Source organism: Leiobunum rupestre, chromosome 5, assembly GCF_980474605.1.
Source record: "Leiobunum rupestre chromosome 5, qqLeiRupe1.1.hap1, whole genome shotgun sequence".
NCBI lineage: Eukaryota > Metazoa > Arthropoda > Arachnida > Opiliones > Sclerosomatidae > Leiobunum > Leiobunum rupestre.
In genome coordinates, this window is record NC_143388.1 from 8,322,451 (window position 1) to 8,449,916 (window position 127,466).

The following is a 127,466-nucleotide window of genomic DNA, read 5'->3' on the forward strand; positions in this document are numbered from 1 at the left end:
GTATTCATTTGCGGCCTGATATAAGACAAATAAGTCATAGCCCAGAAATAAATCAAGAAAACACAACCACAATACGTCTGGAGCAAAGAAATCAAGAGGAAGAATTATACGGTATGGCAATGCAACTTGGTACACAAGATGAAGATCAACCACAACCAGGTTTAACATATATACCAAATGTCATTCAACAGAAAATTACTGCACCATCAATTCAAATTTTTCCTCTGCAACAAATATAATATTTTGGATTTCAAACTTCTCATAATGCAAATCAAGTAAACGTGTTACAAATGGCTCCATCGATAACTAACCAACTATCGCCTGGCACAAACAAAATCAATGCAACAGCTCAGAATACTGAGTCGTTTCAGGTACACGAGCGAATACAAAACGCGAGCTCTTCAATACTTCCCGGTATCTCACCACCCCTGTAGCACAAAGAGTCGATTTAGGGTCGGGCTTTTGGTCGAAAAGTCGCTTTTGGGTCCTGGTCCAAATACCGACTCTAAAAGTCCTAAACGTTTTTGAGATAATTAATCGTAAGTACGTTTTTTGTCGCTTTAAGAGTCGGTATGGCGACCTAACATTTTGGACCACTTGCCGACTCTAAAAGTCTTAAACATTTTTTAGATAATTCCGCGTAAGTACGTTTTTGGTCGCTTTAAGAGTCGGTATGGCTACCTAACATTTTGGACCACTATCATTTTAATTATTTAGCATCCGAACGCCGACCTTACATTGTAATAGTTGTCGTGACTTGTAAAAGACATGACACATTTATAGCCCAACCAACGGCCGACTTATATCCGACATTTTATTTGCCAATTAATCGCGCAAAACTGTGAAACTCTGCCATTTAATAAAACAAATTGAAGTATTTTTTAAATAACTTCTTTTCTGTACTGTATTTTTTCGAAAAAGATCATATATTCAATCTGAAAATGTTTGCTTTTTTAAAAACCTCTTAACTCGACTAAGTTAAAACCGTTAAATTCGTATAATTAAATATGTTAGGGTGAGATATTATTAATGAAGATTTATTTATTACTTTTTCTTTAGCCCCAAGAAAATATAGAACTCCGTACCCTAGACTCGAGCTCCTGTAGCAAATCTGAGTCGGACCGACGTCGATGAAAAATGGAATCGATATGGTTGGGCAACCGTCGGCCCACCTCACTTATTATGGTCGAAATGTCCTACCAGATTTAAGATCGGTCAACCCAATTTGTCTGATTCCAACCAACCCTCGTTGGTACTTGCGCCTACTCCAAAACATGGTCGGCGCGACTTGACATAAAGTCGTATTTTCGACCTTCCACTGTGCCTTTTGGTATAGGAATTTTGACCCCAAAGTCCTACTCGCCCTCTCCTGGTTGGCGTCGAAAACTAGATAGTTAGCGTATTAGCAGTCGCTATTAGCGTTTGGCAATTACGCGTATTAGAGGGTAATGATGGATGAAATAGAAGCTATAAATGATTAATATTTGCAATTCATTCTAATTTTATACTGTTTGTGTTTCCTCCATTGTGACACGGAGCAATTAGGACGCCTAGATGTAGACATATTTTCCCCTATTTGGCAATAGCGTGGTACCGTAGCGCGAATAGAAACATCTATTTTAAATCTTACATTCTTAAATAGGGCTTTAAAAATCCCACCAAATTAAACCCTTTAAAGGCAATTTTCAAACCCTTTAAGTTTAGAAAGCCACGTTGTAATGGTTAAAATAGGAACCAATTAAACACCCTAGGAAACCTTAAGAGCCCGAGCAATAATTTCTTTAGAGTCAAGATTTTAACACACATAGGAGTACGCTAACTCCATTTGTTGTGAGTTTACTAATTAACCGCTTTTAATTTATGTACCAAAGTCAAAATTTTATGCAGAGATTTCAACAGTAGACCAGTTTCACCTTTTTGTGGCTCATCAGTCGAAAATCTACTGATTCCAGTAAAACTAACTGAGTGTCTGTATATTTGAGCAGAATTATGCAATTTATAGTGAAATTCTTCACAACAGCTGCATGGCGGTTTGATATTCATCAACTTTATTTCGAACATAAGCTTTGGGGAGGTAATTGTGATCACTGCCAATAAATTTAAAACGTTTTGTATATTTAAAATATTGTTGAAAGGATATTAATTTATATTAATTTAGAAAAGTATATTAAAATATATTTTATTTTACATAATTTTTCAGTTTTAGATATTAAGTGAACTTATATTTAGCTCTTTAACATTTTTCTCAAAGTCCTAATGTTTCCAGTTTAGATTTTTTTCTTTATTTATTTTTATATTTTTGACTTAAAACATGTGGTAAAAAAGGGTTTAAAAGTTGTTACAAATTATTGCATTTTTCTACAGGTTTAATAATTGGAATCCTAAAGGTTTCAGGGTAACATTTAACGGTATCTGTTAGACATCAAAAGTCAAAATTTTAGCCAGAGATTCCAACAGTAGACCGGTTTCGCCCTTTTGGGGCTCATCAGTAGTGTGTAGGAACTCTGGCTTTACTCGGAGATCTGCCGATATCAGTTAAACTAATAAACATTCAGAGTGCCCTATATGTGAGCAGTCCATTGCAATTTATAATGAAATTCTTCACCGATTATTGCATGAACAATTTCAGTCTTTTAAAACCTTTCAATTCATTTATATCCGACTTCAAGGGTTTAGGTTTTGTCTTGACAGTTTTTAAGCCTAAATCAAACCGTAAAATAGTGAGGGGTGAAGACCGCATATATTTCAAATATTATTTAATCTTTAAATTATGGTTTATCAATATGAAAATATCCCGTCGAAGTGTACACTCTGTTTAAAAAGTCTTCGACAGGTGAAATTTTTGCCCTCTTTTTAATTCTGCTAGAAAACTATAATAGATAGATCGATGAAACCAATTGCAACTATTATTTATTTTCCAATATCTTTCGTTATTTATCGGTTTCGTCCGCCAAAAATTAATAGTTTTGGCGGGTACCGTCAAAACTCATTTTTGACAACTTTTTAAATATTGGTTCTACGGCACTGACTCGCGCGATTTTGAATTCACAATGGTCGATTCATATTTAGAATGTGGAAAAATTATCCCTCTACAACCAACGGTTGAGAAGTTATCGCGTTTACAAACTTTCGTCGAAACTAGGAAACTCCTAAATTGCATCAAGCGATTTTTAATAACGCAACTTCGACAGCGATCCAACAACATATTTAATTAAAGGCTGGTTTAAAATTGTGGTAACCATTATTATAAACAATTTCTAACGCAAATACCTTTTTAAAAGCTTTAGCGTATAAAAAAGGATATTCCTAAAACCACTTGCCAAGTTGTTCTTGGGATTTGTTTTTTTTTAAACCGGCCTTTAATTAAATATATTTTCAATGTTGTTGGATCGCTGTCGAAGTTGCGTTATTAATTATCGCTTGATGCATTTTAGGTGTTTCCTAGTTTCGATGAAAGTTTGTAAACGCGATAACTTCTCAACCGTTGGTTGTAGAGGGATAATATTTCCACTTTCTAAATATGAATCGACCATTGTGAATTCAAAAACGCGTGAGTCAGTGCCGTAGAACCAATATTTAAAAAGTTGTCAAAAATGAGTTTTGACGGTACCCGCCAAAACTATTAATTTTTGGCGGACGAAACCGATAAATAACGAAAGATATTGGAAAATAAATAATAGTTGCAATAGGTTTCATCGATCTATATATTATAGTTTTCTAGCAGAAATAAAAAGAGGGCAAAAATTTCACCTGTCGAAGACTTTTTAAACAGAGTGTACTATTTACTTTTAGAGAAGTAAAAGACTATAGATAAATTTTGAGTCACGTTGAGGTGTACCTACACCTCCACGGTTTGGCGGGAAATTCACACCTAATTGAATTTGCTTCGATCCTGCGAAGAAATATATTTTAAACTTAATTCGTAAAAATCAAGGTTCGTAGCAGCGCTTTTTGCTTCGGTAAACTAGTACGTTCTCAGTAACATAAATATGTTCTTAATATAACGCGTTTAAACTTCGATTAATAATTTTGATGTTAGTACAGCATTCAACAATTTAAATACCAAAGTATAAGAAAATAATTTAAAAAATATGGTAATAATTAGACCAATTAGCGATTTCCATTACGCTGAACACGAACGAGATGTTCAAATTGAAACAAGTCGACTTAAATCGCCCTTGAATGAAAAGTCGACTGAGAGCAGCCGAGGAAATAAGGAGGTTCATTGGCCGGAAATATATCGAAAAGGAAAGTGGGGCACTTTCACCTTTCCGCGTGACCCCCTCGGGCTAAGCCGGTTCCTCCGAACGGCGGCCAGAGGGTGGAACGAGACACACCTCTACCCCACCTCAAAAACCAGACCAACGCGTAGACAGAAATTCATAAACAAAATGAGACAACAGAGTCGTGTTACGTTTGGGCTATAATATAGATCGTATCGTACGAGAAGCCTACAAGAAGCTCGAATTCTTGTCCGCTGGAAAGTCGTGGTACGTTGAACAGGATTTTAGCTAGATCGCCCTAAATGGCGAATATTTAAAAGATAATTACGGGGGCTTCGGGGAGTTATATTTTATATTCAGAAATTTAATTCGGTTTAAAGATTATCAGCTGGCTTTGATAACCCTTAGAAATCAGAGTCGGAGTTCGTTTCGGTTAATTGGAAAGAAATGGGAATTTTTTCTATAAGTTTTTCGTAACAGGAGCTTCGTGTCATTAACGTTGAATGTGACCCAGGGTTGTTTTTTCCACGCTTATTATTATTTTTCTTTTAAAGAAAACGCCTTAGACCATCACCCTAGCTTGTCTACGGCGTTGGTGAATATCAACGCAGTGTTTACCCTTCGACAAGCTTTTATATTAACCGTCAGTCGTTCCTCGATTTAGAATAATAGCGAAGTTGAAATGTAACTATTTAGGTCTTACAATGGATTAACCTTAAAAGTGAATGTGCCAGAAGATGTTGAAATTTTATTTAATGGTCTTCGAAAAATTCGGTTTGCGATGCTAAGGCACGATAAATATTTGTTAACGTGTATCTGTCAAACAGTTGCGTACAGAAACGTTTGACAAATTTCTGATTGGAGCCTTTGGAGGGCCCCATATATAACGGTTCGTTTTAGTAGTTGACAAACTAAAAATTTAGGACATCGCCTATTCACTTTCTTCCAAATCCAACGACTGGAATAACACAAATAAGATAGTAAAACTAATCTGATGATATGGATAGTAAAACTAATCTGATGATATGGATAGTAAAACTAATCTGATGATATGGATAGCAAAATTAATCTTAGAATACGGATAGTAAATTTAATCTTAGAATACGGATAGTAAATTTAATCTTAGAATGCGGATAGTAAAATTAATCTTAGAATACGGATAACAAAATAAATCTTAGAATACGGATAGTAAATTTAATCTTAGAATACGGATAGTAAAATTAATCTTAGAATACGGATAGTAAAATTACTCTTAGAATACGGATAGTAAAATTAATCTTAGAGTACGGATACATGTAGCAAAATTAATCTTAGAATACGGATACATGTAGCAAAATTAATCTAATTCAATTCAATTCAAATGGTTTTTATTTCTTGATGAACAACGTGCTTCCACACTTCTTACAGTACAACAGGGTTATAAACTTATATTATTTATATGCGGCTATACCAAACCTTTTTTTAATCATATAAGTTAAGTAACTTTGTGACACGAAATTTAAAATATACATTTTCGTATTTAGTTACGTTCGTTTTTCTTAAAAAGCATTTAGAAACAAAATTATTATTATTTAGAACCAATTAAAATTGATAAAAATAAATTTATGATGTGGATTATAAAATTAATCTTATAATATAAATAGTAAAATTAAACTTATAATATAAATAGTAAAATTAATCTTATAATATAGATAGTAAAATTAACCTTATCTTCCATTCATTTGCCGCAGTTTTCGTAATACTCTTACATTTAATTAATTACGTACGCTTTCTTCAAACTAAAGAAGCTTGATATAATATATGCAGTGCGAAGTGACGTGTGCAGACATCTTGACACGTTTTGAATAAGCAATAAGCGAGAAAGTCAGACAAATTGGGAGTTTTTCTTTCAAATTTGAATAAGCGGGTTAATTACAGAAACCCCGATTCTCGGAAAGCAGAAGAATAGCGATTAGAAACCCGCCCGAACGGAAAAATTGAAAAGTACATTATCTCGCAAATGACACCATTCATACTTTTTTTCACTCAACCCGCAGCGTGGCATGGTTAACAAGCCATTATGGAACATAAAGGAATCACATATATATGATATTCCCTTGTTAGTTGGGCCAAAGTGCTATACGTTTTTAATAGTAGTCGAGAATCATTAAACCTTTCATTAATCAATTATTTTTTAATAATTTATTTTCGGTGAAAATTTACCCCAATATTGCTGAGAAAATTTACTGTAATTTACTGTAATTAGCCTTTTCAGTTGATAAACTTCTAGTTTTTCGTCTGCTAAGCAAATCAATTGCTATTATAAAACCTAAATCGTCTGCTAAGCAGATAAAAATCCAGCAGTTTATGGGCTTCTCGTGTTGTCCGCTAAGTGACTCTATGCAAACTAAAAAGGCTTATTAGTTACGTTCAGTAAATTTGCTCTACATAATATGTTCGATTTTGACCCGAAAATAACGTATCCAAAAATGAATAATTAATGAAATGTTGACTGATTCCAAATCCATTAAGTATACCGATATGAATGGAATATGCAAATCATTATCAAAAGCTCCTTTGTAATTATGTCGAAATTTGTACTCGAATTTTTCTACCTATTTTTTTGAATAGATTTCAACACTAAAGGAGTTTCGAATTACAAATTGAGAATATTAAAAAATGACTTTTTAATAGAAGTGGGTACGGCTTCCAAGTTCCAAAAACTTAAAAGTAACAGTAGCTTAATCCTACACTAAGGACGTAATCTGTAACTATCGTAGGAAATGAATCGGTTCCAGCTTCCATCATGACGCCCTGAAATCAAGATAAGGCTATAGCGAAAGCGATAGAGGAATATTAACGCTTGGGAAGTGTTTAGAACTTTCACGATAGAGTTTAATAAAAAGAAAATGTAACGTTGTACAATTCAAAATAAATTAACTGGCGTTTAAGGGGTGTTTTCTAGATAGAACAATTTGAACTGGGAGGAGCGCTGTCTTTGACCTTTGACATTATTTTGGGTAGTTTCGGCAAAAATGACTATGTTGTAATGCCTATTTATATAATTACAGCTTTGAGCTCGAGCACATTTTACCCGATCCGCGGCTTTCCGAGTAAATGTCAAGTAACATAAGATGAAACCCCCACGTAATAATAGTGACCTACAGACCTCCGAAATTGGAACTTCGCGTGTTAATAATAGCAATTTAAATTGCGACCCAATGTTGTCAAGAGACTATTTAGAAAATTAGATATATTTTACGCCACCGTGTACCTTAAAAAGCATTAAGTAGAAAACGCGCGTGCAACAAAAATTGCAAAATATTGAAAAGGGTAATTAAAATTAACTTATGTTTCACCGATTTATACCGAAGGAGGAAAATTTATATCAAAAAGGAAAGTGAACGATTTTATCCGAGTTGATAACCGAAGCTACAACCTTGATCTTAAACAAATTAAAAAGAAGCTTATTATTAAATTTCAAATAACAATGGAAGTATTCCTAAAATGTCCACCGTTTTGGAAAAATCCAACATGAAAATAAAACACAAACTATTATAATATAACTATTAAAACTATTATTAATATTATAACCAAAGGCTCGGAAAAGTCCCCATTATGACAAAGGAAATCTAACTAACACCAAAACAATAAAATTATTTTTTTATCTCATTCAAGTTGGAAATATCAAATAACTACTTTTTCCGAGTAAAGTTTGATTTATCCCATTTTTCAGATATTTTAATACTGCATAAAATGGTAGTGAATACTCTATATTTAAAGTCAACACGCACTCAAACAAGAAGTCTGCATTTAGCTTTAAGGCTTTAGAGAAATATTGGATTCCAATAACCCGGGTTAATTGGCTTAGAAAGGTTCTTAAAAGTGAAAGCCCGATGCAGCCTAGCCCATCGGTTGAACTTTATAAAGACAAAAGCGAAATAATTTTAACGTGTTTCAGTTCCGGGGGTGTTGTCTTAGAAAAAGTGCGAGTTGCTCGCGTGCACCAAATTCTTCGAGATAGAACCCGTAACTTTCACTTAGGCTCTTTTTCTTTTGGGATGAACCTTCTTTATTAGAAATATGGGTAAGTTTATTTCGCGGTGGCATATTTCGAGAGAAAAGTTGGTTGATTGAGGTTACGGCCCAGTCTGTACCAAAATTATTGACACCCCTGTATTTGGGGAAAAAAGGCATAAAAGAGGACCGGAGAATCCGGGCCCGAAAGCTCATTTGCAAATATACGACGCGTCGAGAAACTCATCAACACCAACAATAAAAGATTCTTCCAGTTACTTCCAACGAAGAGAAAATGAACACGCAACTGGTAAGCCCATATTACGTATTCGCAACTTTTTTCCGTTTCATTGTTGTTTAGTTTCGCGATTGAAATGAGATTACGGTTTGTCATGAGCATGCGAATTTCATTTTGAAATTTCTACAGCTAGATTTGTGCTCTGATCAACACGTACCTAAGGCTAGTAAATGGTAGCGCCTAAAATTTTAAATGATTCGCGATAATCTTTCATTTGCCGTTTGCGTTTAGCCATGACTTCAGAGTGGAAAGTGTTTTTAAATTGAACAACACGTCATTGGAATTGCCCAAAATTGTTGTTCCAAATTCCTCGATCATTATAAACATTTTACGCGAAGAAACTAAACCACCAAAAGCATGAATGACGCAGCCCGAGGCCAGAGCCCAAGTAACTATTATCATCCATTTCAGATATCAATTTCATTCAGCGAATCGCCAACCATTACAATTGCGGGTGGGCTTAATGAAAATATTTCGTCATGGCGGGAAATGGCGACTAGTGATGGCGAACGACAAATCTTTTGGAGCTTTTCCTGCGGGGCAAATTAGGGGCCTCTTTGAAGCTCTGGTATGCCTTTGAAAGGTCACGAATAATCGCTCTGTTTGGAGATAATTGAAAATTTGCTTGTTGCCCTGCAGTTGCGTAAACACTCCAAAAGCGGAGCGCGAAAATATAATTAACAACTGAATTACCGTTTACAAATAGAAACTATTTTCAAAATTAATTGTTGAAAATATAATTGGCTAAATTATATATAGAATGCTATAAGAGTTTGAACAGTGAGTTTACATTTGAGCATTTTTGACATTAAATTATTCATCCATAGAGTTTTTTATTCTTTATTTACGAAAATAAATACTTTAAAATATAATTAGATTAAATACGTATATACTACTAGTAGAGTTCTGCAAGTTTGTAGTTGTGTAGTTTCGTAAATCGTATATTGAATATTAACTAGTCCATTTAAATTATAACCTTTTTCATTTCTTTGAAACCATTAATAATCTCTTTGGATTCATTATTTTTGAAACAAGTAACTTGCTATATCGGTGGTCCCTTGGCAAAACCTAGTGTACGCCATTTTATGAAATTTGAGATATTTCACTTTCATTATTTTGATTAACATTATTACTTATGATGAAGTAGGTGGAATTTACGAGTATAACGCCCAGTTCACACTATACAATTAATTGGGCCACTTAAATGTATCCAACTAATTGTAATCAAGAAAATTGCATAGTGTGAACAGAAATAGTTGGAAATTGTTACAATATTTCTGTTCACACTATACAATTTTCTTGCTTACTATTAATTGGATACAATTAAGTGGCCAAATTAATTGTATAGTGTGAACTGAACTTTACTCTTCCAGGAATTTTTTGGCGGGTTGAAATTTTTACAGTAGGTGTACCATTCGCCTATGTACTAGAATTTACTACTAACTTGAAATATTCAAAATTGGCGTGAACTAGGTTTTGCCATGAGGCAGAATTTTAGATTCACTCATTACTTTTCAAATTAAAGGGAGTATACATTTACAGACTTTCAACTCTAAGAGTCAATCAACGGCGCTCCTAGCGGCAAAAACGTCAATTTTGAACGTTCTATTTCATACTCCCTTTAACGATAAAATTGATAACGATTGTTTCCTGCAAAGCCGTAAGAACGAAGTAGAAACTGAATTTTCAAGTTTGATCAAATTGGTCAGAAAACTAGCCCAATGATTTGTTAAGAATTGAGCTAGTTTTTTTTTACTAATTTGATCTTTATCTGAATAATACTTCGTTCCCTCCCCCCCCCCTAAACGGTAATTTGGGCATTCTCCATCATACCAAAAAGAGATCATAGAGAACAAATTGGTTCACCGCAATTCACAATCCGATTTCTTCATGATCCCAATTGGCTGGCTCGTAAGGAGGTTGCGTGTGTTGTTAGGTTTTTATATCTTTCTCTGCGATGACGGGTTGAGGGGTATTTATAAGAATAGTGGTTACGACGGAAGGAGATTATCGAGGGGCCCTACTGCATCAGAAGAGCCGTTCAATTTGACCCGTTGGCCCGGCTTGTCGTTTCATTTTCGAAACGCCATAAAGTTTATCCGCAACATGAACCAGTTTTCGTATTTCTAACGTAATGAGATAAATTTTATCGTAAACGGAAAAATAGGAAGGTTCCATATTACTGTTATCTGTAAGTTTTCGATCCTGTGAAAAGAGATAATCCAATTAATGCATATACGAGGCTTGAAAGAGGAAATTTCTATTTCATGAAGTTTTAAATACCATTTTTTGCGATGTAATTAAGAAACTTTAAAAGAAGAAACACATGGCATTTGAATTTATAAAATATTTTTATTTGGTTGTAAAGAAACCGATAAAAACTGAGAGCTTTCGGTCCGCGAACCTTTGAGCGTGCTGAAAATATTATATAGGTGAAACAAAAAAAAACGGTAAAAAACGACTTTCCAACCATAAATATTGTGTAAAAACTGCTAATAACAAGTTGGCAAGCCAAAATATACCTCTCCTCGGAAGAATTGTCCCTAGTGGTATTAATTTCTCGAGATAACCCTTAAAGATATATCTCCGCAATTTAGAGTTATTTGTTAAAAATATTAACCCATTTCTATCCCGCCCGGTATAAAATTTTTATTATAATTAAAATAATTGAGACGAAACGACCAATTTTAATTTATTCAGAATATCATAAGTTAAGTAGTTACAACAGTAAGTTAGACGTACTATAACAATGCACAATTGAATTAAACCCTTTTACAGAACAAGTTTATCAGTTAAATATAATACGAAGCAAATTTTAATGAAAGAAATATCTACAGAGGCTTTTTGGAATTACTCGCTTACGAAATACTTGCCGCATCTTTAACGCTCATTTTATTTCAACACTCGCCCTTGATGAAGATACCGTAGATATCTGGTAGTGGACGACTCGTTCACTTCCTGTTGACGTTGTGACGCATACCACATGAAAAAGACCAATGCCGTCCAATTTCCAATATCATATAATGACTCGCACACCCAAGAAATCATTGACTGCGTTAGAAATCGTAGATATCCAAATATCCACACCAAATGTATTTACAAGAAGCAAAAACCTTACCATCAACAAAGCACAGAGAGCCACTTGACTAACCGCCAGCTCTTAAAGCAATTAACGTTAAATTATCTCCTTTGAATTAACAGAACTATATATAGGTCGTTAAGAAAGGGGACCACCCACAGGGTCTACCCTTTAACCCTCTAATCTCGGCTGACTGCGTTAAAACAAGATTTAACCTTTAAAAAATACCAGATTAGGCCTTCATAAATTCATTAATAAAAAAAGACTTTATTACCTATTATGCTTACGATGCCTGTCTTAATTTCAGTGAATCTAAGCAGCTATCGGTGGTTCTGTGGTAGAGCGCTCGACTGCCAAGCCGAATGGTCTGGGTTCGAAACCTGGGTGGCGCATTTGTTTTTAATCAATAGAGAAACGCTAAATTAGAATTTCTTCGATGCTATAATTTCAATTTCAATTCTATTTCAATTAAACCAAAATTTCGTACTCTATTAAATACGCTTCCGATAAAGCTGAAGGTCTAATTTTCAATAAGGCGTAACAAGTGTCGGTGGTTCTGTGGTAGAACGTCCGCCTGTCAATCAGGAGGTCTCGGGTTCAAATCCCGCCCGATGCGATCGCAAATTGATACTAAGACGAATACCGTGTACAACTGGTGGAAACCCTGCCATTGGACGTTGAGAGGTAGCATTACACTCAGCACTCGGTCCGTCCCAAAGTCATTAAGAAGAAGTTGGAGAGAAAACGCCAATATAAACACAACAGACTCAACATGCACAACCATCAGAACACAAACACAACAAATTCAACACTCACAACCTACGCATAAACATTACAAAAACGTAATACACCAAACCGTCACGACGGTGAGCGAAAAAACACCATCCAAACCAAACCGCAAATGCATCCGTTAACGCTCACCGTCACACGGTGGTTTTGCCAACCCTTTGAGAAACTGCGTACGCAGTGATTACACTTTGCACCGAAAATGCGAACGCGTTCGCAGTCCTGACAGACAGACAGACCCACCCACAGACCCACCCACAGACCCACAGACAGACACGGTCGTTGTATAACCCCTCCTAGGGGACTTTGTCCCCTCGGAGAGGTAAAAACAACTGCTTAGCTAACCACATCTGGACTTGTAATAACAAGTTGGCAAGCCAAAATATACCTCTCCTCGGTAGAATTGTCCCTAGTGGTATTAATTTCTCGAGATAACCCTTAAAGATAAATCTCCGCAATTTAGAGTTATTTGTTAAAAATATTAACCCATTTCTATCCCGCCCGGTATAAAATTTTAATTATAATTAAAATAATTGAGACGAAACGACCAATTTTAATTTATTCAGAATATCATAAGTTAAGTAGTTACAACAGTACGTTAGACGTACTATAACAATGCACAATTGAATTAAACCCTTTTACAGAACAAGTTTATCAGTTAAATATAATACGACGCAAATTTTAATGAAAGAAATATCTACAGAGGCTTTTTGGAATTACTCGCTTACGAAATACTTGCCGCATCTTTAACGCTCATTTTATTTCAACACTTACCCTTGATGAAGATACCGTAGATATCTGGTAGTGGACGACTCGTTCACTTCCTGTTGACGTTGTGACGCATACCACATGAAAAAGACCAATGCCGTCCAATTTCCAATATCATATAATGACTCGCACACCCAAGAAATCGTAGATATCCAAATATCCACACCAAATGTATTTACAAGAAGCAAAAACCTTACCATCAACAAAGCACAGAGAGCCACTTGACTAACCGCCAGCTTTTAAAGCAATTAACGTTAAATTATCTCCTTTGAATTAACAGAACTATATATAGGTCGTTAAGAAAGTGGACTACCCACAGGGTCTACCCTTTAACCCTCTAATCTCGGCTGACTGCGCTAAAACAAGATTTAACCTTTAAAAAATACCAGATTACGCCTTCATAAATTCATTAATAAAAAAAGACTTTATTACCTATTATGCTTACGATGCCTGTCTTAATTTCAGTGAATCTAAGCAGCTATCGGTGGTTCTGTGGTAGAGCGCTCGACTGCCAAGCCGAATGGTCTGGGTTCGAAACCTGGGTGGCGCATTTGTTTTTAATCAATAGAGAAACGCTAAATTAGAATTTCTTCGATGCAATAATTTCAATTTCAATTCTATTTCAATTAAACCAAAATTTCGTACTCTATTAAATACGCTTCCGATAAAGCTGAAGGTCTAATTTTCAATAAGGCGTAACAAGTGTCGGTGGTTCTGTGGTAGAACGTCCGCCTGTCAATCAGGAGGTCTCGGGTTCAAATCCCGCCCGATGCGATCGCAAATTGATACTAAGACGAATACCGTGTACAACTGGTGGAAACCCTGCCATTGAACGTTGAGAGGTAGCATTACACTCAGCACTCGGTCCGTCCCAAAGTCATTAAGAAGAAGTTGGAGAGAAAACGCCCATATAAACACAACAGACTCAACATGCACATCCATCAGAACACAAACACAACAAATTCAACACTCACAACCTACGCATAAACATTACAAAAACGTAATACACCAAACCGTCACGACGGTGAGCGAAAAAACACCATCCAAACCAAACCGCAAATGCATCCGTTAACGCTCACCGTCGCACGGTGGTTTTGCCAACCCTTTGAGAAACTGCGTACGCAGTGATTACACTTTGCACCGAAAATGCGAACGCGTTCGCAGTCCTGACAGACAGACACACCCACAGACCCACCCACAGACCCACCCACAGACCCACCCACAGACCCACAGACAGACACGGTCGTTGTATAACCCCTCCTAGGGGACTTTGTCCCCTCGGAGAGGTAAAAATGAAACGCATGGTGTTAATTGGAATGGTGTAGAATGCTTGTATATGGAAAATAACTATTAACGTATAAAATATTTCCAAAGTCGACCTATACATTAAAAATATGGTCAGCTTAATCTAGACACGGGTTGTGACGATACCAGTTTTTGGGCAAATGTAATTATCGATTAAATAAAATACATTTAAAAATACCAAATATACAATTTATACATAATAAATACAAACTATACATAAAAAATACAAAATATACATAAAAATACCAAATATACATTTGAAATACCAAATATACATAAAAATACAATATATACATAAAAAATACAAAATATATTTAAAAATTACAATATATACATAAAAAATACAATATATACTTAAAAAATACAATATATACTTAAAAAATACAATATATACTTAAAAAATACAATATATACTTAAAAAATACAAAATGTACATAACAAATACTAAATATACATAGAAAAATTGTAAAAAGTTTATCGAAATTCATGTGATTGAAAGGGTTTGTTTTCTGTTTGTATCTTTTTAGATTGACAAAGGTTCGCGGACCGAAAGCTCTCGCTATTTAACGGGTTCTAGTGTGAAAGAGTAGTAGCTTTCCATAGTTTGCCCATTATCGCCATTTTGGACGCAACGTTTTTTAGTTATTGGAAAAAGCATGTGTGACCTCCTGCAACGTCACTGTGCCATTGCTCTATGGAATTCCTTACAGCTGCCGATTTCGATGTTCCTCTATACACTCTTTTACGTGCCTCCCAAATTGACCGCCATTACATTGCAGTCTACGGGGAGGGTGAGGAAAAAACCTGTTTTGGGGGCATGAAATTTCGGCGGTAGAGTGCTTGCTCGTTGGTTGCCTGTACGATAATGGCGGCGCCCAGTAAACGTTTCTAAAAAGAGTGTAAAGGCAAACAAACCAGTGTTGTAGGCCGAATTTATAAACCGTATTCTTCATTGTCGGCAAAAATGAAGACAATACAAAAAAAAATGAAATGACTAAATTTAAATTTTACTTTCAGGTTGTATTCCTACTTGCACTCTCTTACTGCCATGCTCAAGCGCCACAACCGTTACTCGGCGGTTACTCCCCGACTAGTACAAGGTCGGGACAAGGTCGAAGAGTTAGCAGTCAGACTCTGGGAGCCCCACCTGCATCGCAAGGATATATCCAAAATGGCGCAGCATTTCAACAATCACCAAGCTTCGAGTTTGTCCCGCAGCCTCAATACGGATTTCAAGCAGTGGGAGTTCCCCTTCAACCATTTGGGGTTCCGCTTCAACCTTATGGAGTTCCGGCCATTCCTCCTTTCCTGACGGCTCAACCCGTACGACAACCAGTGAGAGCTCAAGTAAATGGATACGTCAATACTGGCGGCAGTGGCTACAATTTAGGGAACTTTGGTTCAAGTCCTCAAGGTCAAAATACAGGTTATGAACAGTCTATGAGATACGAACGACTCGTGCCCCAACAAATGAACAATCAGAGACCAATGCCGCCTACTTTCCAAAGACCTAGGGCCCAACAAGGAGCATTCCAACCAATGCCTCAGAATAGCTACTATCAAAGACCCGGTTATAGCTATGACCAGCAAACCAGATTCCAAGTGAATTCATTGTCACCACAACGTGGTGCAACCAGTAAGTAGAAGATTCTGTTCATTTCAAAATAATTCTAATTTATTCGTGTTCATCCAATTTTCAGATTTCTTTGGTAGTGAGGGCCGACCCAATTATTTCGCTACTCAAACAGCCAGACCAAACTACTTGACCAGCCAATCAAACCAGCAAGCAAGGCGACAACTTTCAACTGAATCATTTCAATCTTTCGGCGGAAGCAGACGAATTAACTCTAACAACTTTGATCGAACAGCGGAAACCGGCGTGGTCAGAAGATACAACCGGCTGGGGAACCAAGCTGACCCTGATCTTAATATTAGGCAAACTTTCAGGGAAGCTCTGAGTGATTTTCAATAAAAGAACATTAAGAATATTACGTATAACATCATCATAGTTCATTTTTATATCGTCATAAATGAGAAAAATCCACGTTTTCTACTCCATAACGCCGATAAATCATGGATTAATTAACTAGCTTCTCTTGGCTGTGTACCTCAAACTGTAGATCTCGGCACTGAGCTCACGTTTGTTTTTCATTTCACTTTATCGTCCATGCATACCCATAGTAACTCTGGAACTAATGGAAGTGGATTCTGAGTGAAATCTCTGTTCGTAATGACGGTGATGGTTTTGTTTGGTACAAAAATCTACCCATTCCGCTAGGTGGTGTTCGAAACACAAAGCTAACCGTTTAATACACGTTGAGGTACATCCTTTAGCCAAGCTAGCTACTTAATACATAATTTTTTCCTAATTAATAAATTTCCTACGTAACTTAAGAAATAAGCGTCCACGGTACAAGAAGTTGGCGGTGAGGCTTAGTATTTTTAGAAGGTGAGGGCAACATTTCACTGAAAAGGGAAACTATATACGGTCACCAGGTTCAAGATGCGAACGGCTCCGATATTATTCCCTTTGGCCATGTACGAATGCAGCAATGCCGGATTCATTTCATGGCTGGATTTTCCTAAATTTAAATGTTTTTCTTTGTTCTTAATATTTTGACTAACCTTAAATTAAAAACTGAAATTTCGTACTCAAATTATTCGTTATCTTAATAATACAGACCCTCATTGGTTCTTCACTAGAGCAGTCATGAATAATTCGTTGGTGTCTCAAAAATAGTGCAGGGAGCTGTTGGCTCGCGTGAAACGAAGGGCTTGCCACCACCCTCCTACGCATTGTAACCCGGCCACCTGAATTAATGGCTTTAAAATTCGCTTGTTGACTTAGGCCTAGCTGATTATTTTATTATTAAATACTTTAAGTTGAAGAATGCGCATTTCCTTATCACTGGATTTTTCAGTCTTATTCAAACTGGAGGGACCACGTCGAGGGGCTGATCACTCCGCGTAATCGGTGTACAGAGCCGTACCTTTGACTGTACTAATGGGATTACGCGTAATCTTTGAAGTCCCTGCCTTTGGCAGTGCTAATCTAAGCGTAATCCGGTGTACAGACTTTCTAAGAGTGGTTAGCCCCTCGGACCACGTAGTATATTTTAAAAAAGTGTACTACCTGCAGAGTTTTTTTTTAAACATAGTACAGGTAATTTATTTCTTAAATATCCCTCGCAATCGGATAGTTGTTAAGAGCATGGAACTAGTGTTTACGCGACAGTTGTCAGCGGTCAACCGTTAAACAAGTGTCACTCCTTTAATCAACTAGAGTACTTTATTCGTAACTCCGCATATCCGACATTTCAAGAAACGTCAGCAACCGAAGGAAACGGACGCCTAGAGGTAAAAATCGAGTAGAGGTCTCCAATTTGCCCATCAAGAAATGACGATGTAATTGGCCTTAAATAACTAATTCTTGGAACACCTCTATTAAGTATTTTCCTATTTCGGTAAAAGTAACGGGGCCAAATGTTATACGAAGGGGAAATTCTCGAGAAACCTACGGCAAATTAATTTAACTGGGTCCGTAATTATAGTGAATTCAATACATAGCAAACATCGATAAGTTGCGGGGAAACACTGTGTCATATTGGTGTCGATCTACTTATAGGAAAAGAAACACTGTGTAGGAAACTAACCCTTCAATTTACGTCTGCTATTGAAAAAAGACTAGCATTATGAGGGATGTGACAGATACGCCTCCCACGTGAAGATTATTTATTTACATTCATATTTGTTTAGATAATTATACATTGTCCAGATTCCATTATATACTCAATGAAAATGCTTTCGTGACTCGATAAGTTGTGAATTTGCAAAACTGGAAGTCATACGCCGTTTTTTCTTTTACTCTTTTGGAGTGTTCTCGTGGGATATATTAAAGGGTTACAATGTTAGAGAGCTCTTAGAGCGTTGAATGAAAGTCGATATTAGAATTAAGTTTCCTCTTAAACCAGAATATTTTTAAAACGAATAAATGGCGCATTGTAATAATTTTACACATTGAGTGAGATAGACTCAAATATATATTGAATGACGAGGAAATTGAGTTGCCATATTGTGTTGGATTTCTGCATTGAATTCTCTCATCAAACAAATGGTCTGAAAACGTCTATTACGTACTATCAAAAGTGACATAAGACCCAAAAGTGTGTCAACTCTACCTTTGCGCCCGTTAAAATCTTTACTGAGAGCTAGTCTCACAATAGACTACATAACCTACTAGTTGGAATAGTACTAGTAACGGTAAATTTAGTCTATGGTCTGGCGCGATTTTCTCTCTTCGATTAACTCGCCCGTAGACATACGTTCTAAAACGCCTCACTCGGCGGCGCTGGAGTGGAGAAAATTTCAAATTTTGATGACGTATTTTCAACCCCCTCTCCCACTCCCCCTTTTTACTTCGAGACAAGCTCCCATTAAACATTTTACCGTACTGACACACTTTTGGGTTTTATGTCGCTTTTGGTACTATGGTACCGAACCAACCTTATTTCCCCTCCCTCAATTGATATTTTTTATTACACGAGTATTACACCGGGGAAATAAATTTACATTATTCTCGAAATAACTTTTAGCTGCGACGATTACGAAGACAGGGATTCCTAGTTCAAGTGATCTATTTGATGTAATATTGAATTGGAGTTAGGTGAAATATATTGTCTGGAGTAAAAAAATTTAAATGCCAGCAAGTAAATTTATTACGTGAATAAATGTATTTTAGAATTTTACATGAAAATGTGAAGTATCACAGTGACGTATCTCTTTAAGTCACCGTCTTTGATTATAGCATCAGCTTCTACGATTAACCTTTATTTTTCAATGTAAAGTGATATGTTAATTTCTTTGGGGAGCTTGAGTGCAAAGTCCGTAAGTTGGGAAATCGTTGCCACTTTGTGGATGCTCCTATTTAAATATTGTACCGCTAAAAACGCTAATTAACGATACATGACTACCACTTTATCAGTCTAAGGTGAAATTTATTTTCAGTATAGTGAAATTACACACCAAAATTAATTTGCTACTTATTAATGAAATTGAAACTTAAATGCATATTTTAATAGATTAATGCAAAATCATACCTAAGCTGAGTAGTAGCAAGAAGAAATTAGGTACTTAACAATAAGAGACTACAGATATAAACCACATCTTCGCATACTTCGTACCGAAAGTTTATTTCTATCGATTTTTGTGACACTCTTTATGTGTACGTTTTGTGACTATAAAGCAGACGAGCTTTCGTTATGAAGTATGCGAGGATGTATGTACCAGATTCTAACGCTATTGTCCCATATTCGTAGGTAATTGAATTAATTCTTGGTAGTAGCGAATGTCATCCCCAAAAGAACGCTACTAACTTCTTGGGATGTTTAAATTTATACCTGTAAAACCGGAGATAATTTTAACGAATAAATAATTTATGACAAATGTCATTAAGTTTCCTATAATAAATAATTTATGACATATGTCATTAAATTTCATTTAATAAATAATTTATGACTAAAATAAGGATAATCAATTAGTATTTAATAAATACGCAGATTTATAAAAACTATAAGGAAATCCAGTTATGTAAAACATTTTAAAACTTTCCAAAACGTCCAAAGAAGAAATACCCACATCGTAAGCGAACATCTGTATAGGCGCGGCTGCGAGTAGAATGGAGGTAGCACGTTTATGGCCCACGTAACCTCGAGTTACACAAACACAGAAAAATATATCTTCCCATAGTAACTGCGAACCGCTTATCAAGCGACTATAAATTGGAAAGGGTATTTAAAGGCTCTTTAAAAGCTTAGCGAAGAGGTAATCGCGGTAGCCAGTGAGGAATCCAAGAAAGAGCCAACACCCGTGGACACTCCTCCGAGCGATCCCCGCATAGACACCTACGAAAAACCACCGCTATCTGCAAAATTCACTTCCTTCCCAGAGAATTCTCGAGATAGCGTAGCAGCCCGTAGGCAGAACGATTACTTGTTAAAGCTCGAACCAGTTCTAATCAAACTATGACATCGCTCAAGGCTTCTTCAGACCGCGGGACGTTCATTCAATTATAGAAATTGATACACGTAAAGTAGGCCTATATTACTAAATATTAAAATTAAAATTGCGATTTTATCTTATAAAATCAACAACCTATTTCAAAATTGTACTTCGTGTTGCCGGATAATCTATTTTGTTTTAGTTTATATTTCAATTAAAGAGTGTTATTGGTTTTATCATAAGTGGATAAGAAACATAAGTTTGGCACTGAACGAATTCGGTTAATGATAGTCTGTCGTGAAGTGATTGCGAAATAAGAAGATTCCGAACAGGGAACTCGTCCCTTCCTACTCTTTCCGTTGGCAAAATAGTTGGTTAGTTTCATGGCGAATAATACGAGCGTACACACGTTTAGGTTTGAAATTAAAAAATAACTAACTATTTTTATCTTCCGATTCAATAATTCATCACTATTTTTCAAAGCAAGCGTTATTTTCACTTTTGAAAGCATTTCAATATTCAATAGGTCTTGGCTGGTCGAAAAGGCTGCCGGCGGACCTTCGCCGATTTTCCGGGCATCCTCCAAATACTAGGAGTAGTTCTCGGAGAGTTGTCAGTCCATCGGTACTTAATGATTTACGTTGTCATTGGCGAAACAGACTAACGTTAAAAAATTTGCATGGAAAGGAAGTGTCATACTTATGTTTATTATGTTACTTATGGTTTTATTAAATGTTAATTTGTGCCCCACCCCTTTTATAAATTTGCGATGGTCTTAAAAATGAAGTAGTTTTGAATGTAGCTGTAATCCAACATCTCAAATGTAATTTGAAATATTTAGATTGTGTATTGTTTTATTTGAATATAAGCTAGTTTTAACACGAAAATGATTTTGCCCTAAATTTCAAATTGCGCATATTTTTATTTTTATATTGTATATTAAATTACCGGAAAAGTTGCACAATATATGTTCTATGATGTTTTATTTCTTTGTGTTAATTTCACGGTCGAAAATTATAATGGATTTTATGAAGGTAGTACTTTATATAGCTTTCGAAAAAAATCGGTTGCCTACGTTATTATAAAGGTCCGTGCACACCTTCCGACAAGAATGATACATTTTAAAGACGCAAAGATTTAATTTTTCTTCTGATTCACGAGAGGTGGCTCCCTGATCTGGACCTAATAACAGGTTTTCGTTAAGTTAGTTATTAACTTATTCAAGGCAGGAGTTTAATTAATGCAATATGTTTTCTAACCTTTCTCTATCCTAAATTTTGAAAATTGAACTTTTTGAAAAGCTTTAAAAATTGTAAATTTCATCCCAAAGTTATAATGCAGTGTTTTGCAACGCCATTTTTAGTAGGTCTTGACTCTTGAAGTTAAAGTTAATAAAAACCACCTATGGACTATAATTCAGTTAAAATATACGCGAAAAGGTAGAAGCATCAATAGTACAGTTCTAACTTAAGAGCTACAAAAGGAAATTAAGAGCACGTAAAATAAGATGTTAAAGTTAAAGGTAAAGTTAATCAGGTGGTGCGTGGGTTTGCATTTTATTTTTTTTAAACATATACCGTACTTTGAAATAGATTTTTATTCAATCCATGTACGAATTTTTAAAACTTTAGTAAGAAAATCGTGGACAGTAAACATATCAGATTTCGACATTACGGTGTCCGAAACCAATTTTAAGAAGGAGCTGGAGTGCTCCGTATCTCACTTAAAACATTTCGTCTGAAGGATTAGTAGAGGGGACATTGTGCCATTAGATGATGGACGTTGTCGCTCGCATTCTCGATACAAGCTCTGCAGTCCTCCCATTCATCGAGGTGTATCCATGCCACTTTAGTATAAACGTTAAACGGTATGAGTCTGATTGACGCGATGCACCTAGTGAGAAAAATTGGAATGTTTATATCGAAATTCGATTCTCCGATGAAGCTTGTTTTAACATATTTCGGGTATGGAAACGCTTGACTTTGACATCTTCGGATATGAGCTGGTCTCCGAGTCTTTGTATCAACGACTTGAACGATTCCTCAAATAAAGTGGGATTTTGCGAAATCCACAAAAACGCCAATCCAGAGCTTTCAAAGAGTTTTCGAATACTCGACATCCAGTTTTTGTGATGACCAATTTCGCCCTTCATCAACGCGTCGTCTAGGTTTTTAAGGTGGTTTTAACTTTTTTTGGCCAGTCTATCGCGATCCATTCGTAGTACCCGACAAAAGTATTTTATTCTCAACTTCCACATGTTTAATTTTAGGCTCACCATTCCGGTTTCTAGTCGCATCGCGTAGGGTTTCGCCCTATTTGGAGCTCATCAGTACCGCGCAGGGAATCTGGCTTGTATTAAACCGAAAACAGAAGCTAAGCTTGAAAATTAAAAATTTCAAAACGCGTTGCGTAGTAACGGACAGCCAAATAGGGGGAATATTGGTAGATAATGAAAAGTACGATAAGTTAATTAAAACCATACCTATGTACTATAATGCAGTTAAAATAAGCGAAAAGGTAAAAGGGAGCCAAAAAGCTAAACCGTAACCAATTTAAAGAGTCGAGATCGCCCGGTTTATAGTAGGTATTCTTATTATAAGATTTTAATAATTTTCCAAATAAAGATTTCGAAAGTCCAGATTGGCTTTCAATTGCTACGCAACGCGTTTTGAAATTTTTAATGTTTAGGGTTATAGTTTCTCTTTTCGGTTTAGTTAATCGCAAGCCAGATTCCCTACGCGGTACTGATGAGCTCCAAATAGGTCTACCGCTTGAAATTCTGGCTATTTTAATTCCATTTTCATTTGCTTTTGACTCAAAAATCTATTTGATCCAAGTTTCGCGTTTTAATTTTATTCGCGTAGACCTTTTGGTCCGAGTATTTTGTAAGTTTCATCATTACTTTAAATTTGTTAGGGTTTAACTTTTTTTGTCCCGTTTTTACTATGGACTTTTTTACCTTTTCGCGTATTTTAACTTGACTCTTAAAACCTTGTCGTTGCCGAGTCAATTGAGTCCAGCTAGGAGAGAGCCAAGTGGCTATAGAATTGGCGAACTAAAATGCCAGAAATAAATTGAAGAAATTAGGCGTGCACGGGCCTTTATAATAACGTAGGCAACACTCGTTAAATTCATAATTCCAAAAGTACGTACTAAAACTATATTTCCGAAACCATTTCGAAAACTAGGAACAGTAGTTTAAGTAAATTTATGGACTGTAAAAATCTTACAACTTGAAGTTGAAATGTAAAAAAAAAATAATCCAAAGGTTACAAAATATGTTAGATATTTTCGAAGAAAAAAACGTGAATCTTATCTAGACAGGGTCAGACCACCAAAAATATAAATCGCGGAAAGACTGACGACTTTTCGAAATGACTTCCTTAAAATCCTTTTTTGCCTAGTGGATCGGTTTCACCTGCTGATGGTTATAAAAACTACATAAAACCCGAAGATAAAACCAGAAAAAATATCTTCAAATGTTTAAAAGAAATGAAAATAATCCTTAGCGGCGTGTTATCACGATAAAGAAAAAGTAGGTGACTATGCAATTTATAAGTCATTTCAAGAGAATAAATCATGGAATTGAAAATTCCCTATTTAAAATCTATGAGTAAATTATTGTTAAAAGTGCGTTAAGAGAACCTTCTTGATATCCTCCAATCAAAATCACAATCTGAAAAAAAGACGGATGGCTTCATTTAAAAGATCAATTAAGTGTCGGTAATTTTTGGCTAAGAAATAAAATTGCATTAGAGATTTTAAGAAAGAAATGCGTATATGTAATACGTCAAGTACGGCAGGTTTTTTTTAGCTAAGGGACGTTTAAGCTACTCAACTTTTACAGGTCAATTAGCTTAACAACCAAGTTTTTCTAACTAATTGGGAATTAAATAAGCAGGGTGAACAGCAAAGTTTCCTCAACACGCATTTGTTTGAGTAGGTGACCAACATTTGTATGTACACTTTGTTATTTGAGATATCCAACTATTTGAAAAACAACCTGTGAAATTGAGTAATAATAAGAAAAGTGAAATTTATAAATTTCATACATGAAAAAATATAGCAGAGAGATTAAAAAAAGAATAACCCCATTGGAGGACGCGACCCCAAAACCTTAGCCCTCGTGTGGGCAATTGATGTATACTATTACGACCCACAAAAATTTAATATAAATGCATTGTTTGCTAGAAAGGTGTGGACAGCATAATATAACCAATTAGTTCGTTCATCGCACATGAATTATACTAAATGAAACCAATAAAATTGCATAGTCTGAACAAGAATAAATTTGTTTCTATTTACAAGGAGATAATGTTGAGACGATCGACGGGTTCATTTATCACCGGCCCGAAAGGGGGGAAGGAAAATCGACACCGGCATTTACTTCGTCTCGGAAGACTCAGTTTTGGGAACCAATGAGATACCGGGCTGATTTCATTTGGTTTGGGGGAAGGCAGTGGCGTAGACAAGGGAGGGGTTCCTGGTCCAGACTCCCCCCCTTGGACCTACCTTGATTGTACCAAATTTCCACCCTCTTCTCGACCCCCTCTTAACATCCACATAATTCGACCCCCCCCTTGACGAATTTCGGGTTACGCCACTGGGGGAAGCAGCCTGAGAGGGATTGGGAGGAGCACTAAAAATCGTTTCAATAAGTCATACTTTTATTTGTAAGTGGCAATTGCATCAAAAACGTTATTATCACATGGAGAAATACATATTTATACTGAACACAATTAATATACATTTAGGTTAGTGAAAACAAGTAGTCTTCTAACGAAGCACTCGGAGGAAATGTGTTTCGGACAGAGGCCGCGTTACCACGTTGAACGGCGACCGCGATTCTGTGCACTAACAAGTGTAAGTATTAGATCTACAGAACGCGGCTCGTCGGAAACTTCGCGAAGTCGACGACCAGAGACAAACCATCACGGCCAAAAGAGCCCAATGGTTCGATTGCCACGGCTTTGAAACTGTACCGATTCTCTATGTCACTATCCCTATAAGGATAAATCATTGCAATCCGGATATGAATATTACTTTATGTGCTCACCGTATATTTTTATGTATTTTTACAATACTATAACAATATTGAGTGTCGAGTTATATTTACAATGCAATAGCAATATTTCTTCTGGATCAAATTCTTTGTTGAAATAAATTAGATGTTACTACGGCCATCAGGGATAACGCCCCCAAAATAGAGACACTTCGCAACACCAGTGACACCAATCAAATCTTCTTTCTTCTATTGAAAATTATCGATTTAAAGGATTATAACTTTCACCGTCGCGGCCCGATTTATTGTAAAGAACCCATGCAAATAGATTTCTAATTTTCACGCTTTCTTACAGGAAATCTTGGCTGTAATCAAAAATAAATTCAGGATTTATCGGCGTCAAATCGCTTATTTATGAGTAGAACAGGTTCAAAAACTGTATCGAGCTGAAAAATCATTTATAGTAATGGAAAAATCGTGATCGGCAAGTTTGATAGAATTCACGGTGTTAATTAAAATTTCCAATATTTTGTTGATATACGTGTTTGATCCATTTACCGTAGCTCGATTTATGAAAAATAACCGTAAATGCGTTATATTAATTTTTAAAAGATAATCCTTAATACATTTTTAATATTTACACCGTAAATATATTTTATTTTCAATTTAAAGAATACTAGATAGTTTTAATAAAACAAAAGATACGCAATCATGCGCATGATGTAATTTCATTGGAATTGGTCTACTTTCGCCAGGTGCACCGTTATCAAAGGAACCAAATAACAATTAATCGGTAAACTACCCAAAATCTGTCCTACATTTAGAAAATTGCCTGTATATTGAATTTGACCTTTGTTACGAATAGGAATGATTTAATACGCCTTGTAATTTCTCGGAAATATAAATAAAGCACACCCCAGACAGGAATTGTTTTAAAATAATTTTGAAAAACCCGGATTCAATCTCGCGAGAGCTAAGAAATCAAAGATACATTTAAAATGTATCAGATTTTATTTGATTTCCTTTTCTGAACTTAATTTACGTGGGAATGGAAGTGAAACTTAAAAAATCTTTGATAAAAGTGGCCAAGCCACCTACTTAATGTTATTATTTTAATTTTTTAAAGGGAAGTGAAGGAAATTCTGAAATTGCCATTTTGTCTTTTTCGACGAGTAAAAATAAAATATGTAACGTTTGAAATATCTGACACGCCTTCAATTATTTCCCCATTTGTAAAAAAAAAAATTAAATAACTGGTTTTTGAAAAACCTACCATTTCGTTTTGTAGCTAAATTTGTATTAGTCACAAATAAAACCAATTTCATTGAATGAAATTAGTGAAAGTGAAAGGGTGTGGCCTGAACGGATCAGGAAACGAAACGTGTGTTAAATAACCTTGATATTAATAAAACGGTGGTTTTCCGATGATTACGATACAATAGGCCTTTATATAAAGTAATCGTGGCCATCTTGTTCGAATGTTGACGCCTTCCATAATGCTTTTACTTGCTCTACCACCAAAGAGCCTATGAATTCATCCATAGGCTTTGAATGAATTATTTAACGGTGCGTAGCGACTTTACTTAAAGACGCATTTTTGGTCATAAGAAAGTACAGTTATTCACGCACGCCTGAGTCATTTATTTCTCAGCCATGCGTGAAACTCTGCGAAATTGAAGGCGAAGTTCATATAGGCAGATAATTAAATAAAATATTATTGAGAAGTACGAATACATTTTAATAATAAATTAAATACCTCTAGAAAATTTTAAATTATGGATATCAAATGTGTGTATATGCATTTTAATGGTTTTAGTTCGTGTATGATTTTCCTATTTATATAAATTAAATGCATATTCAAAATTTTAAATTATGGATGATCAAGTAATTAAATGGTTTTAGTACGAGCATTTATGATTTTCTTACTTTATAAAGCTTTATATTATATTAATAATATAATAATAATAAATAATGTAATAAAGATTTTCGCCTCCCACGCATTTTTTAAATGGTTTTGTTACTTTCTAATTTCGGTTCACCGTGGTCAATACTTTTTGTATAAAAGATAATAATTATAGTTATAATTAATTTTGCAGAAAGCTGTAGTTGTAATTATAATTAAAAAAAATTCAATTATAAAGGTACTATAAAATTGTTATAATATAAATATACATGGTTAAATATTTTACTTATGCGAACTTAGGTTGACAGATGGTTTTAATCAACAAAAACCAGCTATGATTTGTAGGATTACAGTTTTTCCAAAAAGGGGTCAAATGATACATTACAACTGTTCCTAAATCTTCTACAAATTATTTTTGGCCAAACGAATATTCAAAGAATATATTTAAATGTCTACGTGCCGTGTATCAGGTCATAAAATAACCTTTAACCTAAAGATAACCTTATTGACAGCACTGCCTAAATATTAAAATGTCTCTTAATTTATATGTTTGGAAATTACCATAAAAAAGATTACATTAAAAATTTTTGCAGACGTTTGACCCTTTTAAACAATTATTAAGAGTACTGAGAAACACGAAATAGAATATAAATAAAAGGGAATTCGATAAAATCATTAATAAACCGAGAAATATATATGTGATGGGTAATCACGAATATCGAGCTAAAAAAAATAACAGGAACTAATCAAAATTCTCAGTTCTTCCATTCGATAAAAAAAACTATCTGATTTGGTGGTTTTCTTATTAAAATCCTCCAACACTTCTAAAGGAATACGGCGAAATTATTATGAAAACACGCGAAGGTATAAGACGCTGATTGATATTCAAGAAACGTTTCTCGTCGATACAACCTCTTAAATCTTCAACTTACACACGGCTCGAGAATTTTTAAATATGTATCTGCTCTCAATAACATTTAGAAAAGCGTAAAAGCCTCTCGGAAAAAGAAAAAACTGCGAATCGAATCTCTTACAGCCCAGAGCTGATCGTAATTGCCGGATATACTGGGAATTCCTAACAGGGTCGTCACCGAACTGGCAACCTCGCTATGAAACACACTTCTCGATTATTTCAAGAACTAGGACTTGGCTTACAAAACCCAATCATTTCGCGTATAAAACTTCATATAGTCATATGCAACATAATACCTCTAAGTATGACATTAGGAATTTTTTTCTCTACATTCTTTCTTCACAGTGACGCCTAAAATATTTCTAAATAGCGCCCCTCGGTAGCGGCGACATGAACTAATCTAACCCAACTTCCGTTAACGTCATATTCCGGGAATTTGGCGCGATTTTAAATACCGTCATTTTTAGGGTTAATGCGTAATTAAACGCACTATGATAACGTAACGGACTAAATTTTTTGGGTGGTTTGCACTCTGACCCCTTTTGGATGACCAATAGAAAAATTTAAATCACAAAGAGGGTTTATCTTCCGGGCTACAGAGTTGATCATCGTTTTACTGAGTGAAGAAAGGATGTACTAAGAAAAAATGCATGAGCAAGGCTACAAGTGTCATACTTAGAGGTATTATGTTACTTATGATATAGTTAAAAACAAAACATTACTAGTACAAGAATTTAATTGTTTATACTTAGGAATAATAGACAGGTTAAGCTAACCCTCTTGAAAACGTGTAGGGGAAACTTGTAGCTGAGTGTAGACGATTTATAGCAATGCTCCAATGGTCATCACGCTCGATAAGTAAGCTCTTTCCCCCGAACCAAATTCAATCTCATTGGTTAGCTAAATCTGACGTCTTCCGAAGCTATTGAAGCCCAAGCTAGTAACGTTTTTACCCCCCCCCCTCTCATGTCGGGGGAAAACTAGACCACGATTCCCGTGTATTCTCTTTAAATATGAAAAAAGAACCTTGACCGGTATATTTCAATAAAAATATTTCCTATTTGGAATAAATCATGATATGTGTATCATGAGCGATAGTTCTAATATTTAAATATGTGCTTAGAATTAAATACTGGGATAATTTAAAGTATCTTACTTAAGCTTCAATTCTTTAAATAAATTATAATTTGATCTAAATTTTAAAAACTGCAAAACTTCTAATTAAAATCTAAATGATTAGAATTTTCAAAAAAGTTATCAGCTTTTTGAAAATAAATTATTAGCCTTTGGGAAATAAGGTATAAACTTTTCAAAAATAAATTATAAAACTTTTGAAAATAAATTATCAGCCTTTTGAAAATAAATTATCAGCCTTTTGAAAATAAATTTTCGGCCTTTTGAAAATGAATTATCAGCCTTTTAAAAATAAATTATCAGCATTTTGAAGACAAATTATTAAACTTTTGAAAATAAATTATTAAACTTTTGAAAATAAATTATTAAACTTTTGAAAATAAATTATCAGCCTTTTGAAAATAAATTATGAGCCTTTTAAAAATAAATTATTCAGCATTTTGAAGACAAATTATTAAACTTTTTTTAAAATGAATTATAAGCCTTTTCAAAATAAATTATTAAAATTTTTCAAAATGAATTATTAAAATTTTTAAAAATAAATTACTAAATTTTTCAAAATAAATTATTAAAATTTTTCAAAATAAATTATTAAACTTTTTTAAAATGAATTATAAGCCTTTTCAAAATAAATTATTAAACTTTTTCAAAATAAATTATTAAACTTTTTAAAAATATATTATTAAACTTTTTTAAAATACATTATTAAAAAATTTTATAATATGTTTTTAAACTTTTTTAAAACATATTTATAACTATTTAAATATATTATTAAACATTTTAAAATAAATTATCGGCCCGTTGAAAATAAATTATCAGCCTTTTGAAAATAAATGATCGACCTTTTGAAAATAAATTATCAGCCTTTTGAAAATAAATTATCAGCCTTTTGAAAATTAATTATTAACCTATTTTCTTTCTATACCGTTTTGCGCCAATATCCTTCAACCTCAATTAAGGCAATATCGATTTTCAACAACGGCGTCCACGATATTACGAAATATAACACTTACGTAAGTACAATAGAGTCTATTGAAATATGAAGTGAAATCCATAAAAATATTTTCCGGTCTTAGTATTTGAAACATTTGGAGTGATGACAGTCACTGTCTAGAAGTTTTAAACAAAAACCAGACCATCCTATAATAAACGGGTTATCTCAATTTAATAAGGAACATGAATTGGTACCAGATAAATTTAAATTACATTTAACCCGTTGACCCACAGTCCAGCTCTCAAAATACATATTAGAATTTTACATATCGTAATACATTTCTTTCCTTTTAAAAGCAGCGCTGTGTAATTTTACAATTTGGGGCTTTGGAATATCGAATAAACAACCAATAATTAAATTGTCATTAATATGTAAAAGGATTAGCCCGGTTTAAATCACGGCTGGAAACCCTTTCGATTTGAAATCGGAAAATATTTCAATTTCGCTTAAGCTGTTTAAAGGGCCACATCGGCGTTTGAAATTAAATACCTCCGGAAATAGGGCTGGAAAAATCCCAGAGCATGATTGGCCAGATTTTCTAACAAGGGGCACGGTTGAGCTACTCGATTTTCACCCAAATATTTCAAATATCGATCTGGTAGTTTAAGTATAGCTTCTTGCTGAACTATTAAATTCAAAACGAATGACTGAATACGCCACTTCAGGAACCCGGTCTGCACAAACGCAGTTCCTATAGCGCCATCTACTTTCAGAGAAGATAAGTGTTTAGTATGTAATTTATTTTTCTCCAGATTTATAAAAATTAAATAATATCTATTATATCAATCCTGCCATAGATGGTGCTACAACAAATACGGAAATGGCGTATTCTTGGGTTTGGAAACCATATTATTAATTTAACGAATTGACGGGCTATTCACTTTTTGCCAATTACCTTTTGGCAGTACATTCTTACCGAAATTATTTCAAACAATAGATGATAATGTAATCTAGATGTATAAAATTAATTCTTCGATTGTAAATAATGGTCCAACGTCCAGGCAATGCGGAAATATTTGAAATTGAAGCGGTTCGAATTTTATTTGCGTATACATCTCCGAACTGAAGCTTGAGGGTACCAGTAATTATGGTTAATGCAGCTGAATTTCACACTCCGACAAATTTTCGCACCGTAGTAGTATGATAGCAGTTTTCCCAAAATTTACGCAGTGAATTGCTTATAAGAATCATTTTAGTCACTAAACCTTTGCATAAGGTAGTAGGAATAGAAGCTACTACAGACTTCTCACCCTAATAAGACAATAAAAGTCGCTAGAGGACTTGGGTTTAAGCCTAGCTGATTATTGTTATTATTATTATCATAAGTAACATAATAACAATAAGTATGACACTTCCTATTGCTTTAATGCTAATTTTCTAACCGAACCTTTTGTTCGGCACTGATACTCTCTTCAAGCTGTGACTTGGACTCGCGACTTACCGTTTTGGATGACTATGTTTTGATAAAAATTTAAGCTTAATATCGGAGAGCACGTTCTGGAGTCGCGAGGGGCTTTGGCTTTGTTTAGAAGCCCGCGTGCGAATCATGCGTGATAAAAAGAACATGAGCTCATAGCACCGAGAAAAACGTTTTTAATTTTTATCATTTTAGCCTAATATTCCGCCTATCTATCGGAAACCAGATATTTCGGCTTAGCGGAAGTCTCGCATATTTTAGACACTAGAGGGCTCTGTGCTAAGAAAACATCTTGATTACGCAATAACTAGGAAAATCAGTTTGGTTGTAAATATCGTTAATACTTATTGTTATTATGTTACTTATGATATTATAAAGTCAATCAACAGCTCTCCTGGCGGCAAAACATAAAATTTACACCATACAACTTCCTGCTTTATACTCCCTTTAAGAATTTGGTTCACTTCAATGATAACTGAAGCTTACCCACTGAGTAAAAATAAAGTCATTTGAGCCTACAAAATTAGTCTTCTGGTTCATTGTCGTACTCGGGATACAATAAGTAAAAATAGGGAACAAATGTGGATAATTCGACGCCTTTTATGCCAACACCGTTAAGAAAAATCCAGTCACTGAACTCAACGCGTACGTAGGTGCTAAGGTAAAAAAGCTTTTACAAACAGCGCCCAATTTAAAGTTATCCATGTTATATTTTTAAAAAGGGTGGTAAAAATGGCATTGTTTGTTGACAGAATATATAAATAGGTTTCTTAAACAGTTCCTAAGAATTAATTATATCGACTCTATTTATGCCAAGATAGCAATATGTAATATTTTAGTATTGTACAAAATGTACTAAAATACTTGACGTTTTGTTTTTTCTTTGTATTGAAAACGTTTTACATTTTAGTTGTATTACGTAAAGCAAACAATATTTAATACTTCATTATTGTACAAAATTTATAAACTACTTTACGTTTAAAAGTGTCGTTTTTACATATTTGGCTTTTAATAACAAGCAAACTATTTGTAATATTTTAGTAAAGCACAAAAATGATCAAATAGTTTACGTTTTATATATTTTTACCTTCCCGAGGGGACTATGTCCCCTAGGAGGGGTTTTAAAATCACTGTTTCTGTCTGTCTGGGCTGCGAACGCGTACGCATTTTCGGGGCACAGCGTAATCACTGCGTTCGCAGTTTCAATTTCCGTTAGAATCGGGCGGGATTCGATCCCGAGCCCTCCTGCTCGACAGGTGAGCGTTCAACGACAGAACCACGGATGCATGTTGTTTCAATGTGGTATTGAATTTTGGGCTTTTTATGTCCAACAAACTATGTAATATTATAATATGGTTAAAAAATATTACGTTTAATATTTTATTTTACTAAAAAAGTATTACATTTTTGGTTTTTTTATTTCAAAGTACAAAATTTTCAAATAAATCTAGTATGAAAATATTCTAAACAATGAAAAAATCATTAGAAATAACTAAATTTAACATTAAAAATCTAGTGTAGTAACTAATATATATGATTATAGTTATAGTACGTATTACGTTTGAGGGTGTATTAAAATTTACAGTATTCCAAATTAAAAAGGAAATCAAAGAAAATTTTTACGTAGTTCTTAATAGTGCTCGGAATTGTTTATTTATTATCCACAAATTTTCCGATTTATTTAAAAAACGTTGGTAAAAAGAATATCATTTTAACTTATTTAATTATGTTTTCTACGCAACCAAGCATTTATTTGAATAAAAGTGGCATTTATTTAAATAATTGTTGGTTTTATTTAAATAATAGGCTTATTCACTTTCGATTATTTAAACATTTTACAATTTTTATTCAACTATTGGATATTTAAATAAATATTATTTAAATATCGCCGAGCTTATTTTATTCATGGATAAAAATTCGTCGAAATCCGAGCACTAGTTCTTAAGATAAGCCATAGGTTAATACGCAATGAGGGCTAACATCAATTGAAAAATATTTTGTTCACTGGTTTGTTTACATTTTTTTCACGCGATATTTCCCGATCAAGGCTCTAGATTACAATAAACATTCCATTTGCTCGCGAATTTGACTATTAAGGTTAAATTAACTATAGCGAGCGGCTAATTTGGTTTGGTGTATTACTGACCTACACAAAAAGGCCTAATTTTCGAGGTATTGTCTGGTATCATTAATTAATGAGGAATTTCAATTTTAAAAAACAATTCGCGCGCAACACGCTAGGGCAAAAATATCATTGTTCAAATCACGAGTTTGGGAAATGCGACATTAATATGTCTGGACTAGATTGTGATATTACCCCCTAACCGAAATATTACCCACCGGTGTGGTAAGTGTAAACTTCACCTTACGCCTTGGTCTTATCAGCGCTGTCGGTTGAAAGATGGAAAGAGGTGTAACTCGGCAAAAAGTGAGAGAAAAGCAACGAGGGCCGCCAAAAAAGTTAAATGGCGGAAGAAACCATTAGTTTGTCGACTTGTAATATTTTTCACGGAGAAAGGGGGTGATTCTTCCCAAGTGAGAGTCAATTCGATTCAGCACAAATCGGAAAAGATGACCTCTTTGATTTTGACTTTAATTGATAGTACGTCTTAATTGCCCGCAAAAGTTAAAGGCTGGGGTTTATTATATAGCACAGCTGTTATTATATAAAAAAACACACATAAATTATTTATATTACGAGATATTTTTAAATCCAAGTCGGAAAATATTTTATTTTTGAAATTGAACTATTTTTTATGTTTTATTTTAATGACATTAATAGGGGCTTGGCAGTATGACGTTCTAGAACGTAACCCGTGCTTTTTCTATCGATAAAATATGGTATACGAACATGGCAGCCATAGCTAAAGCTACGAAATGCTATTCCCCTATGAACAACGAACTGCGCTAATTAAGTTACAAAATAAATTTTAGTACAAAATTATATAATTGTTAAAAAATAGTATTACGTGATGTTTTTTCAAAATGATTAAATGAACGGCAAATTTGTAAAGTATACGGTTGTGATTTTTCACATTTTTATTATAAATGACAAATTAGAGTTACCTGATTTTACATAAATTACCGTAGATGTACGTCAAAAATCAATACATTATAAGCTTTTTCGTTCAAATTACAATTATCATTACGCATTGGCAATTTCGAATGAATGACCTATAACGCTAATTATTTCCAACTACAAAATGTAATTGAAACTATAATGACATCACACGACTAACGACTAACGAAAGTGATTCAACGAAATGCGATAAAAGCAGTTTAATCTTTCGAATAAAAACCCCGAAAATGTCGAAACCTTCGAAGGGTGTGCTACGTGACGTACCGAAAACGCCCGATCCAGTTTTAATCGTGAAATTTAAAAAATTTGGGGGTATGGCAGAAAAGCGAGTTTTTTGGTCAAAGACGAAATGTAAACAGGTAGAGATTAATGTCCCTGAGCTGTTTTTCTGTCTCTCCGAGCCCACTTATCTGACTTTTATCAATCAAAAACGTTCAATCAGTCTACGGGACAGGCTTAATCTCGACGCCTTATCTAAAGAATTTTTTCTTGGCGAAATAAGGTCGACATTTCAAGCGAAGGATCTCACACGATGTATGCTGGATGTCACGGAATAACACGCGTTCGTATTTCCGTCACCCAAATGAAATAAACAATTAACAAAACCGTAAAAATATAATTTTTGGTTGCTAGAAGCCATATCACACGTCTTTAAACATCACCGGAGAAAGAGGAAAATTACGATTCTTCAAAATAGAATGACGCTTACGGGGTGTCGAGGATATGAATTCCGATAAAAATAACGGAATCAATCAAAATTTCTCAAATATGGCGGTAAGATATATATTAAACAACCAGATAGGTGTTTGGAAGCTTCGAAAAATATATTTGTAACGCGTGTCATATTTATAACAAAAAAACCGTGTTAAGGATTTTAATACATTTCGAACAAATTCGGAGATAAATGTTTCAAAAGAGTTCATTTTCACATTTTGACTGGAGGAAAAGCGGAACGATAATAAATAGAAAGAGGAGCGCGATTTATTTGAGACACATTTCAGACGGTAGATACCAGGAAACGGTGCGTAAAGTAAATTAGAAATCGGTAAAAGTGAATCTGTAATTTACAAAAGTACATTAGGAATAAATGGAGAATAATAATATTATTTTGCAGTGAATTATTATTGTTTTTACGGCGTGAAAGGCGTCAACTGATAACGAGATTATGACACGCCGTGGGATCAACGAGATGATCTAAGCGTAATTGAAAAAGAAGTACAACCCTAAGGCTTGTTGATGTAATAGTATTTGAGAGTTACGGCAGACATCCCCTTATGGTCATATTATACCTTTCATTCAGGTGAACAATTACATCTTAAAATACCAAGAATGTATTTATTTTTGGTATACTTCGGAATGATAAATATGTTGAGACGGTTTTCTAGCGTTTCTCGCAGTCTACCTCATGCACGGTTGCCTTAAAACTTAATGAAATCGACCTGCCCCTAAAACGTTCCCGGGAATCGTTTCAAGATAGTAACTCTCCCTAAATTTTACAACATTTATTTATATTGATATTGGCAAATTTTGTATTGAATTTTTAATAAGGAAAATATAAATTTGTGTTTCCACAATAAAAACTACAAACATTTAACTTTGCAAAACACAACTTTCATCCTGAAAACCTAGATTTGGTTAGATGCTAAGGTTTAAACAATATACGGGAACCACCATTACGGGAAGAGATTAGACCGTATACATTCGCTTATATTTGCTTACGTTACTTCTTGCATCACACTACTTCATCCTTCTGAGAGATTACAATGCGAGTATGGTAATGCGCAACTGAAAAGAATGTTAGCTTGGTATTGAAAACCGGGAGTAAAGTAAAAAGCATTAACAAACCCTTCGAATTTACATACATTTGAAAACCGGTAAGCCTCATTATCCATTTAAAATGTTGTTTTCGTTGTTTGTAAACGCCGAAAGATTTTGACTACCAGCACATAAATATTAATGACGTACGGATTTATTTCAATATTGTCTGAGAGTTTTGAACTCGAGAAAAAGAGAAAAACTAAAATGTCCTAATTTATACCAAATACACTCGTATTTTCTGGCTAATTGTAGCTTGGGGGAGTCGGTGGTTTAAATTTTAATGGGCTAACTGGACCTCGAGGAGCATTCGCGTATAAAAACATAACTAACCTAAACAAAAGTGAACCAGTTTTATCAAAATATTACTTTTCAATTGTAAAAATGGCAGATAGAGAAATATGAGATCGTAGAACGTAATAACCAAAAGCATTTTTTAAGTAGATGTGTCGACTGTGACCTCAGTCATTATACTTAATTACTTTGATGGGCCATTTTTCACCTTTCGGTCTCATTGACTTAATTTCGAGAAATAAAAATTGAATTAAGGGCCGTGTAATTAATGACTTCAAATTATCACAGCTATTTTAAGACAAAGTATCTCCAAAATATGAATTTTATATAAGATTTTATGAAGAATACGGGTTATTTTTCTTAACCATTTGAAACAATTTTTAAACATTTTTAATGGAATGACCCTTACTATTACGCTGTTGTAGGATTCCCTAACATTTCTAGGTTCCTAGTCAGTCTAAAAAACTACTACGTATATATTTTTTCATATAAGAAAATTTTCAAACTATACCATATACGGTAAATTACATTAGATCTTCCATAATTCAAAACAAACAACGCGCAATAATATTGTTTGGATTTCCGGAGCGATCGTGAAAGGATAAAACACCGAAATAAAAGTAAACAAAGAAAATTTAAACGAAACATTGTGATCTAACAAAAGATCAAAAGTGCCATTAAATATAATGGATGGGGAATCAAGTGCCGCAACACTACCATAGATAGAATTATCTAGCGGGCTGTTAAAGTTTAGATTATCTTTCTCGACACCGCGTACAAAACGAGAAATTTAAACTTCCTCAAGCAGACAGATACGCTTCTCATTGTGGCCAATCGAAATCGACGTGAAGAAAGTGTTACGCCGGGAATTGAGAAGTGATAAAGCGTGATTTAGATCAGGCTCACAGAGAGTGCGTTATGCTCTCGTTGAATCTTTCGAGAAAAGTGTAACAGCTGTAGTTGTCTTCGGGCGTGGACCACAAACCGCTATTATTTAGTGGAAAATGAAGCCGCTAAAGTGCTAGAAATGCCCCTAATTCGGACGCCGAAGACTCCAGCGCCAAGAAACAAAACTTGGAATCGGCCATTGTTTTATTATATGGGCCTGCAGGTGGAAAGGGTGAAACGCGAATGCTCTATGGTCGTTGACGCTTTCAAACTACGGTACGCTACGCTGATGTGACGTTTGAAACGCAACCAGGGCGTATATTCCATAATGCGGAAATAACTTAAAACAAATAATCTAGTACACTTATTAAGGGAATACTATATTTTTTGTTTTTATTTTTGTTTTAAAATTTCAATCTCTTATTCTAAATTTCAACCAAAAGAATGAAATGGATTAAAGTTTGGAATATCAGTATAATACGTGAATGTAATAAAGCGGTGTCCTCTGTAATTAAATTTCGGGTCGTACGACGTCATCAAAATATAATTTGTTTCAATGAGTCATAATGTCAGGTTGTCTTAGGAGGATAAAAACAAAATATCCTAGGCTATCTATTGAATGATCGTTGTTTGAGAAATATTTCCCAAAATTTAAGAAGTTACTGAAAGAGAGTATAAATTTCCATTTTAATGGTGAATCAACGAATTTCACATTGCTATCACCAGAAGCAAGGGGTTAAATATAGGTCATAGATTCCGTTTAATCATTACTTTATTAAATTGCTCGATGGCTTCTGGACTTGGCGATGTACTATTGTGTGTAGACGCTAATACAATAACCACAATTACAGCCAAAATACAGAGATTAAGCCGCTATTAAAAAAATGAATTTTCAAAGTGAAATGTCTCTCAAATAACCCTAATTGGGTCATGAAGAGGGATAAATATCGAAATAATCCCTATACAATCATTCATCTATTGAAATTGAACTGCTTCACGTGCTGAAGTTCTATTGCCAAAGGAAGTAGCAATAAAAACGACCATTCACGCAACAATAGCTTTTGATATAATACGGCCGGATTTTAAAAGGGTATAATTATTATTCAATAATTCCGACGGTGGCGGTAATACACGAATTAACAATGCTTTTTGGAAACTTTCTAACGAACCGCGGGAAGACAATGGACATGAACAATATAAGCGTTCATTAGAAGAGAAAATTAAAAATCGTAGATTAAGAATTCTCTCCTTGAAATCACCCTTTATTTTCTAATGAAGCGTCGAGCGTGGCCCATTAAAAGGCAGAAACAATAGATATCTTTCTAGCGTTAATCGTGGAGTTTAGAATAAACGATGCAAAATGAAAAAGTGAAGGCTATCTATTCCGGATGAATAAATTACTTTATTTGCAAAAGCGTTTATCAAGAATGTATTCCGGTTAGCGAAGAATATGTAAGTTTCGTGAATACTGATGAAAAACCACGCCCCTTCACTTTTGCACGTGCAATCTTTTGGGCCGTTTCCCTGGTAAGAAGGCAAGACACTCATGTAGGCGGGTACTATTTTTTATAAATATCATGAAAACAGAGACTATACTTGCGGTCACATATTCTATGTTCACTCGAATACGTTCTCGAGCGCGGATAATGGGAGTATTGTTTGTAATCCGGTGGGCTTCGAAGCCCCCAGAAAAATTGAATGTAAAGAAAGTAAAGTAGGCGACCTTGAATGACCATACTCGTCACACATTTATAACGACATGTCACTCCCTACAATCTTTATCGTGGGTTTTCGGATAGATTTATTGGGAAGGTCAAGGATTTCTGATTTACGCGATGTCTCCCGACTTGGTACGGATTAATTTTTTCCGAGTGACTCAGCTTTAAAAGCAGTTGACGTTAACGTGAAGAAAAGAAAAATGGTACCATCACGCACCCCAATTTTCCCGCGAGTGCTCTTAGCCTTCGTCCAAGATAGAGTAATTGATCTATTTCCATTTTCAAGGACTTACGATGGCTCAGACTATACGAAAGTACTAACGGCTCCGCTGGTACTTTCAATACTAAATTTTAACGTGACGAGTAATCTGAAGTTGTTTTCTTAATCTACAAATAAATTTAATTTATATTAAGATTGCAATGGAATTGAGATTTAGTTATCCATAACAATTTTTCCAAAACTACATTTTTCCTTTTTGCTAAATCGAGAGCAGTATTAAATATATTTCAAGGCGAAAGGGAGCTGTGTATTTCTTCTGTTTTAAAGATTTCACTTTAATTCACTCACGGAAAGTAGAAAAAAAAACAGAATAATTTGCAAAATGAAACGATAACTACGTCACTGATAATACCCCTTTCGAAAATGACTCGATCCAATGTCCAAAATTAGATTCAACTGGAATCAAGACACATCCAGTTTGAATCCATTTCTGTGTGGATAAAATACTTTTTATCAAGTCGGAATAAAGTTCAATTCATAGTTAGTAATTAAATCAAATATGACACATTTTGGATCCATAAATAAATATATAAATAGATAAATAGATAAATATATAAATAGATAAATAGATGAATAGATGAATAGATGAATAGACGAATAGATTAATAGATGAATAGATAAATAGATAAATAAATAGATAAATAAATACATAAATAAATAGATAGATAGGTAGATAAGGTAGGTAGATAAATAAATAAATGAATGAATAAATAAATAAATAAAAATTTATACATGGAAATTTTAGTATTTTATATTCTATTAAACGTTGCAAAATAGTGACTAAAGACCGATATTTGAACAGTTTGAATATTGAAAACTTATTGTGTTAAAAGGATCGTACATTTTTTTCTACGGAAAAATAGAAACTACAAATCAAGGTGTGGACCATTCTGCCGTAAGCACCGTTTAAAAGGTTACCCCCAAAACAATATAAAAATCACTTGGTTTCAAAAATGGACAATATTTTTCGACGGAATGAAAAACTATGGGCTTTTCCCAAAATCTTGGCACGTTTTGTATCAAACCTCTCCGCAGTTCTCACACCCAACATAATCAATCCAGTTCAAGGATTTCGGCAAAAAGGCGAAGACCTCAACCACGCCTGCGGGCAGGGGCATGTCGAAAAAGTGAAGGTGAAGTCGACCAACTGCCATCAGTGAAATATGACTAGCCACGGAACCCGGATTCTCTCCAGAGAGACAATTAAAATACACGCTACTGTTTTTGATTAAATTCTGAGATTCCAACCAGACGGCTCCCAGTTCACTTCCCAACCTGAATTTCGAACTATTTCTCGAGACTTGAAAAGATAATGATTTTCAAAATTAGATGAATCATAGGTTATATTTTACATAAACACTAAAGGACCCCTTATAACAAACACATTGACACTGAAGCAATTAATATTTTTGGGAAATATTAAATTAGCGAGTGTCCACCCATTTACTCGTTATATTCGCTAAACAATAAAAGTAAATTTGATTTTAATTAGGACAGAAATGGATGATGTAACATACGACATTTAATTATCCTGTATCATAAATTAGATTGAATCAACACTCAATTTGATTTTAAATAGAGAGCGTAGTGTGGGAAATATGACAATTTGTAAGAAGTTAAGTAAGTATATACATTTTAGAACATTGAACTTTATAAATTACCAAGACATACTTATTTGATCGTAGCTTGGATCCTGTGACAAAATTTTATGGAATCAAAAACCTTTTTTTACAAGTTAATTGAAATTTGAAATATGAGTAGCAAATTTTATTCTTAAAAGGAATTAAGAATAAAGAAATTTTTATGGATCCATCCTTTTAAAAACATTAATAAAAACATACTAGTTAGTCACGCCCATTAAATTTTATGTATCAGTACCAAATATTCGTAAAAAATTATCTTTTGTTTAAAGAAAAATTCAAATTTTTCCACTCAATATGAAAGTTCTCCGCCAAACATTTTTTCAATAAAATACAATTAAATGTGAACTAGTATGAAACACAAACTGACATTAACTCCACCCTAGATCGATACACTCAGACGTTGGGCTGAAACATCCATTATTACACGCGAGAAATGAATATTTAGGTGAGGTAAATATGGCATAAAATTAAAAGTAAAAAATAGGCTGGATAAGTCAATTCGAGAGCGCACTACAGATAAAGGGTGGCACCGGTCTGGAGCCATTGAATCCGTCACTCAACGCTTAAGTTGAAACCTAGCCCAATCCCAGACGAACGAACTATAATAAATTTCATAAACCGATTCAACAGGTGGAGGGCCAAGATTTCTTTTCTTTCTTCGTAAGAAAAAGGGGGGGGGGGGGCGGAGAAAGTCAAGATAGAAAAACGATCGTTTTCCTTCTCTCTAAAAACCGAAAGTAGATCACTAAAGAAGTTTCCGAAAAACCCCGCTTGGGGGCACTAGGAAGAAAAACGCCCCGACTAAGGTGAAGAGAGAGAGAGAGAAAAAAAGCGAAGAAAGAGGGGCAGGTATAACGTGGGCCTCTTTGAAATTTCTACCCTTTCTTTCTTACGTAAGAAAGCAGCGAAAAAGCCGTGTCAATCCCCGTATAAAAGGATCCGGCAGTGTCCGCAAGAAATCATTCAATCCTCCCAGCTCAAAGCGTTCGCTTCCGTCGGAACAAAAACCACAGAAACTAATATGGCTTATTTCAAAGCTGTAAGTATCGGACCTTCCGACGAGACTTTGCAATTTTTTGGATAATCCCCTCGCGGTTCTGACCATAGTGATTTTTACGGAGATTTTAAAAGTTTTAATTCTCGACTATCAAAGGTTCTAACTGAACTTCGGGCTAGTTTCTAAAATGATAGACGCTCGGAGAAGCGTTTCGAATTCCCCGTTTTAATACAGTTCAGTTCTATTGAGTCTGAAAGGGTTGTTCGTGGGAGCTAAGCTGCTGCCATCTAGATCTAGTTGATTAAATCTCTTAATTTGTTTTTCAGCTCCTCGTTTTCGGTCTCCTCGCTCTCTCCTTCGCTGAGAAGACAGAGAAAGCCGACGCCAAGGAAGACTTGGAAACTTCCGAAACCTACGGATCCTTGTCCTACGCCGCCGCTCCAGTCGCCTCTTACGGATACGCCGCCGCTCCAGCTGTAGCTCTCAAGGCCGCTCCAGCTACTTACGCTACCACCACCTACGCCCACGCCGCTCCAGCCGTAGCCCTTAAGGCCCCAATCGCCTCCTACGGATACGCCGCTCCAGCTCTTAGCTACGCCGCCGCCCCCGCCGTCGTCAAGGCTCCAGTAGCTTCCTACGGATACGCTGCCGCTCCAGTTGCCGTCGGAGTTGCTAAGGCTCCACTCGCTGTAGGTTACGGTGGTCTCGGATACGGAGCTGGTCTCGGATACGGAGCTGGTCTCGGATATGGAGCTGGTCTTGGTCTCAGGTACGGAGCTGGTCTCGGATCTTACGGTGCTGGTCTCGGTTACGCCACTGCCATCAAGGCTCCAGTCGCCTCTTACGGATACGCCGCTCCAGCTCTTAGCTACGCCGCCGCCCCCACCGTTGTCAAGGCACCAGTAGCTTCCTACGGATACGCCGCTCAAACTGTTGCTGTCAAGGCTCCAGTTGCCTCTTACGGATACGCCGCTCCAGCTCTAAGCTACGCCGCCGCCCCAGCCGTCGTCAGGGCCCCAGTCGCTTCCTACGGATACGCCGCTCCAGCTCTTAGCTACGCCGCTGCTCCAACCATCGTCAAGGCCCCAGTAGCTTCTTACGGATACGCCGCTCCAGCTTTGGCTTCTTACGCCGCTGCCCCAGCCCTCGCCGTCAAGGCTCCAGTAGCTTCTTACGGATACGCCGCTCCAGCTTTGGCTACTTACGCCGCTGCTCCAGTCAAGAGCGGAGTAGCTCTTGGTTACGGAGCTGGTCTCAGTTATGGAGCTGGTCTCGGATACGGAGCCGGTTTGGGTTACGGAATCCACAAGAAATAAATCTTCTATTTAAGAAGGTAAAGAAATCTTGCCAGAAGGCAACTATATTTAAAATAAGATTTAAGAATAGTCGATAAATTTAATTCCAATTACATTTAACAGGTTTTCCAGTAACTAAACTGCCATTAATGTATTCTTCCGCTGTTGCGGAGGGATACAGGAATTAAGCGCCGATGTCTTTCTTCAAACCTTCGGGAGAACTATTTATAATGATCACTCTTCCGCTTAGGCGAAGCAGGATCTTCGGTTGTCTTACATTCCTACTCTTTCTTCCCAAAAATGCCACATCTTTTTTTTATACCACTATCAATGTGTCAATAGGCCATGTTCATCGCTATAAACACATGCAATGTAAAAATTACACTTGTTGTTAATAAAAGAGAATTTTTACGTTTTCTTATTATCGATATATTTTTTAACCTAGAGTCGCGGTTCCTGACATTTTAGTACTGTATGGCGGATTGAACTCCTCAATCATGACATACAGGTGTCTTAGTTGCTCGTTGAATGTTAATAATTTCTGCATATATTAAAAATTAAGGGGAAAATTAAATTTACAAATTTTAGCAATTGATAGACCATGGATCAAGAATCTATCTCTAGAGCCCTCTTTACAACATTGGACGCCTCTGGGCAAAGCAATCCACGGGGCCAATACGGACCAAAAATGCACGCCGGCAGGTATCGCCTCGAGAGTCGTAGGGCCCATTTTTCCTTTCGTAAAAAGGAATCAGGAAAAACCGTAAAATTTTAATTAATTTCGAACAAACTTGGTGTGGCTGCTGTCAATTTATAACAACCTCACAAAGCGATAGTTACCGTCAATAGTCGCGATGGAAGCTAGCAGCGCCGGCGCACAAGTTCGCTAAATGCAATATGGATGTTCGCTTTGTTTACCAATGATGTCACCAAACTATTTGAAAAATTCTACGAATAACGTGACACAAAATCCCGCGACAATTGCAAAAAACACAGAGAAAGTTGAAAAGTGAGCACCCATAATTAATTTATTGGTGTCCCTAGATGGTTCTTTAGTCTATGGAACTTATCTATTTTCAAAGCGCTTCTTGAAACTAGGATCTGTGAGCTTCCCTTCGTGGATGTTCCGGTCTAGTAGAATTTCCCTGGCTGGCCTAAAAACGTTGGCAAATGGTGCTCTAGTGAAACTATATCCACGTATAGTGGGGAAAAACGGAGTGCACCTAGACTAATTCCGCAGATAGTTTTCCATATTCATGCCGCTAGAGCACCATTTGCAAATTGTTTGTGCGATTTAGCTCTAAAATTCTTAAGTTTTTGAAATCCGGCAAAAGGCATTGTCCATGACGTCAGAGTACAGAAGGCTGAATAAGATTATCCCTTCGAGGTAGGAAAAAAGCCATAGCAGGGTATAGGCCACGGATACCATAACTACGGAGCTTAGTGTTCGGAATTGTTTATTCGTTATCCACAAATTTTATTTAAAAAACGTAGATAAAAAGAATATCATTTTAACTTATTTAATTATGTTTTTTACGCAACCAAGCATTTATTTGAATACAAGTGGTATTTATTTAAATAATTGTTTGTTTTATTTAAATAATAGGCTTATTCACTTTCGATTATTTAAACATTTTACAATTTTTATTCAACTATTGGTTATTTAAATATAGCCGAGCTTATTTTATTCATGGATAAAAATTAATCGACTGCCGAGCACTAACGGAGCCGAGTCATAATATACGTTAATTAATCCATGTTCCGATAGATTGTTGATTCATGGTAGCGCATTGGATCGAGTAACTGGTGGTCAGAACGGACAGCACCTTGTTCCCCCTTGAGGCGTCAACTCCAGTTGGCGGGAAGTCTGTTAAATTTTGGCTTTTCGGCACCGTTTTCAATAAATGATTGACAATTTCCTCATTAGGCTAATTGTTATAAGCCTATAAATGGAAAAACTGTTTTTCCAAGAACGGAGAAATTAACAGGAAAATTACGTTTCCGGTACTAAATATCAATATACACGAGATGAAAATCAATCGCTAACAGCGTGTACTAAAAATCAAGATTAAAATTAATGTATTTATGTTTTATTCATTTTTAATCTTTAGACAGTCAAAGCTACAGATTCGCTTTTAATATGTCCCTCAAATATACATCGTAAAATTGAAAAATGTCTTTTACAGTTTATGAAATAATGACCTGAACGATAAGACACGCAAAAGAATCGATGCCCACGACAGCGTTAAAACTGGGTGTTAGAAAATTGCAAGCGTCCGTAATATGAAATTTGGCGTTAATGTGGAACTTAAAAAATTATCAGTTAAGAGCGTCTACCATAAAAGATGTTTTTACTTAATCTTTTAATAGGTGAAACAATAAAGACCAGGGAGGCTGAAAAGATGGTACTCACGTGACTTTGCCTAGAACGGCCAAGCCATCTATCCTAAGAATTACGAACTATTATTCATTTTATTTTGCTAATGGCGGTTTAAATTTTGATCGATTCATCTAAATAGCCGGGAGTATTGGCTTACTCCTGTAATACCAAGCGTCTTGGAGGCAGAGTTTGTGGATGGCCGTGTGAGGACGACCACTAATTACCAAACAGGTGGTTGTCATACTTCCGCCACGGATGTCCCAACCCTATCGCCAAGTAACCCCCCCGTTTGCGTTCCCGTAACACATATCTCGCCCATGATTAATAAAGTGGACGAGCGGATTGAATTGTTACAATACAAAAAAAAAGAAGACCGTCAGCGGTTTAAGTAAACTGCCCTACGTTTCAGAAACCTCATACTAATTTTAGGGCGCTGATTCTAAATTTGAAATCCGTATTTTTCTATCTGGTCTGGGAAAATGCAAAAACGCATTAAAATCGAAAAGTTTCGAAAATACTCCGCAGAAACGTATTAACGACCGTCAGAAATTTACAGAAACGAATTTTGTCGTTATTAACCAATTAGAGTCTTAATTTGGTATAATTTCAACAGTCACAATGGCCGTTACTCAGTATTATTATACCACATAATGCGTTTCTGCCAAGAGTTTTAGCCAAATATAAACGTACAAAACGCAATATGTCCAATTATTCTGAGATTTACTTATTTTTCGCGATAGTCGTTGATCAGTGACGGAGATCCCGTGGGGGCTCTGGGGCTCTAGCCCCCACAGGGAAAAACAAACGAGGGCAGAGCCCCCACAGAAATAAAAGTGAGGAAAAATAGTAATCAGGGAAATATTTATAATCTCATTGCCATAGGTCAATTTGCGACCGAGCTCAGGTATTTTAAATAAATATTGTGAGCATGAGACGAGACCGATAAGTTTTCACGTTAAAACCGAGCCCGAGCTGAGGTATTGTGGAACGCATATTGTAACTAGTGAGCCTGAGCTTGAGCCCCTGTTAAAATGCAAAATAACTTCGAGCTCAAGCTTGAACCCATTTCATGTATCACATTACTTGGAGCTCCAGCCCGAGCCCCTTTTAATAATTAACGTACTAAGAGCTCTACCTTGAGCTCTACATAAAACTTGATAGTTTTCATATCTGAGGTGAGCCCGAGCTCAACTCACGATTACGATTGAGCCCGATCCCGAGATCGATTGGAATACAGCTTTCGTATCTGAGGATGAGCTCGATCTCCTTCCAATTCGCGATATTGTTTAGCCCTAAGCCTACGTTCGAAATTTATTTCGGCAAAAAAAGTGATAAAAGCTAGCCCGGCCTAGCGCCGCCAGGATTCCCGGGCTCAGAGCTTCCTGACCGCCCCCGACTGTCTTCCAGGTGCGCCAGTAATGCCGGAATGGAGCTCGAAAACACTAATTGGGCTATTTGATAAATAAATTGTGCGACGAAACATCGAGCTCGAGCTTGAGCCTTTAGTAGTTTTAAAACATAGTGAGACCGAGCTCGAGGCCACAATTTTATTTGTAAGTAGCTACATTGAGTCCGAGCCCGAGACGGTTTGTAGGTTTTAAATCTACTGAGCTCGAGACCTCACATCGGCGGCGAAATATAGATTGCGAGCTCGAGCCCGAGACCCGAAAAATAATTGGTGAGCCCAGGGTGAGCCCGAGACCATCTATAAGCTCACATACGAATTCAGTGAGGTGAGCTCGAGCCCAGCTCTTGGCGGTGACCTATGCTCCCTGCCTGCTGGCTATTTGGATCAATAGCCCCGCCTCATGTTTCCCACTTTTTAGTTCCACCTTATCAACGTACTTATTAAGGGGAACTTAATGGTGCAAAAATTATTAGCAATTATTTTTAAAGATATACTAATTTTAAAGATGTACGAACCGAACGGTTCGGGGCGTAGAATTCACTCCGGGGCGAAGAGAGCTCGCCGTCGCGCCGTTTTTGCCCTTTCGGAAATCGGCCTTTCTTTATTTGTTGGGAGTGGTAATGGATTGGAACAATAGCCCCGCCACTCCCTTTGCTCCCCTTTCTCGACCCCCCTTAAAGTACTTTTTAAGGAGATTCCAATGGTGCAAAAATTATTCCCCGCAAAGCATTATTTAAAAAGTTAATTAAAAATTGCCCAAAGACTATACATCGGTGCCAAACGGCGCCGCGCACTCACTTCGCTCGAGCGCTGGGGGCGCACGGCGCCACCCCAGCCCCATTCTTGCTAATCAAGCTGTGCCATCTATAACACGACCTAGAGGACAGTACCTAGTATAGTCTCTTGTGGTGCGAATTAAACAAGGAAGGGGGGCGACTGCGAGATTAATCGGTCCCACACGAAGGAGTTTTCCCTCCTCCTGGATGCATATATTAACCCAACCTACGGACATCGTTTCCAGTGAAATCGTACATAGTATCTATCGATTTGAATTTGCCGTAAGAAAAAAACATTTTCGGTTTGGACACTTTTTAAAAATTTAGTAATATCTTGCCGTTAAATGTAATTCGTCATCAGTCCTACCTTATCCAACATGTACAAAAATCTCGTATTTCCCGAGAAAATCTCAAAATATGTCGTATTTTAAGAGGTAAAAATTGCTGGCAAGTAACAACTTTATATTTATCATATCTTTCTAAATAATAAATTGCGGTTAAAACTTTTTGGCTCGATACTAGGTACGCTAGTGCGAACTTACCATTTTCAAGAACGTATATATGTATAAGAACGTTGAACGATCAAATTGGCGCCCGGTGCCTTGATTTAATCGGTTACAGAATAACTCCGTCCAAAAAACCGCACGTGGCGCGCGCTAAAGGTTAAAACCGTTTTAGTTCAAGCGCGCGCTGCACGCGGATTTTAGGGCGGAGTTATTCTGAAACCGATTAAGTCATGGCCCAAGCGACGCCTTTGGTTCAACGTTCTTATACATATATAGGTTCTTGCCATTTTCAAGTCCTATTTTGCGGAAAGAATATTTTGCATACTTTTGCAAAACTAGTGCGAACTTACCATTTTCAAGACCTATTTTGCGGAAAGAATATTTTGCATACTTTTGCAAAACTAGTGCGAACTGGCCATTTTCAAGACCTATTTTGCGGAAAGAATATTTTGCATACTTTTGCAAAACTAGTGCGAACTTACCATTTTCAAGACCTATTTTGCGGAAAGAATATTTTGCATACTTTGGCAAAACTAGTGCGAACTGGCCATTTTCAAGAATAGCGCCCCCTCCTATATATTTGTTTTGATTGTGCTATAATATAGTATTTTTCACAAGGAATCTATTGCCGTTAAAATTATTTTTCGGAAATGAATACTTAAGGAGATATAGTTAATTTAAAATTATATACTTGATGCGTAAGTCTTGGTACTGTCCTCTAGGTCGCGTTATAGATGGCCCATGAAATGTTTTGTATGGGGTTGGGGAGGCGCCACGCGCCCCCAGGGCTCGAGCTAAGTGAGTGCGCGGCGCCGTGAGGCGCCAATACTTCGATTACGAGTCCAGTTTTACTTTTAGTTTACACGTACAAAAATCTAGAAATATGTCGTATTTTCCGTGGTAAAGATTGCTGGCAATTTTACGTTTGTCATATCTTTCTGAATAATAAATTGCGGTTAAAACTTTTTGCATTACTGTAATCCTTTTGTTTTTTAATGTGAAGCATTATTTTTCGGGAATTAGTACTTAAGGAGATATAGTTAATGGGGTTTATATATGCACCCATGATGATTATAAGAACGGGGCTGGGGGGGACGCCGGTCCGGCCCAGGCCCCCACAAAAATGTTTTCCGATCGCCTCCGCTCGTCGTTGTCGTATTTAGATTACGGACTAAAAGAAAGATTTACCTCGAAATGCCATTTTTGGAGATAATGCGTTTCTGAAACGTAGGGCAGTAAATTTTTTCCCTCCATCTTTCCAAGGTTGAACAACGTCGGAACTAGCCTGCTCCTAAAGCCGGTAATTTCTTTTGGAAATGTGACGACAAAACCGGAAATACGAAAAACCGTAGAGTAACTCAATGTTTACTCAAAGGTGAGTTTGATAAGAATTCCTGAACGCAGTCAAGATATGGAATGTAAACGCCCTCTTCGGGAAAGATTTGGTATGTTACGACATCTATTCCTAGCCGAAAATTCATAACGGTGTAGATTTCGAATGTTGATAAAAATCCAAAGCCTTATCAAGGTATAGTTTCTACTCCTTATTTATAGTTTTAAAAGTCGAACCGATTTGCTAGCAGCGGCGGCGATCGGAAAAAATTCTTGTGGAAGGCCTAGGCCATTATTTTTTAATCAAATGTTTATATTCTTAAAGGAAAAGTCCAGGTTGGGTAAAACTTGGGTCTATTCGAAAGATTATGTTTATATATACTAAAAAATGTCAGTCGCAAAATTGTATCTTTTTTTAATGACGAGAAATTAATTTTTAAACGAGCGAAATTTACCGCCAAGCGAGCTGCCATTTTCTTTCGCCTTCCCTCCGCAGACCGCACGCGGAGCAAGCGCGCGCGGGGAACAGAGCGCTGTTAAAGCCTGTTATAGCACGAACAACGCGTGATTAAAGTCCTAAAACGTCACCCCGAAACAAAAAATGGCAGCTCGCTTGGCGGTAAATTTCGCTCGTTTAAAAATTAATTTCTCGTCATTAAAAAAAGATACAATTTTACGACTGTTATTTTTGAGTTTATTTAAACATGATCTTTCAAATAGACCCAAGTTTTACCAAACCTGGACTTTTCCTTTAAAACTTGAGCTCTAAATATTTAATAAAAAAGTGTTCTTTCTAATACTTCAAACGTCAATGAATTCATGGATTAAGGCTAGAAAATTAAGCCTTTCTTGGTCACATGCATTACGAAGGTATTTTAGGCTATCTAGATAATTGGGGAAAACAGGGTACAAGACGACTCGTCTTGTACCCGACGCGATTTTGTGTTTCGACGAATCTATCGAAATCAAATAATGCTTATTTAATTTTAATGTTACCTGCATCTTCAATATCAAAATAACTTCTGTAAAAAGACTGAATTCGGACAGTGGTATTAGAATTTTTTTAGTGATTGCTATTTATCCGCAATTTTATTTATGTGGGGACTATGCCCCGGTGTGGTTTCCCCTGTGGGGGCTCGAGGCCCCACGGGATCGCCGCCACTGTTTGCTAGTACTCAATAGCAGGAAAAAATCTAAGTTACAGAATAAGGATTGTCTCAAATTAAAGGTTTTACGATATGAGAAACATTTCGCCTTTAAACGTGCAAAAGAGTGATCATAAAACTGTAAATCCCCTACGAGTTAGACTCGCCATCACGGTTTTTACTATCAACTTGCTTCTCCCATGTCTCGTGAATTTAACACGTGACACCGAACGTGCTCGAGAGTGGCATATAAAATCAAAGGCTGGTCCCCTAATGTTGTTATAAGGGCCCCAAAAAAATAAATTTTGAGGCCCCACGTACCTGGCCTAACATCCTAAAACTTCCTTCCGACGCCCCTGATTACCAGTTGGCGCTAGTAGACTGAAAAATAGAAATATCTACTTATCTAAAAACCGTGAAAATACAATTATTTTGGTGTTTCATTTTAAGCAGAATTTTTTTGTGTTTTCCTTTTTTTTTTTTAAAGTTTTGGAAGTCATTATTTTAAAATATATCAATAAGTATTTTTTCCCTCTCCGGCTAAATGTGTAAATGGGCACCATCTAGTATAAATAAAAGCGTTAAAACCAAACCTATCAGGGCTTCGCTCTTAATGTTTGTTTCCCTTTTTGCATTTTTTTAGAGAAACAAAATTTAAATTACCTTAATCATTATACTTTCATGGTCTTTAACAACGTACTTAGGTTAGCCAGCGGCTACCATTTTTACAAATAACATTTGAAATCCAATTTATATTAAGATTAATTGAAATTTCGTAATATTTAAGAAAAGAAAGGCCGTTACGAGTTTCAAAATAGTTTATTAAAAGTATTGAATTATACGCGGTTTGTCTCGTGATTATCCCGATTATCTTTCAAAGAAACTTTCTAAGAAAAATTACCTTGACATCCATTTTATAACGAGTGGAAAGGATTTTTGGGATGGACTCCAATTCGCGGTGATCGTAATATAAGCCTACAGCCCTACTTATTGAGAATTAACGCTAAATAAAAAAATTAAGACTGGTTATTGAACAAAACAAAAACCCTGGAAATACCCAAAAAAACATCGACGAATCCGGCCTTTATTACAGGGCAAGAGCATTTGCTCTCTGACCTTCTCCGGCTGGTATATATATTTAAACCCTCATCTCGAGAACCAGTACTACGAATTACTTCTCTTTGTGTTGACGCACTTCTAATCGAGCTTCCCGTTTTGTGGATAATACAGGCAATGGTAGGATATTTATTTTACAATTTTATAAAATTTTAAGTTTCCAAAATACTTCTAGATTAATCGGTTATTTTTCCAAAAGTTTAACATTCCTCGCCCAAATTACCGGAAAAATACATTAAAGTGTGTCGAAAATTCCTTATTTATAGTGGATCCCCTTTTTTCATAGTTCTACCTACAGATATAACAGAAGCTGGGGTAAATGGCGCTATAGTTACCTAAAAAAACCAAGTTATAGCGCGTTTTAGCACACGGTTTTTTTATTATTTCATTTTTAATGATGGTGAATTATTGAAATTTTTTCCGTAACTTTGATAAATATTGAATTTAAAGGGATTTTAAAAATCTGGCTTATGATATTTGCAAAAGCTCGTTTCTAATAAAAAATATTTTAGTGGATTTCCGTGTTGTTGTTGCAATTATAACTGTATAAGTATTGATTTTGGATATGTTTACGCTTCTTTCCCAAAATATTTTGTTCTTCGGGGATTAAGTGTTAAATTACAATTTAATAGTTGATTTTATAAAATAAAAAGTGGTCTTGCCCAACTTGTTAAAATATTGCTCTTACGTCACAAGACCCAGTTTTATTAGTATATTCTATATACGCGCGCTAGAAAAATATTCCTCTGGCGACTGCAGCGCGCGCTCGTAGACTTGTAAAAGTAATAAGAGACTGTGACGTAAGAGCAACATTTAAACAAGAAGGCCACGCTTAATACAACACTCATAGAGAAATGTACTTGAAATCAATAACCATAATTTGTGAGAATAAATATAATTCAAAGGCTCGCTTAAGGTGAAAGTTTCTGATATTTTGTAATCCATTTAGTAAGCGTATGAGATAAAATAGAACGCGAACTATTACAATATTTACTCTATAGATTTCAGATGGAGCCTATTTTTAGCTAACCTTCTCATTATGTTGTTATTGCATTTTGTTATACTCTTCTACTCGTGTTTAGAAATTTTATGCCCAAAAGAAAAGTTCTGTAATTTTTTTTCTAACTGACAAACCGGTTTTAAATTTTGGTATTTTGTAGTGTGCTTAACCTTTTACCTGCTAGGAAAATTTTGTGTTTTTGCTAATATTTTGAGGTTTTCAAAATTTAATCTGAAAAAAAGTCTTTCAAAATTTGCGGTGCGGGGTAAGTGTAACCACACGAAGATATTATTTTACAGCTACGAAAAAAATTAAATAGTAACAGAGTTTAATTAAATAATTAATATTTATATCACTATTTAATTGATATTATATTTGATTCCGTGGTTGTGTAGGATAAAGTGGTACCAATTCTGAAAGAGGGTGCTATTTTTAGTTTAAGAGTAATTTCAAGTAAACGACCAAAAAAATATTTTGATCACACTTACCTCCATTGACCCTACGTGTAAGTATATTGAACGTCTTGTTGATCTTTTGATACGCAAATAAGGCGATATTTGGAAAAGCGTGGCCGTTCCCCTTTAATGGGACGTAAAAAAACACGTAACATAATGTGTCAGTTTTTACTGATTTCCATTTGTTGATAAAACTAAACATTTATGTGTTTTTAGATTAAGTCATTAAGTCGAATAAGTGCTCTTTGCCTCTTTGTCACAGTGAGAGCGTGCAGTGAGTCGTCGGACTGTCGCGAGCAGTTTGGCTTTTTAGTTGCATATTTTTCTCGCTAGAAGCAATAATCATTATTTTGGGTATGATGTAATTTCTACGTCACTACAGACAAACTACCAGTAATTATTTCATCTCTTATATAACAAAATTATAGACCTACAGTTGTATCGTTTGAACACAGAATGGCTCGTGCACTATTATTCTCAGTGGCGTAACTAGGAACTCTGCTCCCCCCCCCCCCCGCGAAAAACGACTCGGGGCCCTTTTAAATAGCACCAATTTTAATCATAAACGTTTGCCCCCCCCCGCGCCGCGGGGTCTGCGGGGGCGCTATTTACGCCACTCACTGATTATTCTAAAAATAATGTGAGAAACGTTTTAAAGATACTTCACTCGACATAATGAGAAAATAAATTTCTTTTAGTAGGTGTCGCCAATATAGTATTTATTCATGCTTCGAGATAATAACTATGTATAGACGACTGTTAGCGTTGCTCCCAAAAAAAAAATCAGCCCGGTATCTTATGGGTTCCCTAAAACTAACGTTTTGAAACACCCACTTTCGTGCCATGGGTAAATTCGACCATGATACCCACGGATCGTCTCGACATAGTCATTATCCCTAAGTATAAAAAAAATAATTATTTACACATATTTTATCTCAAGGTGGTTTAATAATAACTACAATTGTGTGTTTTTATCTACCGTAGAATTCCAAAATAGCGTGCGGAATGTTTGCAATAATCTTGGCAATGCAATTAACCGGAGACATTTCTCCAACGCAAGCGACGAATACGCCATTCATGGCGGTCTTCGATGTTCCACCCGGTTACACGCCACCTCCGATGCCGTACACGTGGGAAAACAGGGTCCGATATGCCGCACAATTTCAAAATAAATCACCTCTTGTCAAGAAACTTTTATCGCGCTTAACTTGAGATTGATAATATCAAATTAAACACACAAACAAAATTGTAAATATTTATTATCCACGGTAATAATATATTAAATTAATGTTAAATTATTTATAAAACGTCAATAAACATTTTAATCGAATGGTTTCTAGGGACTGTTTAAGTTTTTCTTACATTTATCATACGTCATAAGTGTGACAGAAGGCTAGTTTTTTTCTTCAAGAAGCCTTGTAAGGGAATTGACGAAATATCATAATATCTTGTGCTGGTGACTTTGACAAGCCAAATTTGCTACCGTTGCAAGTTAACCCTATTTAATTTGCTTTTTGATTGGTCGAATGCTACAAAGAATTTAATAACTTTATCCTTTACAATTCGTTTTTTATGTTTTGTGCGAAACAAGGTCTAATTCTGGGAACATATTAAAAAGAGTCCCACTGATGAGTGATTATGTTTAAGCTAATAACGCCGTCAAACCTAAACATATACAGGGTGTTACGGATAAGAGTAACGAAACTTTTATTTTGTATTCCATATGGGTCCCTAAGAGTGTAAAATGATTGACGAACGTTTACAAAGATTTCTGGTGTATTACGAATAGTCTCACATCCATCAATTATGCGCTGCCGTAAGTCGTCGACATCTCAGACTTCGGTTTTGTAAACAAAGTCTTTGAGATGTCCCCAAAGATAAAAATCGCATGGGTTCAAATCGGGAGATCGTGCCGGCCTACCCACCTCAAAGGAAAGGTTGCATCAATATGATCTCTTACGACACGGCTGAAATGTTTAGTCGTTAACGGAACGCCTTCCAGTAGCTCTGGTACGGCTCGTTGAAGAAATTCTAGGTAATACTCTCCATTTAGCCTAGGCGGAAAGAAGTAGGGTCCCACTAAATCTTCTCCAACAATGCCACATCAGATGTTGAGACTGAATTTTTCTTGGTGTGATGCGAGAAAAGCTCCGTGAGGGCTTTTTTGGCACTTCTGGTAGTTATTGTGCAAATTGAGAATACCCTCTCGGGAGAAATTGGCCTCATAGCGTGCTAGGATGATACTTGGGAACAGCGGATCGTCCTGTGCACTGTCCACAAACCACTGGCAGAAGTTGATACGGCGAGGATAGTCGGCTTCGTTTAAGGCTTGGACTTTTCGAAGGTGGTAAGGGTGATAACGATGCCCATGTAGAATTATCCACACAATGACATGATTTACGTCCAGCCTGCGGCCTTTCAACTTGACGAGTACTTGTCGAAATTGTCTGTACCTGAAACTTTCCTGACAAACTGTTTTTTAAAGCCGAAAATTTGAATGTACTTTGAAATTGAAGTAATTACCTGTTCTTCTACATCAAGTGGAACATTTCGCACTACCTCTCGCGAGGGTTGAAGTTGGCCAGTTTCTCGTAAGCCCCGGTTCACACTTTCAAATATTCGTCTATTCGGTATTCTTCTATTAGGGAAGGTTTTTTGGTAAAATCTACTGGTTTCATTTCCTCTTCCTTCGGCTCGTCCGTACATCAAGTGCATGTCCACGTATTACGAATTGGTAAAATTTGCCATAACTATCGCAAGTGTGATTACAAAGTGATTAAATTTCCAAATTAACAAGATGTTTTATACCGAAAATTACATCATCACTATGACGTCATTGACGTTCGAAAGTTTTTTACACCTGGGAAATTTAATCACCTTGTAATCACAATTGCGATAGTGGTGGCAAATTTTACGAACACGGAGTACGCGGACATGCACTTGATGTACTGACGAGCAAAAGGAAGAGGAGATGAAGCCCGTAGATTGTACCAAGAAACCTTCCCTAATAGAAGAATAACGAATAGACGAACATTTGAAAGTGTGGAATACTGCAGTTACAGATTTTACCTAAGCCTCATAAAATAAAACAGACCCCATGTATTAAATCGAATAACCATACAAGAGGTTAGTACTAAATAAATTATCTAATAAAAAGGTAAGGCTAGTAAAAAAGGTTGCATAAAATTATTAAGACGGATTAAAAAATAGGCGAATCAACTAAAGTTACTTTGTATGGAACTTAAGTTCAGCGAAATTAATAGCACACTCCTCCAAAAATGAATATATAAAATTTTTAATTATCTATTGCAAACAAGTTAAAAGAAAATACTTTAAAACCAAAATTGTTTAATTTTCAATTCCTACAACCATCTCTTCGGCTTCTTCTCTCAAGGCTTCCGCTTTTTCCAGCACTAACATCTAAAAAGAATACCGGAAATAGATATTCGTTTAACATGGCAAAAGATATTTTTACCTTGGCGGCAGAAACCAATTGATTAGCTATTACTATTGGCAAATGTTCAATTTTGGATGATAATTCTCTGCCCGTTGTTTTGGCAATATCGTTTAAGTTTTTGAATCCAGCAGCTGATAATTGTTTGGCGCGTCCCTAAACATTATTTATATTAAATTAGTTCCAGTGGCAACTTCAAAAATATCATTAAAGGCAAATCACACGAGCCAACATTTTGGCCCAACTTTGTTGGTGTGCGCAGTTTCGGACACGAGTTCGGAAAACAAGTTGTCTTTTCGTACCAACGCCTCACGAAAAGTTGGCAAGATTTGCGTGGTAAGCAACGAAGAAAATATCTTAAGAAAACTACCTCTATTACTTTAAAATAAAAATAATAGTAAATTTTTACCTTTAATTTAAAGTATTTATATTAATATTTAGTTAATGTCATCAAAAGGAGGCGAACAAAAATTAATAATAAAGTTATTAATTCAGGTGCCCGGATTACATTGCGTAGGACGGTGTTGGCAAGCCCTTCATGCCACGCGAGCCAACAGCTCCCTACACTAACTATTACCGTTAACCTCAACAAGTTTTTATTATTAGATTCCAATATTAGAAGTTAAGAGAAAAACCGGCTGTTCTTTAAAACTTGGTCAACATAAGCGTTTGTGTGGCGATCCGTGTTGGCTAACAACGTTTTGCAAAAATATTGGCTAGTGTGATTGGGCCTTTAGTTCAAAAATTGCCTGCTTAACGCAAGGTAGTTCCATCAACGTAATTAATTCTGGCTCGCAACAATAGTAAATCTGTTTTAAGAAGTTTGGCAAGAGTTCGCGAAATGGCCACAGTTCTTTGAGTTCCTACAAATTTAAATATCGGGATTTATATTAAAAGCAAATACACTTCCATTTCTAAAAATTTACCTGGCAAAATCTCAAAATGCAAGAGCCAAAAGCGGCCGTATTCGAGAGTAGGGAACACACTAAACCACGATGAACATTAAATTTCTGTGAAACATGCCATATTGTATTTTGCTTCCATAATTCGTAAATTATCAATGTTACGTAAAATCGATGAGCCACTTTTTTATCAACACCCTACAAAGTATTATACAATTTTGAATTAATCATTTTCATTCTTGATTTTAAAATATACAGGAATATAGGATAGCCGATTTATAGCATTTTTATAGGATAAAAAAAGACAATAGAGGTTCCTGGGACAATGTAAAAAGAGGTGTATGACCTTAGGATAAACTTCATAATCTTACTTGAGATATTCTGCCTGACATTAATTGACTGTCGTATGATTCCGGTATGCCAATAATTTTAGCTGTATGAAGTTCATCGGATGTTAAACGAGAAAACTAAAATGTAAGGAAACCTTTGGTATCATGATAGTTATATCGCATTTTCCATTTGACTGCTCTCGAGAACGCGCCGATCAACATTTTATGTTCTATTTAATCGCTTTAAAGTTTTGCGTGTTCCATTTACCGTTATCAGCGCTCTGAGCTGGCTCGAAACCGAACTGCCGATTTCCACAGATCAATGGAACGCGATCGCTCTCAGAGCAAATGTTTTGTGTGTTTCGACGCACTCAGTGCCCTCAGAGCATTTTTTTCGCGTATTCCTTTTTAATTTCAAAAAAATAAGCGCTCGAATTTTCGAAACATGTTCCATTTTCTCTGTTGATCGGAAAGATCTATTACGTCAGCGACGGATTCGACGATAGTCTCGAGAAGTCAAATGAAGCGATTTCTGTTATTTAAATGTCAATTGCGTATTTAACTCGTAATTGATAGCTTTCAAAGTGATCTATGAACAAAAACGCAAATTCATAATTTTGGTGCTTTTACAATGGAAATAAGATCACTTCTTTAAAACCCATCTTGGCAGCACCGAAAGTATGCAATACATCATAAGAAATAAATGCTTACGACGCTATAGTAGGAGTGAACTTCTAATGGAATCGCGTCAACCATCTCGTAAGGAGTAATGATAAACAGTAAATGCAAATGGGTTATCAAAGACAGCGCTTTTAGGGCAGTTTTCAAATCTTGAAGGATGGTTGTCGTCATATTGATATCAAGTCCACCTGATATACAAAATTATACAAATTAAAACTTTTCCCATGGGACTCAGTGGCGGAAGAACTATCACCCGGGCCCCTAGGCTTCATCTTTATTCGGGCCCCTCTGAGCTTCGTTTTGGCAAACGCTCTCGGGCGACTAGGCTTTAAGCCTACCCAGCCTATTGGTAATCCGCCACTGATTGGACTATATCAAACGAAAAGTGTTTACTTTTATACGTAGCTATTCCCAAACTGGTCGCTTTGAGAATTTTGTCCTCTTTAAGCACTAAATGTTTGCTACTGACCAGTTCCGAAATTGCCCTGTCTACTAGAGCGGGAATGTCTAGAGACGGATTTTGAACAGAGTACAACGTTTGGCTAACTATATATCGAATTTCTTCCTTCGAGCAAGCCAGTTGCAAACCAGCCAAGTTTAAAATGAATATTTTAAGACCATCTCCGTCATTTTCGAACAGCGTGCTACGCGACGTTTCGGTGGATGTTAACAATAATTTTTCCATCAGTTTCGCTTCGTCGGGTTTCACCATCAAATAACTTTCTCCCGATGTATCGAGACCGGCTCGACCAGCTCTACCAACCATTTGCTTGTATTGAATGGCAGAGATAAAATTCATGCCAACGTATGGTGCTCTGATGATGACTCTGGAAAATAATGGCCATTATACACAAAAAATATTGAAAATATTATCAACGAGTTCGTCGTGCAAACATTACAGCTTACAATTTTTATTTAAGAAATCAGTTTTTTTCGATTAAGATTCCTAATTTTGTCGGATGAAGTATTTTTTATCCAATGCAATGAAAAGTCGGTGTTAACACTTTTCAGACGCTGCTTATGAAAACGGGTTTAGGGAATTCGGCAAGCACGTAGATATAGAAAGTCTAAGGGGGGGGGACGGGTTATAACACAACCAGATGAAATCGCGAACGCGAAATTTTTCGTTAGCAATAACGCATATTTAAAGTACTGGCTAGACTCGGGACGGGTGACAATGACATTTCCGCACGTGTATCAAACGAAGTTTTTTAATACATTGGCGAGAAAATGATAATAAAACAAAGAACAAAATTGATATTGTTTTGCAAAATTTAATTTCGTAAGAAAGGAATCGAGTCCCCCTAAACCCCCCCCCCCCACCCTTATATATGTCCTTGGAATTCAGCCCACAATTTTAAATCCTAGGATTTTAATGGTCAAACTATAGGATTTTACAGGACACTTAATTTCATTATACATATGTCTAGGATATAATAGGACTAATATTTATAAATAGAGGATTTTAAGGGCAAATTTGAGCTTAATATACCATAAGTAATATACTAACTCAAGAAATTACAGGAAAATATATAATGGTACTTTAAATATTATTTTATAGGAGTTATAAGACCACTATTTAACTAACTATACTGAAATATCTATGAAAAAATAAAATTTGGATGACTAAATCCGTTTTAATAAGCAACGTCTCTTTTTTAAAAGAGTAGCGAAAGCGAAGTTATTCAATATATTTAACAGGAAATAAATTGAAGTACAAGCGTTCGTAAAACTTTCGGGATAGCCGGGACCGTAATTGGGGGAAGACACCGAAGGGGTAGCTGCGGCAAACCAAAGAGAAAGGACTGATAATTTCTATGTCCGCCTGTAAAACCATCGACATAGCCGGGACCGCAACACTATTCATACCAGGTTAATTAATTTTAATTCCCGATTTTCAGCTGACGAACTCGTGGTGTAAATGTGGATTGAACCTTTTGGCCGGTAGATTAACACCCGCGGCCAATGTGGAAGTGCACGCTAAACAGCACAACGTCCCTTCACTGTAAGCTTCTTCGATTAAACTACGCTCTTCCATGGTAAGACCACTATGATGATACGCGACTCCGTAAGGAATTGTTTGTTTTAAAATGGGGCAAATTTTTCCATTTCCTTCTTCAAGAAGAGTGTTTATTAACACTTTTTTTTTATCTTTTTTGTAAGACTTCAACCCGTCTGGAAAGAGTTTTATCACAAACAGGCCCATATTCTCGCAATGTTTTTTCGTTGGGCAAAACATTAGGCAAGAATTGTAAGGAAGAATTTCAGAGAGTAGTTCAACAATCATATCTGGATCTTTTGCTTTGCTTTCCTGAAATCAAAGTGGAAATTTGAATGGAAATTAAATCATCTAATACTAAAAAAACAGTGGTCGCTCGAATATAAGTTAGGGGTAGGATTGACTGAATATTATACACAAGATTTCAAATTTCTTCCATGTTGTTTACTTCCTACCAGATGGAAATTTATCACACTCCAGCTGTGAAAAATATTTAATCCTCCCCTAAAAAGTTTTAGTTTCATACCCTTACTTTTAGTTTATGATGCACAGTTCGGTCAGGAACAAAATCTACCGATTTCATATGATTATCATATTTTACGTGGAAAATTTCATTCCCTGTTTTAATGAATTCTTTTAATTCAACCTGCAGGAAAACTAGTGTAAATAACTGAAACACAATGGCAATTTTTGTCTTAAGACTTACTGGTCTAAAATCACAAGTGTATAAGTCTGCATTTAGGAATATCTTCAAATCATTTATATTTGTTAGAGTAGCACTCATCCCAATAATATGGACATGCGCTATATAATGATATTTTTTTTTAATTCAGTGGACGAAATGAATTAATATTACTGTAAGAAATTAAAAGAATAATATCGTACGACTGGAACTGAAAATAATTTTAAAAAAAATTAAAAGCAAGTACTACCAGCATGGAGGAAGTCAACCCAAGTATTCCCATTCTCCAGGAGAGGGAACGAAAGATTAAGGTGTACTAAATTATTTTTGGTTTTAAAGATCAAGTTGATTTAAAATAAAGTGGAATTCTCAAAAATGTATCATGTCTAGGTCTTATTTTTACACAGATTATGGTATGTCATCAGTTCATTTCTCCTACTGCGTTCGTAGGTTGCAGAATCCAGTGTAACGATATTTTTCTAATATGACTTACTATAACTCTCTTACGAGCTTTGCACTTGACTTTAGCAATTACAGTTTCAAGAGTTGAGCCTCTACGACCTCCTTCGCATATTAAGTGAATTTCATCAACGACTACTAATCCCAATTCTCCAATTTGGTCATTTTCAAATAAAGAATTTAACAGGAGATTCGCTTTTTCAATGGTGGCAATGAATACTGTATTTCGCTTCAATCTTTTTCTGGGAGGAATTTGACCTTTTCCACCTGCATATTCTTCAACTAAGAAGTCTAAGTTTAAAGCGAAAGTTGCGAGGGATCTAACCTATAAATTTAGGCAATATTTTAGAGACTTAAAAGTAAACGTGCAAAAGATAAATGTAAATAGTGAAACCTTTTCTTGAACAATGCTTATGTATGGAAGAATAAAAATCACATTTTTATGATAAATTAATAGTTCTTTAAACATTAATATTTCTGCTACTAGGGTTTTCCCACCACTAGTTGGTAATGAATATATCAAATTCTTTCTAGCATTAACTGAAGGCAAATTTAGGCATTCCTTTTGCCATTCTTAAATAAGATAACATATTAGATCAAGTACTATTTTCTGTGACTATTTAGGAACTTACCATAAAGTTCCTTGATTCCATGTTCTGATACTATTAAGTCTCTTACACTTGATGGTAAGCCGAAAAAATCTGATTGTGTTACAAAAGGAAACAAACTGTCATGTTGCGTTAATGGGAAATCATCATCAGTTAGAATGGAACAATTTTGCACACTTGAACATGTGCTAGAAATGTCTGGATTTGTATCTTTTGCATTATTTCTCAGACGTGTTTTAATTTGTGAAAAAAATATCTGTTTTCTATTATTGTTTTTAGCATCATTATTCGAGAAATCTGGCACTACATCACTGGTACATTTTGAAAATAGGGATGGTATACCGGAATTGGTACAGGTATTTTCACACAGTTTAGAATATTCATTTAAGGGATTGGTAATTAAGATAGTTTCTGCAATATTTGACATTGCTTTCTTTTCTAAGGATTCCCAATCAGCATCGAAAACACAGAAACTGTCATTTAGGCCTGGAGTATCCAAACTGTTTCTTGATTTTATATTTTGCATATCCTTTTCTCTTTCAAATTTATCATTATACATTGCTGTTGCGACTTAGATTTACTTCTTTTTAAATATTACCAAGTTTTACCTAAAAGACGACGTATTTCTGCATTAGCATGTTTCGTTTTTGAACAGTCGACTATTTGAATGAAACCAAAATTACCAAATTCAAATCCGAGTACGTTTTTTTTTCTCAGCGCACCTAGTGGTCGCAGAAATAATTTTTTTCATGGGCTGCGTTCAGTACGTCTAATAGCGTTTTCCATTGGCCTGGTCCGAGCGATCGCGGACTGCTCGTAATTTTTTTTCGTTTTCCATTGGGTACATCACCCGTTTGGATGAAAGACTACATTCGTTTCAAAAACTAATTAAAGAAATTCTAATATTGTTAAACTTAAAAAAAAGACGTGTTATGATTCACTGTTTTTTATTTGGTTTTAAAACGTTTTAATGTCTACTAAAACAAAACACCTAATGTTCTTATCTTATCTCATAGGAACGTTTCCTTATTTTATTTTATATGATTATTAAGGCAGTTGATTAAAGATCACCAGCTTGTTAACATGTTTCCATTTTGCTTCTTTTGAGTACGTACATAAGTTACGAGATATAACAGTAGCCATCGTTGATAAACGGAATCGTGACGTCACAGCACACGGGAAGGCTAGCTGCTGACTACACAGCAGACGATATTTTAAAAAAATTACAACAATCGTAAAAAAGCGTTCAGGATAGGATAAAAAGTCTAAACGCCGGGAGTAGTGGCGTACTCCTGTAATCCCAAGCGTCTGGGAGGCAGTTTGTGGATGGCCGTGTGAGGAAGACCACCAATCCCCCAACGGGTGGTCAGAATACTTCCACCACGGGTGTCCCCACCCCTGTTACCACGTATATCCCCCCGTTGGCGTGGCCGTTACACATAATTATATCGCCCTGATCATAGACTAAGAAAGGTTTCTTAGTCTATGCCCTGATTAATCAGGTGGACGAGCGGACTGAGTTGTCCCACACGTTACAATCCCGAATAAAAAAAAATAAAAAGTCTCAACGGAATTAAAGCAAACGTAAAACGGTATAAGACCGTTAAGCGTGTGGGACAGTTCAGTCAGAGAGTGTAAAGTCGCTTCGCTACAGAGAGGCGCCTCTCTTTAAAAAATCCGTGGTACGATTTTATTCGCTGAGAATGTCCACAATTCCCGGGCGTTTGATGGCGCTAGTAGTATCTCCGGCACGCGCTAGATTAGAGTTTGAGAAGACGCAAAACAGGAAGAGTGTTTTTGGTATTTTTGCGAGTTTAATTTTTTTTGAAATGTCTTGTTCGGCTAAAAATTGTAAATCGAATAAAAAGGTAACCACGCGTCAGTCTTTTTTTTTTCAAGTTTCCAAGGGATAAAGACCGGTGAATACGCGTTTTAATTTACTAAGCCTATTCTAATACATTAACATTTCTTAAAACTTAACATTTTGCAGCCACCTGCAAAATGTTAACAGTGAAAACCTCCAAAATAAAACTACAGATTACTTACACTTTAACCACGTATTTTGCGGTCTTCATTTCACTGACGATTGTTTTATGAATATCAAAACCCAAAACAGGCTTACACCATTAGCTACACCTATTTTTTTTTTGGGAAATTCCAATGAAACCACGGTTTTCCCTAGGTAAACTGAAGGCAAAAACATATCCCGCCATGGTCTCTTACTGCCTAATGTTCATTTATAATTAATTCAAATAGTAGCAAATGAAAATGCACCTGAAGATCATGTTACAACTACAATCTGGTGTAAGGTAAACGCAGCACTACAAATGCCAAATTATGCCCTCAAAAATCAATTCAACGAAGAAAATGATAATTTATATAAAATATTCACAATGATGAACACTAGCTTTAAATGAAATTTTTTTTACAGTGGATAAAGTCAATTCCTATGAATTTAAACCCAGAACTATCTATTCAATTCTATTCCATTTAAATATATTTGTACTGAACATAATTATAGCCATTCAACTAAACATTTTGACAATAATGAAAACAATAACATTGAAGGTTTCGTAGACTTCGGTCCATATGGAAGGTCAAAATAGTACGCAAATCAGGCCCTAGTGTACATGGTGAATGACATAAAACTGAAATTCAAACCACCAATTGGTTACTTCCTCACAAAAGATACTTGTCCCGAACAGACTTTGAAGATATTGCTTCATGATTGCGTAACTCACCTAAAACGTATTGGCCTTATTGTCAAAGCTGTAGTCTGTGACCAAGGAACAGGCAATCAAAATTTGTTCAAAAGTATGGGGATATCAGTGGAAAAGCCATTCATTGAAATTGATCCTCCACATCTCTTGAAAAGTGTGAGGAACAATTTCAAACGGTATCCCATAATAGTGGAAGGCAATCGAGTTTCTTGGGCAGTCCTAGAACATTTTTTCAAAATAGACTAAGAAATTGGTAAGTTTCAAAGCACACATAAGCTGAAACGTAAACATATCAAGTTACCAGCATTTTCTAACATGAAAGTCAGTTTAGCTGCCCAAATTTGCAGTCAAAGTGTTTCTAATTCAAATGGCCTGTTCACTGGGATTAGGAGAGTTAACAATTGAAAGCACATACACAGCAGAGTTCCTCTTACACATGAACGGCCTTTTTGATTGCTGCAATAGCAGGACATTAAACAATGAAACACACTGTAAGAGAGCAATGACTGATCAATACATCCACATACCAATGCTGAAAGAAAAATTGGAAAGGTTTAATATATGGTAGCTTCAGAACTGTATAAGGACAATTCACTGACGATATTTAGAAATTTTCAAAGCCATTGAAAGTCCAAACCTTCTAAAAGAAAATGTTCTTAATTATATTTCAGAATATTTAATTCACCGCTGCTATTCAAAACACCAATGTTCTACCATGGTTTTGGTATATTTAATTAAGACTTGGCCAGCCCATAAAATATTCCACTTTAGATTCCACGAATTTCTTTTGATATATTAAAAAAGTATAGTTGTTAATATTGAAATGAAATAGGGAGGGATTTTTCTTGTACTTACTTTTTATATTTCTTACGAAATCAACTGTTTTACTTAAATAGTTAAAATAATTCAACATCACAGCTGACTGAGCTGAATTCAACTTTAACCTACTGAGAGCAAAATTTATTTTTCTTTGATAAGCAATTTTACAGTGCCATCGTGTGTCCGGGAATTCCAAACACTGTCGTCTGCTTCTTCAACGCTCTCATGGGGAAAAAACGTACCACGAAATTTTAACATTACGGGGATAGGAAGAGGCGCCTCTCTGTAGCGAAGCGACTTTACACTCTCTGGTTCAGTCCTCTCGTCCATCTGATTAATCAGGGCGAGATCTAGGCTACGTTCAGCAGCAGTCAACGGGAAAAAACCCGATGGATTTGATATTTTCCACCGATGAGCTTTTTCGTCATAATGACGTCGTAAGTTGCTGAACGCTTTTATTCAGTCATCGGTGTTTTTTAAAATGGCGTAGCTTTTATAGTAGTTTTACGTGAGTAATGACGTCAGTCATCGGAAAAACCGACTCTTCCAGCCGATGACTTCGGTGAGTAACCGATGAGCATCGTGACGTCAAAACCGGAAACTCGAAAAAGCGTACTGTAGGAAACCAAGGTCACCGATTAGTAATCGGTGAGTCCGATGAGCTCTGCTGAACGTACCCATGTGTAACGGCCACGCCAACGGGGGGATACGTGGGGACACCCGTGGCGGAAGTATTTCAACCACCCGTTGGGGGATTGGTGGTAGAGGCTTGCGCCGCCGCTAAACGCTGCCGCCGCCGTAAATTTTGAACGCGCCGATCACGCCGCCGCCGATTGTTATAAAATCGGCGCAAGCCACCGCCGCCGCCGCCGCCGATACAAAGAACGGCGCGCCGCCGTTTCTTTTTTTCTTTATACACTTTTTTTGGTATATTAAGCTTAGTTTTCATTTACGCGAAAATAACTACATTTGAACACGACGTCGAACGTCAAATTTTGGTTTTTCGATTTCGGTCGACGCAGAGTAATTGCATTTTCACTTAGCGTCAATAGATTTAAATTTAAATGTTGCTTGGTTTATCGATATGTTTTCTAAAATTGCATTATAATAATCAATGTAGGACTGGATCTAATGTTTTTTGGTTGCTAGGAGACTAAGGATCCCAGCTTTAACAACTATAACGCTACCATCTGACGCTACCATGTTTACGGAGGCCCACTTCATGAACGGTCCATGGGATCTACGCCATCGGGCAGGTTACCTCTATGGCCAATCCGAGACTGATAAGAATTTTTTACTTTAAATTCAATAAATGAAGCATTTGATACACTGCATTTTAGACCTATAATACGTTTATAAAATCACATCATAATACCTTAAATTATATTTAAATGGAAAATAACATATCAAAATAGCAATATGTATGTTCACCGTGCGATGATAACCTTCGGCAGCAAAAATGATATTATTCGTAACTCGGATTTATTTCTGATTGGAAGGCTCATCGTCAGTGGCGTAGCCAGAATTTCGCCAAAGGGGGTCCAAGAATGTTAATATTAAGAGGGGTGTCGAGAAGGGGGTGTCAATTTAGTATAGTCAAGGTAGGCCCAGGGGGTTGACATTGAACCCTCCTTGTCTACGCCACTGCAGAGCGTTATCGTGGAGCACGACCAAAAAAATAAAAAGCCAATATCGAGCCTTCAACCGAATTTCGACCCGGCATAACTGCAAATAATTTTGGATGTCGTTTGACGTCAGGCCAGTGGCCTACCTCGGAAGGACCATGGAATAATTAATGTACTTCACACATTAAAACATTACAAATTGAGCCAGCCCCACGTGTTTTCCAGCTGCTGAGCCACATTTGTATTTTTCCTCCCCTCACCCCTTTTCCTTCTTCCCCTGTTATCATTAGTTAGTTAGTTCCTAACTCCGCCGCCAGAGCGCACATTTAACAATCGCCCGAAACAAATATTCGGAAACGGGGCGTCCCTGTGCGAAGTACATTAATTAGTCCATGGAAGGACTAGCACGAGTTGGTATTTGCCCTTGCCCTTCTGGTCGTGTGTTTTTTAAAGTGTCGCTACAAGAAATAGCTCTAAAATTTATACAAACGCCAGCGTACGCCGCCGCCGCCGGTCATTTTGGCCACGCCGAAGACGCCGCCGCCGTTGGCCTAAACGCCGGCGTAAGCCGCCGCCGCCGGTATATTTTGGGTCAAACGCCGCCGCCAACCCTTATCAGATCGGCGCAGGCCTCTAATTGGTGGTCATCCTCGCACGGCCATCCACAAGCACTGGATACAGGAGTGAGCCACTACTCCCGGCTAAGGCTAGCCCATGGAGCTTCTATAAAAGCTCCATGGGCTAGCTGCTGCAGACGCCGCCAGAGACGATGTTTTATAAAATTTGCAACTTACAAGCGTAAAAAGCGAATATGAAAACACGGTACCCACAAGATTTTACGTCACATTAGCTGAAAACTATTCGTGAGTTCTGAACCGTTCAACAGTCCCCATGCGCACTATTCGGCAAAAAAAATTCTAGAACTACCCAAATGCAAACTATTCGCAGACAAGAACCTCTTGTGGAACCGTTCGGAACCGTTCTAAATGGTACCTGCTCAAGAGCAAGTACTGGCCGGAACTCAAGGTTGAAATCTCTAAAATTCGTCTGCACATCGGGCTGCGTACGTCAAATCGTACGAATCACAACTATTCGTAGAAAAGTTCTGAACTATCCAGAACTTTTGCGTGACGTTACAGCTCAGTCCTTGGCCGTTCTCTTAACGGTTCAGAACTCACGAATAGTTTTCAGCTCTTAGCAACGGTCTCAACGAAAATGATTTTTTAGATATTTCGTTGAAAGTTACTGAACGAAGCCATGGTAATATATCTTTAGGGAGAAGCACATGGTGTAATAAAAAATAATAAAACGGCTAAGATTAACAAAAAAATATTTATTATGATATAGAAATAATTTCTACAAAACGTTGGTATTTAAATATTTAACTTAAGTTGATATTAAAAAATAAACAATGAACTAAAAAGAACTTTATTTTTCAATGCTGTACAATTTTGTCCCACAAAAATGTGGTCACCTTTAGCAAAATGCCATGAGAATAATATAGAGCTTAAGTTTATTTTAAGCATTTGTAAGAATTTTGTTTTATCCTCAATTCGTAACCATCCATTTAAGATTACGGGGGTTGACACATGCATTCTCAAAATAAATTTTCTTTAAAGGAGAAAAGACAACAATATATTAGAAATTAATAGTTATAATGAATAAAATCTAATGGGTATGGTGTATGTTAAAATAATTGCACATTTGCGCTAGAATATGTTAATGCAATCTAACAAAAAATTAAGTGAAACGTTAGTGGGAATGCTAAGGGAAAACATCATTCAAAAAACACTCAAAATTATTAAAATTGAGCTTCGGTTTAATCACGGCCAACTTTGATTTTCGAGCTATAATGGCCAACCCATTCGCTGAAATTCCATCTTTGCTCGTAGGTTAAAATAGAAACTTCAACGAATTAGTTGGCTGCTATAGCGCGAGATCAAAGTTGGCCGTGGTTTAACAAAACAAGCATATTCATCCTAACATAAAAAAAAGTTCTATGATGAAAAAAATGAATTTTTACATTTAAGTTTTTTAATTTTAATAATTTAACTTATTTCAGATGGATTGTATGAGTGTCAATAATCCAGGCATTTTTCATTTGCACAATACTATGTACAAACTGAAACAATGCAAAACTAAAGGTATTTTGTTCAAAAATAGGGAAAAAACTACAGTGGTTAAAACACTGCCACTGAGATGACTAGGCACTTTTTCACTGGCAGTTCTCGAGAAATAAAACCAACACTCATTCAAAGACTTGTATAAACTTTTTTGCGTTTCTTCAATTCCTATTCACGTCTCGCACGAGGACGTTGTCTAGGTGATGAGCGTTTTGGTTCACCAGTACCTAAATCTTTTTCTACTTCATCTTCCTGTAATATAATAACAACACTTAGTATTTCACTGCATCAAAAATGACAGCTTAGACATGTCATTTAATAACTTACATCTTTGTCTTCTTCAACTACTTCCTGCTTATCTTCAATCTCTTCTTCATCTTCCTCCTCCTCTTCTGTTTCTGCCTGATCTTCATCTATTTCTTCTTCGTCTTTCTCATCTTCTTCCACCCTTTGCTCTTTCGCCAAATCACTAAAACTAACTTTCGAAGTGTTTGGACTTTTGTCTTTGAGTCCCGTCGAGCTGCCACTATCTGGACTTAATATATCGTTACACGAATCTAAGGAAGAAGGCGAAGACTTTGATTTTGATTCCAAAATTGGATCATCCGGGAAGTACGCATCTGTTTTCTTTCTTTTGGCTGCTTCATCAGCTTTTTCCTGGTTTGCAAAAAATATGATTAGACAAGAGAGAAGTACAAAGTTGCAGAAAGAATTCGAGGAATTCTAAGCAAATGAAACAAAACTGGTAGAAATAATTAACAAGAAGCATATTACCTGCGAGGGACTGGAAACGCAGCAAAAACTAATAAATAGAACAACTGGGAGACCTATGACAACTACGTAAACGGCCCAGAGCCAAGGATATTTGTTGGTATACTTAATCAATTGCACTAAGTAGTTGTCCTGAATTTGGTTGAGGTAGAGGACAATTGGCATGGAAATAAAATAAATGTTATTATTCATAATGTAAACCTCTATGACACGTTTTCTTATATGCCAAATGAATATCGAAATAGGCACAGAACAGTAGAGTAGGTAGAGTAACCAGATGTAAGGATGATTGTTGGTCTTACGCATTAACCATTTGTACCAAGTCTAAGAATTTTTTAGGAAAAAGTGAGAAAAATCTTAGAAAACAAAAAGAAAAAGTATAAGAACCGTTTCTCTATCTGCAAGCTCCTTCTTTAGAGCCCAGGTTTCTGATGCCCATTGATCAGCAACCATTAGGTCATCAGTAATGATAACATTATCAAATAGGATATTCTCTGACATGGACCATAACTCAAACCCAACAGCAGCCTAGGGCAAGTAAAGAAGAATGTTAACTTTCTTTAAGGAATTTTTGCTACGAATAGTTGTTGAATTACAATCGCAGTCAGCCTAAATGGATGTTTATCTTCAAAGAAATCAGGATTGATAATCCTTCTTGGTTTCCACTTTCCCTAATTTAGTAGAATGTATAAGAAAAACTAAAATTAAAACAAAATAGCTCTTAAGAGCTACCTTGTAATCAGGGTTTTCGATTAAAGGTGCTTTCCATTTTCCCCTGTATTTGGGGTTGTCAATCATAGTTGGTTTCCATTCACCACATCCAACCTTTTCGCATTTAGGATTATCTACATGAACAAACAACTATTAATAATCCAAACAAAGAAAATGAAATTTTCCTTGAACTAACTTATAAGAGGCGCTTCCCACTCGCCATCCATTTCATCATCCCTAAGAGATAAAAGTAAAAAAAAAACAACATGCAAAACAAATATCACAAAAATAGGAGTGCCGTTAAATGCTATTACCAATCTTTTGGCTTATCTGCATGTGGATCAGGTATTAGCTCCGGTTCTTCTTCAAGCCAACCATCGGGCTTACGAGCATTAGGATCGGGAATTTGACGAGGGGCATCTTCATCCCTTTAATTTTATTGTGTAATTATCTTTCCAATAAAAATCAAATTGGCAAAACACAATAATTACCAATCTTCAGGTTTAACAGCTGAAGGATCAGAAATTTTCTCTCTTTCATCCCAAGTTTCAGGTTTTCTATCATGCGGATCGTCAATTTCAGATGGCGGGTTTACAGGTGGACTGTAATAAATAACATAGATTAGAACTAATTGAAACCATTGAAGTCAGCATGCCAATAAAAATTTACCTGAAATCCTCAAATAAACTTCCTTTTCCTAAGCTTTTTTTGTCTAATAAAACTTCAAATCGGTTATCAGGTGTCATAACTGCATTGAAGTGAAAGAGTATATATATAAAAAAAACTTGGCCAGAAAATAACTTCAAAATTTTGTTATCTTAACACACCTAAAGTGAATAAATGAGGTTTTTTATCCTTAAAAACATCATCAAATTTAGGGACAATGTTGGTTTTTTTCCAATGTTTTTCAGTGAATGATCCATTTTTAGGGTTTCGGTGGCGAAAGATGAAATGTAGCTGCCAAGTTTTTTTGTTATAATTAGGTGAAGTAACAGTGAAAAAAATCAAACTGAAAGAAACAAAATTTGGCCAGTACCTTATTGTCATTGCCACATTTATCAGGACCAAACATAATAGAGTAAGGGGATTTGTCATTGAAATTTTTTAAATCTAAATTTGGCGTTTGCGAAATGAGTTTTAAGTATGCACCACCACATTCTTGTCCATTTTGAAACCGTACTTCATATCTTTATTAAAACAAAATCAATTTAATGTTTGTATGGCATTAAGTATGATAAAAACAGAAATATTGTATCTTACTGCAACACAAATGGTTTATTGTCAAAAGAAAATGGGGTATCTAGCCTCGTAGAAATAGCATGATGGTGGGCTTTGGACTGTTGGAAAATTTTTAACACTTAATGACATTTGAATATGTTTGTTTTATTTCAATTTATGTACCTTTAAAACAAGACCAAGATCACCCTTTAACGGATTTTTTTCCGGAGCTTCTAATTCCCACTTCCCTAAATAATAGAATTCAAAATTTAATATAGTCGATATAGTAAGGTGAAGCTATGTCAATATTCACCATCAAACTTGGCTATATTTTCCTCAATACCCTCTTTTTTAGTTTCAGAAACTATCCATCTAGGGCAATAAATGAATAATAAGACAGGTGCATCTTATGTATTATTTATGATAAGACTATTTAAAAGTGCCTCCACCTTTTTTCATAATCAGCTCTATCGTCAAAATGTTCAGCTAAATATACATTTCCTATTGGGGTCGGTGTTTTATATGGAATATTGTAGTTATCTTTCTCATCTTCAATTTCCTTAGAAAAAAACATGTTTTGTAAAGAAATTATAATAGAATCCATACATCTGCCAGTTATATATGGTAATGGAAGCCATAGAAATAAGCAGTAGGATATATAACAAGTCGTAGTATAGAGAACAATCACGTGACTACGTAGGGTAGGATAAGAGTGCACAACGTGAAATGTTACCTCTTTCACGTCTTCTACAGTGATTTCTTCGTCACTTTCAGCAACTTGTTCAACATCACTATCCTGGCCAATAGCTGAACCCAAAAGTATTATTACCAAAATTGGTAAAAATGATATGGTTACCCTAGAAATTGAATAAGTTATTTTATCAGCCACCTGAGCATAACAGTATAAATGCATTTGATTCAGGCAAAATTAATACCAAATCCACAACTACATTTGGTACAGTTATAAAAGTTATACGTGTATGAGAGAGGTAATTTATAAGATGTGGCCATGAATTGATAAACCGAAAAGCTAACCCATCAACAGGTTTACAATATTTTGTCAGATTTGAGACTAAATTCTAATGTGCACTTACAAAACACGATTGAGCTATTACTCTTGATATTACTGAAATAATTAAACTATACTGTCATAATAAGCATGAACTTTCGCCAGATTTTATAAACTTTAAAAGCATTACAATCCCATACGCATTTCTACAGTCCTGGTTGATTTTAATATAAAGAATGTGACTATCCATGTGATTATATTATATTTAATAACCACTACTTCGGTATAGTAAATAAATGCAATGAAAGTTAATATTTGGTCTATTTGCAATTGAATGCGGGTACTAGGTTCCTTTAGTCATAAAGGAAATGAGTTTACTCTAACTAATTGGCTTTAATTGCCGTGGTATTTTCAATTCCAAGTCACCTCATGTTCACAAGAGTCTGGATTCAACTGCCGGCATAGCACCGCAGAATGCCGGGCATAATTAAAAAAAAATCCTTGTAATAGTATAGTTTAGGTAAACCAAGGCCTAAGTTAAAATCTCGATAATATTAAACAGTTTTTAAAAATAAACTTTTACCTCATGTTTCAAGAAGCTGCGTTCTTTTGCAGTCTAGCAAGAGAGGGTATTTGCTAGAAACTTTCTTAAATCTTAATGCGCCAGATTAAAAGGCTTCAAACTTATGGGAAGACTCACACTCACAGCCACAGTTACTCGATGAGGCCGAAATCGGAAAATGAGAGAGGCAGCAGAGTTGCCATGTATAAGTGAAGTCCCCCAGCCCAAATATTTATAAAAGTAGCCTAGTCAGATAAAGATGGTAATATAGTAGTATGCAATAATATAATTATCTAAGCCAGTACAGTGGTCACCAAACTCTGTACAGCACAATCCCGAGATTCCGTTAAATTATTTTGAAAAAACGACTCCCGATCGTTGGGGTTACACGGATTTTTATTCCACGAACGAGGGTAAATGGTTTGGGAACCACGCTGATCTAAAAACCCTTCTAAGCCCTTGTGACTAAACATAGCAGCAATTAAGTTTTAAAATAAAATCCACTATTGCACAGTTTGAAATATTTAATTTGCGCGCTACGCACGATTTCGAAGACTCGGGCAGGAATTCTCAATTTTAATTTAATTTAATTAACAGACCCTTAGCTAACTTAAATTAACCAAATCTTTCCGACTAGTGGCGTAACTAGGAACTCCGGGCCCCCCGCGAAAAACGACTCGGAGCCCTTTTAAATAGCACCGATTTTAATCAGAAATGTTTGGGGGGCACCTAGTTCTCGGGGTTCTGCGGAGGCGCTATTTACGCCACTGCTTTCCGAAAACTGCGCCTAAAAACAGTTTTACTAATTTCATAGACCCTTAAAAAGAAACAAAATATACGCAGCCAATGAAATTAGGAACCGCTGCTATGTTTAGTCACATAGCACCTTTAAAAAAAAAAGGCCAATCGGGCGGGAAAGCCGCCCAACTGGAAACTATGGTAGCAAGCGCTAAGTGACCTCCCGAAGTATTTCCTCCCCAAGTAACACTTCCGCTTCCAAAGACGATTCATCACAGAAAGCGGATATGACGAAATATAAAGAATTATTCCCAAAACCGACAAAAGATGCCACCACAATAGTTTAAAGGGAAAATTTAAAGAGTTGGTTGGTGGACTTTTCAGCTGGTGTTTACGTCATTCGGCGGGCGGCTTTTAAGGAGGAAATTTCCTTGTTTTTTGACGTTAGCAGCTTCTTAGATGTACACAATTGAAATTAGAGGTTTTCCCGAAACCTAGGCCCAAGGTATTGATTAACCAATGTCCCGAATTCTTTAATATAAAATTCGCAAAAGAATTATTGAAATTTCAGGTAAATTATTTTTAAATTAATTTGTATTAAACACGACCTACATTCTTGTAATGCTTGGATTAATTTACTCACAACACTTGCAGAAAATTCCAATTTAAATCACAAAAACTACCATTGAACTAATTTTGGGGGTGGGGTATCACCATTGTCTGCGTATGGTATTGCATATAATTTGGTTTTTGGATCAAGTGAGAACTTGAGAAGCACATCGTGAAGTGGGAAAAATTAGTAATGTAAAAAACAGTTTAAATTCGTGATATAAATATGTAAATATTCCTGAACAGTTCCTCCAAAACATTGGATTTTAAGATAAATTTTTATTTTGAATTTTAACCAATTTTTACGTATTATAAATAATTTTGATCTGGTTTTTGTATAATATGGCACTGTGTGGTCATACACTTTGAAGAAATGCAGGGCTTAGGGGCCTTAATCACCTTGGAGAAAAATTTCTTTATATCCCAGTCTCAATTTGTAATAAATCATTTAACATCACCTGTACAGTGCACCTCTTTTGCTTTTTATTTGCATGGAGTTATTTTTCTTTTCAAAAAGCAAGAACGCAACTTAATAAGAAAATGCAAAAATACCAAAAATTTCAAAATGCCAAATCTCTCTCAACTTCACAATCAGAATTTCTTAATATCAATGCCATGGCTGATTGTGATCAATCATTAACAAGTTTAGAAGAAGGCAGTGTCACAATCACTTCACTTGGGTTAGCTGTTCAAGACCCAGCTCATATTGGATCACAACGGGATGAGTAATTAATATATCACTATAGCAATCATTGTAACATTGTGACTACAACCAAATTTACATTCTTGTAGAATATTTCGTCATAAACTCAAAAGATTTATTGAACATTTAGCATTCAGGTATTAACAATAAAGGTACCTAAGGCGTGTAATTTTAGTCTGGGCATTAAAAAGTACTTTCCTTCTAGAGTTTTTGGTCTAGTTTTGATAATTATAGACATATCCGTCCTAATAGCAGACTTAGTTATTCAAGGAAAAACGTCCAAGGAAGAACTAGCTTTTGACATAGCAGCGTTATGTTTTGTTATATACTTTGTTTTGGAAATTCTACTTCGAATATATGCAAAAGGGTGAATATTGATTATTTTATAATCCCTTTTGATACTAGGCTCCTTAATGGAAAACCCGTGTTATTTTATATTTTTACTCCCAATCAATAGAGTACGGCATTTCTTTAGGAGATGGTACAATGTAGTAGACTTTTGCGTTGTAATTTTGGCCTTTATAGTTACGGTAATTTATACAGTCATGGAGTTTTCTTCAGACTATGCAAAGTATGTTTCAAAAGGTTGACAAAAAAGTTAATTATAGATTGTTAATTTTTTTTTTAAATTTTAGATTGGTAATTGCTGGACGACTTATCAGAATTGTATTATTTATACGGGTATGCACTGAGAAGAAAAATCTTGAAAGGGGTGCTAGACAAATAGTCTCAGAAAATAAGAGGAGATATCAAAAGGATGGTTTTGATTTAGATTTAACCTATGTTACAGGTACATTTAATAGCATAGGCAATAGGCATGAATATTCGGATTACAAATTTGAAACAAAAATTTTGGTGGGTTGCAGAATTTTCCAATTTCTGAAATAACTAGGCAAATTAGTTGCGTGAACAGGCTAGTTCTTGTTTTTTTACAAAGGAAAAAATAATTTCTGTAAATATTACAATTCTTAAACTAAACCATGGAAAATATTTTAACAATGTATTCAATAATTAGATAAGTTAAAGGTATATGAGGATGACACGACTTATATATTAATTCAATTAGGATCTAACATATGATAATCGTATTTTGGGTGGAGCTGAAATATAAAAAAACATACAAAGCAACCTCCAGGGAATTTTAGAAAATTATAAGCATAATGGAAATGTATCAGTACACCCTATCAACCACATTTTTGACTAAGCTCCTGAAAAATTGGTTTTGCAATACAAAAACTATTTTGAGAACAAACTTATTTCTTATGTTTAGAACCGGTGAAATATTTGTTTCAACGCCTCATAGCTATACTAGATAAGTGTACATATATCTTATCTTTTATATGTTTACAGAAAGAGTCATAGCCATGTCATTTCCGTCATCTGGAAAAATGTCACTTTATCGCAATCCCATAAAGGTATAATTATTTTTCACAAACTTATATTGTAAACTGTAAATTTATAGTAACAAATCTGTAGGAAGTGGCCAGATTTTTCAATACTAAACACCGAGATCATTACAAAATATACAATCTTTGCAGTATGGCTGAAAATATAACATTCAACAGGAAAATAAATTTTATACATATAGAGAGTATTATTTTAATGTAGGTGAAAAAAGTTATGACGAAACCTATTTTCATGGCAGAGTTGAAAGAATAACAATAGATGATCATAATGTCCCATTACTGAAGTAAGAGTAGTGGTATTGTTAATTTAATAATGGAGGGCTCCTAACCATTCGTTATTGCAGGGATATGATAGTTTTTGTAAAAAGCGTTCATGAATGGCTAAGCCAAGATGATCAAAATATAATAGCTGTTCACTGTAAGGGAGGGAAAGGGCGCACAGGAACAATGATTTGTGTATGGCTTGTTGAAGCTGGATTATTTGAAAGTGCAGCTGTAAGTATTAAAAAGCTTGTGCTACATTTTTAGAAGTTTGTGTATATGAAGCATAAAACTTTCCACCTGTTTGTGTTATACATCATAAAAATTTATTTAGGAAAGTTTAGATTATTTTGGTACTAGAAGAACTGATTTGAGTGTTGGCTCTAAATTTCAAGGTGTAGAAACACCTAGTCAAGTAAGGGAAACGCTACAAGAGTTGTGAATATCCAAAATAGTAAATTTTTCGATTTATCTCGGAAAAAACTATAGAGTCGTTTTGTTGGATACTTTGAGATAATAAAAGAAAAATTTAATGGATTACTCCCACCAGATATTCCATTAAAATTGAGGTTAATCAAAATATACGCTATGGCAGGTAATTAAAATGAAATTGTTAAACAACAATTAACCTGGCACTAAATTTTTTTTATTTCTTTTCGTAGGTATAGGAAATGGGGATGGAAGTGATTTTTCGTGTGCAATAACTGAAGATAAGGAAAAGATCTTTCAAATGGGGTTTGGGAGCCAGTTCAATTGTCACGTATTTACTTTCTATAATATTACTTAAATTAGTGATATTAATTACATATGATTTTTAGACTGATTATATTTTCGAGAAAGATGTCTTGGAAATAAAACCAATCAATTGTCCAGTATTAAGCGGCAATATTCGACTGAAATTTGATTCAGAGTCAGTAAGTACTACTATTGGCTTAGATCAAATGAAATAATTTGAATAATCACTGTTTTTTCAGACGAAAGTGCCTAAAAACTATGAAGATTGTCCATTTTATTTTTGGTTTCACACTTCTTTTGTAGAAAACAATCGGTATGTATAAATTTGAAAAATTTTAGGTGAGTCTAAAATTTTATATTTTTTATTTGGCCAGCTTATATCTAACTCGAGAGCAGCTTGATAATCCTCACAAGGAGAAAACATGGAAAATTTTTCGACACAAATTTGCCATAGAGTTACATTTTGATACCGTATAGGATTATATGGTCTAAAATATCACAATTACATTAATGCTCATCATTCCATTAAAATTATGGCAACTTTTTAAATGTCAAGTATTAAAATATTTTCCTACCATGTTATATACAATTTATACTTTTTTTACAATTATATTATAGCTTTAAAAAGTCAAACTCACAATATAAAAAATAAAAACAATATTTTGAATGTAAAATTGCATTTATTTATGAAAAATATTGGCAAGATATTAAATATTTTATAACTTTTTTCAATAAATTTAATTTGTAACGTCTTTCAATAAATTTAATTTGATTCTGCTATATAATTGAGAAATTTTTTAGTAGATTCATATGCTAGAAAAAGGGCCCCTGTAGAAGGAAATGTTCTTAACACAGTAGGCCCTAATCCATTATATAATGCAAGAACACCTATATAAAAATTAGCCGTGCTTAAAAATTAAAAGTTTCAGCAAATATGCGAACTACATACCTTCTTGTTTCACGATATTGCGCATAAGAGAAATCATGCCTTCTTTAGACCCAGAGATCTGAACCCTTGATTTTACCACATCAGCAGGAAAAATTGACACCCATAAACCTAATCCACCAATTCCACCACATATGACTGTTCTAATTGGTCCTATAGTGGATAACATATATCAAGTAAGAGTTAATAAAATAATTACCACAATAGTTAAACTCTCATAAACCTATTTCGTCTTTAGTTTTGCCAGCCGGTGTCAAAAGTTCTCTAGAAACTTCATACGCTCCAAAGAAAAAGAAATAGCCCGGCATTTCACGGGCAAATGTGGGCACTAAACCGCAAAAAAGGCCTCTAATTCCCTCAGTTTTTAAAATCTGCTTGGTAATTTTCCAAGAACCTCTGAAAATTCCCTCAAAATATTAAAATAATTTTAGTACATGCATTTTGGCATGTAACTATCAAATCTTACACTTTTGGTCCCCCAGTTTCTCTCAAAGCTTGCAGTCTACATTTTATAAGCTCAGTAGGGCAGAGAGTAAGAGACGAAAAGAAGGCAGCTAAAAATCCAGCACATGCATTGGCAAATGGATTTAGCTCCTCGACTTTAGATTTTCCAGTAGTTAACATTACAGCTTTTTGGCATACACCATAGGCACAAAATAATACTGAGTTTTCAGCAATATTTGCCAATAAGGACGGAACAGTTCCTGCATAAAGGCCACGGATCCCATCTTTAACTAGGGTTTGGCGAAAACAATAAAGGCTAGAGCCATATAGTTGTGGAAAGGATTGCATTTTCACCTTAACTGTGTCTAGTGGCTGACCAACTAAGACATTTGCAGTTCCACCTATTGGTATTATTCAAAATGTATATCAAGAAACATAAAAAGCTAATTATATCATGCAATTTCAAAATTAATTTTCGTATGTGAAAATACCACTACATGTTTGGGTCTAAAAAAATAAATAATCCAGCTAAACCCAAAAATGCAGTACATGTCTCAAGCAAAATGTAATTTTTAGAATGGTCAATTTAAAAGTGGATACCTGCTGCACCAGCTGTTAAATCTATGAGGGCTGATATGGTTGGATGAACTTTATGCTTCTCTGTTATTTGTACCCTTTCCATGTTTTTAATTTGTGAATATGTACTTAAAAAACCTGTAAATGATCAATTTCCAGAACAGCTACCTCAAGTTCTCAACACACCCATCAGAGCCACTAACATGGAACACCGACTACTAACAGCAAATATAATCCCATTAATCAAGGCCAAAATATATCTCATTGTCCTAATTTTAAGATTAGATTATTCGACTTAAAGCATTGATAACAAAAGTTTCTTACCAGTAAATAGGTGTAAATGGATAAAAATAATGTTTAAAAATATTTAAAAAAATCAGTTGCAGTATCTTTAATACAATTCTTCAAAACTTAAATTAACACCAAGTTGGGCACATCCCCAGTAATATTGTGAACAAGAACCAAGATACATGAAAAAATATAAGCCTTTGGAGTCACATGTTTTTGCTAGCAGACATGTATTAAATGTACCATTATTATAAACAATGGACCAATAGTAATGAAGAAAAATGAAAAACAAATGTTCCAATCAATAAAAATGTAGAAAGCAATGGCAGGAATTGCCACGCCCATTATTATTATTTATTGACCAATCAAATGAATCAAATATGAAAATAAATGGTGGCCATGATGATGACATCAGTTTGTTTACAACATTGAGTAATCTGATTTGTGGAAATAATACATGTGACAATTTAATAAGGAGGATTTCTTTTTCAAATGACGTGAAGCCAAGTAATGAGTTGAAGTTGATGGGCGTAGTATTGAATTTTAAAATAATCTATCAGTTTAATTTTTCTAACTTCACTATTTTGGTGTCAGCGTTATGTTATGAAAATTGTTTTTTTTTTATATAAAGCTCAGATCTTTAATTTTCTCGAATGCATAGCCTTGGAAATGCACTTCTAGGTGCATGGACATTCTTAGCTTCACCACATTCAGCTGATACTTGTGGTATCAATGGTCTACCCCTTACACCAAACTCTATAAGAGTATTAGGAAAATTTCAAAAACTGAAAACATTACAACATCCCAATTTGTGCACTTATCTTGATATAATACGTGGACGACACGGTAAGAATCTTCATGTTCTCGTATGATTCGTGGGTTGTTATATTACAGATTTATTATAGTACTGGGGGGTGCACCTTGAATTTTGTATTGTAATATTCTATTTTGATCTTATTAACTCTGGATATATTTATTCTACTTATAAATTTTTTTCCGCAGAAAGGTTAATGGTGGTTAGTGAACATTACAGGGAAAGTTTATCAAATTCAAGTATTAATTTCACTGAGTAAATATTATACATTTATACCATGGTATTCCCCTTTATTTAAAATGGTTTAAACACTTTAGTGATTTGCATAAAGTTGCATCTTTAACTTTCCAATGTTTGGATACAATTGGTTTTTTACATGCCAATGGTATAATACACCGGTGCTTGTCACCAAAAAACATTCTCGTAACGAGTCAGGGTGAATTTAAGATCAACAACTATGGCTTGTACCATATGACTGAATATGGTACAACTGTACCATTTCCCATTGGGTAAAGTGTCTTTAAATATTTATAAATTTTGATAATTTTTAAAGAGTAAATTTGTGATATTTTAAAAGGGTACCAAAATATATGTCCCCGGAGGCATTAATTATAGATTCAAAAATATGGAGTGAGCAACAAAATACTAGTTTTTCACCATGTGGGCCAAAAACTGATATATGGTCACTAGGAATAGTATTATTGGAACTCTCATTGGTAAAATTCACTTAATTAGATAGATTTAAAGTAGATTTAAACACTAATTTATTTTATTTTTTATAGAAAAAAAAACTATGGATAAGCTTAAACATAAGAGAAATCTTCAGGAAATTATTTGAATTGAAAAAAATGGGTAAATGCTTGACTTATGACAAATATTTCATTATTTTTAAGGGTGTGCGAGTCCTGTTTTTTGAAATTCGAGTCGAGTCTCGAGTCTTAGAAACTTGGACTCGCGAGTCCTCGAGTCCAAATATTAAGGACTTGATCGAGTCCTCGAGTCCTAAAGAATTAGGTTTAAAGCTTTCGAGTCCAATACGAGTCCGGAATGTTTTTAACGAGTCCAATTCGAGTCCTAATTTTTATCGAGTTCAATTCGAGTCCTAAGTTATCGTGGCCAATTCGTCTGAAATTTATTTGCCGCTGTTTAAATAATCTTGCCCAATAATAATGGACTCGCCGAGTAATATAAGACTCGCCGGGTAATTTTCAAATTATCTATTTACTCGAGTCCGCTTCGAGTAATTATGTACCCTTTTCGTGGGAATCGGGTACCCGTGCGAGTAATAAAATTACGTATTCCGAGTACTCGGACTCGGACTCGATAACGAGTACTCGCAATTTTCGAGTACTCGCACACCACTAATTATTTTAAAAAATAACACTATTTTCAGAATCTGGAGTGGAGGTTGTAATATCGATAGCATCTGAGCATGATACACTAATGGTGCTAGAGGTATGGCCCAATTTTTCTTATGTAGATACAGGGCCGTAGCTAGAGAAAATGGCGCCAGGGGCGAGCTGAAAAATTTGGCGCCCCCTAATATAATAATATGGACCAATTTTGTTGCCCCTAATACCCCCTATACCCTATCGCGGGGACGGCGGCGGCCCCGGCCGCCCAGCCCTAGCTACGTCGCTGTGTAGATATTTCTTTAAGACTATCAAATACATTTGCATACACTTTGTTCATAACATAATGATCATTTTGCCTTACATAAGGAAATGGATAAAAATCTGAAGTGTTTTATAGAAAATTGCTTACATCCCATTCCATCTAAAAGGTTGTGTTTTTAAAATATATTTCACTTCTATTTTATTTGCGACTTTAAAAAAAATTTGTTATTAGATTTAGCTGTACGCAGTTGTTACAACATGAATTTCTTAAGGAACATAATTTTGATATTGAGAAAAGAGCAAAAGCTCAAACTTTAACGTTTCCATCAGTGGAACTACAATGTTTACAATATGTAGTAAAGAAGCCTACATCTTCTATAAGTAACAAATTAACTAACAATTCTCATTGGAAAAAAATACAATTTATTATTTAATAGATGATCATATAGCACTATGCCCTATAGAAATAGTTTATTACTTGTGGCAGTTAGCTGGTGGTGATGTGGAAGCTGAATTAAAAAAACAAGATCTAATCAAAGCAAAGCCTTGCATCTGTGCTCTTACAAAGTTAATAAAATAAAAAGAAATTATATAGATATAAATCCTCAAATGCTTAACATTTCAGTTTAGTATTAGAAGATGGAGAAGAATTTGGTCAGAAAAAAGACCAGGCATTCCTAGCTGATGACACTGTGATAATTTTGTCACTAGAGCAATTAAGACAGGTTTTCAAAGAAAATATATGAAGTTTTTGACATTTTAAACACAAGAAACTTTGATTACAGAGGTTAAAAGATATAAACCCAAGAACATATTATCCTATTTTGGAACATTGGTATATTTATTTTTAATAAATTTTTGTCTTGTCATAAAATGAATTATTTCATATTATTCTATCTAGCCCTATTGGTCCGAAGAGCTTATTTACATATGTAGAAGAAGCTGCTAAATTGCCCGTTGTAATACGTGAAAAAGACATAGAATATCAATTGAACCGTGTTATATTGTACCACCGCTTACTAACGGCATATCCATACAAAAGACCTCAAATCATGCAAGAAGCTCAAAAAGATATTCCTCCTTTATACCGAGCCAAAATATGGGCTTCATTACTTGAAGTTGAGGTTTGTTAATAGTTTCAACCATCTAAAATAACCAACATTTAACTTGTAGAAATGTTTTTACAGGGAGATGTACGAAGTCAGTATGAAGAAATTGATAAGGAAACTATCACAACTACTGACCGACAAGTATTTTGCGTCTTAAAAACTCATAATTCTCATAACCCATTAGTAATTTTATTTTTACACATTAAAGATAGAAGTTGACATTCCTAGATGCCATCAATATAATGAGTTGATGGCTTCACCAACTGGGCATGCAAAGTTTAAAAGACTGCTAAAAGCCTGGGTTGTTAGCCACCCGCAATATGTCTATTGGCAAGGTCTTGACTCTTTATGTGCTCCATTTTTATATTTAAATTTTAATGATGAAGGTAATTACTTTCTTGTGGTAATTATTTTTAGCGGTAAATTAGAGTTGTATTTTAATTACGCTTACATTCCGTACAGCTCTGGCCTATGCGTGCCTTAAAGCTTTTATACCTAAATATCTTCATAATTTCTTTTTGAAGGATAACTCACCTGTTATACAGGGTATGTTAATAAGAAACTGATGTTAGATATGCAATTGTGTGAGGTATTTATAATTTTTCAGAATATTTGGCAGTATTTTCACACCTTATTGCATTCCATGACCCTGAACTAACCAATCATCTGGATAATATTGGTTTCATTCCCGAAGTATTTCTAAATATTTTATCAATACCAATGAGCAGTATGGTAGCAGAACGTGGTTCCTATTCACATATAGCATCTGCTACCATATAGATAATTAACCTATACTGGTAATTAAAATATCTTTATTACTCTTCTTCTAGCTTTATGCTATCCCATGGTTTCTCACCATGTATACTCGTGAGTCATTTTTTTTAATCATTGACTGTCAAATTTTAAGGAAATGCACTTTTTTCTTCCTATACAGATGTGTTTCCATTACATAAGATTTTCCATTTATGGGACACGCTACTTCTGGGAAAATCCTCATTCCCTCTTTTTATTGGAGTTGCTATTTTACAACAACTAAGAAGCAATTTGCTTTCTTTTGGTTTTAATGAATGCATATTGCTTTTTTCTGATATGCCTGGTAGCATAACTCTATAATGCCAATAGTTAAAAAGATCTAATAACAGCCACCTTTACAGAGATAGATATTGAAAAATGTGTTCAAGATTCAAAGAAATTTTACTGTAGCACTTTGAAAAGTGCTACTTACAGGCAACATCAAAAACCACCCAAGAAAGTGGATGTTAAACATGATTTTGCCAGCAGTTCACTATTAGTAATAAATTTCTTATTAAGTTTTCTGAACAATAAACGTTAACTACAATGAGGCCATTATAGGTCATGACTCCCATTTCATTAGAAACACTCAAGTCTGAAACAGGACCTAGAGTGTCAGGGGAAGAATTGCTGGAACTTATTGAGAGTCAAAGGGAGGGCAAAACTACAACCTACCCAAATAATGTTAAAATGGTTATAGTAGATGTTAGACCAACTGATGAGTATCCTTTGAATTTTATAATTTTGTAATTTAGTTCGCATCCTTAATGAAGTTTATAGTTTTACTAGAGGAGCAATTCCAGATAGTATATGTGTCCCCATTCTAGTTGATGGAACCTCAAATTACTCTCCTCTGTATACTCACAAAGGAAAAATGATAATTGTAGTTGGAAGTGCTCGAAATAATCAGTCATCTAAAGTAGGAGCATTTGTATTTATACTTTTTTTACATCCAACTTTAAAATGTTTGTGTTTTAGTTTGCAAATGAGATTATCAAATTGGGTTTTCCAAGAGTGGCTATTCTGCATGGTGGTATAGATGTATTACGATCTAGTGGAATTTTAGTTGTAAGACCAGAATTGTAATTAATACTAAATTAATTTTTGTATTTAATTTTTAGTACCTAAATAAATGATTTTGAAATTATTATAAAATTGATTTTTTTATAAATTACAAAGGTTATCCTGGTTATGTCCAGCCTTGAAGGGTATGGCCAAAGAAAATGGAGGTAGAAAATAATATAAAATGGGCCAATTATTTTTGTTTAAATAATTATGAAAAAATAGATATAAGTATTAAGAACATCATTTCGAATCTTTAGAATCACCCATAGAATGTTAAAAGAAGAATGTACTAAAATAAGTCCCTTTCTAAGTCATTTATTGAAACTCTTATAACTATAGCATTTAGGCCTTAGCCATTTAGTCAGAATTCAGAAATGGTGTTTCAAAATAACATTCAACCTAGTGTAAAAATGCTTAATGTCAATAAATATCCAGATAATTATTTAATTAAGATTAAGCTTAGAACTTTGTCCCTGACAACAGTTTCAATGCCTTTATTTGCATTCCTCTTTTGTATTATGTGGTCACTTGTTTTTAATTTTGAGGAATCTACATCAACCCATTGCAAGGTAAAACACAAGTTTTAATTCAGATATAACTGAGTAATGTAACAATGGATATTTAGGTTTTCAACCTACTTCCGTCTATAAGTGCAGCAATAGGGGAATTTGTTCCTCAAAAGTACGTGTGGAGAATTGGAATCGGAATACACGCAGCACCACGTTTTTTAGTGGCAGCAATGTACCAAAAGTACTACAAGAGACTCCTAATTGATGAGCCTTTATGGAGTTTGTTAGCCTCCATAACTTCACTACTGCATATAATTGAAAACACTTGCTTACTTGGCCTCACGTACATCTCATCGTCCGAAAACTATCGTATGTATTAAAACATTAACAATTAACAATATCAGCCCTTTGTATCTTTTACTATATTTTTAGCCGCCCACGAAAAATGTTTCATCACTTTCGTCGTTAGTGCCTTAACGTATATGCTGTTTAGTTGCTCTCTGCCTAGAATTGCTGCTCGAAAACCTTTAACAGCTAAGGTATTATAACTTTATTAAAAAATTATGAATTATATTGTTAAGTTTAGCTACATGTTTACCTACTCTGATAAAGGAATTTCAGTCTTTACAAATGAAATCTCTGCTTGCATTGGTCAACATTATGGCTTCCCTCTCAGCAGTTTTCTTCTTCATAAAGCATAACAGATTTTGTCTACCAGGAGGTAATTTTCATAACCTATGACTAAGCGAAAGAATTTATAAAGAACAAAAAGTCAAGCAATGTTTTCTGGTCATGCCTTTTTCATTGTTAATTCTTGACAATTTGTTAAATTGTTAACCATGATTTGGTGTACTTCAATTTAATGATAACTTTTATTGTAAAAGAGATATATTTTACACTTTTGGTATAAACACCGACGTAAAAAGTATGCACAAAGAGAATAAGGGACATGCAAAGAAATTAACTCCATGATCAAGAGGCACTAAAATGACCGTCATTGGTTTGCCCCATTGATCTTAGTTACACCACTTGGCATGATGTCTCTGTGCTGGACTTTTTTGTTTTAGCCAACAAGAACCAAGAAGAAGGTCAATCCATGTCGTATTGTGATATTTCTATCAGCAAGAATGTATTTATTTATACTTCAGGCGAATGTTAAGACAAATTTAGCTTTTCTCCCAATCTACCTCACGGGTCTCATTGGTTACCTAAATTTTACCTCTTCTAATGCTTTGAAAATCACGCGGGTGACAGTTTTCCTACCCCAGCCTCTCATGACTAGGGAAAACAAGACTATGGTGCCTCTGAATTGTCTCAACATATTAACTCTTCCTAAGTGTAAATAAATATATAATTAGTCGCTTCAATTTTAACTACACCAAACATTTACAAGTCAGCTAGGCTAATACCCAAGGCACCACCTTAGGCCTAAGTCGTCAAGCGACTTTTGAAGCCATTAATTTCGGTGTCCGGGTTACAATGCGTAGGAGGGTGGTGGCAAGCCCTGCATGCCACACGTTCAAGCCAACAGCTCCCTACACTAACTACAAGTTCAAATTAATATTTAACTTGATCTTACTCTTCTTAATTATGGGCTCCAGTAATGTTTTGCTTGAAAATATTGAGATTTATAATGGTAAGAGTGAAATTTAAATATGACATGGATTAACTGCAATCACTCAGTAACATTATATCAAATAAAAAAATAATTGTAAATATTTTTTTATAGTTTACACCATGTTTGCTTTGTCTGAATATGTGGTGGTATTAACCAATATGGGTTTTCATTTGACCTCATGTTGGGATTTTCATGATCTGTACCTCACAGTGGGTAATGCAGGTTCCTCCGAGAAGGTTAGCTAAAATTATATATTTTAAAGGCTAATGGAACCAAAATCCTGATTTAAGACATGGCAATATACCTTACATTATGTTTTAATATATAAATATATTCACAGTTAGTATTTTAGAAATAAGTACCTCTTTTATATATTATATTAGAATTAGCCGGAAGGCCTTCCTACAGCCTTGCTAAAATAATGAATCTCAAATAATTGTTAAGTTTTAAATATTAATTTTACCTTTATAGTAGAAAGTAAGAATCAAATATTTTTGTTATGAATGTTGAATTTGAAATATATTTTAGAAATTGTTCGCCCAATCACGCAACTAACAAAGAAAGTACAGTACTTAGGAATGTTGTTTAAACTAGTCTTTTTTTTTTGTTTGTTTTACCACCGAATATCCTAGATGAAGATAATTTTTGCTATTTAAAAAAGTGCCTTTTTTGAAACAAAGATCTTTGTGTTAAGGAACTGGAAGTAATAGTATTTGCTAGCTATTAGGCGAATAAAATTTGAATTTTTTTAACTATTGAGAAAATGTGTGTTTCTGTCACAGAGAATATTCTTAACTGAAACTGTCATAAATCAAGGAGTTGAATGTTAACTTAAAAACAACATTGGTGGGTTAGTTTGTTTTTCTGCCATTTAAAGCACATTTTGGTGAAATTTCTATGCCTCGTTTTTATGGTTTTAAATGAGTAATATTATTTTCTTCAATACAATGATTAGGATTGTGCATAGCATTTCACTTTTATTTTGGAATGAGCAGTTTTTAATTAAAGGAATTGGCAACCTGTGCTGCATGAGTGTTGCATGTATTTTAAACTATGGCCAAAATTATGTTAACAGTTTGAAAATTCCAAAAAAGCTCAATGCGCGTTGGAATTCTTTTTAGCTAGTTCTTTAGCAACTTAACTATGCCCATATAGTGAAAATACAATGTTTTATTTATTTTACAGAATTCAAGGCTCATTCCACCATGAAAGCTTTTATTATTGCAAGAGTACCTGTGATAAAAACTGTATTCCATTAAAAACCTTCCATTTTTGTGACATAAATGCTGCTGTAATTATCAGGATTAAACCAAAACCAAGCCAGATGCTTTTATTTAATTGAAAACCGTAGATATTTTTATTAGATCATGAAAAATAGTTGTAACAAATTAGAATATTAAAAGCTGATTTGAGCATGATATGATCACATAGCTAGGTAAATTACCACTGCTAAGGCAGCAACAACAATAGACCCACATATGATTATCATTTTAATATCAAATTCAGATTTATCTTCAACTATATCCCTATTTTTTCTATTTCGTTTCTTTTTCCCTTCATATTTTCTGGCATATTCCTCCAGTTCTTGCTTCTGCTTCAGTTCTTCTTCTTTCATTTTCATCTCTACTTTCTGATCTTTAACAGCAATGTCTTTCTTTTGTTGCTCCATGCAGCTAGCATCACACTTCACTGAAGTTTTATCAGATTTTGAATTGCAAAATATTTCCTGTTTAATTCTTTTACAAGGGCACCGAGTTGTAACTCTTTTCTTGCAAGATTCCCTTCCAGGACAAGCATTTTTGTGACAAAGTAGAGGACAACGGTGACCACACACCATCTGTAATTGCATTGCGAAAGGAAATTTTGTACTCCTAACTTAACAATTTGATGAATGATGTTTTGGAAATATTACACAAATAATGAGAGTAATCCAAGATGGAAAATAAAATTGAACTGATACACCAGCTTTGAAGTGAAATTAAACAAATGGGATGTATAAAAAAAGACTCAACAAAGTTTGAAACAAATCTCTAGTCTTGCATTAATGACTAAAATCAATCTGATTATTTATGCTATTCAGATATTTATAAACAATGGACGCTTCAATAAAAGATACTCTGTTTTTTCTCCCCTCTCCAAATTCATCTGGGAAGGAACTATTTCCGGTCGGTCGGTTAAACGGTTAGAATAGCTAGCCAAGAAGTCATACTTTAGCCAATTCGAGACGCGTTTTTGCCCTCATGAGAATTTTGCGTCAGATAAGAAATGCGTCTGCTCACGTGTATAAGGAACATACTAATGTTAATTTTCGATAATATATTTTAAGGTAAAATATATAATGTTACTAAAACTAAGTATAAGAAGATAATATTATTATTATTATCATCCTCTTATGGTATAAATAATTAAAATTATACGGAATATTTTTATATTACCGCGCAATTTTAAGGCTTCTCATGGAGGCAGAGTTAATTCATTTCGTATAAAATTATCTTTCGGAAAAAGATGAAAACTAATTCCTTTAGAACTAAACATATTACTTTTGCAGTACGGTATGCAACAAACGTTTCCTTTTAACCGGGTAACTTTTTTGGCATGTTAAGGCTTAGCAAAAAACCGATGTTAAGTTCGAGAAAAGTTTCCAGCTTTCTAATATTTCAACAAGCACTATATAAATAGTAACTTATGAGTCCTGGCTGTCGGAAATATTACTTCTTGGCAATTTCTGGGAAGATGTTTTATTTAAGCGCCTATTACAGCTCAATTTTGGAATGATTAAGGTTACTGACTTTATGGATATAGAGATGACGCATAGTAATTTGGAAATATTGAGTTTCATGAGTGTAAGTAGCATAAAAGAAATGAAAGATACCATCGCTAACACAAACCTCTTTTGGGCATCGATTTTGACAACAAAGCAGGTTTTCTTTTTCATCTTCACTAGATGAAGTCCATTTGCAGCATTCAACATAAACCACATTGAGCTGGCAGTAACATGTTTTGCGGTGCATTTGCTGACAAGGCCTACAATGTCCAGTGTGGCATGGTTTTAGACACTGATGTGTGCAACCTTTTGGTCTTGGTTTGCTGCACATTTCTTCACATTGTTTGCAATTACATCCAGCCTAAAGTAACATGTTTAAAAATTACACTTAAAAAGATCTTATAAAAAATGTGCATACTTTTTTGTCATTAGCTGCGTTTTCAACAGTGTGGCATTCAAAGCTACAAGTATGATTTTCACACATTAAAGTCCGTCCACAATTTCTACCGCAGGACCATGGTCTCAATTCAGAGCAGGCAAAATCATGTTTCTACATGGAAGTGTTTTTAGATTCTGAATACAATTTAAATAAATGTGAGAGAAAACTACTAACAACATGCCCGCCCAAGCACACCAAAGGCAATGGCACTGGACATTGAGGGCAAGGAAATGTCTTAATTTCAATTTGAGGAGCAGGTATCGGTTCCCATGGTCCAGCTCTCTTCTAAAATTCACATTTGAAGATATTTTAAAAAAGATCCCAAAAGACAAGTGCATGCATATTGACAACTCGGCAAACATTGGTCAGCTGATTCTAATGAGATTTTAACCACCTTAACTAGAAACAAAATAATGGCCCTATCTGATTTATTTGTAAAATCAATTAAATAGTTGTAAAACTATAGCATTTTGAAATAACGGAGTTGATATCCCAAACATATCATTGATCCTTAAAATATTAATATTTTTCGTCAGTTTTGGCTTTAGGGCAACAGATACCACAGATTTCTTTATCAATAACAATTGTTTTGAAATTTAATGTGTATAACATTCAGAGGGCAATCTTCAATTTACAATTTTAAGCCATTTTTCAATAGCTATGTATTTAAGCTTAATTTAGCGTGGCAACATTATTTGCCTAAATTGTTTTGAAGGGTTAAAATTTTCAAGAAACTGAATAAGATTAATTTCAGGTTATATCTTCATGGCCAAACTATAAATAATGACCAAAAATGGGGAACATGTAATTGAATCACACTTCAATATTTTTATTAAATTTCCAATTTCAAAAGAATCATTATCTGATACATAAAATTTTTAAAATATTTTTTTGAGATTTTCGACTTTTCTGCACAAAAATATTTCCTTTAATTTAAATTATTGCACTCCAAACCGTTACAGATTTTGGAAGTTTGCATTATTTTAGTTTGGAAAATTAATTAAAATTTTGAAAAAATTAAATCTTGCTTTTTAACACTTCATTAAAATCAGCTTACCTGTGGACGTATGAGTTGTAAATTTGACATGGAAGGACCCAATTACCAAAATCTTACTTTATCTGACTGAATTTTCACTAGAACATTGTCATGACATTTTGCTGAACACTTATGGCCGCATTTCAAAGCTTTACCACATATTTGTTTGCATTGTGGACATGGGCCAAAATGACAATTGTGAGCTTCCCTTGATGGATGAGCGCATACAGGTAAAGAGCTGTACATTAAAAAAGAAAATCTTATTGTTTGGCTCAGACTGGATTTGCCAAACTGTGAAATTATTTTCAAGCTTAGAATCCAAATAACGGATTTTTTTTTTTAAATATAAAAAAGGAAAGTTAATTAGGAAACTGATTTATGCCTTTAAGCAACACAAAACACTTTCAGCTACAAGCAAAAAACACAAAGAGAACGCAGTTAGCCTTTAAACACACTAACTCAGTGTTGTGTACAAATTTCATTGGACAAACCTTTACGCTGAACGTTTTACGGAAAAGGGGAAGAAAATTTCAGAAATTTCCCCTTCCAACAGCAGCAGGCGCTAAAGCGTCTAACCAATGAAAAATTTACACAAGAAAATGCATGACTTTTGATGGGTTGCGTTCTCCTTGTACGTGTGGGGTGCTGTGTTTGTTGCTCCTAGCTTTCAGCAACTACTTTCCCTTACCTTGAATAAAAATTTGCAACAATAAGCGTTCAAAAGCTGTGCTTTCAAGTGAAATAAATAATACCTGCATTGTTCTTTGCACTTTGGTGGTTTCGTAACCTTTTCCCTACCACAGGGAACTTTATATTTAGTTCTCCCACAATTACATGATATATCAATTGATAAAGGACAAGGGTAACAAGGGCCTAAAATTTAAATAAATCATTTTTAAAAATATAGACAGCTCTTCCAAAAAAAAAATTAAAAATACATTACCTAAATGACACTGATTGTTACATTTATGGTTTTTACAAGGCAGTGTTCTACCACACAATTGTTCACATGGAGGACAGTCTCCCTCGCAACACTGAAATTATCATTTTATTTTATAATGTTTAAGTATAGAACTTTCAGTTATACTGAAGCATTCTCAAATGTTACAGATCACAATTCTATCTGCAGGCATGACAATTCATAGTAGTAAAAAATTAATTTTACTTTCACCATTATCTGAAATCCTACTTTAAATTATTACGAGTTAAGGGATTGGACATTGTATAACTAATGAATTATGTGTACAGAATCCAAAACTGATTTTGAAAATTTCAAAGTTTGTCAACTAATGTTGAAATTTTTCGAATTGATTCTGAGATTTCCGGGTTACACAAAAATCCTAATTTTGGAATTTATATCTTTTTAGTTTATTTTGTAGGCTAAAGAGATCCATAGCTAGTAAGACAATGGACTAAGAAAGGTATGGTTACTAGTCGAACCCTTAATGAGGTTTGAAATAATTTTGGTATTTGCCAATCCGCAGCACCATATTCAACAACAATGGAAAAAATGTTTAAGTCTGCAAATGACAAAAAAAAATAAGGAATACATAAATAAGTAGTGTTGGGCCCAAACCGATATGAAATCGGTATCGGTCACCGATATCGCGATTTTCCCGATTAATCAGTTCGCGTCTAAAATACCAATTTTACCCGATTATATAAAAAAAACTTGCGATACAGATTTTACCCAATTTTTTCCCAATTATTTAAAACCGATTTTCTTTCAAGTCGTGGTAGATGGCGCCGCTAACCTTAGGCGTTTGAAGTTCAAACTTCAGTTGCGTGGTTTTTATCCCGGCGACTCATGTGTTTTTCTTGGAGATTGTCATTTTTAAAAAATTAATTATTTTGATTTTTTTCTAAATTCGATCAGCTATTCTCAAAATACAACCCACCCTTCATTTTATTTAGACCATTGGCAATGGGTTTTACAATTCATTAGTCATTAGTAATGACTAATGAATTGTACAATTGGCAAAAAGAAATCGGTAAAAAATCGGTATCCGTGGAAATCGGTATAAAATCGGTATCGGTAAAAATCGGGAAAATCGGTATCGGTACCGATTTGCCATATCGCTAAAAAAATCGGTATCGGTATTGGTTGAAACATGAAATCGGTATCGGTATCGGAATCGGTTAAATTACGATATCAGCCAACCCTATAAATAAGCATAATATCTGGCCTAAATTGACTATTTGAGTTTTGTATATATTTGGCGTTCTATATTCTATTGTGCAAATAAGACCACAGAAAATGATATTCAGCAAAATCACAAATTTTCAAGTCGACAAGTTAAAAGAAAACGAAAAAAAATTTTAAATTGTTTTTAGAATTAGAATTTTTTTTGATTTTTTATTTTTTTGAGAAAAAGAAATTGAATAACACTTGCTGACACTCAACAAATTATTTAAGATAAAACTATAATGAAAATAGGTGCTTCAATAAAATACATCCCTGACTGTCTTGTCTCCCTCACAAAAAGTATTGGCTTTGGCAGTGTAAAAAGAAACCACAACATAGATATACCAGTTGTGGTAGCACAAACTCTATATTTGAAATTGATGGGAATTTCATTGAATACCACTAAATATAATCAAGCCAAATCTTTCATAAATGAAAAATGATCAATACCACTCTAATATCCAAAAACCAAACCAAGTGTGTTACTTATGCAAGCAACAAAAAATACCATTTCAAAAGTACTGTACCGAAAACCAAACACCTTCCACATCAGAGGTAATAGACAATCTAACACAACTAAACAATATATAATTAAATAAAAAAAATTAAAACACTCAACCTTTCTGCTGCAGGTGTGCTTTTTGCAGTTCCGTATCTTCTTACATTTAGTATCACAAGTGAAATTCTTGGAACATGGAACTGATTTTTCCTTAGCCCCACATCGACAGCGTTTTGTACGTACTTGAAGGCACTATAAAGACAGAAAAAAAATAAGCGAACAGATATTAAATAATTTCAAGAGCTAAAAAAAAATGCACACATTTCCACAGACACCTAAGTGACATCTTTGAGCACATCTATGAATATTGCACTCAAGCAACTTGTCGCAAGTGTCACCACAGGGTAGTATTTGTTGCGTGCATGGCAAATTCTGCTCTGTTTTACCACACGGACAAGTTCTAGCACCTGACTGTGGACAGCTTCCGCAAGATCCAAAATGGCATATGATTTCACATTTATGATGACCACAAGAGAATGGTTTTCCACAGACTTTATCACATTGCCATTCTGGATCGGCGCAAAGACGTTGTGTACTATTCCTCCCACATTGACACTTTTGTAAGCTTTGTTTCGGGCAGGAAGGACAGTCATTTGGATGGCATAGCTTTTCGCAATTGTGCTGACCACAAGTCAGGTTTTGATTACATATTTTAGAGCAAGACCAGCCTTTTTTGCCACAACGTCTAATGGTTGATGGTTGTTTGCTGCAAAAGCATGAAACTCTAACGGTCTGAGCACAAGGGGGGCATGGGCCTGAAAAAAAATTTAAAAGGTTTTTCATTTTTAATAATCAGTTATGATTTGTTTGTTTGAGCTCACCTGGGTGGCACAGCAACAAGCAGGAGTGGCCACAATCTGGTTTTAGATTTTTTTCACACACTTGTCCACAAGAATGAGGCACAAGCCAAGGGTCATAAACAGGATTTTTGGATTTTAAGCAAAAGCAAGTATAAACTTGAGGTTTCTTTTCTGGAGCATAGTCTTTTCTACATTTTGGGCTGAAAAGTTTATAATGATGATTTTAGAAAAAGAGATTCCATTAGAGGTAGTTAAATATCATAAATTAATATATTACCAAAACCATTGAATTGGTGCTTTTTGAAATGAGCAATCTTCTAAGGCAGCTTTTTGAAACTGAATACTGTCAGTGGCCCACTTCTGAATACAAGGCATGTGAAATATACCATAACAAGAATGGCAGGACCAAATAGCTTGACACTTTTTCACTGCTTCGATACATATCAGGCAGACAATTCCCCCAGAAGTAAGTGATTCTGATAAAAACTGTTGAGTTCTTTCTGAATGCCCTTGAGATTCTCCCTCGTAGGCATTAAAAACTTTTTGTAAAATTTTTTCATTTTCTTGTTCTTCTTCTGATTCATCGTCACTTGATTCTTGCTTTGTATTATAGTTTTCAAGAGACTTCTGGATTTGAGCACATGCTTCTTCAAACCGTCTTGGTATTTCAGTGGTTTGATTTACTAGATAATTTCACAAAAGTGATAATATACACACCAACATAAAAAAAATTATATATTACACCCAAGAAAAAGTGAGAGAGCCATGGCTACTTTTGCTAATTTTAGAGTCCTTCGATTTGGAACTCTCTTCCAGAAAAACCAATAAAAAATATTTAGGTTTTGTTTAATTTTGATTATAATATATTAAAATTAAAATTTTGTTTGTTCACAGTTCTTTGACTTTGAAATTGATTTAAATTTAAAATCAAGCTCTTTATAATGAAAACTTTCATACATTTATTTATCCGTATTTAATTGTTATAAATTTAAATTAAATCAATTTTAATTCGCCATTGTCATGAGATTAGGACTTAAACGCAAAATAAGCAGAATGGCAACAGAGGGGACGTGAAAAGGTGAAGTTTATGCAATATATGCAAAACTTATATCATAGAATCAACTAAATCCTAGTAAAAAAAAAGAATGTCAATTATATACTAAAATAGGCAATTAAAATTTATAAAGAAAACCAAAATCTAACTGAAACTAAAAACCTCAACCCTTACCTGAACCTTGGATTAATAATATAAACTAGGCCTTAACATATTGAAAGTACTGACAAAAATTCTCACTTCTATTTATTTGTGTATTACTTCTTCCACGACCTCTGCTTTTGCCCCACTCCATAACGTAAAATTAAAATTAAAAACAAATTTAAAACCAATTCGCATAAAGATATATATATAGTCGAGACCACGTTCGCGACATTTCAATCTTGAATCATTAACTTCTTCAGACTTCCCACTTCAGTCGACCGTCGATTCAAATCCAGCATCTTCCATGAATCCATGATAAGTCTGTCACAGTGTCACCAGAGATACTGACAATATAGAGATATGAAACTCCGCCTGAAAAGCGACCCCCGGAATTTTAAAAAAATCCTGAGCGGAGCGACGCCTAACGGCCGGGAGAAAGCGTATTTTTCGAAATCCCAAACAGCGGATTTCAGACGCAAAAATTTATATACGCGTTTTGGCTTAGAAATTATCATCTTGAGGGTTTGTATCAATAAAGAAATATGCCTGGAAGTAATTGTTCTGTAAAATTTTGTAACAGTTCCAATGTAAAGCAAAGGATCTCCTTGTTTAAGTTTCCAAAAGAGAAAGAACGGTGGGAAAAATTAATTAATAGCTTTTGTTAGGCCTACCTTTAATATGTGGTTTTTCAATAAACTTAGCTCTGAGAAATGGCTGATAATGTCCGAAGAAGCTATCTATTTGAAAGATGCGATACATTTACATCATAATAAAATATGCGCCCTACATTGAGGATTCTTGTTTTATGAATAGTAAAACCAAAAACAGACTGACATCAAACGCTATTCCAACAATATATTCAAATGAATTTAAGCCAACAAGTAAAAATTGAGTTTTAAGTATTGTTTATTTATAAGTTAATTTAAATGAAACATATTTCCCAAGGGAATGATAATTTAGCTAGTTGCTCAAACGTAAAGGTTCCGGAGAACTTAGTAGAAAATGATATCAAGGACTATTATAAAACAACTGGTACGATGAAATTTATACATTGGTAACGGGGTCATAAGTTAAAACTCAATTTTCAAATAGAATCTAGTAAACTGTCTGTAGAAATGGTGGAAGAGCATAGGAACCAGGGGGGGGGGGGGGGGCAAGGATTGCAATGCACCTCCCTAGAATTTTACTAGGAGGGGCAACTAATGTTATTCCCCCCTCTCAGTTGAAATCTTCGCAAGGCTCAAATTATCATTTTAAAAGCATAGAAAGCTTATAGAACCTCAACTGTGTTTAAATTTCAGTCTTTTCCCGCCTATGTATATAGTAGAAAAATGTACAAATGCATTCGGAAAAGCTACACTCCATTAAAAATTAAAAACCATTCTCCAGACCCCTTTTGGTTTCACTTTGCCCCCTCCACCTTCTAGAACGTTCCTACGCCCCTGAAGAGCGCAACAATATTATCAGTTGCAGCAAGTTCCAGCGAAACTATATCTACAGAACAGGATTGTAAACAGTTTCATTCAAAACAACTATTAAATTTTAACATGATTTCTTTATCAGTGGAAATTCCTACAATTGAAATTCAGCAGGCTACTAAACCTAATATTGAGACAAATTCCTTCTTAACATTGACTTATATAAGACCCATATAATAATTCCAGATGATTATGATGAAAGTCTTCCATCAGCAAATAATTATTATCCCAGGGCATGTTCGGAGGAAGACTTTCAAATTTGTAAAAGTTCACTTGAAAGCCAAGGGCCTGGAAAACAAAACAAACTATCTTACATTTCAGGATATGTCTTATCTCGTTGTAATAAAAACCACAATTGTGAATAATGCAAAACCAAACTTGTAGATGAAAAACAAACACTCAACCAGTCAAATATATTAGCATCATTTAAGTCTCGTGATACATCAACATTCAGTGGCTTGACAATACCAACTGAAAGATTCCAGAGCAACGTATCTGAGATCAAGGACAAGTTTGATAAACTTTTCCCAATGGTAATACAAATGAATAAAGTCAAAGAGAGGATTACCAGAATTATTTCAAGAACAATCGATCAATCTTGGTTTATTTCAAAAGATGAGATGCATCAGCATGTTCCATGTGTTGATTACTTGAAAGAAATAATTAATTTTTTTGTACAACTTTCCATTCGTAGTACATTGGAAAAACATAATTTAAACCACAAGTATGACAAAGCCCAGAAACATCTAGATCGCAAATTACTTAAGGTTCAACATTAACAAATACTTACCAAACATTTTAGTCGTTAACCATTTCGATAACATATACTTGGATTAATAATATTCCAATTATTTATCCCAGAAATACCCTTGGATTAATGATCATTAATTTAACCTCTGGCCCTGATTCAAGTAACAAAGGTCTAAAATAACATAAAAAATAGTTAATATATGAACTTTCTTAAAATAATTAAATATAATTAATTAAAAACTTACTTTTTATCTTATCTTAATAAATTGTATTGAAAATCCTCTAAGCAATCGTATTTCTTTATTAAAGCTGCACATATGATTCATTGAATTTCATTCAAAACGTAAACCTACTACAAATAAACACGGGAAGAAAAAGCTTTCTCCCGGTTGATAGATGGCGCCGACGTTAACGATATCTCTATATTGTCAGTATCTCTGGTGTCACTCTCCTTGGCAGCCTTGGAAATAATTTTTTTTTAAACTGGTCCTTATGACCAGTGACCCCTTAAATTAATCATTATTAAACTGGTCACTGTGACCAGTGACCCCCTAGCTTATGAATTAATAAACTGATCTCATGTAAAATGTTCTAAAGTAATTTTATAAGCCTAAAAAACCTATGCTACATGTTTAGAAGTTAGATTATGTTGGTAACATTAATTTTACACGTATTCAAAATAGTTAACTTTATTTTATGAGCATCCCAAGAATAGTACAATACCAAGAATGTATTGAAGTTACTAAGAATATTGGACTACAGGATTCTGATTCCCATCCTCGCAGCCTTTGTAGCTTAAATTCGTCTGCTTTCCCATTCAAGTTTGCTGGTATGACCTTGAACGCACCTTAAATGCAGACGAACTTTCTCCCCTAAAGCTGTGAGGAAGGCACCAGGGGTTAATGCTATGCTGAAATATTCTTAGTAACTTCAATACATTCTGGACAATACTATATCACCTAAGACTACTGCTTTAGCCTAGAAGACCCTCGTAATTTACCGTATTCTCTCTCTTTCTCTATGCCCCGTAACTCCCGAGTCCCCGGTCCGTTACAGCTTGGAGGAGAGAAGGGGCTCCCTTTCTCTCCTCCAAGGTTACAGTGCACTACCCTACCGTACTCCGTTACAACTAATTGGAACAATATAATAGACTTATGCCGGAACAGGCGAATAAAACGTTTTAGGGTAAAAAGAGTACAGACGAAAAGAAACCACCTAATAATTTATCATTGTTTAGTTTTCTCTACTACAACTAGAACATTAAACGATTGGCGGAAGTAAACGTTTTGTAGAACTAAATCACTAATCCAGGGCCAGTGGGAAATAAGGCGGTGGCAGTGGACAAATGGCCAGTTTAAAAATTTCCCGGACCAGTTTATTAATTAAATCGGAGGGGGGTGAGTGGTCCCGTGGCGGGCCGGGGTCGTGGACCACATATATTTTTTTTATTTCAGTGACGGTGTGTGGGACAAAATAGTCTTCTCACTCACAGTATGTACAAGCTTTGAAAAGTTACATAGAACAAAGAAAATATAGGCAGTATTGGAATATCTAGTTATACATTGATAGGATTGAATATTGATTTAAATAATAGATCGCGATTGTGGAATTATATTCCAGAGGAGCCGAATCCTTGATCATTTCTTTCGGTTGGGTCCAATGAGTCGACTTCTGATATTTCGAGGTTTTCCGGCATCGTTGTACAGATGAGTTGGACGATCGCTTGGTGTTGTCCAATATGGATGGTGGCTGCAGAGAGATTGTAGAGAAGGACTGCTATATTGCCACGGAAGTCGGAGTCTATAACCCCAGCTGGAATGTGAATTCCCATTTCCATTAACGCCTGTTTGCCCGAAAGACGACCGTAGGTGTTACCCGGAAATGTAATCGTAAGATCTAGTGGTATAAGAGCTTTCGATTTAGGCGGTATTGCTACTGATTTCGGGCTAAAGACGTCAAATCCTGCTGATTGTTGTGATCTACGGCATGGTAGTATCGCATTCGGACTTCGGAGAGAGCCTTTTTCACTGCATCTGTATAGGTAAATTTACAATCAGTCATTTATTGAAGGGATACCTCTTATTTATAACACAATATAGTTTCAAGACATCCAGGAGAGATGTTAGGAGAGGCAGGTTCCCAGAGTATATTGCGTGTCGGATGTGAGATGTAGTATAGTTTTCTGTAATTTGTAAGCTGCGTTGTATGGCTCTGTGAAGGGGTAGGAACTTTGGGCAGTGGACTACGATGTGATCGATGTCTTCAACCGCCTGGCAAGTGGTGCATAAGGGAGATGCGGTCTTGTCGTAGAATCTGTGTATCACTCCTGGACCACATATTTAGTTCGAGGTGTTTTAATTTTTTTGTGATTGTGCTTGAATATATTGCAAATGGTAGGTCCAAATGTTATATTATTAGTCTTTGGATTTGAAGGTCGGTGTAACGGTGGCTGTGACAGTCATGTTTGTTACACTCCAATTCGAATTCACTAGGACTGTGCGAATAGTGGTTTTAGGCAATCGAGTCGGGTATAGAAATCGAAATTATTTTTCATCGAGTATTCAAGTCGAGTCGAGTAATCGAGTGCTTGATTTAGGGGAAATTTTCTCTTATTCGAGTCAAAAACCTCGAGTAATATTTTTAACGAGTAGGGTTATCGAGTATACTTGATCAGGAGCTGGTCTTATTCGAGTAATTAGGAAATTAAATTTAAAATGAGTATAAACTAACTTTCAATGCTCAAAAATATTCCTTTAATTTAAATGAACCACAGTTTCCACAACTTAATTAGTAACCTAATAGTGACTAGTAGGATATAAAAAGACTAGTATACTGGGCTACTAGCCTAATTATAGTAATTAATAGTAAAATAACAATACAATATACATTTTTTTTAATTATTAATGTACCGTATGTCCGTATATTGCTTAGGAAGTTCTAATGCCGGCTCAGTGGGATGAGAAATTCCAATGTTAAAAAACTAACGCTTCTCTCGACGCGATCTCACTCAGCCCGCCGTCAGCGCTTTCTAGTGAATGAATTATCCCGCCGCTAGGGGAAGCGGCGCTTAAAATTGAGCAGGCTAGCGCCTCGATCGGCAGATCATCTCGCTCACCGCGCCGTGAAAAATCACTGACTGAGCGAACTAATCGGCGATAACCCTGAGCTGGCTCAATTTCTCTTTCTCGCTTAACAAGACCAACCGACCTATTTGAAGTGCTCACTCATTCGAGAAGATTTTCAAAAATGAACGCTCACTGGTAACCTGTCCACTTTCGAAAAAATCCTTATTTCCCACCCTGTTGGACCAGGGCTCCAGATTGGCCGTTGGGGCGCGCTAGCGCTGCGGGTGGTTTAGGAAAGAAAAGTGTCGAAATTTTATTGGTTTAAAGGCCGGAAATACGTGTTTTGGAAAGGTTTTTGAAACGCATTACTTCCGTTTAGTAGTAGTATTTTCACCTAAGGTCCCTCCTCCGCTCCACAAGGCCAAAGTTACAGATTCTACTCCTTAGCTAACATCCCCATTCTCTTTGGGTAGTTTTGTCGCCGCTTAACGTAAACATCACAAAAATGCAAATTAACTTGAATTTAATAAAATATCACAACATAGAGAAAATAGAATTTAATATGCCAATTAGACCGTGGCTAAAGTCATGTATTTCAAATTTTAAGTTCTGTAAACTCGAAATTTAAACCTACGCACCGTCCCTCCAAAGGCCCAAGATATAAAAAGGTGAGATCTAGGCCTAACCCCTAAACCCACAGGCTTAACATCTTGGATTCTGACTCCAGGCTCCTGACTGTCTTTTACAGATATACTTTACTTTCACTTAACTTTGAGTTTAGAACATTTATCTGCCTTTGATGATATTTAAGGCAACAGTTGTTAATTTTCCTTAGATTAATTTATAATAAAACACTATCTGTGTGAAATGAGGTAATTTTTTTAATAGTATTTGACAAGCTAGCTAATAGCAGTACATATAATTGACAAATTTCAAAAACGATTTTGCAGTGAAAAACACATATTAGTGTCTAAAAATTTCCCAGATCGAACTTGTAATGCAAACTCAATTAGAAATGTTATCAGAATCTGTTCTAAAAGCATTTATTGATGCTCAAACAAAAGCCCGTCCTCATTGTTAGAGGCTTATTGAGCAGATGTAAATAAAAATTAAATTAAATAAAGCTCTTGGGTGAATCACCTTAGACTGTTACTGTTTAGGGCCTTTTCTTATGAAATTCCTAGGGGGATTGTTTGTTAGTTTCATGCATGGTTTTGGTGTATTTAAAGTAGACTAATTAGCCCCATTGTTGCATATGCAAGAATAATTGTTTTGTTGCTACGCTATTCAATAAGTAGGAGAATTGGACTTTTTCTGTAATTTTGAGTTTTTTCAAACCTTTTTAATGTTAAATAGCAAATAAGTTTAAATTAACGAAAAATGTGCAAGTTTTGTGAAACATTTAAACTGACTCTAAATTTTACTACAATACTTATTTGGTGTCAGACATGAAAACCTTGGGATTCTCTACTTTCTTGGTTGGGTAGTGGTCCCCGTATAATCCATATCATATTTGAGGTGATAAATGGTGCTTTTCACTTAAGAACTCTTCTCTAGTTCATCTCATTTAAAGAATTATTTAACAAAACTCTTCTTTGACTGAAATATTGAAAAAAAATTAAACTAAATACAGTGTGTCATCTTATTCTAGTTTATGCATATTGTTCAGTTTAACTTTGCTGAGGCTCATGATTTAAGGCAACATATAAGGGATTCTCTTAGCCTCAAATTTGTGACAGACCTATGTCCATGACACCGATTCAGTATTACTGAAGATGAAAAATCCACTAGCAGGTTTTGGTTAAGGGTTTCATAACAGAGGGAATGCTTTTTATCGCATACTAAAGCCAATAAGCCAAAATTTTTAAATTTTACCTTAATGTGCGGCATTAATGTATAACCTAACCAGAAACTGATACAATTTATGTAAATATTCCATCATTATTTAAACTGCAATTTTACAAAATCTTTGAAGATGAATAGTGATTTAAAATATATATGTATATATTACTCTTATAGGTTTTTTTTTGGTTTTATCAAAATTAGTGGATTACATTATAATTTATTATTTTACCATATTAAATTTTAATGTAGCATTATATAATAGAGTGAGATCATTTTTCAGTGATAAACCTTCCCCAACCTCAATCTTGATATTTTACTTATGCTACAAACACTAATTAGTTTTTCATAAACCTCAGTAGTTTTCCCATCTGTTATGATATAAATATACGAATGAAATCTATTTTACTCTATTCCATAACATCTATGGTATTTTACAAACAATACATACATTGAGCTGAAAATTGTGCAACTTATATTTGATGATGACAGCCTCGTTTATGATCCTAGATATTCTTGAAAAGAGTATATAACTAAGAAATTTATTTTTACGATGTATGTTTTAAAAATTTCTTTTTTCTTTTCCAGTTAACAGAAGCTTCAAGCCAGCATTCCAATGCATGTCAAAATGACAACTAAAATAAGCGCTCACGAAAGGCGAGAGATAGAGAAATTTACTCGTTTTCTAGCTCTGAAAGCAACTCAAGTCATAGTTCAATCTCGTCTTGGTGAAAAAATTAGTACTTCGTGCAATCCACATTCAACAGTCTCAGATTGGGTATGTTTTGTTTTTTTTTCATTTATTATGTGAAAACATTATTTAATACATTTTTACATCAATGCAGTTTAATCTCTCAATTCATGATTTACCTGATGTTCAAAGTGAGGCCAAAAAAGCTCTAGGCGCCCAGATGTTATCCATAGGTTTAAATATGTGTGTAGAGATATCTTTAAAAACTCTCGAAGGTGACATGCTTGTTCTCGAGACATGGAGTTTAGGTATCAGGGAAGAAGTTGATCAAACAAATAGAGTGCCATACTCAGTTTACAACAGAATGAGCTTACTGCTAAAGTCTTTAATTGCTGCAACCAGAGTTACACCTGCGTATAAACTTTCATGTAGACAAGGACCAGATACCTATGTCATATGCTACAGGGTTTACATGGGAGAGCCGCAAGTAAGTTGCACTTTGGTTCATATTGGCATGCTTGCACCAGAAACTGGCCCTATAAATTAAATTAAAATTCAACCAAATGATTCTCCAAAGCGACGGGATTGCCACAGTATCGGGAAAATGGATCTAATGGGTCTAAAAATCAGGAAAAAAGTCATGCAATTTGGTTTTAATCATTGGTATTAATTTTTTTTCGGTGTTTTATTGGCCTTTATAATGCCTAAAGGATAAGTAACATTATAACGATAAGTATGTCAATTAAATTAACAAAAATGATCACCAAATTGATCAATCAAGGTTTAGTTCTCAGTACAGAGTCACCTTGTGTCTATTTATGCCCAAGTCAAAATATGCATCTACCAAGGATGGTAATTTACTACTCAGTTCAAATGTCTGAGCTGTTCGAGATGCTAGTGTCCAAAAAAGGTTCAGTCAGGAAATTAGCATTAATATAAAAATAAATAAATAATAAATAATCAGCTAGGCTAATACCCAAGGCACCACCTTAGGCCTAAGTCGTCAAGCGACTTTTGAAGCCATTAATTCAGGTGGCCGGGTTACAATGCGTAGGAGGGTGGTGGCAAGCCCTGCATGCCACGCATTCGAGCCAACAGCTCCCTACACTAACTATTACCGTTAACCTCGACAAGTTTTTAGGGAAGGAGAAACCGAAGATCTCGGGGGAAAACCCCTTAAACCAGTGGGGAGAGAACTTGCAAACTCTACGCAGAAGGAGTAGTTCCGAGTTTTCACCCAGTGCCACAAGCTGGGATCGAACACGGCTCCTCTTGCTGCGAGGCGAAAGTGCTAACCACTCCGCCACCCCAAAAGAAAATGTCATACTTATTGTTATTATGTTACTTATGTTATAGTGGAATCCACGTTTTTAAACGGTTTTTGGGTAATCTAGAAAATATTTCTATTAAAAATTGGTCAGGGTAAGGGAATTTGAACCTGAAAAATCTGTCACAACCCTGCGCAAGAATTATATTGAAATTTTTTTATCAGTTTTCTTGAGGAAATTAGAATAATTTATTTTTAAGAGCCCATGTTATTATTTTCATACTAGGCCCACATTTTCCACTAGCCACAATCTTTTTACCTTGGAAGCTTGTTCCTGTCACCTTTTCTACACAACTTACAAACTTTCTTTTTTGGTTCTACTACTACTGGAAATAGTAGTAGTTACAATTTAATGTTACTTCAAGAATTACAGATTGGGATTTTATTACAGGATGGAGTCTATAGTGTAGCGAAAACAGCTACAATAAACCTTTGCGTTATATATAATTGACTAGTTATTTATGCCCTTGAATTCCTCCAGAAATAAATAAATGTAAGCCTTATCTCTTCGCTTATCATTAACCTAATATTATTAGACTGAGACTAATTTTGTCTATCTATTATCGGTTACCATTGATAAGGTTTCAAACTGGATGTATTAAAATAGTCATTTAATGAACCATCAATCATGTTTTAAATTGGGTTGTGTATATTTTTATAGTATTACCTACTAGGAGAAGATTATCAACAAGCTAGAGTGGGAGAAGTTGCGACTCCAATGGGCACTATTACACTCGGTGTCATGTTCCGCACAAAAATGACTATATCACCTCAAAAAAGCACGAGGGATTGCCCTATCACCAGTATGATGAAAAGTGACTATTTCAAACCTGATATGAGTCCAAAACAACTTCACTGTTATTCTGATCCTAAGTAAAAATTACATTCACCTATATTAGGGCTGTAATAAACAAACATTGATTGAAAATTGTAGAAGCCCTTCTGTTGATATTCCAAAGAAGAAAATGTCAAATAACGAAACAAATGGTCAAACTAGAACTGAAGCAGCTACTCCTCCAAATGGTGTCAAGGAAAGAGTCAATGGTGTTAAAAACCACGAAAATGGTGTTGAGTCAATTAATGGGTAAGTTCTATGGTACAACCTACTTTTATTTAGGTGTGCTTATTGCACTATACTCAGTTGCAGGTTAAGAAAGGCAAATTATCTAGAACATTTGGTGGAAAGATACTAGCACCAATTTTTAATAAATCGGCGATGGTAATTTTCGAAATTTGCCTATTTTCTGTTGAATTCCTAAAGGTTCCTACACGTGTTATATTAATCCATTTTAGAAATGTCTATTGCGTAAATTTCAAGGTGATCAATAAATATTTAATGTCTATTATTATTTTAAGCTTTATTATAGTGTATTTTTAGTATTATGTTCACAAACAATCATCAAATTGCATGTTTATGTATGTAGAACGGCATTACCTGTTCTATATTTACCCAGGATTCTCTAAACAGATTTTTATCATAGGTAGACCTCACTTGTAGTACTAAAAATTAAATTATTACAACTGTTTTTAAATCTTATCTATGTTAATTAATTATCACTTTGTAATATAACATAATAGATGGTACTTTCCAAATTTATATAATTAGTGCTAGTATACTTAGAAATTCAACCGTAAACTGGCCAATTTCAAAATTTCTTCTGCTGATTTACTGGAAATTCGTAGATATTTTGCCTTTCTTAACCTGCAACTGGGTATAAAGTATGGAATTTCTTTGGAAACAAGAGTAGCATTCTTAGTTTTAACCAGATTTTCTTTCACTAGCAGTGGCTCTGTGAATAAAATACTGACAGTAAATTAATGTGGTGGAAATGTTAACTATTTATTGCTACTTCAAAAACATACAATAGCTAGGAAAGGAATTTTGGTTTAGTTGATATTTTTGCATATGCGCGACCTTTTTGACATCAGAAATTGCTAGACTTTTTGAAAGCACAAAGCAGTGATGTTGAGAGCATGGACATCACAGAATATTGCCCATCTTTTCTACCACTAACTTCGAAAAACTTGCCTATTCATTTATTTTTCTACCAAGTGCTTCCATTTTTTAACACCAATACATGTGTTACTAGATACTTCATGCAGGAGAAAGAAATACTCTTATCACTTCCACAATTTTTATTGCCTTTATGCAAAAAACTAAGAATTCTGTCTGTTTTCATAGAAGCCTGTGTTAAAGATTTTGTACATTAACCAAAATCTTTGTTGAATATCTTGCTTCCAAAGATTTAGGCACCCTCTTACTTTAGTGAATGTTGTTTTGAAATATACAAATTATATATAGGTTTATGGACTTACCTGACCACAAAAGATTAGGAGCTTTTGCCCCGAGTTCTAAAGATTCAGATATATCTCCATTTTTACTTCCTGAAACATCGTTTTTAACCATTCTCAAAGAAGATTTACAAAAATCAAAGCTAACAACAAATTCCTCATCTACAAAACCAGAAACAAAAAACAATGAAAGTAACTCTTGTTTACCAGAAAATGGAGGAACTCAGAATTCTGTAAGCAGTGACGAGTCAGCGAGTGATGATTTTGTTTTAGTGGAATTGGTACGAAATGTCATATATTACACTTTTGTGAGTTTTATCATTTGTAATAACCACTTATTTTTTTTATAGAAACCGCCTTTTGCTGATTGCGAAGGTACTGGTGATTTGGGTGCCTTCTTCCGTGATTTTCAAATGGCTCCCCCATTAGTTTCTTTTGCTCAACAGCCAACGCTAGAAGAGCAAGTAAATGAAATCAGACATCAGTTAGCCGAGATGGAAACAAGTGCAGAGGATTTAGATAATTTTGTAGATTCCCTCTGTATGGTAGAAACTTTGAAATAAATATTCTTCACTTACAAAAAAATATTAGGAGCCTAAGAAAATGGTGCTTAGTTTGATGGTATCAACTAACAAAACATGTTCATGCCATTGTCAAAGAAAAAAAGGACAAATACTTAATGATGAGCTCAAATTGTCTGTACGTGCTATCAGCGTAATGGTGTGTGTCTTTGGAACTGACTGGTACACTGGCGTTTAGGAAAGTTCACGACCTTTTCAGAAAGAAATGAGGACTTAATTCCAATCAAAATAAGGAAACCATATTTTACCTTTGTGCAGTTAATCGGTTATTTAAAGAATATACTTGATCAAACAATGTGTCTTGTTCAATTAAGTACCATTAGCAAACTTGTGTGGGTAGACTTTATATAAATTTAAGCCAGCTGAATTTCATAATTTGCATAAAAAGGTAGTAGGGAATGTCCTTACGGATTACGTGCCTATGGATGACTTGAATGAAAGACTTATTCTGCTATGGTGTTGTATTCTATCACATTTCATAAAATTAGGAAGTATTGAATTGGAACAGTAAAGAGGCATGGTTGATCTTGAACCTCTTACTATTACCACTATTGAATTTGCTTATTACAAATTTGTCAGATTATTTTAGTTTCAAAATTTAAATTTGCAGTGTTGAAAATATCACCCAACCTACCAAATAATACGCAAATATAATTTCATCTGTATATAAATCATTATTTTGCTGCAATACAGTTCCTCAATATTGTTGTTCTAAATATTATTAAAGTGTTTGTATGCCAGAGAAATAAGTTTTGCAATTTTAATTATTTGAAAAATTTTAACAAAATAAAATGACAAAAATAAACCAGTAGGGTAGAGTGCAAACTCGGGTTATCACCTGTGAAATACATGGTATTTTAAATAATTCAACTTACTCTGTGAAGAAAAATGTCAATGGTTTTATTTGTGCCATAAAATTGTTGTACATCAACACTGCGTACCAGCGAAAAATAAATAAGATCAATATATTTGGTCGGTACAATTGAAAACAGAGTTTTCCTTTATGTCATTAGGCGGAAATTATTCACTTTCTCAAATACAAAAAGACACCACTTTCTGCTATTTTTCAAATGATTCGCTTGTCATTTTTACCCTACTCTACATTGTAAACTATTTGTCAAAATTAGGGCTTTTGGTTTAAATTGCTTTTGCTACTCACTGAAATGAGGTGCAATTAAAAAAGAAATTGCGTCTGATTGCTCTGAATTATAGTGTGCTGCCCAAATTGGGTTGGCTAATGCAACAAAATAACTCTAGAATTATTCATCAGAGATGTCATCTTCAAAATTGTCTTTACACTTTTGCTGCAAAATTTCCGGGAGAAATAAATAATTTCCGCCGAGTATTTTGATTGAAACATTTGAATCAACAAGCTTTCATATTTTTAAAAGTGGGTATAATTTCATAAATTAAACTTTGGCTTGGTGGAAGACTATATAAACCAAGAGCTACTAAAACGGAAGACTCGAATTATTGCAACAATTTTATTTGCACTGTAACTATTTCGAGCCTGCATACCTCTTGGTTGGGAAATATACATTGGATTAGAAATTCAACCTTACTGCAAAATTAAGGATTGCTTTTTTTTCAACAATTCTTTCATTAATACCAAAAATTCTTTATTCACTTAATTCTCAATAGGATCATTTTACTTATTTTAAATAGGTAAAATAATTTATGTTCAAGAATATGTTTTAGACTATCTACTTTAGTTTTTACATTGCATATAAATAGCAATGCCACGTATGGATAATAGGAAAACTGTAAAATTGTTCTTTTGAGATTTAAGTGAAATACTATGTCAATTTCAATAATATATTTTTAATAGCTAATTTCCCTCTAATTATATTACTTCAAAATTCACACTTTATTAGGAAAATTTATCTAATTCTCTGATAAGTATATATCATTTAACATTGTCACCAGCCAATTGGCAGAATATTGCAATCCAATGGTGACACTTGAAATACATTATATCACATCTACATAGCTCGGTGCGAAGTTACTAAAACTCTTCTAAACATTATCATTATTTTTCATAAAGCGTGTTTATCATTCTAGAGTATCTCTCAAAGTCAATGAAGAAAATTAACCTTTTAGTTTGACAGAAAAGAATATTTTAAATTTAACTGTGCATTATAGGTTTAGGTGAATAGTAACAGCACTAAAATATTTATTACTGATATGAAGCGAAAAACGTTAGAATAATTGTGACTAAATCAGTTAATTGGCTTTGTTATCAAAGCAAAACAAACTAAGTATAAATAATACATTTAAAACACACTACCACTATAAAATAAATAAAAATAGGAAAACTCTTGTAAAACTTGATAAAAATAAGTAAAAAAATTTGGCACTAAACACAAAATATACTGCTGTATTAGCAAACCAAAAAAGTAAGCCAAGTCAGACTTTTAAAATGATAAAATTAAGTACTTTTACGCAATTGGTGTAAAATAGAGACCAGTTAACAATATATGACTAGAGAAAATAATTTCAGACTTATTTTGAGCAGCAAAGATTACAAGTTTTTAAAACTAGTGTGAGTAAATTGAGCCAACTCAATATTGATGGTTTGCTACAATTAACATTTCTCAAACAGTGGAAGCTCAGCTAATTATTAAAAAGCTCAGAACAAAACTGCGATAGAGCTTTGTAAATTCTTATAACCATAAATTATCTTGGGTTGTTATTAAAAATACATTAGTAGAAAAAATGGAAGATAATATTCAAAGCTACTGGTAATTTTGTTTCATTTAGCAAAGTTTACAAGCGTAAAGACACAATCATTTACATTTGCCCAAGTTTGAAGTCAAAACAATTTAAAGAGTAATATTTGATAATGTTTCAAATTTTTGTTACTAAGCCTATTAGTTATTTCTCGTAATATGTATGTATAATGTAATCCATACTGAAAATGCGAGTAGTGACCAATTCGTTGAAAATTAGCAATGATTTTCAGATCTCTTATTCTTAGGGTATGAATTAACCTCAGGGTTAAATTTACTAATTCAAGAATGAAACTTCAATTGTCAAACCTAAAGCTACTGCTTTACATTATTTACAAATCTGAATGAAAGCCAACAATTAGCATGAGCATATGGGATCAATTTTACGTTTCTTTGAATTGATTATTTGAAAACCCACCTTAGACATTAGTGCATCACTGGGAAAGATCAAACGGAGAAGTTAATAGTATTAGGAAATCTCAATGTGGTAAAAGCGTAAATTTAAACTGACACCACTCGGTACAGTTGGTATATACGTTGATGATATTAAAAATTTGCACGCCCTTAGAAACATATTTTTACTGTACAAAAAATGTTTCTCACACTTATTATATTAGCTTATTATTACAGCAGAAATTTAAACAAGCTACCAGTACCAATTATGTACAATTTAAATAGATTTAAAATGTACAGACAATTATTTCTTAATTATAGTATGCTCTCTTTTGTTATTGAAGTACACTTATATCACAGTGTTAGTTTTCTTTAAATTGGCAAGAAATTAATTTTAGTGACAAAAAATGCACACACCCTGTACCTATAAAATTGATGAAAATGTGAAGGGGATGACTGTTACTCTTTTGTCATAAAGCCTACCAGGTACTTGAAATACCGCAAGTACTTTCAAAGCTTGCAGATGTTCTAAAATTAAATTAAGGTTGCTTTTAAATTACAACATCTTGGGATTCTTAAAAAAAAACCTTTGTATTACACAGTCAAAAGTTCAATCTATTATTTCTTTTCTAAATTCAACAATTTTTACCCCTAATAAGGCCTATTTTGCTATCGTAAGATGCCCTGTGACAAAATTTTAAACAAATTTAATGTTTCAACAGTATCATTATATATTATTATTTAAATGAATTAATAATATTTAGGGTCATCCCCAAATGCCTTGAACAGTTAGCTTTTGTCAAAGTGTTCCATCTTCAAAGACCATCATGGAATAAATTGCCTTATATTATCCAGCGAGAGCTAGTTACAAGGACTTAATGCGTGCGGCTGTTATAATTTTGTTAAGCTGTAGTTTTGATCAGTACTCTCGTAGTGGTGTGATATTGTTAATCATTCGCTACTCAGGGCCGTTAAATTCAATTTTCAAAGTTGTTAAGGCATTTTTCAGGCCACTTATCAAACACTTGGGGATTTGAAACAAACTATAACACATTACAGGGTATATCTAATTTTTCTCGTTTATTGTGAATGTTTGTATTTTGTACTCTTTGTCTTTTCTCTAATTTCAATTAGAAATCAGACCTGTCTACCACACAATTTTGTCACTCATCTTTTTTCTCATGGTTAACATCACCGTTATTCAGTGTATAGCGGCCCACCAATATATCGTCATCTCCTATATCCCAAACAATCGTAGCGTGGAAAGCCATATTAGCAGCACAGATAACATATTCGCACAGAGAAAACCAGCTGAATGCTTTGAGGTTACGGATAAAAGAAAACATTGTTTATTAAAGAAAAATACATACTAGTTCTAAATAAATTTATTCTGGTAATTTGCAAAACTTTTAAAGAGGGATGATGCAAAATATGCATAGGGTCTCACCCTCTTGTAACTAATTGACAAACCTCAAATCGGCATTAACTCCCAGGACCCAAATAAAATTCATAAATTTAATAGCAGAAGATAACAAACCAAAGTTATGGGATAGTAAGAGTTATAATGTAAGCATTATTTTCCCTACGCATACCCCTCATTAACTCTCCGATGGATGAAGTTTGTTTTACCCAGGGTGACTGCAAGAAAGTTTTAATTTAATTGGTTCTATTTAACCAATTGACAAATAATAACATTTCAAATGTAGGTTAAATAAAATGGCATAATACATAGTAATACTTTGGCATAGAATGAAAAGAAAGCTCCTACTCGGACCAGGAAATAAATGAGCCTAATCAGAAAAATGCACAATTTAATTTTTAATTAGAAGCCCAATGAATCATTAAAAAGCGTAGCAGATTAAAAAATATGTCAAATATATTTATTTTACTTCTGCCATCTTGGAAAATAGCACCCAAAAGTACTAAAATAAGTTAACTCAAGTAACACTTAACCAATTTACATAATCCAGGTCTTAATGACATTAAACCACAATTCACCTTAAGCTAGTAAGCAGGCCAGACAGCTAAGAAAAAATCTGGGTCTATTTTGTACAAATTTTCTGTGCATTTTACATAACTTTACAAGTGAAGAATCTTTAAAGTAAATTATGTAACGTTTCAAATTAATGAATTTGAAGGAGGGCAATACAGCAATGTACAATGGCATCAAGCAACACCAGAAGATTATCACCTTCAACTTAGTAAATCCACGTTTAAGGAGGTTTCATTATCGAAAACTATTTCAGTCCACCATTTTAGTTCTATATGATTATTAATACGCAAAATTGGCAAATTCTGCATGCTTTTGAAATCCAAAGGATACTTTTTTTTGCGATCAATTAAACTTGTTTTTAGCTGGATATGTAATTTGAGGAAATGATAAAATTAATGTTCTGGATTATTTGCTCTATCCAAAACTACTAAGGCATGTCATAAACCGCATGAGTTTTATTTTTTATGAAACATCTGTTGACTGTAATAATTGAGATAATTTGAAGTGAAGATGCTGATCTAAAATCCTTATTTTAATTACCAGCTTGAGATTTATTATAATACGCATAATCATAGAAACAAAAGTGAACTGTGACCTTAATGCTTTTGGTCACCATTTTCAAGATGGTGGAAGTGAAATAATATAATAATATAATATTATCTACTTTTTATAACCTGCATCGCAACAGACCCGAGGGCCTTTAAACAGCGAAATAAATATAATTAAAATATACTTTATGTTAAAATGGTATTTTAGGCCTATTATTGTTCATAACATTTCAATAATAAATTGTGTATTACTTAAATAGTCTAGTTTTCGGTTCATTCTACAACAAAGTATCATAGAAGATGATGCATTGTGGTCTCATCTACAAGATAAACCTTACTACGTGTCAATCAAATAGACCCAAAATGGTTTTGTCCCCTAATTTTGAAGGGCCAAACCAGCGTTTTAATTTTAGTAGTTTCCCCTTGCAAACTGCATAAATAGGCTCTGAAAATCTCAGGCAATTGGCTATCACAAGGTACAAAAGAGGAGAAGCTACTTTATTTTCAGCCAGATATTACCAAAAGCTGGTGTCCCTCAAACTATGTAGCAAAAACTATTTTCTTTCCACTTTGTGGGTTTATAATGAAACACTATCGGGCCTCCAATAAACTATATAAAATTATTATATGAAATTCCGCAACAGGTCATTTTAACACTAATTCGGATCCCAATGTTAGCAATATATTAAAATTTCAACACTAAAAATTTTCTCTAGTTTGCCAACCATTCAAGCTAAACTACGATAGATTTAAAATAGAAACAGTAACTAGACTTTTGATTTGTTGTCAAATTCCAAATAGGAAGACGACATGATTTATTAAATTATTTTTCTTTAATTTTTGTAGTTTTACTTCATTTCATCCCAAACAGCATAAAACTGTAATTTAAAGCAAGTGGCTTCTTCGAAGAAAGAGTATTGGCTGCTTGGCCGTATAATACTGTATGTATAGCACCCTTTTAAAGCAGCTGCACAAAATGTTTTTAATTTTATTATACGGCTAAAAATCTTGGATCAAAGTACCTAATTTTTTTTTAACCTACTACCATTCATGTAATAATAAAATAATAATAATAATTATCAGCTCTAGCTAATACCCAAGGCACCACCCTAGGCCCAAGCAAAATAGCTTCTTAGATTGCCTTAATTCAGGTGGCCAGGTTAAACTACGTAGGAGGGTGGTGGCAGGCCATTCATGCCACGCTAGCCAACAGCTCCCAACACTAACTATTAACCTTTACAAGTTTTAATGGAAAGGGGAAATGAACTAGAGGGAAAACTCTTTTAACCATTGGGTGAACTAACTGTAACAGGGGGAGCCCTAAACTTTAACATAACTCGAGTTACTATAGATCACCACTAGGAGGCGCCTGTACATAATGCACATATTTAATTCTACCCTTATCTCACACTCTCTCTAACTATAGCCCACATCAGAGGCCGCTTAATTTCTGTATGTTTTATTATTATTAACGCATTAAACTATTATTTTTATGAATACTCGATAGTTTAATTATTTAACCCACTTCAACACTTGCAAACTCCACGCAGTAGTTCTGAGTTTTCACCCAGCTCCTCATGCATGCTAACCATGCTGTCACCCCACCCTGTTGTTAAAGTGTTTACATTTTCATATTTTAATTTATATTCAAACAAATATATTATATAATTTACGAAATAAAATTGGTAGACCAGCAGTAGATATGTACATTAAATCGCCAAAATCTGTCCCATTGACTATATAGGACAGTTTATTGACCCCATACATAGGCTTTGGAAATCCAAACCAATTGAACCTAATATACTAGTTGCCAACACTGACATCTATCAAGCCACCACAGTAATATGTTTTACTCTCCACTTGCTTCAAATTGACAAAACCGCATTCTACCCTTGGAAGATTTTTGCACGTTTTTGTCAACCCTGCTTAGCTGTACACAGGAAATTTAATGTTTTTTACTTTTTAGCTATCAATTATCATGCACTAATTATTACTAGGGTTGTGCGCGTCTTTTTTTTATGGGTTCCAGTCCTAGAGAATTGTACTCACAAGTCTCGAGTCCAATTCCCTAGGACCCTAGTACTTGTTCAAGTCCTCGAGTCCTTAAGAATGTGAGCTCACATAGCTGTTAAATTTGTATCTGCTAATTTGCCATTTTAAACCATATGGTCTGCTTAGCAGACGGAAATTCAGAAGCTAAGCAGGCTTCTCGTATTGATGGCTAGGTCAACAGAAATGGTTAATTAATCAGAGTTATGACTTTTTAAATAAATGAAGGCAGCAAAGGGGAATCAATGTGTACAGTGTCCTCTACTAAAAATTAAATATAAAATTACGTAGCAATTGGTTTGAGGTCAAACCATTTCATTCCTGTAATGATTAGCTTGTTGTTTAATACTTACTCGATAAAAAAACACAAAATAATTAGGTTACTCAGGGATGCTGGGGCTATTATTTAACTATATAAAATCAGATTTATGCAAGTCAGTATAATGCAAATACGTATCCACCAAAAATGAAAATAATTTTTTTTGAGTGTTTAAGTTTAATGATTTCGATGTCGGTAGGTACGATATCACTAGTTATGATGTAAGTAAGTGGGATTTTTTTAGCACACCCCCAGCACCAGAGCAAAGCCAACGTGTGCCCCCGTTAGGCGCTAATAATATAGGTTCTTTCAATAATCCACGTCTGAATATATACTTTTTCAAACTTGTTTTTAAGTGTAGTCCACAACAGTGCATTCATATGTGGGGTAAATATGCTAAAAACTAGGCATGTGCGAGTACTCAATTTTGTTCAGGTACTCAATCGAGCTTTGGAAATCAGCTCAAAGAGCCTTAAGGCGGATTTATAAGCAAGCGAAAAGCTGAAGCTTTTTGTAGAAACTGAAACGTTTTCGTCAGCGTCGGCTCCCGCGTAAGCGTTTACAAAGAAGTGAGAGCCGATTTCCTACTTGCTGTAGCAGACAGCTTACGCCGAATTCCGATGCTGGCGGCATCAAACTCAGTTTGATATTCTCGCGTGTTTTTCTAGGGTCTCGGCTCTCGCTTGCAATCACGTGGTCGTATTTAACCAATAATAAGGCAACCCGTTCTATGACCTTCGTGGATTTATTGTTTTTTTTAATTTAATTTATTTATCTTTTTTAAAATTAACAATTTTCGTTTTTGAAGCAATAATAAAAAACTGCATTCAGCACCACAATTTTTCGACTTTTTTGTAGCCGCCATTTATTCCAAAAAAAACACCATGTGATCACGTCAAGTTGAGCAACGGGCTCAGCACGACAAGCGCTTTTGTAAACAGTAGCTTACGGTGCAGAGGCAGATTCCGAAAGCTTTTTCCGATAGCGTCGATCAGCTTTCGGCTTCATGCACAAGCTTCTTTGGATTTTCTCGCTCCTTTATAAACCCGCCTTTAGTTGAAAAGCTCAAATTGAGGCCTCGGCTTAACTTTCGAGTGCTTGAAACTAATATTCTTACCAAGGCACTACTCCCGAGCTTTTAAAAATAGCGGGATTGGCTACTAAAAAATTCCCTTTGGTCCCACCTTAAGATCTCTTATTGGTTGAGGTACAAGTCCTAGTTGTTTCTGATTGGTCACTGATTATAAATGTGGTAAACGAAACAGTCAGTTGTTTGGCGGTTCATAAGTCCACTATTTTCTTGTTGTAATACCTTGTATGGCCAGTTATGAGTACTTGAAACCACTTTTTAAGCTAAGTTCAAAAGTTCGAAAGCTCAGCTCGATACTTAAAAGTGAAAATTTTCATGCTTGAAGCTCTGTTTGAAACCCAAAAATAAAGGCTCGCACATGCCTAGTAAAAACGAAATAAGTGGATACATATGTGCACAATACCATAAGTCTTGATTTGAATTGAAGGGCAGGTTATTCACAATAGAGGGGAATCGATTGAGCATTATGACACCTAGCCACACGAAAAGGAACTTGAACCGTGTACTGATGAATTTTATAATGTGACTACTAACATCCTAAAATTGGCTTAATATTTTATATTGTATGTTCTTACCCAGTTCTTCACAATGAAAGCGATGCTTATAGAAGAAAAACATAAGCCCTGTTGAGAACAAGGATATAATACCAAACAAGAAGAATTTAGCACGGAGTGATGTTTGTTCCTAATTAAATAAAAGAAATGTTATCAAATATCAAGAATCAAACCATATTGGGAGCATTAATCTTACAAGGGATGTCATTGCAGGATGTTTTGCCATGTTAACTACCATGCATGTTGTCAGCATGTAGGCAATAGAAGAGGCCATAAAAATGATAAAAATCTTCTCATGAAGAGCTATAAATAAAGAAACGGAATGCATTGTCAATCACTGTTATTTAAGACAGAGATAGTTATTGACTCACGGTAATTTTCTTTATTGGAAATATAAGTAACCCCAACAAGAGCCATGATTTCCGCAATGTATAGCCAGTAGTTCACACGAACAAGCACCAAATACTTCTCAGCTTTTTGATTGTCTGTTATAAATTTAACCCTAGATGCGTGATAAGTGTGATAAAGAGTAGCTAATAATATACGCGGAGCACTATGAAGGGCAACCCCAATACGCCATAAGTATCTCTGGGGTGATATTCCAGTAATAGCACTCACTGATGGACAGAAATTATACACCTAGAAAAGTTAAAATGATTTTAGCAATGTAAAACTTCTAAATGGAAATTTCTTTACTCGGAATTACTTTGCACACTGTTGTATTGACAAGTTTGAAATCAAATATCATCGAGGTAATGAAACATATTAATAATGATATTAACGGCAACAACACAGTCCCGAGTGCAAGTTGCTTAACACTTAGACGAAAATTGAGCCGTTCGATAGTCAAACGACTACCATTGGGGATTGGTTGCGGTTTTTTATCCATAGCTGTTTATGGATATACACCGTTTCTAACACAGAATTCTTAAAATATTATAAAAACGGCAGGGTTTGTTGCAACTCAGCCTGTAGGTGAACTTCCTTACAGGCCAGGGCCTAGGCGTTCTTCATTTAAATTACGTTATATTTCGACGAAAATAAAGTTACGTTATGTTTTCCGAATGATCACCTTCAAATGCAGTTCGATTTCCAATAGATAACTAAAAAAATTAATTGCCAGAATAGTGATTTCCTTAATTATAATTTCACTACTGTGATAACTCGAGAAAGAAACAACTATTTTTGGCGTCGTCCGGCGGCAAAGCCTGCCACAGACTACTAGGCGGGGCCATAGACGTTACCAGTACACTGCTACCTTTTTTTCTTTACAGAAAAATTAAAAGAGGCGGTAAAATAAAATAGAGGTAGGGTTTTGCGCAAAAAAAAAACAAATTCAATTTATTGCTTCAGTCGCTTTGTAATTAGTTAATTACAATACTAATTAACGGTATTCACCGTTTTCCACGTCCCAATCATTAATTATTTCATGGAAAAAATCATTTAGGAGTCTTCTGAATTTTCATTTTAAAAATAGTATCCGCCAATGATTGGCCATTAATTTCCAATGCATTCCTCGTATAGAGTAGTATAGGGACAAGGCACTTGACGCCATTTTGAGGGAGGGAAACGTCACGACATCGTACCGTTATAGCTAATTTCGCGCGCTTTTCCCCCAGTGGGTGGATTTTCAGGAGTGTGAGATAGAGCGTAGTGACGTTCTACCTCCCCCAACTGCCTTGTCCCTATCAGTGCGAAGTCACGCAACGTCACCCATTGGGAAAATAAATGCGTCTACTATGGCGGCCATGGCCAAAGCATGGATTAGTTAATAAATTGTTAATCCATGGCCAAAGTTACCGTGATTTTACCAGGGTTAGGAGTTTTATTAAGGAAGCTATTGGTTGGCACCCAAATTGTCTCCGTTGATTTTCAATACGATCTCATCCATAGAGATAGAAAAGAACTAATTTAAACTACTGGTTCTAGGTGATTTCAATTACCCTAAAATACATTGGAATTCTGCTGTACCAGCTCCCCTAGCCTGTCGTCATACTAAGACCTTTCTTGAATGTATTCTTGATAACAACTTACTTCAAATTATTGATTTCCCTACCCGAAACGGTGGTCTTTACTGCTCTGATAATGTGCTGGACCTAGTTTTTACATCTGACCAGTGTCTGGTTTCTGACCCTAAACTTCTTGCTGCTCTTTTATATCCACTTTTGGTACTAGTGACCATGGTGTTGTTGTCTTTAAAAAAAATCGGTATTGACCTCACTTGTTTTCTAAAAAGTGATTCCATATTTACGTTCTGCATAGTGGCGACCTCGTATTTTTGCGGGAGTTTTCAAAATTACTTTCAAGGTTAGGCAGGGGGGGGGGGGGAGATCGGCCGGTTTTGAAAAGGGGACAGCATGTCTTGAAGATACAGGAACCGAGATATCCAGAAGTGTTCCATTCAAAGTGGGATGAACTGCTGGAGGGTAGAAACGAAAATTGGGCTATGAAAGTTTTCGACGGTCGCGCGGACCCGAGCGAAGAGGGACCCCTAGAGAGATAATCCTTTTTTTAGTTCCCTGGACCGAACAAAGAGCAACTCAAGTCTCTTCCCTCGTCTAAATTCATTTCGAGGAATTTTTAAAACTAGCTTATCACCTATAGATTCTTTTACGCGCGTATTTCATGGGAGTCGCCATTACCGTGCTACACGCGAGAGAACGAGTTTTGGGGGAAAGAACTTTCCACGGTAAAGCTACGTGCAGTACGTCTATGGCAGCTGCCTGTGGAGCAAATCGTGGGAGGGTCCTTGATGGGGGGAAAGACGCGCGTAAAAGAGTGTTAGAACAGAAATACATGAACTGGTAAGAATGCTTCCGCAAATGCGAGATTGATAAATACATTTCGTTTACTGTATATAAAACATAGGTGAAATCCAAGGTTCTTACAAGCGGCAAATCCTCCGTGTTGATTTTATTTTATAAAAATTTAAAAAATAGAATTGCGTTTTCAATGGAGTAAATAAGGCTTACATTGTTAAAATAATAATTAATTTTATTGAAAAATAACACTTTACACTTGTTTACAAAGCGAAAGGGGAAGCCCCTGGAAGAAAGGCGTTCTTTAAAAATAACTTTTATAGACACTCGCTACATGGACCCGAAACTGGTCCTGGTAAGTGACTGACAACACAATTAAATAGTTCTCCAATCAAGAAGTAGAAATTTAATTTAAAAAAATAAGAAAATATACCTCAAAACAACAATTATCAATAATAAAATAGTTCATTGAAAAACCAATTCAAAAATATTCCCTAGGAAACCTCAATATCCTAAAAAAGCTCATCAGAAATATAAATTGAATTTCATAAAAATACAAATTAAAAATCAAAATGTTATAGAAATACGAATAAAAAATTAAGACAAATCCAAAAACAATATTACAACGTAAATGACTTATTTAATCAATCTACTAAAACTATAAAAACAAAACTACCTGTTTCAAATGAAGTAAGCTATAACCGTACTTCCACGGATAACAACCAAAAACAATATTACACAGCCTCAAGCAGGGCCGGCTCAAGAATTTTTTTTCACCCGGGCAAGGGGGATTTTTGGCGCCCCTCTTATTTTGAGACTAAATTAAACTACCCTCCCCCCGTAAAAACATTACCATGTCCATGTTATAAATTTACCGTGTTCATAACAATAAATAATCCCTTTAATCACTTTCTAAATACTTTGTGCAGTAGCGTAGCTGAGAACTCAGACGCCCTTCGCCAAAATCTCTATGGGGCCCCCTTTTCAATTTTTTTATGATGAGCGAGGCCTCTCGAAGCTCGGGGCCACCCCCGCGCCGCGGGCTCTGCGGACCGTCAGCTACACCACTGACTTTGTGTAAAGTCAATAGTATCACGGTTAATATATGTGAAATTAAAAATAATATTAATAATAATTTAACTCACGGGTTGTTCTTAGTAAATTTAATTCTTTTATTCCTTACATTAATTGCTTTAACAACTTTATTAAAACACATTTTTGCGGGATTTTTTAAGGCCTACAGCCCTTCACTTATGAACATTTTTAAAGCTGTCGCTTGCTTTTCTGCTTCAACGACTTCTCTTCATTTCCTTTTTTTTATAAAAAGAACCAGAACGCTTCTTTTTCTCGGACATCTTAATTCAATTCAACGTGACTGTAATTAATATCTATCTAACTAAAGTTATTTAAATGAAACTAATTAATGGCTTTCTGCGCGTGCGCGTAAAATAGAAGAGACTAGCTGTAACCACGGACACATGACAGATTAAATCGTACCGATAGACTGCTTTGGAACTAGCCATCGAAAACGGTATAAATGCATTTTAGAATATTGAATGCAGGTTCATAAGAGCCTAAAAACCAATAGAATTTTTGAAGACGGCCTGCTGGTTTATTTATCATAAAGCTGGATAAACGACAACGAAATAGCAAGCAAGTTCATTGAAGTACTTTAATACTTTGGGCTTCCTTCTATTCTTGTGGCCTTAAATGGGTTAGAGTGTGCAATAACTGGTGGCTTTACCGGGGAGTTGGGGACCGGCTCTTGTAACCCATAAGGGTGGTGGCACACTGGGAGATGTTAGCTCGGATCCAATGGTCCTACCTCCACCTCCGACTTCAGTCAGGTTTGGGCTGGAAACTGAGCTTCGGCTCAGGCTAACGGAGAGGGTCCGTGGAAACTGGCCACCTCGGCGGATTGGGTAGCCTGTTGTGGGGTGGCGGGCCTCCGTATGAGGGCACGGTGGTCCTGTTTCCCGGCCTTTTGGAGCACACCGGGATCTACGGTGCCAGTTGTGCCAGGTTATGTGGACCACTGTGTTCCCGTCGTCGTTCCTCTTTAGGAGCTCTCTCCAAAGGGTATGACTCTTTATGTACGTAGGTAGGGTGTCAGCTGGAGTTGCTATAGCATCCACTCTTAATCCCACCGCCGTGTGCGAGGTGATAATTGGTCCACTCATTGCTGCAACTTTTGCTGGGTTGAGTGGTTTGCGTCAAAGGTGCGACCATCAGTAGTACGGTATTACTACCCATGCTGGATTTGTCACTTGTCCGGGCTTGGGGACGCTGGCGTAGGGCACTATGAGGAGAGGCCTCCGGTGGTATGGCCCCTGTTGCTAGGTACACCGGGCTCAAAATTCTGACACACTTCTATTCTTGTAGTATCGCCCAACCACTTTTTCTTCTTCATATTATATACCCTGGTTTATAATGAAAATACCAGGAAAATTCCTTATCCGTCAGAACTATGCAACTTAATTTTATGGTTTATTTACTATTGTTAAATAAATAGTCGCAAAAAAAGTTCATCGACGATGTTGGATATTTTGGTTGGGAAAATGATTTGTATTTCTAATTAGCTAAAGATTTTTTTTAAATTATGTTATGCTTTCATTAAAAATTTTATAAACAAATCCAATTCTTGGTAAACCAAAAAGGCGCATAATTCAATTTCGGCGCCCCGGGCAGTTGCCCGGGTTGCCCGGCCCTTGAGCCGCCCCTGGCCTCAAGCGCATACTCCACCAAGCTCGCGCCTTTATGAACACATCGAGGTAATCCTATCACCAACACCCGTTTCAGAGGGAAATTATAATTTCGTTTCCCCCTTTTAGGGGCAACGAAATAAAAAAGACAGGAAGTAGTGAGGGGTGCCAACCTTTCACTACGGAGGGCCTGTAAAAAGGGAATTGCCTGGGATTGGGAAATTCCAAATGTTTCCACTTGAGTTCATACCAAAGACTATATATACGCTTCGCTTACTAGACAGGCGTGTTCTATGGCTCAACTTGCATATCGATTGTGGCTCCATCTCGACGCTGGTCAGAATTTTCCCCTAGCTTGAGCTGTGTTACTAGTGGCGCCGCGAGTTCAAATATTAACCCAGCTTTTACAGTGCTACAGAGGTGTTAACAGGTTTTTCCTAGGAACACGCCTAGAGTGTTGTCGTCTGATACGATTTTGAAAACTTGTAACGTCACAGCTGTAGTGTTAATACTGGCCGCCATGCCAGTTACCGTTTTTTATCAATAGGCAAATTACAATGGTGACGTCGCAGGGTTTCAGACGACAACACTCTATCGGATAGATTCATGGCCATCTCTAATAACAGGGGCCTTTTCATAATACATGTGGCAATTATAGAGCCGCCACTTGCTTTAAAGGGGCTCCAAAGTTCGGTGGCAAAAGGTGTGTAAAGACAGTAAAGTGCGAAATTTACGGTTGACTCTGAGTGAGGGGTTGGGGGGAAGGAAAAGCATGCTCAATTTTCTTTAAGTATATTTGGAAGTCTAAATTTATAAATTATTCTATACATTTAATTTTTATGAGTAGTGACCCATTCAAAGCTGGATATTATTACAGTAGAAAGCTATAACCATAGAAATCACATAAGTACCTATGAGATTTCTATGGCTATAACAAACAATGTGATATTCTGCTTTTCCTGCACAAGTAGTTTTCAAAAATATTTCTTATTGCACTTCAGACTTCAGTCATTGTTTTTATGTTTTATAATAGAAAGTTCGTGGTTTACGTTTCTAGGCCTACTTGAAATTCATAGGTTTTACCTTGAAAAAATTACTAAAGCTTTAGGTAAAGCAGGGTACATTAAAATGTAAAATATGTCCGAACTAAACTCAATTGATCACGTGAAGTCGAAGGTAAGAATTGATTTTTGAAAACTACATTTTGTATCTTTCGAGCGGCAACATATATAATTATTAAAGGGATATGCAAGTGATGTTGCATGGGCTTTGCGTCATAATTTTAAGAATTGGTAAATTTGTAGTCATAATTTTAACCAAATTACATGTACCTAAAATCTGAACCGTTTAGAATTTAGTAATAGTCAGAACTTGTTTAAGTTGACCTTTATGGGTGCGTTTTAGAAACACGTAGGGTTGGGGCCCCTTTTTCGCGTTCAACCCTGGGCCCCACGTCAATTCGCTACGCCACTGAACTTAGGACTAAAATTACTGCAATATCCGGTTTAAAAAAAAATTATTTAGCATTGTAAATATCGGTATTCGTTGAGAACTATCTCTAATGTTGTTTAACAGTGGAATGTTGAATTTAAGCAGAGTGCGAGACATTTATCTTGGCTAAGCTTCTGGGATATAATCATATAATTACTCTTTCATAAGGTTTTTGTTTATCTAAGTTTCTACAAACCTAATAATAAATATAATATTACTTACTTTAAATGTGAAATAACCTTTAAATACAAAGGTTAATACTAAGGACCTTCAGTCACTGCTTCTCCCAAAACTGCCATTGACATTGCCGGCTATTTTAAAAGTTGTGCCTATGTCCGGCCTAAGCTTAAATATTTTCAAAGCGAACTTAAACAGAAATCTTATTTATCTTCCTCACAATGGCATTTAAATATTCCTTATGATACGTAAATATGAAAACAAAACTAAAAGTTCAAAAAATCTTACCTCTATTATTAAATAAAAACCCAAAAACGTTGAAGTGGTTCATGTGAAAAAATTCCAGCAAACACCTATGGGAATTCTGCGAACTTGGATCGGATGGATCCTGTATGAATCGTCTGAGCTTTTACTATTTTTAACCGCCATGTTATGGCGCTAGCGGCTTGCCGTAATCAATGAATGGCCGCTGATTGGCTGAAGCTTAGGCAAAGACTATATAATCATTAGTCGTTGCTACAAAATGTCCTGGCGTCAGGTTCTCCCGTAGACCTTAGCATTCTAGGTAGGAGTATAAGATTTCTATGTCTATGACCCCTAAGCGCTAGGTCTTGTCAAGGACAGTAGATACACGGACGAGAAAGCACGAAAGAAAATTCGTTTTTAAACTTCTTCATATTCACGGGGAGTTAGATGTAACCAAACCGCGGCCATTGTTAAGACGTGGTTCACCATGGACAGTATTATTGTAGTTAGTTTTTACCATTTTGATGTTAAATTAACAAGTTGGCAAGCCAAAATATACCTCTCCT

At 35.1% G+C, this 127,466-nt stretch overlaps 10 protein-coding genes and 2 long non-coding RNA genes across 19 annotated transcripts; 5 read left to right on the top strand and 7 right to left on the bottom strand.

Moving 5' to 3' along the window:
- The first annotated feature begins 42,499 nt into the window (after window positions 1-42,499).
- Window positions 42,500-44,239, top strand: LOC149943475 (uncharacterized). Its single transcript, XM_090175011.1, has 3 exons — window positions 42,500-42,571; window positions 42,856-43,862; window positions 43,948-44,239. The coding sequence occupies exons 1-2, from the start codon at window positions 42,554-42,556 to the stop codon at window positions 43,843-43,845; spliced, it is 1,008 nt and encodes a 335-aa protein (XP_090031137.1). The 5' UTR covers window positions 42,500-42,553; the 3' UTR covers window positions 43,846-43,862; window positions 43,948-44,239.
- Window positions 44,240-57,221: 12,982 nt separating this feature from the next.
- On the bottom strand, window positions 57,222-63,708 carry mus301 (mutagen-sensitive 301). The gene is made up of 13 exons (XM_090175336.1): window positions 63,081-63,708; window positions 62,843-63,021; window positions 62,497-62,773; window positions 62,014-62,111; window positions 61,840-61,953; window positions 61,243-61,619; window positions 59,702-60,135; window positions 59,339-59,496; window positions 58,670-58,765; window positions 58,323-58,496; window positions 58,146-58,259; window positions 57,418-57,552; window positions 57,222-57,362 (listed from the first exon to the last, which is right to left on the bottom strand). The coding sequence occupies exons 1-13, from the start codon at window positions 63,613-63,615 to the stop codon at window positions 57,291-57,293; spliced, it is 2,763 nt and encodes a 920-aa protein (XP_090031462.1). The 5' UTR covers window positions 63,616-63,708; the 3' UTR covers window positions 57,222-57,290.
- Window positions 63,709-65,082: 1,374 nt separating this feature from the next.
- LOC149943477 (uncharacterized) lies at window positions 65,083-66,897 on the bottom strand. 3 transcript variants are annotated; one of them, XR_016480912.1, is made up of 6 exons: window positions 66,632-66,897; window positions 66,491-66,560; window positions 66,304-66,416; window positions 66,078-66,232; window positions 65,798-65,995; window positions 65,083-65,704 (listed from the first exon to the last, which is right to left on the bottom strand). It is a non-coding gene; the product is annotated as an uncharacterized LOC149943477 (long non-coding RNA). The 3 variants fall into 3 exon arrangements; XR_016480911.1 differs by having other exon boundaries at window positions 65,083-65,995; XR_016480913.1 differs by having other exon boundaries at window positions 65,083-66,018.
- Window positions 66,898-69,632: 2,735 nt separating this feature from the next.
- Window positions 69,633-74,788, bottom strand: Cnx99A (Calnexin 99A). The gene is made up of 18 exons (XM_090174583.1): window positions 74,636-74,788; window positions 73,777-73,900; window positions 73,493-73,602; window positions 73,357-73,415; window positions 73,227-73,291; window positions 73,086-73,162; window positions 72,862-73,012; window positions 72,653-72,782; window positions 72,495-72,573; window positions 72,317-72,427; window positions 72,140-72,253; window positions 72,022-72,062; window positions 71,847-71,959; window positions 71,711-71,785; window positions 71,502-71,642; window positions 71,118-71,246; window positions 70,671-71,000; window positions 69,633-70,595 (listed from the first exon to the last, which is right to left on the bottom strand). Exons 1-18 carry the CDS (start codon window positions 74,638-74,640, stop codon window positions 70,512-70,514), a joined length of 1,938 nt encoding a protein of 645 aa, XP_090030709.1. The 5' UTR covers window positions 74,641-74,788; the 3' UTR covers window positions 69,633-70,511.
- A 944-nt stretch (window positions 74,789-75,732) lies between these two features.
- On the top strand, window positions 75,733-79,655 carry LOC149943479 (phosphatidylinositol 3,4,5-trisphosphate 3-phosphatase TPTE2-like). Of its 2 annotated transcripts, none has more exons than XM_090174588.1 (16): window positions 75,733-75,923; window positions 76,479-76,686; window positions 76,754-76,801; window positions 76,870-77,031; window positions 77,122-77,235; window positions 77,300-77,454; window positions 78,015-78,079; window positions 78,141-78,201; window positions 78,273-78,354; window positions 78,415-78,565; window positions 78,666-78,746; window positions 78,821-78,926; window positions 78,994-79,091; window positions 79,150-79,245; window positions 79,306-79,379; window positions 79,441-79,655. In XM_090174588.1, exons 2-16 carry the CDS (start codon window positions 76,502-76,504, stop codon window positions 79,541-79,543), a joined length of 1,581 nt encoding a protein of 526 aa, XP_090030714.1. In that variant the 5' UTR covers window positions 75,733-75,923; window positions 76,479-76,501; the 3' UTR covers window positions 79,544-79,655. The 2 variants fall into 2 exon arrangements, with proteins under 2 accessions (XP_090030714.1, XP_090030715.1); XM_090174589.1 differs by having other exon boundaries at window positions 76,483-76,686.
- On the bottom strand, window positions 79,590-81,492 carry LOC149943480 (mitochondrial ornithine transporter 1). 2 transcript variants are annotated; one of them, XM_090174591.1, is made up of 6 exons: window positions 81,357-81,492; window positions 81,057-81,230; window positions 80,479-80,857; window positions 80,236-80,408; window positions 80,016-80,165; window positions 79,590-79,954 (listed from the first exon to the last, which is right to left on the bottom strand). In XM_090174591.1, exons 2-6 carry the CDS (start codon window positions 81,136-81,138, stop codon window positions 79,830-79,832), a joined length of 909 nt encoding a protein of 302 aa, XP_090030717.1. In that variant the 5' UTR covers window positions 81,139-81,230; window positions 81,357-81,492; the 3' UTR covers window positions 79,590-79,829. The 2 variants fall into 2 exon arrangements, with proteins under 2 accessions (XP_090030717.1, XP_090030718.1); XM_090174592.1 differs by lacking the exon at window positions 81,357-81,492 and having other exon boundaries at window positions 81,057-81,288.
- Window positions 81,493-81,833: 341 nt separating this feature from the next.
- Window positions 81,834-86,792, top strand: LOC149943481 (TBC domain-containing protein kinase-like protein). Of its 2 annotated transcripts, XM_090174914.1 has the most exons (22): window positions 81,839-82,166; window positions 82,323-82,389; window positions 82,452-82,643; window positions 82,712-82,850; window positions 82,917-82,986; window positions 83,528-83,589; window positions 83,856-83,917; window positions 83,983-84,131; window positions 84,188-84,317; window positions 84,376-84,475; window positions 84,536-84,585; window positions 84,652-84,874; window positions 84,938-85,000; window positions 85,068-85,245; window positions 85,322-85,405; window positions 85,467-85,552; window positions 85,690-85,726; window positions 85,794-85,955; window positions 86,014-86,150; window positions 86,213-86,373; window positions 86,432-86,570; window positions 86,630-86,792. In XM_090174914.1, exons 1-22 carry the CDS (start codon window positions 81,974-81,976, stop codon window positions 86,735-86,737), a joined length of 2,592 nt encoding a protein of 863 aa, XP_090031040.1. In that variant the 5' UTR covers window positions 81,839-81,973; the 3' UTR covers window positions 86,738-86,792. The 2 variants fall into 2 exon arrangements, with proteins under 2 accessions (XP_090031041.1, XP_090031040.1); XM_090174915.1 differs by lacking the exon at window positions 86,630-86,792 and having other exon boundaries at window positions 81,834-82,166; window positions 86,235-86,373.
- A 100-nt stretch (window positions 86,793-86,892) lies between these two features.
- LOC149943482 (acyltransferase PGAP2-like) lies at window positions 86,893-90,213 on the top strand. Its single transcript, XM_090174396.1, has 6 exons — window positions 86,893-87,285; window positions 87,342-87,594; window positions 87,658-87,764; window positions 87,838-87,946; window positions 88,955-89,079; window positions 90,029-90,213. The coding sequence occupies exons 1-6, from the start codon at window positions 87,091-87,093 to the stop codon at window positions 90,050-90,052; spliced, it is 813 nt and encodes a 270-aa protein (XP_090030522.1). The 5' UTR covers window positions 86,893-87,090; the 3' UTR covers window positions 90,053-90,213.
- On the bottom strand, window positions 90,160-98,161 carry LOC149943483 (NF-X1-type zinc finger protein NFXL1). Its single transcript, XM_090174395.1, has 12 exons — window positions 97,921-98,161; window positions 96,904-97,309; window positions 96,648-96,826; window positions 96,088-96,581; window positions 95,887-96,018; window positions 94,026-94,116; window positions 93,835-93,955; window positions 93,161-93,320; window positions 92,221-92,331; window positions 92,026-92,157; window positions 91,732-91,968; window positions 90,160-90,680 (listed from the first exon to the last, which is right to left on the bottom strand). Exons 1-12 carry the CDS (start codon window positions 97,973-97,975, stop codon window positions 90,267-90,269), a joined length of 2,532 nt encoding a protein of 843 aa, XP_090030521.1. The 5' UTR covers window positions 97,976-98,161; the 3' UTR covers window positions 90,160-90,266.
- A 543-nt stretch (window positions 98,162-98,704) lies between these two features.
- Window positions 98,705-100,388, bottom strand: LOC149943484 (uncharacterized). 2 transcript variants are annotated; one of them, XR_016480953.1, is made up of 5 exons: window positions 100,298-100,388; window positions 100,093-100,224; window positions 99,871-99,951; window positions 99,707-99,797; window positions 98,705-99,590 (listed from the first exon to the last, which is right to left on the bottom strand). It is a non-coding gene; the product is annotated as an uncharacterized LOC149943484 (long non-coding RNA). The 2 variants fall into 2 exon arrangements; XR_016480952.1 differs by having other exon boundaries at window positions 98,705-99,797.
- Window positions 100,389-103,528: 3,140 nt separating this feature from the next.
- On the top strand, window positions 103,529-109,854 carry Atg13 (Autophagy-related 13). Its single transcript, XM_090175947.1, has 7 exons — window positions 103,529-103,785; window positions 105,548-105,737; window positions 105,805-106,137; window positions 107,639-107,850; window positions 107,912-108,061; window positions 109,280-109,550; window positions 109,620-109,854. The coding sequence occupies exons 2-7, from the start codon at window positions 105,576-105,578 to the stop codon at window positions 109,830-109,832; spliced, it is 1,341 nt and encodes a 446-aa protein (XP_090032073.1). The 5' UTR covers window positions 103,529-103,785; window positions 105,548-105,575; the 3' UTR covers window positions 109,833-109,854.
- An 801-nt stretch (window positions 109,855-110,655) lies between these two features.
- On the bottom strand, window positions 110,656-120,742 carry LOC149943486 (post-GPI attachment to proteins factor 2-like). 2 transcript variants are annotated; one of them, XM_090175948.1, is made up of 5 exons: window positions 120,232-120,742; window positions 119,897-120,164; window positions 119,722-119,828; window positions 119,547-119,655; window positions 110,656-114,290 (listed from the first exon to the last, which is right to left on the bottom strand). In XM_090175948.1, the coding sequence occupies exons 1-5, from the start codon at window positions 120,412-120,414 to the stop codon at window positions 114,136-114,138; spliced, it is 822 nt and encodes a 273-aa protein (XP_090032074.1). In that variant the 5' UTR covers window positions 120,415-120,742; the 3' UTR covers window positions 110,656-114,135. The 2 variants fall into 2 exon arrangements, with proteins under 2 accessions (XP_090032074.1, XP_090032075.1); XM_090175949.1 differs by lacking the exon at window positions 110,656-114,290 and adding an exon at window positions 116,174-116,480.
- Between the last annotated feature and the right edge of the window lie 6,724 nt (window positions 120,743-127,466).

Excerpts from the sequence above, each read along its gene's own strand:
- Cnx99A (XM_090174583.1), bottom strand. Across the intron at positions 73,416-73,492 it reads AGAGCTGATTATGAAAAAAG|ATGGATAGTTTCTGAAACTA; the intron begins GTGGAGGCACTT and ends TTATTGCCCTAG. Across the intron at positions 71,960-72,021 it reads GTGGGAAGCGCCTCTTATAA|ATAATCCTAAATGCGAAAAG; the intron begins GTTAGTTCAAGG and ends TTGTTCATGTAG.
- LOC149943480 (XM_090174591.1), bottom strand. The coding sequence starts at position 81,138 with ATGGAAAGGGTACAAATAACAGAGAAGCATAAAGTTCATCCAACCATA. Across the intron at positions 80,858-81,056 it reads TTTAACAGCTGGTGCAGCAG|GTGGAACTGCAAATGTCTTA; the intron begins GTATCCACTTTT and ends TAATACCAATAG. Across the intron at positions 80,409-80,478 it reads GAAACTGGGGGACCAAAAGT|AGGTTCTTGGAAAATTACCA; the intron begins GTAAGATTTGAT and ends GGGAATTTTCAG.
- LOC149943481 (XM_090174914.1), top strand. The coding sequence starts at position 81,974 with ATGCATAGCCTTGGAAATGCACTTCTAGGTGCATGGACATTCTTAGCT. Across the intron at positions 82,167-82,322 it reads TATAATACGTGGACGACACG|AAAGGTTAATGGTGGTTAGT; the intron begins GTAAGAATCTTC and ends TTTTTTCCGCAG. Across the intron at positions 85,956-86,013 it reads GCTTTTTTCTGATATGCCTG|AGATAGATATTGAAAAATGT; the intron begins GTAGCATAACTC and ends CCACCTTTACAG.
- Atg13 (XM_090175947.1), top strand. The coding sequence starts at position 105,576 with ATGCATGTCAAAATGACAACTAAAATAAGCGCTCACGAAAGGCGAGAG. Across the intron at positions 105,738-105,804 it reads ATTCAACAGTCTCAGATTGG|TTTAATCTCTCAATTCATGA; the intron begins GTATGTTTTGTT and ends ACATCAATGCAG. Across the intron at positions 108,062-109,279 it reads GGTGTTGAGTCAATTAATGG|GTTTATGGACTTACCTGACC; the intron begins GTAAGTTCTATG and ends AATTATATATAG.
- LOC149943486 (XM_090175948.1), bottom strand. The coding sequence starts at position 120,414 with ATGGATAAAAAACCGCAACCAATCCCCAATGGTAGTCGTTTGACTATC. Across the intron at positions 119,829-119,896 it reads TTCCAATAAAGAAAATTACC|CTCTTCATGAGAAGATTTTT; the intron begins GTGAGTCAATAA and ends CTTTATTTATAG. Across the intron at positions 119,656-119,721 it reads ATCCTGCAATGACATCCCTT|GAACAAACATCACTCCGTGC; the intron begins GTAAGATTAATG and ends TTATTTAATTAG.
- mus301 (XM_090175336.1), bottom strand. The coding sequence starts at position 63,615 with ATGTATAATGATAAATTTGAAAGAGAAAAGGATATGCAAAATATAAAA. Across the intron at positions 63,022-63,080 it reads TGGAATCAAGGAACTTTATG|AATGGCAAAAGGAATGCCTA; the intron begins GTAAGTTCCTAA and ends ATCTTATTTAAG. Across the intron at positions 59,497-59,701 it reads GGGAATAGCTACGTATAAAA|GTGGACTTGATATCAATATG; the intron begins GTAAACACTTTT and ends TTTGTATATCAG.
- LOC149943482 (XM_090174396.1), top strand. The coding sequence starts at position 87,091 with ATGGTGTTTCAAAATAACATTCAACCTAGTGTAAAAATGCTTAATGTC. Across the intron at positions 87,595-87,657 it reads CTCATCGTCCGAAAACTATC|CCGCCCACGAAAAATGTTTC; the intron begins GTATGTATTAAA and ends CTATATTTTTAG. Across the intron at positions 89,080-90,028 it reads ATGCAGGTTCCTCCGAGAAG|AATTCAAGGCTCATTCCACC; the intron begins GTTAGCTAAAAT and ends TTTATTTTACAG.
- LOC149943483 (XM_090174395.1), bottom strand. The coding sequence starts at position 97,975 with ATGGAGTGGGGCAAAAGCAGAGGTCGTGGAAGAAGTAATACACAAATA. Across the intron at positions 94,117-95,886 it reads AGCACACCTGCAGCAGAAAG|TGTTGCGAGGGAGACTGTCC; the intron begins GTTGAGTGTTTT and ends TGATAATTTCAG. Across the intron at positions 92,158-92,220 it reads TGTGCTTGGGCGGGCATGTT|AAACATGATTTTGCCTGCTC; the intron begins GTTAGTAGTTTT and ends ACTTCCATGTAG.
- LOC149943479 (XM_090174588.1), top strand. The coding sequence starts at position 76,502 with ATGCAAAAATACCAAAAATTTCAAAATGCCAAATCTCTCTCAACTTCA. Across the intron at positions 78,080-78,140 it reads TTTATCGCAATCCCATAAAG|GAAGTGGCCAGATTTTTCAA; the intron begins GTATAATTATTT and ends ACAAATCTGTAG. Across the intron at positions 78,747-78,820 it reads GTGTAGAAACACCTAGTCAA|AGTCGTTTTGTTGGATACTT; the intron begins GTAAGGGAAACG and ends AAAAAACTATAG.